The sequence below is a fragment of the Heliconius melpomene genome, chromosome 13, assembly GCF_056956725.1.
Source record: "Heliconius melpomene rosina isolate 202511_hmr_F chromosome 13, ASM5695672v1, whole genome shotgun sequence".
NCBI lineage: Eukaryota > Metazoa > Arthropoda > Insecta > Lepidoptera > Nymphalidae > Heliconius > Heliconius melpomene.
The window spans coordinates 3,952,662-4,055,071 of NC_140401.1; the positions used below are offsets into that span (position 1 = coordinate 3,952,662).

The following is a 102,410-nucleotide window of genomic DNA, read 5'->3' on the forward strand; positions in this document are numbered from 1 at the left end:
AATTCCATTGATTATTTAAGTTTTTTTTTTTAAACTATGAGTACGTAATTGTTGACATATCGTTAATTTAATATGTTATTTTTAATTATTATTGTGTCAAGATATAGAAATGTTGAATTTTCCGCAGTTGTCGTCACAGTTTGTCTAACGAGGACACTGTATTTTTTTATTTTTTTCCTCAAATAGTGATTAGTACCGCAACTTTGTACTCGTTGTACTAAATTACATAAACATTTTATTTTTTTTATATATTTTTTTCTGAAATATTTTTTTTTATCTTCATAAAAATTGTAAAAAAAAGTCTAAATAAATTAAAAAATTATGTTAGTAAGGAAATTTATATTGTATATATTCAAAGGATGGAACTATCGAAGTACCGCGGACATTTAAAAAAATATATATACAAAGGCGATGTGAATCTACGTTTAACATAGCTCCGGGCAACAGCCAGCATTATATAAAACGCTTGGACGTAATTAAATCTGATCTATTAAGCTAAATACTAAAACAAGTTACTCAAAATATTTAACCAAAAATAAATCTATTAGAAATAATAAAATATGTTCGCGTGTTAAATATTTCGTAATTTTAAATAACTACATACATACATATATACCTATACCCAATTTAAATTTATTACTATTACATACTAACATTGCGCAAATTTATATGCTTTTGATTCTGTTCAATAGATATTTATATATTACATAATATGTGGAAAATATAGATCAGTTCTATTTATAATCGTGAAAGTATGCGCGTGCGCCGTTTCTACCAACGGAGGCGAGATTGTCTTATCAGTGACGTAAGAGCGTCCTCCTGACTTTGATCGATGTCATAAAGTAATTGTTCGTGTGTCTCTTAAAAGTGTTTGGGTTGAATAATTGATTTCACATTGCACATTCCTACCTTAAAGATTACGATCGGTGTAGGATATCTATTCGTATAGTGTATCATTAATTAAACATATTTGACTGCCCATACTTAAGGTTAAAAAATACGCTGGCATTTTTAAAGTTAAAATCTTGGCATAGCAATAATAGTTCATTTCACAACTGTAGACAAAGATTTTAGTTAATTTTACTATAACGACATATTGGTAATACTCTACCATGTGACTGATAACAATTATATATATATATATTTTAATTTTCTTTTAATTTAGACAATTGTAATTTAAGCACACAAAACACTGTAAAATAAAATGTAATGTAAAATGTAATAAGTAACCAATTATTATTGATAATAAAGTTTTAAGTATTTTGCATAGATTAGACGGGAGAACAATGATCTATGAATATTATAATTCAATTTATTAACTACGAGTATATTACGAGGCCAGTTGTGGCGCCGGTACAAAAGAGTATGGCTAAAAATCTATATCTAATTTTTGTCTTATTCTTGTACAAAAATACTTTTGCGCTACATTATAAATTTTGTCTGTGGTTTTGAATGAAATGATTAAAAAAATCTGCTTCACGCTTTTTCCCGCAAATGGCCCCTGTCATATGCGGGAAATCTATTGTTACGACATTCTGTACTCCATTTTTCGCCCAATTTTCGCTACATTGCATGTTGAGAGGCGGTAGAAAATCCGCGCTTATTCTACAAAGACGGGTAAATGAAAATGATTCACCTTCTTGAGTGGGAAAGTGTTTTGTTTTTAGTTTAAAGTATTTTCTAGTCTAGTTTTAATTGAGACTGAAAAATAATGAAAAAACCTCTAAAAAACAATAATAATTTTACATTTATGGTCTATTTCGCTGTTCAAAGGTGAAGGAGCATTTGGAAATAGACAAATAAAGGGCATGAGACCAATACGACCCTGCTGTCTGCTATCTATTATCTACAATCGTATTTATAATATAATAAAATCAAATGTGTAGTATATATTACGTTCTTTGTACACACGTGGGCAGTTACCTGTTGTCAATTAGTAAGCCTCAATAAATATTCTCGTTATATAATCCGCTATATTTCTTATACATTTTACTTTTTTGTTCATAAATAATAATAATAAGTGATAATAAAGACACTATCAAATTTTCTTTGTGACATATTCTTATAGCTTTTAAGCTTTATAATATAGGAACACTGATTCCTACTTCGTTAAAATTTTGACGCATATTTTTAACATTATTGTAATTTTCACAATAATTTGGAAATTTAAGACAAGTTGGGAAAAAAAAAGTCTTAAAAATTAATGTTTTTTTAAATTAAAGAGTTCCACCATTCAACATGCAATGTTTCCAGAAGTCGGCGGAGAGTGGACAACGAAGGTGTCTTAATGGGAACAGAGTGGCTTCGCGCTAGGTCTTTAATTTTCCTTTACCTACCCTACTTTGTGCGAAATACAGTATAAAGCTAAACAAATAAACATAATATGTTGTTATTTTTAAAACTTGATTTTCCACTATGTTGACCTTAAAATATAGCAAAACATTCAGTGATAGGATTTTGAATTAGAAATTGCGTATATAAAGATAAAAATGTTAACTTTTTAATAAAATCTTAATCTATATTAAGATAACATTTCGTTGTAATTACACTTTTTTCCAAAAAATATATTTTTAATTATTTTGTATTGAAATTGAAATTGCAAAAACCGTGAGGCCAGTCGAGGCGCAGAATCATAAAGTGTTACTGTAAACGCGAAAGGTTGTGGGTTCGGTTTCCACTCGAGACACTGAAATATTTAATATTTCCATTCTTTTTCACTCTGGTGTAGTGGCAAAGCAGCGTTGAGTTCCGCAATTCAACACGCAATGCCTCTAAATTTCGGCGGATAATGGGGAACTCTACTGTGTGCGGAGTAATGTGTGAAGGATAGAGCGTAAAAAAAATTGAAAAAAAATAATATTTTATATAAGCCCGTCGAAGCGAACGTAATTCTATTTAATAAATTAAAGACATGTTCAATGATATAATACGTACATGTACTATACAAGTATTATTTACAAACACGTTCTCAGAGTCAAGCTGAAGATATCACCTACTTTTAAATAAACTAATAAACTATCGACTGTCAAACCAATTACGTCAGTTTCGTTAATAAATAGACATGTTATCGTTAAGTTTCCATTACCTCAAACCTGCATAATTTACGTGGCAATTAATATATGAACCTATTTCAGATGTAGGATTAGTTTCGCAACATGTCTTACTGCAGCTTAGGGGCTAGCGCCTTATGTAAGGTGCCACCTATATCCAATTTAACTTAAATTACTGCATATGTGCTGTACTAGTAGAGTTGTTACACACTTATTTTCAAGTTAAACTATAAATTTAATGATTACTTAGAGAAAATTTAAAATTAAGAAAGGCAAAATTTATATTAGTTGTTATTAATCACTAAAAAACTTCAAATTTTATAGTATTTTTATGAAACCTTTCATTTTACATGTCGATATAAGAATGGAATAAAAATAAAATATGAATATGATCGATCTGTTGATTTCAGTAAGAGCTTGACACGAGTGTCAATCAAATAAATAAAAGCTCGTGTATTTTTTATACAAAATGAAAGAAATGTAAAAAATTAATATACTTCTTTTAAATTAGTGAATCAATTTTACATTTTTAAATATAAATTATTATTAAAAAATACATTTAAAAATATAAAAAAAAGAAAGAAATGTCATTATTAAAATATTGTTCTTGTGGGTTCTTATATTATCCATACCTATATTATAAATTCGAAAGTAACTCTGTCTGTCTGTCTGTCTGTCTGTCTGTCTGTCTGTCTGTCTTTACGCAATCAGGGTCAAACCGCTAATTTAATTGTGATAAAATACACATATAGAGATACTTGAGGGTCTCGGAATGAACATAGGATACTTTTTTTTTCTCATATTTGTAATATTTTCGATATATACCAAAATATTAAAATAATTAATTTGACAAGCAATTTATTCCGCCATGTTAATAACAATAGTCGCTACGCGTTGCTAAGCAACGGCTTGCAAAGTTTGTTGTTTTAAGAAAACGTCACCCAAAGTGAGTTTGCTTAACGCGTACATGGCGCGCGCCGTTATAGATTTGTATACATTAACAAAAATTAGATGATTTCTATAATTTGATATTCATCCTTATGAAAATAAATATAATAGTCACTTTTAGCATTTCATCTAGATGGAAATTATAGTTTACTGTGTAACATTCTAATAAATAATTAAGATGTCACTGATTCCAAATGACCTAGCCTACGAGTGGTATAGTATGACCCACGAGAACGGGCAGACTTTGATGATTTTGTAAATTTTTATATATTTTCGAATTACTATTATTTTTTATGTAATTATTTACTGCTTATAATTAATTTATCTCAGTTCGGTTATCCATACCGATGTTATACACTTAAAATATCATAATTTTAATCATTTGGGTTTTATTTAATATTGTTCGCAAAAATTAATAATTATTTAATATAGAAAAATGTTTAGTACGCGCGCACGGCAAACTTTAGGTACTTTTTCTAATATTAAGAATTTCCTTTAGTTACTTTTACTTCTTTTGTTTGTTCATTTCGGTTACTCAGATCTCCACTTATTATTATTTTTTAACTTATTTTAATTATTTAGGCTCATATTTTCGCGGGCGTAGCCGCGTCCGGGCCCACTAGTTATTATTATATAAACCATTACTTATAAATTATAATCATATATCATAATAAGCAATCATGTCCACAGCTTTGAATTATTATCTTTTCTGCGTGAACAAAATCAGAAGCAATATAAATAAAACAATACATAGTTAACTGAAACGAATTAACAAAATTGGATATTACATTAAGCAATTACTTTATATCATTTATATTATTAAAGTAATAGTGACGGTTCTACTGACATGCTTAAGATAAACAAATTTATTTTAATTTTAATTCAAAAAATAAAAATAAAAAAATATTTGTAAATATAAAATAATGAAATTATTAAAGTGTTCTAAATAACCGAGTGACACACTTAAGTAAGATTCAGTTTAAGATAGTATCGGGATATCACGCGTGTGCGATGTATGGTGACGCAATACAGGGTTAGTAAGCGACGCGAGCTTACAGACACGTAATGATTTTCATTATATATTTAACTATTCAAATCTGGACTAACTGATAACAAATTTATAGCTCTAATTATTGGTTGAGAGCCACTTTAGATAAAAAATACAAATATTACTTCTATTTCATTTCATAAATAGTTAAATTACCTGAATTAAATACCTTTTATGCCTATTTCATATATTATCTTAATTATATATACTCAAAACAGACTAATTATTAAAATGACTAATATATGTACTAAATTTAAATTAATTTAGGAATTAGCACTCGGCTCTTTTGATAGTTGCTTTAATTAATTATAATCAGTTCATTTAACTTTTAAGTCCGTAAGGCCAGTCCTGGCGCAGGAGCAAAAGTCTATGCCTGTAAACGCAAAGATTGTGGGTTCGATCCCCTCTCGTGGCAATGAAATATTTATTTAAAATTATATTTTCATTTCTTCGCTCTGGTGTAAAGGCAAAGCGCGGCGTTCAGTTCTGTCACTCAACACGCAATGCCTCCAGAATTGGAAAAATGGAGAACGGAGTGTTTTAACACTAGGTTCCCTCTGCCCACCCATAATTTTTTTAAGTCTTAAGTCTAATATTGCAAGTAAAATAAAACAGTACTGATTGTAGCAAGACATGTAATGAATAGTAAATTATTGCATAAAATACATTTCTGTCTTTATTATTGATGATTTATATTTGTAAAACTAATTGGATGAAAATAGCACCTAAGTGTTAAGCTATATGTGGATGTCATACAAATATTATTATTTTATATTCCACATTTACTTTTCTCTATATTATGAGAAAAGCTTACACATTACTTCACTCAGTCGACCGAGTAAATTATGTGTATAATTAAAATACAAACATTTAGTAATAATTAGGCGGCGCGTTACCTTTCACACTATGAAGTTTTTAACCTAATATTGCAAGTATTTTATAAGATTGTCAAACAATCCCATTGTGAAAAATTGTAGATACAATTTTTCACAATGGGACAATGCTAGCTACTGATACTCATTCCTTTTGCTATTCGTCCATCAAATATAGTTACCTCCAAAGGTAAAAAATAGCACTCTTTTATATGTAAAGCTTAGCATGGAAACTCACTACATTCGATTTTTTTAAGGTTGCAGGGGCTAAGTGTTAAGACACTCTATTCCCCATTTTCTGCTGAATTTTGGAGCAATTGTGTGTTTTTTTTGCCTCAACACCAGAGACATGAAATGAAAATATTAAATATTTAATTCCCTCGAGTGCGAATCGAACCCACAACCTCGCATTTACAGTCACGACTGACCGCGCCCATCCCACAATATAAAAAGAAAATCGTAATTAATATTAGATATCATCAGTTACCTTATCAGCTCGCCCTGTAAGACTTATTCAACAAACTATGAAATAAGCATTTTAATTATAAATAACAGTGATTAATTCACATGGATTAGAGACTGTTAAATAGGGTTTAACCTTCTTAATATCATGTAAGCGATACCCGTATTATTTCAACACTAACTATATTAATATTGTTTTTTTTTAAGTGTCGCTTTACGCTTTGATCTTAATATTCGCTTCACTGAGTGTCATTGAGTTTATTTTATTGTTCCCGTTGTAATTATTTCATAAGCGAATGTGAAGTTGGCGGCCTTTATTTTAAAAATTTGAACTAAATACATAGCCGAGAAAAGTTAATTTTGAGATAATTACTTTCACAAATATTTAAAATGGTGCCTTACTTGTAACGTGTGAAGACATTGTTTTTTTTTTATATTACTTTAATCATATTATATTCCTATCCATAAATTCGCATGGCAAGCACAGAGAACCTGACAGAAGAATGTTATGGTACTCTGTTCTGCACTTTCTATACATTTTGCATAAATTATCTGTTGGGTGGCAGAATCCTTTGATTTTTTTTTAATTATATATTATTATTAATGTACTTACATTTTATGTTAGGTGGCGCAAAACATCAATTGAAAATATCATGTTTAATTTGAGTGCAAATTATAATTTCAAATATTAAAATGATGACGAAGATATCTCTACAAAGGTTTGTAAAAGTGTCTTACAATAAATTATTTTATATTAAAAAAATAAAATTACATAATGCATATCTCTTTTAAAATTATTAATATTTAAGAACAGTGGTGGTGCAGGGCCTTAATCGTGTGACTGTAAAGGCCAAGATAGTGTGTTCGATTCCTACTCGGGGAATGAAATATTAAATTTTATTATATTATAATATCCTCGTCCTGGTAAGGAGGCAAGCGCCGTGTTGAGTTCTGCCACTTAATACGCAACGTCTCAGAAATTCAGCGTAAAATTTATTAATACTAGGGTCCCAGATGCCATCTGCCTACCCTGGCAAGCTAAAAATAAGAGACAAATAAATTAAAAATATGTAACCTTATCTTTTTAAATATATGACAATTCGACAGTAAGCTCTATATGAACGGAGTAATAGGTCACTATAACATCAAATTAGAATTTAATAGCAACACTTATTACTTACTGCCTAAGGTTTTATGTCAAAACCATGGCTGCGTGATCTGTCGCAATAAAGTTGCAATTTTTCAGTGCAATTCATAGTATAATTTATTTAGAATCTACAAAGATACCATGATGATATCTTTTTACTTTTTATTATATCATTACAATTATATAAAACTCTTTATCGCTTTTGAAGAGCTTTTCAAGAGCTTGAATATATAAATAATTATTATTAACAGAAAATAGGAATTTTAAGCTCAATAAATATTGTTATAAAAACGTAACAAATCTTTTGAAATAATCATGAAAGTACGCTTATATAATATTAAACTTTGGTATTTATATAAATATGATCACAAACATTAATTATTAATAGTCTAAATTACCTCTAAATTATCTAACATCCTATTTGTTAGTATATGAAAACATATTTTTATTAAAATATTTTTTAAGTAATTTTGTGTAAAGAAATATAAAAAAAATAATATAAAAAATAATTAAGTATTAAGCATTTCGAAAAAAATTAAAAAGTACATCATAATAATTGACGATTTACTATTTTTTTTACATTATATATATGTTTTAAATTATAATATCAAATAAATATATATCCTTGCATACTAAATAAGATGCAATTTAGAACTAATACTTTGAAGTCATACCCTAAGCCGCGCCCACAGCACTGCCAGCGAATGTGAAAAAGTGTGACCCGTTCTTACACATATGTGTATACTATATAAGACTTTGCGGGTCCGCTTTGCTCTCATTTCAAATTACGCTTTGCGGAACACAATTAGTTCTCAAATTGTATTTACACGTGAAATGCTTAGTGCTTGATAGCGAAAGTGACGAATAATATTAAAATAAAACGCATCATGAAATCGGTAAGTGTTCATATGAATATTAAGATAATTATTACATTTAAAAGTGTACAAAAAAATTATATTTAAATACTTTTTATGACAGTTAATGTATTTAGCGCGTTGAAGTCTTTTGTATGTACGAAATATTTGAATCTTACTTATTGAGTTTTTTGAGTTTTTTTTGAAAATTATTACAATGCTTAATCATTTATAAAGATAATTACAGTCAAATATCGTAGTGTCTTAAGAATAAACGCATAAACTAGTATAAAATCTCAACAATAGAAAAAAAATATCTAAGAACGTTTTTAAAGTCAACTTCACATTTTTTAATACTATTAAAATTGGTATAATTTGATAAGATGAGTGCAAAATTAAAAAATATAAAGTGCAAATATAAAGTTTATAAATAAAGGTATGACATATACCTACATAAGCTTACAAATACAAATATACATACATAATACAGGGTTTTTTCAATAATAATTTAATCTATTCACAAATATCTTATTTTTTTTATTTGTTTATGTTTCAGATATTAGTCATAGCTACTGCATTCCTTTCTAATGCACTAGCTTATCACGATCCTGACCTCAACTACCACCTGAGTAAATTAAATAATGCACAAGATTGTGGCCATTCAGGATATTCTTACCCTGCCCCGAAACTTCAACTGTCTTTAGCGAGTGTTAAAGCAACAGCAGCGCCGGGATTATTAGAATCTCTTTCTTTAAGTTCATCAAGTGGGCAAAAGAGTTCAAGTGGATACTCGCAGTCTGTATATTTCAAATCAGCGGCACCCCAATTTGCCTATCAAGCACAGCCAGCAATTTCTTATCAGGCTCCTATCGCTATTCAGGCTGCTGCAGCTTTAAATGCAGAATATTCAGCGCAAAAGGAAGAACATGGTTATGCTACATCTGCAGGATTATCAGCGGCCACTAGGACAGTTATTCCACAAGCAACTTATGCTCAAGCACCAATAATAGCAAAAATAACTGCTGCCCCATTGCAGGCTAAGTTTTCTTTAGCTCCAGCAAAAACATATGTTTCCCAAAATTTAATATCACAACAATCTGCTTATTCCAGTGGTTCTGCAGCTAAAGCTTCTCTTCACTCTTTCACACAATCAGTAGGACCAGTTGTCTCCCAAGTGTATGCTGCTCCTTCTGCTGGATATTCAACTTCACCAGCATTGAAGGCGCAATCAGCTCAATACGCTGCCCCTTCTTATTCATTTGTTAACCAATATAATCAAGCTTCATTAGCTAATGTTGCATCATCATACAAACTTCCATCAGTCTCCCAATACGCAAGCTCTTCCGTTTCTCATATATCTGGTCCAGCAGTTCAATATAGAGCGCCAGTTATAGCAAAATACGCCGCTCCCATATCTCACTACTCTGCTCCTGCTATTCAATATGCAGCTCCAGCAGTGGTCCAACATAGTGTGCCTGTTGCAGCTCATTACTCTGCCCCAGCTGTTCAGTACTCAGGATCAGTGTCACAACAATCTCAACAATCATCAAACTTAAGGCACTATTCAGCGCCAGTAATAAGCCAACAAGTGTCACATGAACCAGTGGCTGTAGCTTCAGCATCTTCCAGTTACTCCTCATCAGCTCATGGTGCCAAGAACATTCACGCTGAATTTGTGGAAAACTACGTGAGTACACTTCTAAACTAATTTATAATATATATAAAATATTATTTATTTATATATTATCTTATTTATTACATTTCGAACTTAAATTTTTCCTGATCGTCAAACACAGCATGGTAAACAACTATGATGGTGGCTTCTTAAGTTATTACATTATATAAATATATTTTATTTTACCTATAAATACATTTTATTATATAAAAAATATTAAGAAATGCTTAGATAGTTTACAACATCATGTCTACTTTAAAGTAGTTTTAAATATGAAACACCTTGTGTGATCTTGATTTAATAAATCTCGATACCATGTCATATTACACCCTACGGGGTATTTCTGTACGTGTTGCGTAATCTCTCGCAATTGAAAACGAAATTTCAAATGACCAGTGACCAGAAAGTTCAAACAGGTTCTAACACATCAAAATCTTGAATGGTTCCAATTAAAAATGTATCGTAAATATAAATTTAGTAATCAATACAGTCTTTAGAAGTGGTATATATATTCCTATTCTAAGTACAAATAAGCTACTGCAATATTATGCCACGAATTGTGAAGAAAATGTTTTATAGATTCCACGAAACAAGAACACCCACAATAATATATAGTCTCAGCTCTCAGCTCAGCTTTGTTCCCAACAAAAGTTGTATAAATTATGCAAGAAATTCAATACGACTATTCAACAGTTATTAATTACAGATTCTGTTCCTATATTTAAAATAATTAAATGTTTTATTTTAAAATATTTGCAAATAATGTAAATAATGAGACTGTAGCCCAAGCGGGTGGTAAACGCGATGGTTGTGGTTTCGATTCCCACTGGAAAAATGTAATATTTTCAATTCCTCGCTCTGGTAACGAGACAATGCCTTTAGAATACGGAAAAGTAAGGAACGGAAGTGTTTTAGTGGGATCGGAATATCTTAAAATTAGGTTCATAAATTCCCTCTGCCTACCCTGCTATGTGCGAAAAAAATATAACTAATAATCAATCTCAATCAACTCACAGATATAACAATTCCTTTTAAAATACATTAGTTTATAACCTTCAAAAGTAAGATAATACTGTATCGCACTAATTTATTTCGATTGTTACCTATTGAACTATATCACACTTACGTAATTATATGACATTTAACATAATGCTAATGCATTTAAATGTCACAATTGCTTCGATGAAAATAATAATCGATAAATTTGTCGAATAAAAATTGTATATTATTTGATATTTTTTAACAATAAGTATATACTCCTTATCAGAAATGAGTCAGCTCATTTTTTTAACAAAAGGTTTTGAGACTGCATTCTTCATTCAATCAATATTTTCTATGATATTCATTGGGTAGGGGTCTTCAAAAACAGAGAATATGTATTTCTTAGGCATATATCACCTACACGTTCCGAATGCGGGTAGGTCCACACCTTTTTTATGAAATCAACTGCAAAAATAAGTTTGTTATGATTTTTTATATGACTTTTGTCTTTATTTGTATAGTAGTTTCTCACTTCGTGTCAAATTTCATAACTGTAGGTCAGTACCCTATATACTCGTATCTTTTAATTGTGTTGACTTTGAAGCTTCATTTATTCTGTGCTCTAATTGACCATTGACCATATTAAATGATATTAATTTCAGCTTGATCTTCACGCGATCTCGAGATAAATGATCTTAACAGACCAACAGATAGATAACAAAATGATCCAATAAGAATTTCGTTTTTACCTAAGGTATGGAACCCTAATGACGGCGATAAAATAATCTGACATATTTATCCTAGGATTTACCTAATTATTATGCTTACTTTAATAATACTTAATCTCTAATATTTTATTCGAACCTGAACCTTAATATAATTAGTAATATCTTCTACACAATTCACAAAAATTTTTCCGAGTAGGTAAAGAGGTCGAATGGGACTGTCAAATCAGTTGATATTAGTATGCGTTAATCTTTATTGTTAATAATGTGTGTGTTAATATTTATTATATTATCATTTAATTAATTTACTGTTAAGTACCACTAACAGATCTATACTATTTCTAAAGGCGGGGAATGTAGTACACGGAATAACTCCGAATCTTTAAGTTCTTGCTGTCTACACCGTACATACCGTACCATAAATCCGAATAATGCGTCAAGGCTATAATATCAGCGCTATTTTTACGACATTGCATTGCTTTTTCATTGGCGGAACTCAACACCGCGCTTTGTCTTTTACCAAAGCGACGAAATGAAAATATTATTATAGTTTATTCCGCCCGAATCGGAATTGAACCCACAACCCTTATTTACTGTTAAACAATATAAATTTAATATTATAATTTAAATAGCAAAGAGTATTAAAAATAAAAAAAATATAATTATAATTTCTTTCACTGTCTTATAGAGTGTAGCGTTATGCAATATTTTCGACGTTCAAATTCTTATTTCAAAGAGACGTTGTAACGAAATGTCATAAACTGGTAGCACGATTTTAATTTATGCGTATCAAATGATATAATGGTAGCGACTTCTTATATATATTAAGACCTCAAATAAAGCTGATGAGAGTTGTAGATGTAGTTTATATTATGTCAATCATTTGATTACCTAAGCTTAAATATACAGGGTGGAAGAGGCAGCGCTTCTTTTACTGAAACTGCATATAGGGTAAAATATTTCAAACCCAGAATTAAAAAAATAATCAAGGTACCTCAATGGTGTGGACGTAGGATTTTTTTTACATTTCACGATTTTTATCCATACCTGTATTTCGTGTGACGCACACATACGTGTGCGACGTTTCCGATTTGACAGGTAAGTGTGTGCGTGCCTATGTTATACTTTACAAATGGCGTTTTATTTTAAAACGATAATTTTATTATTTATTTTGTTTGAAAAAATAACTTTTTCATTTTTGGGAATTATTTTTTTTCCGAATTATATTAGGCTTCTATAGAGTAGTTAAAACTGTGGTTTCATTTAAAGTGGTGCTGACAATTCCACCCTGTATATCTAACAATTAAAAATAATTTGATATGAAACATTCAATAGTTCTCGCTCTGGTAACGAGGCAAGCCGGCGTTAAACTCAACGGCGGAACGGCGGAACTCCGCCACTCAACATGCAACGCCTCCAGCCAACGAAAGTGGCTTAATGGAAACGAAATGTCTTAACATTAAGTTCCAAGGTTCCCTATGCCTACCCTACTAAGTGCGTAATACAGCATGAAGCTAAAAAAATGTACCTACTTATATATGAACAGCTTTATAAATAAACTAGTGGACCCGAACGCGGCTACGCCCGCTTGAACTATACGAATATTTATTAAATATATTTATGAAATTATTTTTAGTTTTCAAAAGAGCAAGCTCATTTTGGGTGACGTTTTCTAACAACAAATTTTGCAAATCGTTGCTTAGCAATAAATTGCTTGTCAAATTAATAAGTATTTTAATATATTTCTATATATCGATAATATGACAAATATGAGAAAAAAAAGTATCCTATGTTCATTCGGGATGAAACCCTCGAGTATCTCTATATAAATAATTCGAATTTATAATATAGGTATGGATAAAATAAATCAATGACGAAATTTCTGAAAGGCTGTGTTTTACAAATAGAACAAATTTTAAGTTAAACATTCTCATAGAATGTGGAAATTCGCGCATTCTAAATGATTTCAATATAATTATAAGTAGATACAGTTTACAGGAACTAATTCACAGCATTCACTTTCACTAGCACTAAACTGATGGGTAGCATGATACAAACCACAAATTGTTATACTAATTTCTTAGCAGGAAGAGGAAAAATATGAGCCTATTTACACTTTAACACGTTAATTACAGTTATATATTTGCTTTTTATCATGATTAATTAATAATTATTTAATTAATATATAATGCTATCAGCATATAATATATATGAATAAATTATGCTATCAGCTTCACGTTGTTTCCCGCACAGGCAGAGGGAACGTAATGTTAAGACACTCTCTTACCCATTTGCCGGCGAATTCTAGAGGCATTGCGCGCAATAGTGGCGGAACTCAACGGCGCGCTTTGCCTCGACACCAGAGCGAAGAAAATATAAATTTAAAAACTTAAATAAATATTTCATTTCTTGAGGATCGAACCCACAACCCATAACTGAGGGTGTTAGGGTACTCTCTATTGCTTACAAGTAAAAAAAATACTGAAGCAGAAGAGTTTTTTATTTATTAAAGTCAAACACTGTATTTTTATGACTTTTCTTAATATTTTTTCATATTTTAGGACGCCCATCCTCGTTACGCTTACGAATACCACGTGAACGATCCCCATACCGGAGACATCAAGCAACAAAAAGAAGAACGCGACGGCGATGTCGTAAGAGGTAAATAACTATATCACAATTGAAATAATTATGGAAATCGAGGCGAAGTATAACAACGACTAAATGTAAACTCAGCAATAATGATTCAATTCCCATTGGGAGGAAAGGTTATATTTACATAATTTACATTTCCTCAATTTGGTAAGAAAGACTCTTGAAGACTCTTGTTTTCACTGTGTTACACAGTAGGTACAGCCAAGCGGAATGAAAGCGTAGAGCTGAATCGATGTCGTTTTATTGAAATACGGGTCACCTAACTAAATATCGTTTCCCAGTTAATCGATGTTCCCTACTAGGTATCAAAAGAGAAAAATCGCAAATGTTTTTATCACTCTTTTAAACTACTACGAAGTGTAGTTTTAATATTTATTTTACAAAATTTCAAAAAAAATATTTATGCGTTTTTTGAACGTGTCTGTAATGTCAAACTACCCTTGTTAGTAGTTCAAAACAGCAAAAAATTGCTTGCAATTTTTCTCTTTGAATACTTTACCTACGAAAATAATTTCAATAAATCATTGCTAACTTATTAAAGGAATGTTAAGTGCCATGGCATCTGTCTAAATACCGATTACTTGCAATATCACACTAATTAAACAGCACTCAGCCTTTCGCTATCGATAGCATTAGACGTAATGGCTGTACAATATATAAATGTATTACAATTTATTAATTAATCCAGGTCAGTACTCCTTGGTGGAACCGGACGGCTCGGTGCGGACTGTGGACTACGTAGCGGATTGGGAGACCGGTTTCCACGCAAATGTTCACAATAGCAAAGATAACCAACATTAACACTTTACATTTGCAACGTTCCAATTACCATTATATATGAAATATTAATTTATCCTGCAGAGGCATATTGTAATTTTTTGTGAACTAATTATTTAACCGTCACTTAATTGAATTTATAATTAACATATAATGTTGTGTATATTTGTATATTTAAACAAAATATTTATTATTGCTCCACATGAAGTACAAATTAAATGGACGCGATAGCCGTGTAATTATTTGTTTTAGAAGATGTATTTTAATTCCAATGGTTTTTTTAATAAGTGGAAAGGCGATTGAAATTAATTTTCTTTGGCTACCTACAAAAATACGAAAAATGGTAAAAACTTTCTATTTGTAAACTACCCACATTCATGCACTACATCATAAATTACATATATGTATAATCTATCATAGTCGAAATTCAAAATTATACCATGTTTTCCCTTTGTGCCATAGGAAGTAGTAAATGTTAATAAAATAAATATAACATTTCTGTAGATACATAGTATTTAGTAGTAAATATTTACTGTAAATTGTTTAGTATTAGGTATCATATATTTTTTTTAGAGTACAATGTCACAAACCAATCATTATAAATTTAAAAAAATCATTATGTAAATATAATTAGATTAGAATAAAACAGCATATTTTAATAAATGTTTTATTTAATATCACAATGTACCCTGATAATATTACACCTAATTCCTATGTAATAAATATTTTAACTCTTTTAACTTATAATTAGAAACATTTTAAAGTAAACATAATGGAATTGGAACCAGCTTCTCTTGAAAACTGCCCAGAGGTCTTCAAATCCTTCTATGTTATTTTTTTATAAATTTCTAAATATTTTCTTTTATTAATAAGTGAATAACACTTAAAAATTAAGTGCTTAAAAGGTTTTCTATGCCATAACAAATTTTGTTATATCTTTTCCATTAAAATAGCACTTGGGGCAGACAAAATCTGGATCTGCTGCTTTATTAGCCTGCAAAAAAATCCTAGACTTAAGTTTTTTATAAATAAAATAAATAATATATTAACTATTGAGATATAAAATTTATAGAAATTTATTCTTTTGAGACTTTATTAATAATAATTGTGACCTTAACTACTGCAAACTGAAATTTGTCAATTTTTTTTGGTTGTACTTCCTGTTGATCGACATTCATGAAATACTATAATACATACATGTTTAGAAACCTTTAGTGTATGAGTCTAAATGAAGAATATAATATCATATACTCACAGTTAAACAATAATAGCAAAATATATGAGAGCATCCCATGACATGTGGTAACACAGGCTTTTCTGAACAACAAGCACACACTGTATGCAATGTCATTAATGCTGGTGTAGTCATAACAGATGGTCCTATATGATTCCTCCACCACATATATTTTAAAACTTTTGACATTCTTTGCCTCAATCCAAACATATTTACTAAAGACAGCACTGTTCCAATTAATTCCTGAAATTGTGTTTTTAATTACATATTAAGAAAATATTATATTCAGTATAATTAACTTACAGTAAATACAAACTATATGAAAATAATCAGAAACTGACATTTTTTGACTGACTTTTTTTTTTTGCTTCAAATCTTATATTGCATATAGCATGGAAGACAAGAACCTATTGTCAAGATAATCTGTTCTGTCAGTTCTGAACACTATTAAAGTGTTCAGCCTGATTCAAAGTTGGGTGATACTTAACCCCACATCGTTTCAGAGAAATAAAAATTATCCACATTTATAATCAGATATTGTCTCACTGTCACACCATGGATAGGTCGGTTTTTAAATTTTATTATAAGAAAACAATAATTCCTATAGTTACTTACTATTAGATTATGCCATAAAAGTTCTCGAGTCCAAGAAAAATCTGTTAAATCTTCTCTAGTCAATTTATCTGCTGTCAATTCTAGACCTAATATAAAGTCAATAAGTGCTGGATGTTTTCCGCTTTGAATAAATCTCAAAAAGTTTAACATATCACCAACCAATTGAAATGTCTCCATTTTTGTGAGCAAATTTTGTACTTTAACATTTGATGTAAAACTGAATAAAGCTCTGTCCTTTATATATTTTAAGAATATCACGTAAATAAAGTACCAATATTTCTTAGCACATGTAAAGTTTTCTGTCTTATATTTTAAAGAAAGCATATGTTGCCCAAAAGTACCATTTTTATCATAAATAGAATTTTTGAATAGCCATGTTCTAATAAGTAAATCAATTTCGGGCAGGATCTTTTGTAAAATTCCTGGCTGAAACAATATATAGTTATTAATTCAACCACTAATACATTATACTTAAAACATAAAAACTAAAATTTCGTAAAGAATTTTACCTCAAAATATTTAGTTGATTGAAATATATATTGTTTCAATAATTCCTCCAATTCTCTATCCAACTGCTGAGAATCAAGCTTAAAAAAATAAGAGAAAATTACTAAAATGGTAATGGTCCGGTATGAAACTTTTTAACTGTATCTGTAAGTCACCTGAGTTACACGAGGGATATAGGTAATTGACATATTTAAAAAATATATTTTTGTGTTAAATAATTGTATTAATTAAATATTTGATAATTTCTGTAAGAAATCTTAATTGATAACAAAACAAATGCACGATTTATTATTTTATTCCTTACAAGTTACGTCAATGTCAAACCATTCAAATGTCATCAGTTTAATAACAAAACCAAAATACCGTACCGTAGGGTAATCAGTCTATAAGGTTTTAAATTTCAATTTGTGTGTTTACTCAGTATGCTTGGGAAGTCCAGTATATTATTTGGTATTAAAAAATAATCTAGCGTGTGTTAGCATTTAGCCTAGCAAAAATTACCAAATTAAAACTCGTGACATAAAATATTAATCAAATTAATTTAGTTACAATATTTGATAGTCTGTATAAAATGAAATTTAAAGGTATCCATATATTTTTATGGTAGTCAATAATAAGAAATATTGGATTTATTTACTAATATTTTAGGTAATATAATTTGGTGATCATTTATCAGTAAACTTTTCAAATTTTATTAATAGTAAAATAAGTACATTTTTGAGCGGCGTTTAAATATAAGCCATATATAAAAGAAGAAGTTTCCACTAATTGATGTATAGACGCACGAACAGCCGTAACCGCTATGGGTAGAAACGTGAAATTTGGACTAATGTTTCATTTCACGGCTTCAGTGAGGGAAGGATTTTGAAAATTTTTTACCCTGGGGAAATAGGGGTTTAAAGTTTCTAAAGGAAAATCAAATTCAGACTTAAAATATTTCATTGAACACGTGTTTCATGATGTATTAGAATTCACCCGCTTTTCCGCTAATGTGTAATATTTAAATATACAGTTTTGTATGCTGACAATTTTAACTTATCCATGACCCATGGACCATGAGTCGTGACGTCATACTAGTGACAATTGTAATCGACATAAACGTCATTCTGAATCTGACATTATTATAGTACAAATGAAATGTGAGAATTGTAACTTATTTTAGTTTTTAATACAAATTAATGAGTGTTCTTTTGTGCAAAGTTACTTAATATTTTATTATAATAGCTTGTTAATTATAGTAATTTAAGTAAAGAGCATAAGAAAAGCAGCGAAATGGTTGTTTCACCGCAAAGCCCTGCTAGTGAAACCCAAAGCGTGCAAGTAAAAAAAATCAATATGGCGTCCAAACAAACTTCGGTCGCTGATACAAGAGCCGAACTTGCCGAATTAGTTAAAAGAAAAGCGGAGGTTGCTGTGAGTGCCGATTTTTTTTTTTATTAAATTCCAATATTTTTTCATATAATATACATTTTTTACCTAAAAATTTAATTTTAGGAAACCTTGGCTAACTTAGAACGCCAAATATATGCATTTGAAGGGTCATATTTAGAAGACACACAACTTTATGGTAATATTATTAGAGGCTGGGATAGATACCTTACAACTAACAAAAGTACTAATTCAAAAGCAGACAAACGCAACAGAAAATTTAAAGAAGCTGAAAGATTGTTCTCCAAGTCTTCTATAACTTCTATGGCAGTAAGTACCATCTTTTTACAGTTAAAATTAACAAGTTATTAAATTTACCATATATTAATTACAAAATTTTATAAGATAAATAATTATTTATTTGTTTCAGGCTGTCAGTGGATTAGTAGACCCTGCTGATGCTAAAAGTAAGTATCAGGGACAAGTATGCTACGTTAGAAATGGACTATTTGGCTATACACTCTTGCTAATTTTCTTCATTTTTAGATGAACGAAATAGTGAAACTGAATCACAGACAAATGAAGATTCATCTGATACTCAAATAAGTAGTGGTATGATTGGAACTTTGAACCATACAACTATACATGGTTCTACAGAAAGTATTGCATCAAAGCCTTCTGGCAAACAACATACTAATGGTAGTATTGAAAAAACTATAACTAGTGCATTAACAAAGCAAAGTGCAACACAGAAGATTGCCTCATCATCCAATGCACTTCAGAAAGCATTTGGAAGTGATAGTAAAATGCTAACAGCTGTTGGCTTAGACAGTAGACCTGGTACACCTAAAGAGAAGGATAGTGGAATTGGGTTACTAAACAAAGGTGATTCTACACCAAATTCATTAAAACATAAACTTTCAAACAGTAGCAATAATAGTAACATTAAAAAAAATACCAATAAAAAGGCAAGACACAGATAACTGTAAAAAATATACAAGTTACTTACTATCCAAAAAGCCTTTATTGTGCCTGAGGATACTTTAATGTTATCAATGAATGGGTCAATAAATAACTTTATTAGTTTATTCTTATACTTTTTTATTTTTAAGCATGACTAGCCACATTTTTTTTGTGATCATTAAACAATTGGCACAGAAATGTTAGTATTTTTTATACCACAAAATATAATTTGTTTTGAAAACACTAATATATATTATTCACTCCTGTGATCATATGATCGAAGTAATGATTGTTTAAATCTTGACTCTGAAAAATAAATTTTTGGATTAGTGATTGAAATCAGACACCATATTTTTTAATTCAATGTTTTAATATTTTTTCATCTTCACACTAGCCTGCACATAGCAGAGTAGGCAGAGGGATCTTAACCTGGGAACCTAGTGTTAAGACACTCCATTCCCATTAAGTAATACTGTATATCCACTTGCTTTTTAATATAATACATATAACAGTAATACTTACGTTTCAAAACATTTGGTAAATCTCTTATGGGACCACAGTATCGTACACTTATATAGTACAACAATGGTAAAAAGGATATAATCCCAGCACAACATAAAAATACTACCTCAGGAGTTCTCCTAAGATTACAGCAGTTTAGTGTTTTACTCCATATTGAACGAGTAGCATTCATCTATAGACAATAAGAAAAATTATTTATTACCTTTATTTTAAAAAATAACTGCAAATTTATATATCCCTCATGGTAAATACAGAGCATGGAGTGCTTGTGAACTTTTTCTTTCAACCTGTTCTGTTTATATGCAGCGATCAGATCTCAATCAAACCAAATTGATATCACTGATGACTGACTACATACATTCTACAATATAGTATCCCTTCCAGTTACTAGTGTAAGTAATTAATAAAATAATATACTCACAGAGTCTACTATATCTATACATACACTATCAACACCAATTGAATCTGAACTCAATGACTTATAAAACTCATCTAACTGAAGATATGATTGCATACATCTATTACAGACATCATTATTCTGTGGCAACATGTTATCAATTATACACTTCATTGTGTCATTATATATTTTATGAAAATTAACTGTATCATTCTTAAGTGTGGGAATGCCATGGTTCCATTCAAAACATCCTGAAAATTTTAAAGTCACTTAAAGTATATAACATTTTATAACAATACAACAAATTTCTACTGTGTTTAGTATATGCATTACCATTACATTGCCCTTTATCCCACACAGCCTGTATATTATCATGAAAATCTTGAACAGCATTTAATCTGTCATGTGAAATAAATATGGATTTACATGATGTACCATTAACTGTTGTATTTAATAATTCCTGATATTTGTCACGAAACATAACATATTTATCCACACATCTTTCACACACTGTTATTGGTCTAGCATTCAATATTGAACAAAGTGTGAAATTAGATGCATTTTGCGCAAATGCGTCTAATATTTCAAGACATTGCTCTGGGTAAGGAAACAAATATCCGCCTCCATTGTATTGTCTGCAACAATATATATCAATAACTGACAAATAGGTAAGTTGAGTCATTTTGAAATTCTTTAATACTTACAAAAGTACGGTAGATCGAAGTTGATTTTGCAAATCTGCATTCAAAACAATAATAGGACACAGAACAATAAAAATACACTTTTTATACATGATAGCAACTTTCAGAATTACATTTGTTTCTCACAGCAATACTTTTACCTTCTACCACGGTAAATACAGCTTAGTTATCTTTTTTTTTAAATAATCGCAATATTTTTAGAATTAAATAGCGAGATATGAATAAATGTAACAACTTAAGAAATAGGTCAAACAAATGTGTATAATAAATATTTTATATCAATAGCTAAATACATAAATGAAGTTAAATGACATAAATGTTTTGACTTTTGTTATTACCAAGTGTCAATGTCAGGTTATCTAAAAACGCAGTGTTACCGTACTATTAATATTAAGCATTTATTACAAAAAGTATTACCGTATTGATACACTGGACAATGAATAAAGTTATTGCTGAAAAAGTAAAACATGTAAAGCTGAACTAAATTAGAGTAGTAAACAACAAATATAAATATTTATTCAATATAATAAAATCAATTAACATTTAAATATAATCTGTCGAACAAAAAAGCATACCTTACGATACCGTAAGGTACCGTTTTATTTATTGAAGTATATTATATTCTTCAATAAATAATTCGTTATATTAATTATTGAAGTATAGATATTCGTTTTTTAATGGATAGAATCTGTCCTGATAGACTCACTACATGTCAAAATGACAGTTGTCAATTTACTATTGATATTTACCATCAGTTGATATAATGTTCCTTGTTATTTACTTATATATAGTGCAAAAATTGTTTCTGTTTATCTAGCATCGTTTATTTGTTTTATTATTACCAGTTTATTATAGAGCGATAAATCATATTTTTAGATAACATGTACGGTAGAGTCATTTAGCAATGGATGTAGTTGAACAAACGCCTGAAGCTTTACAAAGAAAACTTTATTTTTTATTAGAACAGTTACAGGATATGGCACGAGAACTACCACCGTATGTATATGCGGTATTTAACATTTTTTTTATTTGATAAGTAAAAAATGTTATTTTATTAACATTATAAATAAATTTTTCAGAAAATATCAAATGAGAGTGCCCATTGAATTACTGTCAGGATTAGCGAATTGTCTTCTAAATGATACTGTGTTTGAAATAGTTAAAGGACTAATGGAAATTCAACATTTTACCGAAAAACACTTATTTCAGCAAAGATTACAGATTATTAACAAACATACTTGTGAGTCAGCCTTTTGTATAATTTATTATGATTCATATTTGGAATAACTTTTAACTAAAATTAATAAATAAATAATTAATTCCATTACAGTAGAAATACAAGAAATGATAAACACTACACCAATTCAAGAACAACAAGAAGCAAAAAGAAATGTGCTGCTCCGTAGACACAAGGAAGAACTTAAACAAACTGATATGAAACTGGTTATACAATTAGATCAAAAGGTATAATGTTTATTTTAGTTATAAAAATCATAAATGACTAGGACAGTTGAGCACAAACTTTAATGTGTAATTTGTATGAATTGTAGGTAAACAGAAGGATTTTTAAATATACCTGTACATAATTATTTTTTAATACATAAATAAATGCATGTTATTTAAATGACTTTGATTTTAAACTAATTAAATATATTTCATCAAAACTATTACATCTACAAAATCTATTTTTATGCATACCATACCATGTACCTAACACCTCTTGGACTTTATTTATTTTATAAAAACTTTATTGCACAAAGAAAATACAATTAAATTTGTAATTTAGATACAGTGCATAGGCGGCCTTATCACTATAAGTGATTTCTTACAGGCAACCTTTGACTTTGACTTTGTATTCTAAAAATGTCTTATAATATTTAATATTTTATCAATATTAAAATTTTTATTTACTTGTATTGCAGGTGAGTGATCAGCAAGACACACTTGAAAAAGCAGGAGTACCTGGATTTTTTGTTACTAATAAACCTATTGAAATCAAAGTACAAATGTATCTTCTTGATTTTATATTAAGGTTGAGTAAAATGGACATACCATAAATGTCGTAAATTTATGTCATATATTATAAAAATACTATGAGGATTCTACAATTAGATCTTAAATTATTTTATGAAACAGTAAAATAATAAAAAAATAGTCAAATATATTTTTAATTTTAATAATTATTAACATGACTTTTATTATTACCATTTTATGGCGATAAGGTTTAAAATTAAACTACTAACTGATTGAAAAGGGTTTAATAAAAATGTTTATACATAACAATTATAAACAAGGTACTTGTACATAGTATCTATCAACAAACATACAAATTACGCTACATTCTTTAATACAAACTTGTATCAGGCTAAGGAAACATTCAGTGTGATTCAAGAAAGGCCAATTAATAAGACAAATATAATGTAAATATTTTACATGTATTAAATAAATGGAAGTTTAAATCTATTGGTGATGTTATTGAGGCTGATTGAATATACTACTAAATGGTACAGTGTAAACTCTATAAATATGATGACACCAAAGGGTCTGCAAATTTAATAGTGATATAGATAGTTAAATGGGGTAAAGAAAATAATATATATTATTATCATTATTAACAATAAACCAGTGGCATAGTATGTTTGTTGAATCAAGTAACCTTATTTAGAGTTTACACTGTACTATGAAATAAACAAACAATTTTCAAATAAAACACAAAAGTAACGATCATGTTTAATAATCACGCACAGAAAAAAAATGCACACAAATTTATTATTCCTTAGTGTGTTTCCAGACAAGTCATTGTTAGTTGTAATTGTATCAATACTTTATACAAAAATGGTGAAAATAACATGAAAGTATAAAATATAGTGTATACAAACGTCATACATTATATCCATATCAATGTACATATTCAATACCGTCACCTCTATTTGATACCTAATCTATATTAATTATAAAAATAAGTCTGTATTGTTTTTAAAAAAAATACTTTAAAAAAATACTGGACTCATCATAGAAGACAAAAATGATCAGACCAGTTTTTTTTTTCAGTTGTACGAATTATATTATTTAAAGATATACATTTTGCGCGAATCACTGCATTAAATGCAGATAGCAATATTGTACATAAATCAATATATAAATGAGAGTTAATATATTTATGGTACACACTGTACTCATCACATGCTCAATAATAAATCCATATAAAAAAAATGTTTTAGAAATATTAGAAAAAATTCAATGGACGTGATTTCATAAAATAGTGTTAAATTATTTTAAGTGATGTAAATAGTGAAAAACATGGACCAAAAATAATAAAGATCTTCTAAGTTATTAATTTTCTAATTATTTAGTAAAATAAAACATAAGTTTATCAATTAAGACTAATTGCTCACTTATTATTAAGCTTGTGATGTATAGTAACAGACATTTTTTGGTGTTATTGAGTAACACATAATAACAAAATAAATACAAGTAAGAAAGTTAAGTAGAGTAAAATATATGAAACAATGTTTGCAAATTAAGGTATCGATTTACAAACAATAATAATACGATGAACACAATAAATACATTATAACAACAAAATCAACATTAAACATTTCTTTTACAAGCAAACCACACATTATTTAACCTAATAATGGTTTTTAATACCGTATCATTTTTTAATAAAAAAAGTTTTGCTAACGAAAGAACATTTATATTTTTTATCTATAATTCCGTCTTTGTGCATTTATATATTTTTTTAAACGAGAATGGTTTTTTATTTCAAATTGTACAAATCTATACATAATCTTCTTTGTGCATTTATATATTTTTTTAAAAAGTTTTTTTCTAAATGAAAAAAAAATAATAAAATAAAAAATTGACCTCTAAAGTAAGTTATATTTGGGCAAAGAATTTAAATTGTGTTATAGATATTCAGTTTTAATTTATTTTAAAACATATATCAACAAGGGAGACAAAAACCTTTGTAATAATATACTGCGTCGAATTTATTTTAGTTTAAAGTGTAATTTATATATTTTTTTTATAAATATGGAATAAAGAAAGTTTCATATTACTTCTTTTCTGTTCCATATGAAGAACCTTGACTGATCTTTGACATTCCTATGGATTTTTGAAGGAGAATGTAGACTGAAAAACAAAAATGATCATTTATAATTAACTATCATTTATAATTAAAATAAATAGAAAAATCTTTAAAACACTGTGAACGATAACTGCCTTAGACATTACTCAAATAGTAAAAATGACATATTCCTCTCAGTAAGAATCGTGATTTTTAAATTACATATTTTGTTAATTACATATGCTACTGACAATAAATATTATTTAATATTATTATTCATTTTATAGTTTACCTAGAGAATAAATATGACTACAATTCCCAGGGATTGTATGGATAACCTGCTGTATCTTGGTCTATGTTCAATTTTTAAATGTAGATGGATTATTTAAGTCATATTAAGTTTATAAGTTTCCATTTTAACCTAACTTGTAATTAAAAACCACTAAATCTATAGCTGCGATGGCATTAGCACATAAGTACCAATAAAAAACTGTATGAAATGCAAGCAAGAATACAATACGCAACACGTTTTTGTCTGCCCGCTCATCCCCCATTTCTCTCTTTTGTCTTTTACATATAACGCATGCGCCTTTGATATTATACAAAATACCGGATTGTACAGATTGCCGATCACATATTATATAATATATAAACTTCATAAATATTAAAATACTTACACGCAGCCAATATAGCTCCCCCGATAGAAAAATAAAGCAATTTTCCACTGAACAAGAGCCCCAAAAGGTAATACAACATGGGTGTCAGAGTGACCACCGCCCAGCCCAGTGTATTGAGTAGGCTGTAAATACGATTAGGCCTTTGGAACGGTGAAACTCTCTCTACACCTGACTCTTGGAAGAAATCGCCTGTATTCATGAATGACTCTTGCATATTGTCCTGTAATTTTTTTTGTGGTTTTAAATAGGTGTTTTATGTTTAGTTCTTATTATGAAAAATGATTACGTATAATAATATAAGGTCGTACGTACGTAGACCGTACTATATATAATGCCATAATTACTATTATTATGACTAGCAGACCGTACTATATATATGCCATAATTGCTATTATTTATATAATAATTACGTAACTGAAGCCGACGAGGCGAAGCGGCACTGAGTTTGACCTCTTATATAACTATACAGCAGGCAAAGGTAACCTACTCATGCACCACACAATTTTTGAGATAATGCGTGTTGAGTGGCGGAACTCAACGCCGCGCTTTGTCTGGTTACCAGAGCGAAGAAATGATAACATTAAATATTTCATTTGCTCGAGTGGGGATCGAAACCACAACTATCGCGCGTTTACAGTACGTACATAACGAAAAAACTACTCTATAATTATAAGTATATTTATAAAAACAAAAAAACATATATCTGTATACCTTTACAACAAATAAATCGTGCAGCCATTTAGCTGCTTTCGCCTCGTCTTCTGGAACATTTTCTACGGGAATTCTTTCAATGTACAAATGTGCGTGTACCGGTTTACCATACAACATGCTTGTTAACGTGGGTGGAACCTGAAAAAAATCACATATGTGAACGTCGATTATATGAACGATCGCATATCTAAGCTACTAGTTATACCCTATATATACATAAATATTTTTTACATTGTTAGTGTTATTTCTGCATTGTTGTACCTGAGGAAAACTCGCCCTTGAAACAATCATGACAGTCACGTAACAATTAAATAAAGATTATTTTAATAACTTACAATACTTATAGATATAATTTATTAATGGCATTTATCGAATCCATCACCTTCGATTTACAATTTACCTTGATATATTACATCATAATAAGATACAATACAAAAACTGTACTGTAGACTTGGCTATATCAGTTACTTCTTACATATTATGTAAGTACCTATAACACAGTTATCTGATAACGTTGATTGAATCATTTAATAATAAAAGACGTACGAACCCTTGGGCACTCAATTTTAAGAGTTTTTGAAGCATAAGTAAATAATTTATTTTTATAAAATGCACGATGTAAATAAATTTAAATGTGGCACAATAAAATAGATAAAGAAACTAGAGCCCGTCGTGGTGCAGTGGCACGAGAGGGTGACTGAAAACGCGATGGTTGTGGGTTCGATTCCTAGTCGGGGAATGGGTTATTATATATTAATATTTTAATTTCTTCACTGGTGACAAGGCCTTGAAAATTTTAACACTACGTGCGCTCTGCCTACCCTGCTAAAATATACAAAAATATAAAGAACAGAAGAGAACACAAATGTACAAAAAGATGATAAAGCTTAACAAAAAATATAAAACAAATAAATATAAAAGACAGCTAAGTTACCTTACTATCGCTCTCAAAGGCCAATTGTATGTTATAAATGGCTGGTATTTTCCCCCTGAAATACTGAAGGCTGGTTGTAAATCCTCTAGTGCGAGGCGTCAAGTGATGTTTGAGTAAAGGAAGATTCTTCTCTTTGGCGAAATTAAGTGATGCTTCATGTTTTTTCTTTGTGAAACGAGTCCCTTCGGGTGTCATTAGTAGCTGTAAGTTATAAGAAAACACTTATATATTTTATTAACGAATAAAAAATATAAATAAGTAACATCTCTATGAACCTCCCTTTAATTCCCAGGTATTATATTTTTTATAGCAGACATTAAAAAAGACCTAAACCTAAAGTAAATAAAAAAATGTTATAAACTAAAATAAATTACGATATAGGCAATTAATATCATTGCTTTTTGTAGACATTTTGATGTTTTGTATTAGGTTATATTTGATACTCATTAACTGTATTGAGAAAGTAAGCAGCTTAAATATATTTTTTTTAAAACATAATCATGTGATAAAGATTATACCTACCTACATATAATAATTCAATGACAAATATAAACGTTAATCATAAACGTAAATCTGTTATGATCGTTTTAATACGCATACAGTTTTTTCACATATTAGCTATTGAAAACCTGCAATAAAATTAATTGAAATCTAAAAAGTAATTATAAAACACATTACAGTTTATGATCGTTAAGTAGCAGAGTGGCAATTACATAAAAACAAATATAAAAAGTTTCTGGACACATTTTTTTAGTAAAATTTCTGGGCGGGCACAAGCCCATTCTGGTGTGGGCATAGTCCATCTCAGACCCCCTCCCCCCTTCTATTCCTACGCCCACGATCCGTATTTTACTGCACTTCTCAAGTAAACGATAAATGTAATGTACAAAGTACAAAATGGCAGGCAAAGTTATCTACTTTCTCTTTCGACTTAGTTCAAGTTGCATTTTGATAACAAATATTAATTACTGCATATCATACGAAACAATATATTGTTTCAGATTATATGTTAGACTGATTGCTATTCAAGGCTAAGTGCATATAAATAGATACTGCACATAGAAATAAATTCCATAGATTATAAAATGAAGTGAACATAGTATCTAAATAGACATATAAATAAAATTGAAGGGTTTGTCTGTAATTTCTAAATAAACGTGTTTTTTTTTATTTACACGATACTAAAACATTAATATTTTTTTATCTATCTGTCTTTCTGTTTGTCCAGGCTCTCGAGAGAATCACAGAACATCTGAAAGGTGTTTTTTTCTTTCATTGTAAGATAAAAGTTGTTGTGGAGTAACATATAGTCTACATTTTATATTGGAATTCCTGCCAGATTGGGATTTACGCGTTTACCGAGTACCTACCGCCCAGAAAAATATATTATAAACCCAGAAGGATAATTAAATCAAAACAAAAACCTCGGACATGCCGCTAGTCTTAAGTCTTAACATAAAAAAGAAACTTAAAAAAATTTCAAAATATGCTACTTTCTAAACAGACGATATTAATTTTCATATACGTACTAACTACTTCATACGGAAAGTAAGTAACCGTAAAAATTGAGAGAGTATGTAACGCGTATATGCATTGCGGTGAAACGGTTGTTATATTGACGCTCTTGATCCAATTTTTTCTTTTCAAAATATCTACATACATTTACAGAAATATTTAAAATAATATTTTGTTGTAAAATTAAATTCAAATCAGCTTCACGCTGTATCCCGCACACAGCAGGTTAGACAGAGGGAACCTAGTGTTAAGACATTCCGTTACCCACTTTCCATCGAATTCTGGAGGCATTGCGTGTTGCGTGGCGGAACTCAACGCTGCGTTTGCCTCGACACCGTAGCGAAGAAATGAAAATATTAATTTAAATAAAATATTTCATTTCCTCGAGTGAAGATGGGGCCCACAACCAGTAGCGTTTGCAGTCACACTTTGTACTCCTGCGTCACGGCTGACCTCTAACATGTTAATTAAGTATATAAATATAATAATCACATGCGTGATTTTTATGATAAACTTATTTTTTTATCAATTAGCATGTTAAAAATCACATATGTACACAGAATTAGATATCTGACAATTGAATTATATACAAGGTATCTAAAGTTTATTTAACTTTAGACATGTTGTACATACAGGTTGTATCTGTCTTGCCCTAGAATATTAAGAATATTTTAAAAACACTTGACTTATTTTTTCATATATTAATTCATTAAATACTACTACTACTTTTTTCGTTGCCTAAATAGGTATTGTTCTTATTTTTTCTTATCGATAAAATAATTGATTACGTAGTGACTTCGAATCTTAAATGTGTATTTATTTACAATTCAAAAGTATTTTTTTTGTTAATGTAATGGATTGAATCTCTTTTAATTAGTAGTCAACAATATTTTTTTCTGGTATTGCTATTACAAAATCAGTTATTCGAACATTGCACATGTCTTTTATAATTTAAATTTGACAGTATTGTTTATAGATACAAACACACCCATTACGTACAGGGAAGTTAAGCAATCGAGTAGTTTACACGCTATAAATAATTTATTAGAAGAATAATATGCGAGTCAAGGTCGTCAACGTGCTAGGTGTGATAACATATTACTATCAGGAAGTAAACACGTATACTTTTTAAATCTTTAACGCATATAAGTTGTTTGGTTTTCGTGATTTTTACTTAGATGTATTACTTATATATGTTTACAATAAATGTGTTGAATTAAAAAAATATATGCAACATACAACTCCTTTGTTGGTGCTAAGGCCCGTATTTATAAATCATTCTCAAGAGCGATATGGGCCTAAGTGCCTGACAATGACACAACCAAATCTAATCATCGTAGAAAAGTAAAAGGAAGTCCCTTGGGAACTGTAGGACAACACTCAGAAAGGATTCTCTGAATGCGATGAAAATGAAATTGCCTTCAAATCTATATAATATATCTACTGTACATAATAATTAGAAACATTTGACTTTAATATTTTTAATCTATTTTGGTCACCGTTGATTTTTTAATATAAAAAAAGAAAACAAAATATCTTACCCACACAGGATCCGGATAATCACAAATTTCTGATATCTGCCTTTTGATTATTTCCTTATCTTTATCAAATGATCTTTCTAAAAATACAAATTCTGAAAATTTCCACATCCAACCTATAGGTGGTAAATATTGTATAGATTTCTTCGCGTAGGCTTTGCAATTCTAAAAAAAAGGCACAACATGAAACCATGAATGAATTTAGATACATTTTAAAGTGGCACAAGTGTGACTGTAAACGCGACGGTTGTAGGTTCGATTCCCACTGTGTTTATTCATAGAGTAGGGAATGATGGACTTAATATTTTCATTTCCCCGCTCTAGTAACAAGGGATAGTGCGGGTTTAAATTCCGCCACTCAACACGCACAGCCTCAAGAAGCCTTGAGCGGAAAGTGGAGAATGGGGTGTCTTAACACTAGGTTCCCTCTGCCTACCCTGCGGGATACAACTTGAAGCTAAAAAAAAATTTGTATGTGTCTATTTAGCAAAGACAGATACTATGACTAAACCACTTACATACTTATTATAATAAATACGGTGACTTCTTTGTTGTCTACGTATTATAAACGGTGTATATTTACATAAAATAAAAAACGTAAATTTACGAAACACTGCAAAAAAAAGTTAGCTTCACGCACATAGCAGAGTAGGCAGAGGGAATCTGAGTATCTAGAGTTAGGACACTCCGTCGCCATTGAAATACTTCCGTTCCATTTTCCGCATTATTCTGGATCCATTGCGTGTAAATATTCATGAGATAACTAGTCATATAGCATTGTGAATCACATAACGCGTCAGAGCGTAAGGACAAATGGATCATATAATTTTTCAATTGCATCTATAGCACGAACATATCTGTTCAAAGCTAAAATCCAAGACCCTCGCCGCAGAAAATATCTCTACGACGAGAATATTTTTATATTACTTTAATAGAAATAAATATGCAAACGACTCCACAAAATAACAGAAACGTCCGTTTTAACGATTACAAAGTAGGTTAACATGAAACGAATATGCACTGGAGAATATTTATAATTTTTCATATAAATTATGCAAATGTTCTGTAACAGTATATTTAGTATTTACGATTGCCCAGTAAAGTGAAAAAAATAATACTTATTCGCACTAATCTAGTACGTAGGAAATTTTGAAATGCACTCGAATTTCTCTATAAGTTTATGTGATATATTTTTCTATATTTTGTTTTTTTTTAGTTTCACGCTGTATCCCGCTTATATCAGATGGTAAGCAGAGGGAGCCTAGTGTTTTTGCGTGTACAGTGGCGGAACTCCACGCCGCAATTTGACACCAAGGCGAAGAAATGAAAATATTAAATAAATAATTTCCAATACTATGGATAGTGTGAAAACAGAGTGGGAATCGAACCTACAACCATGGTTATGGTTATTTTATGGTTTTACTAATGAAACATTTATTTAAGTTCGTTAATAATTTGTTATCTACCTTTTATAAAATGTTTATTTATAGTTAAATATAATTAAACTCCTAATTAAGAGACTCGTTATATTGCACATAACATATGTATAGTGTAGATAAGGTGTAATTACAATAACAATTACAATATTACAGATCATTAATTCTCAGAGAAATTAAATCTATTTAAAAGTATGTTAAATGAAAATATTATGATAACAAAATTATATTTTATTCAGATATCTCTATAATAAATAAGATGAGATCACATTCAGGAATTCCAAAAGAAAAGTGAATGTTACTTTCAATAAAGGGCAAAACACTTTTGAAAGGAATAAAATATAAATAATTCCTTATACTTCTTTTCTTATGTGTTTGGTACTAAGAACCATTTTAATAATCAACTTTTATTAAAAATTGTTAAATTAGTTAAATATACAAATTGTATTATTTGTTTAGATAATAACATTTTGTTTAGATAATTATCATGTCTATAATCTCTTTTGTGGTAATCATAAGACAGTTATTGTTATCTATGATTCTATAAAATATCTCTAAAAAAAACTATAATTTTATCTTATCAAAATGTATGCCAATAATAATCACAATTAAAATATATCATTTATTTATCAAAGATTTCCGCACAGGCCAGTAACAAAGCTATCTGATGGACAGTAATGAAAATTATATACTTATGAAAAGATAATAGAAGTAGTAAGGAGTATGTTTTAACTTCAAATCTTACTTTCCTCTTATTCTACTAACCTAATTACTTAATATAAAAAAAATGTGAATGTGAAAGTGGAAAGTATATTTAAAATATCTTTATAAAAAATTAAAGTCTTAAGTAATACAAAATGATAAAAGTTTTATATTACTTTGTAAATAAATCAATTTAATTTTAATATATAAATTATAGTTGCGACTTTTTGTGTTATGAGAAGTTAATTTTGTAATAGTACAAATGTTTACTTCATGTGGACAATGATAGGCTAAGAAAAAATATGGTTTGGTACTGTTTTATTGTAGAAACAAATATTTTACTATATATTTGAACATGAAAATAATTCATTCCTTTAGGTGGGGATTAAACCCACTACTGTCTACAATCAGACATTGTATTTAATGTAAATAGAAATATCATATAAAATACTTACCCCTAAAACTTGTATGCCATCACAGAAATGCCAACCCATTAACCAGTCTATTTCATAACTATGATTCATAATTAGATAGCCATGTTCCTTTCCATAATACTTATCATATTCATCTTTTTTTATATATATTGACAACTTTGTCCCTGACCACCATTCAGACATAAAAACTAATTCTGAAAAAAAAAGGTAAGTTTAAGTATTTTTTCTAATATTTTATAAATTATAGACATTAAAAAAATCAAGAATTAAAAAGCAACTTCACATAAGTGTGAAGTGTGTGTGTTGGGTATAAGACCCAAATCACATTGAAACCAAAGCTATTCTGTTTTACAATCAGAGAGGTGCAATGTGCACCACAACAACCTCACAAGCAAAGTTAATTTAAGCATATTTAAAGAATATACTTACGACAATAAAATGAGTATGATAGGTAATAGTTTATTTTTCTATATAACACTTTATTGAAAGGCTTAAGGCTAAAAAATAAAATTGCCTGGATAAGACTTAATATCAAGCCAGAAGTAAAATATGATATAGCAAAACATAAGTGAACTATAGTTGACTGCTTCAAAATGTTTAAGTAGAGCATCTTGCATGGGTATTTTCATAAAATCTGAAACAAATTAATTTAATAATTATTATATCCATAAAAGAAGCGAAAGTTAAATACGAAATAATTTTATTGATATTGTAAATTTAAGATTAAAATCATAATTGACTGGATAAGGAATTATCAATAATATTATTGTTAGCTAATTTAAATGTCAATAAGAATAAATTGTTAAATTATTAAAATTGTTTTATAATGAGAGAAGCAATTATATTCATTTTATTCATGTCGCCGAAGTACGCGTGGTGGTAAGAACGAGGAATCCAGCTAAATTGATTGTTTATTTACACTGTTTTATTTTTAAATTCAATAAACTGTAATATTAAATGAATACGATAGAGCATCTTTATCACTTTACGCGTATTTACAGACAAATTTTCTATTAAAAGGTTATCAATACACTTTGTACTTACAATAAGTAATTTAAAAAAATATTATTATTTCAAATCTTAAGCATATTTCACTGTTATATTTGCTTCCTAGTACTAAACAGATACTTCATCAACAATCAGGAATTTATTTTATAAAGGACAGGAATCGCCGAATAGAAGGTACTTAAAATATTAAATACGGTCCCTGACACCCGCACAGAGTAATAAGTAGATTCTAGGTACATCATAGAATCACAAAGAGTTACTACTGTGGCAAAGAAAATCGATTCCAAATTAAAAATCGATTATCAATTTCTTTCTATAATAGTAGTCTATCAATTTCTGTAAATAATTGTAAAAATGTCAATAATATGATCACTCTCTTATGACGTTTTGAAGTAGCTATTCATGTTTTAATGAACTTCTTTGCTTACTAAAGTTTATAAACATTCTGAATGAATAAGAAATAGACGGGTGTATGTTATAATGTTTTATTTATTGCAACATCGATGTTCATCTAAAATCGATGATCATCAGGCATCCCTACTTTGAGGATATGTGATGACATAGAGTGTATATGATATATTATGTGCAAGTAAATGTGTTCTGTGATTATGTGTTATGAGTTCTGACCACAGCACAGAACACATTTACTCTCTGGTTCTGGCTTCTGGGCTTCTGTGGTTCTGTAATCTGTGCAGGTGCACTATGATCAGCGGTCAACTTCCTAGTTCGTATTTCGTAGTCGTAAGCTGTTTGTGAAATCTGAAAACCGATTACGTTTTCCTATGCCTTTCTTATATATAATTCTTAACTTTTTAGTCTGTGATATTGGATTGGAAAGGAAAAGGATGAAATGAAAATGATTAAATGAACCTCTGACCGCTGACGTTCCCCTTTAACTTTAATAATCATAAGAGTATTGTATATTAAAATTTAGATACACCTAAGTATATCTAAAACTATTTGAAATTATGCACTTTATCAATAGAAATTATAAAATTGTCAAAAATCTTACAAATATATATACATTTCAATTAAAACATAACCAAAGATTTTATAGTTTTAATGAAAGGACTGTGATTTTAGGTATTGAAACATCATGTGATGATACAGGGGTTGCTATTGTTACTGGGAGTGGCAATATTCTAGGAGATTCATTATATTCTCAAAATGCCATACATACAAGATTAGGTGGAGTTAATCCATTATTCGCGCGAGACTTGCATCGCAAAAATATTGATTTAGCTGTAAACGAAGCATTAAAAAAAGCCGACTTAAAAATCCAAAATGTTGATTATGTAGCTGTAACAGTTAAACCAGGCTTACTAGTAAGTTTACAAATAGGTGTAAAATACGCAAAATATTTATCAAAAATATATAATAAGCCATTAATACCAATTCATCACATGGAAGCACATGCCTTAGTGGCTCGGATGTATCATAATATAGATTTTCCATTTCTAGCACTCTTGATATCAGGTGGACATTGCTTGCTAACAGTAGTACAGAATGTAAATGATTTCTTATTACTTGGCAACTCTCTAGACAATGCACCAGGAGAAGTGATGGACAAAGCTGCTAGGAGAATGAAATTAAAAAATATTCCCATTTTTTCGGAAATAGCAGGGGGAAGAGCTATAGAAATAGCAGCTCAATATTCAAAGAACTCTGTTTTATTTGAATTTGCGACACCATTACTTAAGAACAGAGATTGTAACTTTAGTTTTAGCGGTGTAAAAGATGCTTTAATTCGTCAATTAGAGAAAAAAGAACAAGAACACAATATTAGGGGTGATGAATTAATTCCTGAAATTTATGACCTGTGCGCTGCTTATCAGAGAGTTATTGCAGAACATATAGCCCATAGAACAGAAAGGGCTCTCCAATATTGTTTAAAAAATAAATTATTAAATGAAACAAGTAAAAGTATTATTGTATCAGGAGGTGTAGCATGTAATGACTTTATCTTCAAAGGTATAGAATACATTGGTAGTAAATTAGGCTGCAATGTATATAGACCACCACCTAAAGTATGTACTGACAATGGAATTATGATAGCTTGGAATGGTGTAGAAAAGTTAAGATGCCAATGTCCTATAGAAACTGTCACTCTTGATTGTATTGATCCCAAAGCTCCATTAGGCACAAATATTACCAATGATGTAAAAAATGCCAACATTTATATTAAAGTAACTCGATTAAAAAGATTCCTTTTGAGCTAGAAATGTTGTTTTATTTAAATAAAACAAAAACACATTACACTTGTAATCATAATTATATTAGTAAAATGTTTAATACTTATTTGCCAATTTCCAATTCAAATATTGTTAAAAAATATCTTTAATTTAGTCTAATTCTAATACAATATGCATATATTCTACACATTTTTGTGAAGAAGATGAAGAGAATCAACAAATGTCTTACAAGTTTGATAGATGATACAATAAGGTCAAGTCAGTGGAAAACCAATGCTGTTAGCTCACTGGTTGTGGGTCCCCACTTTGGGGAATAGTTAATTTATTTTTATATCTTGCTCTGATAGACAAAGTTCCATTTCTTAATATGTAAAGTTTTAAAAACAAGAAAAAGAGGAACAGTGCATTAACAATAGGTTTCCTCTGCCTACACTATTAGTAGCATTCCCACTTAACAGGAACCACAACCATCGAGTTTAAAGTGTAAAGCTGTTTTTTGCACAGCCGCATTGTCGCGCTGACTTCAAGTTCAGCTCACATGGGTTTGATTTCTACTAGAGGGAAAGAATTATTTTCTTTTATAACAAGACAATGTTCTACCACTTGATGTGTGATGCAATGTGAAAATAGGTTCCCTATGCCTTCCCTGCTGTATTCGAGGTAGTGTGAAACAAAAAAAAAGTACATTTAAATTTATCTTGAGAAGGAAATGGAAGTTTTCAGTTCGTAAAATAAAAGAAACTGAAAATTAAATATTAAGAAACAACTCCTGATAATCTAAGAGAATTAAAGATATAGTGACAAAATTTGGTTGTTTATTATACTATCTGATTATAGCTCAATAAATTTATAAAACCGAAATAAAAATATAATTTTTGTTATTTTTAGAACATATTTATTATAATATCGCTATACAATTAAATAATTTATCCTTGATATTCAGGATTGTGGCACAAGCTATGTTCATCTACTTGGCTGCTTTTGCTTGTAAATCTGAAAATGATAATATTGCATATTAAAATTAAATAATTATTTTAATCTAATTTAAATGTTGTAACAAAAAACACATGTAAAAAAATTAGTCATATAAACTCATACATATTATCTTAAATTAAATAGTTAATTAACTATATCTATGAAACATAGGCATTGCACATAATGACAAACACTGGCAGTAAAAATTTAACATTGCATGTTTAAATAAACAGAATAATTTGTTAGTTTAAACAACATGCTAAATAATTTTAAACTCTAACTACATCTTAACTTACACATATACTTAATCCTTTTCATCTGAAACAGTAGTGCACATTATAAATATAAAAAAATAATTATAATTGTGGGTATAATTATTTATAGTAAAAGAGATAAATTCTTATACACCTGCAAGTAACTAGTCTTAGTTAAATATATGAAATAATAACTTACGTGCTGGTCTGCCATTAGCCCAAGGTGTTATGCGAACGTGGGATTCGTCTCGTTTAAGTGCTTCTGTCCGGAGTTCTGGTTTTAAAGATTTTCGCAAGATTTTTGCCGCAATGTTCGAATAGTTTATGTAACTAAAAATATTAGAAAATAAGTACTTTATATAGTTTTCATACTAAGCCGATACTGACTTAAAATTATAGAAATGTAGCTTACTTAAGACCGGCTTGCCTCCACGCGCTCATTTTTTATTTTTTCCTTAAATGAAAACACAAGGTAGAAATTTAAAATGTGTTCGGAAAATAAGTTCCGAATTCCAAATTCGATAAAAATTGAAGTGATGTAACATTTACAGACTATAAATTATTTTAATTGTGGTTTTGTATTATGTACTGACTTAAACTAATATCGATGGTAAAATCGATTCAGCACGAAAATCTATATGAAAAAAAAACGACAATTTTTTTTATTAATAATTAAAGACACAAAAAATTTAAGAATAAGTAAAATTTTGTACAATCAAAATAAATAATCTTATAAATAGTTTAGCATTTTTCAGATTTTGACTTACGCAGTACCAATTACCATATTGTATCTCCCCAACTGAGTTAAATGTGTGTAAATTTTAATACTAATAGCAAAAGATAATCGATACCTCGAAAGTGTTATTTTATCTGTAACTTTAATGAGAATATTGTCAATTGTCTAGTTTTCATAGAGTAAAAATAAAATATTTCTAAAGTCATTTGTCCTATAGCTTTGTCGATTTGAATGTGATATTTATTTCTTTTAGTACTTATAATAAATAAGGGGAAAATCAAATTTACTGCCGAGACATATCAGATTACTAATCCCAATTATATTCCTTGGTATGCTTGCTTATATATATATTATACCCCCGAACACAACGATAATAATATTATTTATTGTATTAAGTTTCTTATTATTTTAAGATGAAATTACATTAAATTTCTGCTTTAATTTTACTGTAATGTTAAGAGAAATCTAAGTTAACATAATTTCAGACCATGTATGTCTAAATCTCTTGAGAAATACGTTAATATATTAGCGATAAGTAATTTGAATAACTGATTTTATCCACGTAGGCACACAATGTTTTTAGATGAAAGGCTAATTAACCTTACTGGAAGGTCCCAATAGTAAATAGATGACATATCGTAAATATACAAAACAAATAGTTAAAATGTACTTTATCTACAGTCAACAGAAATATGGATTCTGATGCAGAAAGAGAACAGCTGCTTGTCAACAAACCTCCAAAACCTTCATTGGTTAATTGTGAAATATTAAATGAATGCCAAATGTTTTTAAAGGCTGAAGATGGAGGTGGTGATGCACATAAAAATATGAGTCAAACTACTACAAATGATAGTGGTAAAGTATATCTGTATGTAGCATATAGTAACCTCTTAAAAAACGTTCCGCATTTCTGCCTAATTTTCGAGATATTACTGTGTGGTATGTTGATTGGTGGAACTAAATGCTGAATTTTGCCTTTGAAAATATTATCAAACAAATAATATTATTCCTTTTATTTAAATGTCTATGACTACTTGTAAGAATAAAACTTTGAATCAGATATTGATCTTAAAGTAAAGATTGAAGCAAAATGTACATTTTATTAATCTAATTAGCTATGCCAACTTGTTATTACTAAGCAATACCTATCAATAAGGCTTCACTCAATTGTGTTAGACATATTGGTAGTGTAAAGAAAATTTTACATATATTTCAATATAAGATAATTATATACAAATGGTGAAAAGAAGAAATGTCAAAAAAAGTGAATAATTGATTTTTGTTTGTTATATGTATAATAATAATGATTATATACATTTTTATTTGATTTCAGGCAAACCTAATTTTATTACCTCAACTCCATATCCCACAAAGGCTACTGTATCAGAGGATGTTATAATAGATACTATTCCAGAAAGTAATGTTGAAGGTAAGCAACTTGCATATAGTAACAGGCATAACTACAAAGTTATTATTGGCTTATATGTATTTTGCAATTAGAATTTATTTTTCATATAATTATATTTATGTAACTGACATTGTGCTTGTGGATTCGCCTGCATGTTTTTTTAACTTTCCCAAAATTTTATTGTGCTAAAAAGTAACCTACAGTCTTCAAAAAACAATATACATTTTTTATTGATTAATTATAGTTAAAAATTTCTCTGAGTATGTCAGTCACCTTACAGTTTATCAGTATATAAGAATAGCTTTTATCTTTTGCTTCATTACTGTGGTATGACTTATATTACAATGATAACATTAAAATGATTTCCATAAATAATTAATACCTTTGTATGACTAGTCTTTAAATAAAAATTAGAGGAAGGATATATCCTTCCCCCAATTTTTCCATTTGAACTTGCACTTGTGACAACCTTCTGAAAAACAATTTCTTCATATAATTTTAGTATATGTAAGTATATATTAATGTTTGTACTGTGTATTGTATTTTTGTATTGACCATAAATAATGCAGTGCCGTTATATCATGTTTAAAGTAAAATAACTATACAATGTTAATTAGTATAGATTTTATTAATATTTTCCAAACACTGCATAACTGTTTTTACATTTTCTAAATACATATACATATTATCTATTTTTCTTTATCAGGTGAAAAGCAAAATGAGAATATTGCTAAAGATCAAGAGTTAGATGACACATTGCCAAGTACAGTAACTATTTTGGATGCCCCCGATGGAGGAAAAGTTTATTTGATAGGCACTGCTCATTTTAGCTTGGAATCCCAGGAAGATGTATCTAAGGTAATAAAAAATAATTACATTTACATTTAATAAATTATTTAATTTAATGAAAATATATTTCAGGTGATACAAAAAGTGTCTCCGCACTTGGTAATGGTTGAATTGTGCGAACAACGAACTAACATATTGTTACTTGATGAAGAAATTATATTAAGAGAGGCTAAGAACATAAATATAGCAAAGATAAGGTATGTTATATGTTTAAAACATTTACTTTATTTTGCATGTCTATTGAAATTATTGTATGTCCCAAAAGATGGTTTGGTATTTAAAATGTTAAAAAGTAAGAACATTGTGACTCAGGGAGATACTGCCCGACTGTACAAAATATAGCAGCGATGGCTTATGGCTTATATACATTTTCTAAAGTAATTTTCTATCTATAGTCTGGAATAACACTTTAGAATACTATGATTTAAAAAAAGATTTACTTAATACTATTAGATTACTATTTTATCTTTTTTAGGGCAACTATGGCACAGAATGGTGTTTTCAATGGTCTCATGTACATTCTATTATTAAATATGACAGCTCATATAACAAGAGAACTTGGTATGGCCCCTGGTGGGGAGTTCAGGCGAGCTATGGCTGAGGTAGTTATATTTTATGTTTTATTATATTTATCTCATTAGCTTTTTTGCTGAAAATTAAGTATTGGACAGATATGTGACAAAATAATTGATAGTCCTAGTGTTTTTTACCACATTGATAATTTTGTGTACATATTAAATTTTTATATTGTACATATTAAATTTTTTTTGTCATGCTTAGGTAAATAAAAAAAATATATTTTTCCTTATTAATACTGCTGTGTGTACATATAGATTGATTCTGTCTAATCTGCGATATGCGGGATAAAGGTGAAGCTACAAAAAATATATGTTTTTATTGCAGGCCAAGAAGATTCCAAATTGCATAGTACAATTAGGAGATCGGTCAATTAACATAACTTTACAAAGAGCTATATCATCTCTCACGTGGGGTCAAACTATACGCTTCATATGGCATTTACTTACGTCAAATCAGAATATCAGGTGAGTTTCAAAATATGTGTACTAAATATTTTTTTTATTTCATATTGTATACTGCATGTAGCAGGGTAGGCAGAGGGAACCGAGTGTCGAGCCACTCCATTCTCCACTTTTGGATACATTGCGTGATGAATGGCGAAGATCAACGCCGAGTTTTGTTTTGGTACCAGTGTGATAAAATTAAAATAATTGAATTCTCCAAGCGTTACCCATTACCTACGCGCTTGCAGTCAAACGTTGTGCCGTTGCATCATAACGGTCTTATGTGGCCTCGAGACCTACCTCGTAACGAGGCATAGCGCGGCGTTGAGGATAGGCGGAAAGTGGGGAATTTCTTGACGTAAGTGTCTTAATGGTAATGGAGTGTTCTAGGTTTCCAAATTCCCACTGTCTAACTTGCTATGTTTACGATATAGCGTGAAGCTAAAAATTATAACAATTACAGTCTAGAAGAAGTAGAGCGGTGTAAGCAGAAGAAGATGCTTGAGGACATGCTAGAAGAAATGGCGGAGGAGTTTCCGCCATTGAAACAAGTTTTTGTAGTCGAGCGAGATATGTTCCTATGCCACTCGTTGCAAATTGCCGCCATGCAGTCACGTAAGTATATATTTCATATGTTTTCTAAAAAGAATTTTTCTTTTCCAAGTGTGGAATAATATAATCAAAATATGAAAATATTTTTTGTGGTTACCCTGTTTCCCAGCATCCCAGGTGCTATGCGCGGTGCGTTCCGCACGAACCTGAGGGATAATAGTGTAAAGACACTCTGTTCCTATTAAGACACTTCCGTACTTCACTTCAATGTCTGGAGGCATTGCATGTTGAGTGGCATAACTCAACGTCTCGATTTGCCTCATGACTGGAGTGAGGAAATGAAAATTATTGATTATTATTATATTTATTAAATATTTCATATCCTCGAGCGGGAACCGCACCCACAACCTGTCGCGTTTACAATCGCACGTTTTTACCCCTGCGCCACGACTAGCCTCAATAATATACACTTAACCAATTTTAATAATATATTTGTGGGATTTTGTAGGTCGCGAGCCATGTCGGATAGTCGGTGTGGTGGGCATAGGTCATGTGTCCGGCATCGTGGAGCACTGGGGCAAGATGGAACCACATGATATATCGCCATTGCTTCAGTATGTGCTTCTCAATATATTTTGTTCTGCTTATGCAAAATATAAATATTATATTATTGAGCGTACTGTATAGTCCATCAAACGTGTTACGATGTTTCGCAGGTATGCGCAGAATTATATGCGCATATCTTAAATACCATCACAGGAACGATCATAAACCCTAAAGTACAGTCGGACGCGGCGTCGAGTGTCATTTACTATATGATACATGATACAAAGTAAAGCCGAACTCTTCATATTGCATATTATACACGTTCTTTTTTGCCAGGATCCCAGCGCCGTCGCTGTCGACGCGCGTGTTGCGGGTGTCGGCGCGCGCGGCCGCAGTCAGTGCGTTTTTGTACGCGTTGTACCGTTTTACTCCGAAACGCTGGTTGCCTTGAATATGATGAATTCATGTTTTTACAGGTATTTATACATTTTATAAATTAAGCACTAATTAAGATATGTATAATTATAAATTTAGGTATTATCACGCTGTATCTTGCATATAGCTGAGTGTACGTAGGAATATCATAGTGTCAAGCTTCGCCCCTTTGTTCGTAAAAGTCTTGTTACCAGAGCGAGCGAAATGAAAATAATTCATCTTCCGAGTGGGGTGATGTGAAGGTGATAATGTTTACAGACGCGAACACTTTCCGCCGAATTTTTTGAGGCATTGCGTGTTGAGTGGGAAGCTCAACTGGGCTTTAGCCTTGATTGCCTTTTGAATTAATTTAAAAGACATTTTTATTTCCAGAAATCGGAAGGACTGATTTATCATATAATGGCACTAATAAAGACTTCGCTGATCTACAACAAAATTAGCAAATTAGATTGAGGCATATATTTTTATAGCAAAAATGTATCCTAGAAAATTATTAAACCTAGGTCACCATACGGCTCGATATAAAGTGAAAAATAATGTTGTAATAGGTAATTTAAAATTTTTAACGAATTTAATTTATTTCCAAAATTCCACTTTGTCACAATCATTTTCTTTTTGAATCATCTTTTGCATTCATAATTAAGGTTATTTTCAATTTTAAAAGTAAAAGTATATTATAGTGTAATTAATTGCAGAAAAAATTACTTAATAAAATAAATGTTGGTATCAATAAATTCGATTTAATAAGTAGGTCATGGTGTATGTACAGAGAGACATACTGTACAAATATACAAAATATGATTCGAATTAAGCTATTTGATATTATGATATTAATTAAAAATTAATAAGTCATTTTTACCATTTTTTAAAGTCCTCTTCCACACTAAGGATCAAAAAAATATTTTATAAAATGTATATAAAAATAATTTTGCGGGACTCGAATCCGCAGCTATTGGAAAACGAATAGCTTATTTTAGTTTACTCTATCAATGATCCTATATACAAATTTAATTTGTTAATTCCTACATAAGTATATGCTTCCAGTGCCTTTTAAGCGAACTTGTTTATTTATGAATATTTATGCTGCTATTATACATAATGTTTAAAAATTGTGTGAAACTCTTTTATTAAATCTGTTATTAAAGGCTCCAATTTTATTGTTTCCATTTCAAGAAGTTATGATATTATGTTATTATGTAAGAAAAAAATTGTGGATTTCATATTATGAATAAAAAAAATATAATTTCATTTTATTATATGTATACTGACGTAAAGTTTATGATTGTTGTAAATATAAACATATAATGTGAGTATACAGTTAATTGAGTTTTATTTAAATATATAAAAAATAAGGAAGCAAAACTATTTCCTACTGGCGAACCATTCGCGGCTTCGCTCGCATACTACCTATAATTACTTTATTATGCTGCATATGCCACAGTGTGGATGAAGATTGTGAAATGAAAAAAATCCTACGTCTAAACAGTACGTATCGTACGTAACGTATCTTAATTATTTTTTTTAGGTATGGGTTTGAAATATTTTTCCCCTTTATTATGCTACTCTCGTAAAAGAAGTGCAGGCGCTTCCATGTCTCTATATATGTATATATCGTATCTATACATTTTTTAGATTATATGTTTTATATTATCCTTAAAAAAATAACAAAGGAGGTTTGTATCTGCTCATTTTTGCATTAAGCACCGGCATCTTACAATAAAATACCATAAATTAAGACAGATTAGACTATTATTACAAAATGACATTTGGATATGAAATAAATTATTAAATTAAATTTAAATTAAAATTTTATAACAATGTACAGATTTAAAGCTAAATTATTGTGTTGTAAATTAACTAGTAAAATATGATATACTTAAGATGTCTTAAGAAAGTTCTAAGTCCAAGAAGAAACATAAGGCTTAAAGACAAACCTGGCACGTATATTCTGTTTTACTACTAATAGTAAATTATTAAATTACGTTGTAAAAATCTATATGAAGTGTAATTTGTAGTGCTATGGCCAATTTTTTCTCGAGCCGCCGGAGATGTTGCTAATCTACCATCGTCCTCAGTTTTATTACAAAATGATAATAAGGCAAAAGTTGTGTTACTGGGAACCGTACATTTTAGTAAGCAATCTGTAGAGGATGTTTCTCAGGTACAAACATAATATTAGTATTAAATGTACATTTTTAATATACTTAATCTATTTTTGTTAATTATAGAACATTTTATACTTATTTAAAATGACAAAACATAGTCATATAAGTACATACAGTTCGCGAGGCTTACGCTGAGCTTTGTGTTTGTGTGAGTGATCAGAAAAGTCAGAAAAAAAACTTTTAAAAATCAAGTTTATCTAATAGATATCAATTGACTGCTGACTCTACACCTACATTATATATAAATACATAAATGCAAATTTCAGCTTATTTCTCGCGAACGGCACTTGCTTATTTATATTTGATTTATAATTTTTCGTCAGATAGTAAAATCACTCAATCCAAACGCAATATTAATCGAATTGTGTCGTCAAAGAGTATCTCTATTAGAATTAGATGATAAAAAATTCTTAGAGGATGCAAAAACTTTTGACGCAAAGAAAATAAGGTATGTTAAACATTTTAATATAATGTTTATTTGTAAGCCTTATTTATACCTATATTTATATAAATCTATTTTATTTTCAAAATATTAATAGGTATTTAGGATATTTAAGTCTATTTTGGAAGTAAAACCTTTTCACCAACGTTAGGTGTAAGAATAAAAATTAAGTGATTTAGTAAAAATTAAAAACCATTACCAACAAATAGTCTTGCTAGAAGATATAGGGGAATTAGGTACCTATCGAGATTCGTCATCATTTTCATTACTTATATGTTAAAGGTGAAAGATACGTTTCTCAATGTGTTTTTGTTCAAAGGAAAAAGCATAAAAATTGTAAAAATTGTTTGTAAATAGCATAAAAATTGTACCTAAAATGTGAAATGTGAGTTAAATAAAAAAAAAACTTTTAGACAGGCCGTTAAAGGACAAGGACTTGTGTCTGGAATGCTCCACGCTATGTTATTAAAAACGTATGCTGATATCGCTAGGGAATTAGGGGTAGCCCCCGGCGGGGAATTTAGAAGAGCCTATCAAGAGGTGCGATAATTTGGTATTTTCATATTATTATAGATAAGTAAAACTTACTTGAAATATCTTACGTGTGGCGCTTTTACACATTTTTTCTTTAATAAACTTTTCCAGATATTTTAAATGATTTATACCTTTATAAATAAATTGAATTTTATTGTATTTTTCTTTAGATGAAAAAGATTCCCGGCTGCAAATTATTTTTAGGAGATCGTCCAATACAAATAACAATAGCGAGAGCTTTTCAATCATTAAGTGTTCTGGAGCTGGGTCAAGTTCTGTATCATCTCTCTACAGCCAATCCTAAGCCATTAAAGTATGTACATACTACTATTTTTTTAGCTTAACGCTAACGGGATACCCGTTTACAGCAGGGTAGGGTGAGGGAACCTTGTCTGAAGATACTACATTCTCCACTTTCCGCCGAATTTTCGAAACACTGCGTGATGAGTGGCGGATCTCAATGCCGTTCTTTGTGTTGTTACCAGAGTAAGGAAAAGAAAATATGAAATAATTCATTTCCCTCAGTGGGAATTGAACCAACAACCATCGCGTCTTCAGTCACATGCTGCGTTATGTCGGCCTTTACATACTAGGTTAAATCCTACAGTTGAGCATATATACCCTACTAGCGGACGCGCGCAGCTTCGCTTACGTATTTAGGGGTGAATTCTAATAAACCATGAAACATGTGTTCAATGAAATATTTTTAAGATTCTAAATTTCAAATTTTATAAAAATCGGTGGCGTTTTAAAGATTTTTCCAAAAAAACTTTCAACCCCTTATTAGCCCTTAGAGGGTGAATTCTAGAAAACCATGAAACACATGTTCAATTAAATATTTTTAAGATTCTAAATTTCAAATTTTATAAAAATCGGTGGCGATTTAATTTTTCCATACAAACTTTCAACCCCTTATTTGCACCCTTAGGGGGTAAATTCTGGAAAACGATGAAACACGTGTTCAATTAAATACTTTTAAAAATCTAAATTTCAAATTTTATAAGAATCGGTGCCGATTTAAAAAAAAATCCATACTAACTTTCAACCCCTATTTCACCCATTTAGGGTTAAAATTTTTCAAAATCCCTTCTTAGTGGATGTCCAGATTACGAAAGTAAACATCTGTCCAAATGTCACGTTTCTACGCACAGCGGTTACGGCTGTGCGTGCGTCTTACCTCAGTCAGTGAGGACAAGTCCTTTTATATATATAGATTATTGAGATTTAGACATTCTGTTCTTCTTACTGCATTGCAAACATCAACTGTATAGAAGTATCTATCTATATTGATATAGATACCTACTTCTATACAATTGATGTTTGCAATGCAATGTATTTAGTTATAAAAGTTTATAAAAAGTATTTTTTGTTTTTTAACAAATCTAAAGGTAAATTTATATTTCACCCTTTAAGAAATATGTTAAATATACCTACTTATATTAATTGTAGCAAAGATCAATTGGAAAAGTATAAAAGCAAAGACTACGTACAAGCACAATTTGAAGAAATCACTAAAGAAGTTCCTGCTTTTAAAAAAATATTTCATGTGTTTGTCGATGAGCGTGATAGGTGTCTAGCGTTTTCGTTGCAAGAGTGTGTCCGTACTGGTAAGTGGCCTTTAGATTTTTTAATAGATTTTGTTTGGAATTTTACATACAAATTTATAAAAATATATTAATTAAGTAGGATACTGATATTAGGATTTTTGTAGCTTCACGCTTTATTCATCACTTAGCAGGTTAGACAGAGGGAGCATGGGAAGCTAGAGTTAAAACACTTCCGTTCCCCACTTTACGCTGCATTCTCAAGGCATTGCATTTTGAGAAGCAGAATTTCACTTTGCCTCGTTATCAGAGCGAGGAAATGAACATATTAAATATTTCATTCTCATAGAATTAATTAATAAATATATTTTTTATGTCTTATACCAACAAGTATAAAAGCAATCTTTAGTAACTGCAATACTATTTCTTTATCTGTTCTTATTGAGGGCGTATGAAGAATTAAATTTAATTAAGTTTTTCTACTCAACACCTTTTGGACTCTTTTTGTTTAATACACATACCTTTTCCTACCTTTTTACCTATAATCAAAAAAAAATTAAATATTTTAATAATGAAATTTATTTATAAATTATTGCAGTTCAATCGCCCCGAGTACTAGCAGTAGTCGGTATGGGTCATGTGGAAGGTATAACAAAATATTATGGCACAATGAAACAAGAGGATATTGTACCGCTCTTATTGTAAGTGTATTATATGATTTTGATATTATTTTAAACGAATTTATTTTATTTATATTTCTAAAATTCAGTCTTTGAAAATGAATGAAAGTCCTTGCGCAAAAGTAATATTATTTAGGCATGCGTTTTTAAAATGATTCTATTTTATTTTCAGCAACTAATTATTATTTCTACATCATGATCTGGTTTTCATATATCGAGGTGAGAAAGTAGATTACTAAATGTAGTGCCTACATAATATTATTATAAAATGTATGACTTATCTACACAGTAAATTTCAATCATTATTTTCAATGTGGTGCTAGTACTTTTCTAGTATTTTTTTGTTTTGAAACAAATCATTATTCATTTACAGGATCCCGCCGCGCCCTTGGTACTCAGTATTATTAAGGACAGGAATAAAATACACAATATATTTTTTAATATTTTCTTTTTTCTATAGACTCATATTTGGGTAACTGTTTTAAATGGAATATTACATGAATAAAAAGTTATTATTACGAGCTGTTATTATTTAATCTTTCGATTAAAAATTATATATAAAATTATTATTATATATTCAAAAACAGCAAATTTGACTACATACGAGTTAGAGATACATTTGTGTTGTTAGCATTATAAATATTTATTTAGAAGCGTATTAGATGAGTGAAAGGTATATATTATTTTAAAATCATCGTCATTATCAGTTATATATTTAGTAGGTCTAGGTTTTAAAACGTTTACATAGTAGTGTTATTAAACGTTTAAATTGATGTTGTAATTTAATTTTTAATCTATAACTTACGTTTGGCATATGTGATATGTCATATTTGTATACTTTGTTTTTTGCGGTTTTGTACTTTTATAAATATTAATTATTTATATACAATTATAGAAATGTTAACAATTATTTTACTATTATTTTTACATTTTAATATTATACATAACGTGGAACAAGAATGCGGTTGTAATGCTAACCGCGAGACGATTAAAGATAGAGTTAATATTGATAATTCGTTCAGTCTTTCAAGTAAAGAACAATGTCCTGTAGAAATAAAGTCTGAAAACATTTTAAATGATAAAATACAATTTACACCAGAAATGATGCTTATTCCAGAAAATACTTATGAAATTGGCACTGACGACGTAGTTATAGAAAAGGATAACGAAGGTCCAAAGCGACTAATTAAATTGAAAGGTTTTAATTTAGATAAGTTTGAGGTATCAAACAGGGAATTTAATATGTTTACTGAATCAACTAATTACAAGACTGAAGCAGAAATATTTGGTGATAGTTTTGTGTTCACTCTTTTCTTAAACAATACATTTAAAGAGCAATTAAAAGATTATCGAGTTATGCAGGCACCCTGGTGGTATAAAGTATCTGGCTCAAACTGGCGACATCCTTATGGTCCTGATTCTGATATTACAGGTACAATACATGTTTATATGCATTGTGCATTGGTCAAGATATTTTTAACTACACCAATTCTAATTCTAATATGCATGATATTGCAGAGAAGGCAGAGCCTCCAGAATTCAGCAGAAAGTGGGGAACTGAATGTCTTAACACCAGGTTCCCTCTACTTACCCTGCTGTGTGTGGGATACAATGTGTTTCCCACATTTCACTGAAATCTGGAGGCACTGTGTGTTGAGTGGCGGAACTCAACATCGCACTTTGCCTCAACACCAGAGACACTTTGTTTAAAGATGTATGATCTTGAATAAGTTTTGGCAGTATGTGGGAAAATGTAATATTGGCATTAAGCTAATATTTGATAAATTTAAGCAAATATGGAAGCATGAGAAATACACAAAATGTTTCATCTATTTGTTGAGTTTTAACACAAATGAAAATACTTAAAATACATAATTCTGTCAATATTTGTATTGTGATATAATGTCAATATTTCAATATGTTATAATACTTAAAGTTCTTTCTAAAACATTAATTATTATTTATCGTCAAGTTTTACTTAGCATTCCAATAATGGAATGATGAATCACCACATGGTATGCGGGTGTCGCTGCAGAGAGCGAGGAACTCAGTGTGTGGGGCTTTTCACTCAAGTGTATGTTTAAAGAGTCCTTTTAAAGCCACATTAGAGTTCTCTTCCACTGTCTGAGCTGCTCTATCCATCAACACCAAATAACCAACCTACATTTATGTACAATATTTTTTTTATGTATAAATAAGTATATGACCTTGCTATGTATGTGATAGTGTGAGGTAATTTTTTATTATATATCTCTTTTTTATGAGGCTGTCGTGGTGAATGAGCACAAACTAGCGACTGTAAACGCGATGGTTGAGGGTTCGATTCCCACTCGGCGAAAATATTTAACAAATAATTTTCATTTCTAAGCAGAGCGCGGAATTGAGTTCCGCCCCTCAAGACGGAAATGGGAAACGTAAGCGTCTTAACACAAGGTTCCCTACAGCTTGAACTTAAAAAAAAAACTTATCTTAGGTATAATGGATCATCCTGTTATTCACGTATCTTGGAATGATGCTAAGGAATATTGTAAATGGAGGGGAGCTAGGCTACCGACTGAGGCAGAATGGGAAGCTGCTTGTCGAGGAGGACAACGAAATGTGACATATCCATGGGGTAACAAGTTGTTCCCTAATAGAAAACATATGTAAGTATTTAAATTATTTTTTACTAAAAAAATGATATTGCTCAAACATTCAATCTGTATACATTTCCTCCATAATATTATACTTAATTACAATTTAATTTAAAATAATGTTTTAGTCTCTCTTTATACAAAATTGTCAAATAGACATTGGTTTCGGAGTGTTTTATCACTAGGACGTGATCTTCTCTTTCCTGCTGTATGCGAAATACACGACTTGAAATTGAAAAAGAAAACTCTTCTTTTTCTTTGAAAATTTTCACCTCCCACGCCATTTTTGATTAATGATAATAATTAAACTATTCAGGGCCAATATATGGCAAGGCACATTTCCAAATCATAATTCCGCAAAGGACGGATACATTGGCACAAATCCAGTGCAGCTGTTTCCCCAGAATGAGTTTGGCCTTTTCAATATGGCCGGCAATGTATGGGAGTGGACAGAAGATTCTTGGTCGAGTGACAATGTGAGTAATGTAATTTTACCTATTACTTATGCGCCAGTAATAATAATAAGGTCGTTGCGGCACAAGGCACAAGCGTGTGACTGTAAACTCTGCGGTTGTGGGTTCGATCCGATTCGTAGGAATTATTTTAATATTTTCATTTAGCTGCTCTGGTAGGCGGGTAAAGCGGGGTGCTCTGACTTCAGAATTTGGCGGGAAGTGCGGAACGGTTTGTCTTAACACTAGGTTTCCTCTGCTTAACCTCCTATGTGCTGGTTAGGTACAGCGCAAAGCTAAATAATAAAAAAAGAAAATATTATAATAACTATACATATATTGTTGTGCACTGGTCATCGGATTGTAAACGCGATGGTTGTGGATAAAGCGTAAAGCCAAAATATTATGACAGTTTATGATTTTTTTAAAACTTACTATCTAATATATTTTTTGTACGCTCTATTCAGAATATAACATGGTAGATAAAGAGAACTTAGTGTGTGTCGAACCACACTCCACGTCCTCGATTCGAACTCGATTTGCTTTATCTTATTTCCAGTGAGAGAAAATGAAAATTATTCATTCTCCTAAGCCGGAATCGAACCCAGAACCGCCGCGTTTACAGTCTGGACCCTGCGCCGCCGCAGCCACAAAATCTAACAACAAAATTTATATTTTTAGCCGAAAGAAAAAGTTAAAAAGGGTGGGTCATATTTATGTCACCGGTCATACTGCTACAGGTATCGATGCTCAGCGCGCTCCCATAATACTGACGATAGTTCGGCGGGAAATTTAGGCTTTCGTTGTGCTAAATCTTTATAATAAAATACTGTCCATTTTTAATTATGAAGCCTAAAAAAACATTTTATTAAATAGAAACTGCCAACTGTACATATATGCTGATTCATTAATAATTATATACTATTTGTTTATATCAGGGATGTCATGGAGCACTGTAACCGATGGATGTTCGATATGAAAGATATTAAAGTAGCTTAGATATGTAGGAAGTATCAAAGATACAAAAACAGCAGAAATTTTGAAAAAGTATCTCCGAAACAGATCCAAAAGTAACGCACAATCTGAAACAATTTTATATCCGTATAACATCCCTGATATATTATAATGCAATGTGTACTTATTTAAAACCATGTCTTTTTGTGAAAACTAAGTATTTTCGTTTAATTTACTTTTATTATACATACATATTGTATAAGATAACAAAAGTACTTAAATTAAGTGTTAAACTTCATAAACCTCGCAATTCAATATAAATGTCAGGAATTTTTAATATTGTATATTTTCTATGTTTTGTGTGCCTTAGCTATAAAAGGTTATAATTAAATGTCTTGAATATATGATTCTTTTTTAGCTTTACACTGTTTCTTGCATATAGCAGAGGCAGAGAAAACCTATTGTTAACAGTTTTCGAGACATTGCGTGTTAATGGCGGAATTTAACGCTACGCTTGTCTTGTTACTAGAGCGAGAAAATCAAAGTTCATTCCTCCTAGTGGAAATCGAACCCCCAACCGTTCCGTTCAGTCAGACGTCATTACGCTATCACAAATACAGTCAGAAGTAATAATGATATCGGTATATAAAAAAACAAAGTAACAAATTACTCTTACAATTTATTTGCATTTTTTGTATAAAAATTGCAATGGTACATAAACTGATTTCAATATTGCTAATGAAACTAAGTTTATTTACAAAATGGCGAACTTTTAACTTGTAGCTAGCTAGCCGCAAACAGCAGAACTGACTGGATTATCGTCGGCTTAGAGTGTAAACCGGCTAACATCCTATTAATCAAATTCTCAGTAGAGAAATGTTTAAATAAAACAATTACGATAATTGATTTGTGTACTCTCCTTTCAAGTGTTTGTATACTTACTACATGTAATAAAATAAGAAACGATATTTTTTTCCTTTTCAAATGGTATAAAAATATACTAGTACATAACGACAAAAAATCGATTTAGCAAGTTTACAATCTAAGCTGACGAATTGCAAAGCACCTGAAACTTGTAAGTACAAAATAAAAACGGAAGACCAAACACGAGTGTTAATGGTTATTGCTACAGAACCCGTTGTTTAAATTTTACTCAACTGTCACATGTTGTGAAAGAATGTCATATAGGTACATTATTTCAACAAAAATATTTATTTCACAACATATAACAGTAAATACTAAATAAAATATAATAAGCCCTTATCTGCCGCTAAATCACTGCACCCTTAATCTTTTAATATATAATATTTCAAATAAAATTGCAATTTTGTACCCATCTATTGTGTTCAGAACTAGAATATTATTTTTATATAGAGTATGAATGGGAATGAGTGTTAACAATAGGTTGCCTCTGCTTACCACGCTATATGCGGATTACAGCGTGAAGCTAAAAAAACAAGTATGCAGTGAATTTGGGACAGTCCATATTTATATATTTGGTATAAATATAAATTATAATTAAACAAAATAAATAGCCAACACAACCTTCTAAGTGAAAATAATAAAGTAACTGCATTGCATTTTGTACAAATTACTTATAATATTAGTTATAAATTACAAATCTCATAGAAACAAGAAATTTGATAATAACAACATTACAATATAATATATTTTTAAAATTTGTTAAAATATTTTTTTTATTGAATGGCAGTTATAAAAAGTAGGCAAAGACTGCAAATATAGGAAATAATTGGAAGAAATTGCAAATTATATAAGTAACACTTCATTCTTTATTCAAATGTACCATATTAGGAAACTTCATTTTCATATATACATACAATTTACAATTATACACTTAATTTTTCTTTGCAACTCATATCATTATAAATATTAACTAAAAAACAAATTTGCGAATTGTATTAAAACATTGAAAAATAATTGACAAGTTATTTTAGCATATTTCAAAAATATTATATGAACATACATACATATTCAGAGCACCTTTGTTAAAAATTCTAATTTCAATTTTATTTCATAATATAGAGTATAAATAAAAAGCAACGTCTAAATTGAATACGAGTACAAAACGCTATGCGATCACAAAATCTAGCTATACTTTGTATCAATAAAAAAAAATGTACACCATTGATACCGTAACAATTTATTGATATCTTAATTCACAAACCAACTAACTCAATCTGCGTGAACTTTCATATTTTTTATTTTATACAGATCACTTATTTAAAAAAAAGATGATTGTCTTAAATATACATTTAAATATATAATCTACTAAACATTTTTTTAAATAAGTGTTCTCAGAAAAATAACGTTTTTGGCGTTTCTTGGAAAGTACACGAAGATGCGAGTTAGCTGGTTTGCGAATAAGGTATCGATTTGTATATACACTAGATAAATCACATTTAACACTAACAGTCCAACACCACTGCCCGGAAGGTCCACATTACATCAATAGTCTAATTTGTTTGTCTATACTAATCCTGATACGGTCATTTTATAAACAACTCCATGTTGTATTTAATGTTTACGAAATAAATTGTATATTATAATATATATATATTATTCTATAATTCTATTATTAGAAAACATTCAAAGTTTTTAACGTAGCGGAATTCGAACCCGCGCTTTTTGGCGACCATCCGGTGCGGTTTCGCCTACCGTTACTTTACATATTTTCCTATAAAATATTCAAAATTCTACTGTTCTTAAAATACCCCACACTTTTCACCCCACATTATAACAAAGTTGCAAAAATTAGCAGAATTTAAGAAAAAAAAAATTAAACTTAAAAAAAAAATAAAATGAAATGCAAAGTATTTGTTCAAAATCATCAAGCTGATGGAGTATTTACTTGTATTACTTAAGGTTTGTATTTTATTCTAAGTCAGAGTCAGTTTATAAAATGACAATATTGAACTATGATCACAGTTAATGGAACATTTCATATGTCCCTGTCTTTTGCTAATAACGTGGTCCATAATGGTTAACGAAACGTTCCGTGGTCCATGACGTCGCTTAATTTCTAACAAACACGAAGTCAAAAATTTATTATTTCATATTTTAATGTATCATTCATCTAACATTATTTCTCATTTTATACAAAACTTTCTTTAACAAAATTAACTCACAACATATTGAGGTTTGCATTTCAAATTCCGAACGCGCGAGTAAATTCGTCATAAAAGGTTTCATTTACGGCCCTTTGACATTAAATACAACATTGTGCGTAGGCTGTATAATTTTTGACTTGTGCCCATTAGGTAAAAAAGTGTAGCGACGGGCGGCGCGCGCGCGTCCGCGGTCAGTTGCCGGCGGGCAGCACGGTGCGCGCACGCACCAGCCCGTTCGCGTGCCCGTTCGTGTAGCCATTCTTGACGGCGCCGTTCTTGTAGAGTTTTACGTCGTCTTCGATCTCCGTTGTTACAGGTTCTGGAGATTTCGCGCGGACCTGAAAATATTATACAAATTTAGATATACGATTTTATTTTTGATCAAGAGATACATTATCACACTTATACTTTTAATGGGTAGAGGAATAAATATATTTTTTTATTAGATTAATTGATATTGGTATACAGGTGCCATGTTAGTTGCAGCTTTGGTTTTTTTATAAACACATATATTAAAAAAAGACTTATTAGTAACACTTAGAATTCGTTTTTTTATATTCACACTGTATCCTGCATGTAACAGGGTAGGCAGAGGGAACCTGGAAACCTAGTTTATACAGACACTCTGATCTCACCAAGACACTTCCACTCCCAACATTCCGCTGAATTTAGGAGGCATTGCTTGTTGAGTGGCGGAACTCGTCACCAGAGCGAAAAAATAAAAATATTAAATATTCCATTTCCTTCAGTGGGAATCGAACCCATAACCTTTGGGATTTACAATAGTACGTTTATGCCCCTGAGCCACGACCGGCCTCGCTTAGATTTAGTGAAAGTAAACAACATTGAAGGTCAATGTATTAGCAATACTACCTTGGGTTTAGAGTATGATTGATTGTAGAAGTCTTTGAATAGGAAGAAGAACATGACGGCGTGCATTCCAATCCACCACACGAAGGCGCGCGGGTAGTCGCACTCGATGAACAACAGCTGGAAGGCATGCACCATTATACCGACGAATTGGGCCTGAAAAAATATGTTTATTTTTTTATGATACTTTTTTTAGCTACAAACTATATCCCGCACATAGCAGGTTAAGCAAAGGGGACCTAGGAACCTAGTGTTAAGACACTTAGTCACCATTAAGACACTTCCGTTGTTAATTATTATTGATGTTGTAATATATTAGTCGTTGCCAGAGCGAGGATATGAAAATATGTATTAATTAATTCATTACCCCCGAGTGGGGATCGAACCCATAACCGTCGCGTTTACAGTCGCAGGCGTAGAATATTCCCATACGTATAAGTATAACATATTTATTAAAACAGGGAAACACAATTAAAAAGTAATTAAAGCACAAATTGTGTGTTATATATTGAAAAGTGACACAAACATGAATTAATAATCACATACGAATTATCATACAAAGTGATTTGTTTTGTTATTATTAAGTGACAATTACTTTTGTAATTAATGTTTTTTTATTTTTCATTGTACGCAAATACATTTTCATGTATATGCAATTTAATGAATATTTTAATTTTAAAAACAATCAACTTTATGACTTGTATTTTTACAAGCGCATTTCATCACTAAAATAAATTTTATTAGGATTTATTTAATTATTTAATAATATCTATGTATGTGTGTCTTTATAATTGACAATCCATTCCCCAACCGTAACCTTTACAGCCAGACAGCTACATTTGATCAATTAGTTTCTATATAACATGAATAGTATTAAACAAGACATTGGTATCGCTAACTTACCATTTGTAGTGCAGTAAGATATTTCTTCCACCACAGATACCTCCTAACTTGGGGCCCCATCGCCGCCAACATGTAGTACGAGTACATAATGATGTGTACAAAAGTGTTCAACAGGCCGAAAAACGTGGAATGGCCGCCAGGAGTGAATTTAACACCGAACCAAACAGACATTGGCATCACTCCGTGGTGGATTACGTGCAAAGTTGATACATGATCGAATTTCTTTCTTAGGACAAAGAAGATCTGGGAACAAGACATCAAATTGTTTGTTAATGGTATCCAGTTATTATGGATTTCTTTTTTGTTTCAAGCATAGAAATAAAGCTTTATTTTTTCTTTATAATGCAGCGTAGGCAGAGGAAACTCAGTGTTATAACTACACTCTATTTTCCAAAGGCGAGTGGCAAAGTTCAACGTCGCACTGTGTCTCGCCCAATTCTTGTCAGAACAAACGCTATTCCATTCCACCACAAAGTAGTTAAAAAATATAATTGTAATAAGTAACTAGAAAAAACTAACTAAATTTTTTTAAATTAAAAAAGGACAAGATGAAAGATCATCACAAAAAGTGAATGAAGTTTTATATCTGGGAAAATATCTCTACCAGACAGGTAGAGACGGTGATACGAAAAAAAATAAATAAAATATAAGTAAAACTCACCGTATCAAAGAATTCTGTGAATTTCGAGAAGTAGTACCACCAACAAACATGAACCATCTGAAAAACGCACATACGTTTAAATAACGCCTCATAAAATATATAATTATATTTTATTATAAATAATAAGGCAATTTCGTACTAAGCATTAAAAAAACCTTTTCACCTGTAAGCCAAGTTCATAGGTCACTATAAATAAAAAAAAACATTGATTTTACATTACCAGCTAAATGAAAGTAATTCGTTAAAAATGTTGCAGTATAAATAGATGAAAGTAGAAAATACAAAGTTAAATGAAATGTAATGTTTAACGAAATGGTAAGCAAACTAGCCGCAACTCATATATTATGTATAAAATATTAAATTCTTGATTAAAATTTATTTACGACAAATTGTAGTTAGTACCAAATAAAAATTTATAGATATAATTATAGCATTCATTATTAAAATATAAAACTGAGGAATGTTTCGATAGCATTCAGCCTCTAAAGCAGCAATCGATGAATGCGATATCTGTTAAAGCGAACAATCACTCGCGGCCAGTGTTGTATAAAATTGAAATAAACATAAAATCTCGCAACAATTATGAAATTCATACAGCAATATATTATATAGCATGAGTTTAATGCTATGAGAATGTATATTTACATTGTAATGACGATACCTAATGACAATGGGAAATGGTTGTGAGACTTACAAAATCTATTATTATTTTTCCTAATCCTTGAATTAATGGAAAAAGAAAGAGTCTTTTAACTGATTTACTTTATATGTAATGGACAGATAGACATTACGAGCGATAGGCATCTATGTATATAGATTATGTCCACTTTATTACAAAAAAATTATCACAAAAGATTCTTTTCTCGACATTAATCTGTAATTAGTTATGATAATGATAATTATAGAACACGAAATTATGATAAAATTACACAACTAGGATATTAATTAAATCAGTATGTGAGTATGTCTTCTACAATAAAAACGCATATACGTTTAGCATTATTCAAATGCACATAGGTAGAATATAAGTGAAGTGCTATTAGTGAATTAACTAAAGGTAAACAGTGTCAAAGGGTGGCAAACTGCGAACAGCGGCGACAGAGATGGGTAGCTCCGAAGTGGTCAAGGATTTAGATCCTGTTCCACTTTATTTAATAGGACTGATTGGAGCGGTAAGTGGATCATTAAATAATAATTGTGTGTATATTTTAAATAGAAACTGCAATAATTCAAATCAACATAAAGAATTTTATAGTAGTCCATCCATTCAGCGAATCAATTAGGAAGTTGATATTTCAGTCCCCCTACTGATTGTAGACTATTTTAAGATGTACACAATATACATATATTTTCGGACCTACGCATCTCTAACATAGTTCAGACTTATGTTTAAATATGTGTAAAATAAGTAAGTTCGCCACCCTCGTACTAACTACTCGAAGACAAGACAACGAAAAGGCAAAGGGGGTAAAAAAGTGTATAATTCACCCTCATTGTTTGTGGACTTTTCGAGTGATCGACCGGCTGGCACTGAAAGCTATACCTCCCTGTGAACCAGCCAGCGGCCCCTATCTGAAACAATATGCCGACACCTGGCCCTGTGTTATTTGTATATTTGCATAGCGACCTGTTATCACCTCACACCCAACTCGTGTACTCCGACCTATTGGAACGAATCGATCCATAACGGCTAAGGCATACGTCGATCATTATTAATTATTATTGATACTCTCATATTAATTGTACCATATGCATTAGCTTTTATATGTTAGCATAAATATATCTCTTTTTAGAGTACCTCAGTTGCCCTGTAAAAATATCTATTTACACATCCTGAAATGATCAATGTCTATATACAGTGTGGTTAGTTTGTTCTCTTCCAAGGCATTGGTTGCATTCCATACACTTACTCTGGTTGCTATAGGATTGTCAGAGTAGTCCACAGGTTGGCAACGTAGGCTGTAATGTTTCAGCCAACCTCCCATCAAGCTCTGGGCACATTGTATTAAATCAATAAACGGAAACAACTATATCACCTCTTTACCAATATCTATTATTATTATGTAACTATATAAACTAATTTAACTTTAACAATATTTTTGTTAAAACACACTTGTGTTACATAATGAAAATTTCATTCGAATAAATTACTAAATTGTTAAGTAAATAGTTAATTTGAAAAATATTTTACCAATTAACCTGAAAGATTTTTTTAAAATTACAATGGTTAGATAATAAAAAGTCCCCTGGCCCACCTTTATCATTGTCTGAATTTTTTAAGCTTTATATATTATATTGTTTTATCATAAAAAGTCATAAAGCATAAAAGACATACATTGGATAAAAAATATGGAATAGAAATTTGAAATAAAGACTATAAAATATGTAATATAATTCAAATTTCAAATCACTGTTAAATATTTGAATAAATTACAACACATTATACAGAATGTTTTCAAAATGCAGACAACAATATTTAGATACTCTTTCTTGACCTTGGCTGAAAAAGAACCTTTAACAAATTATACAAAAATAATAAAAAAAAAGAAATCTCTTAAAATTGAAACATTGTAAGAAATAAAAAAAAGTCATATTAGAAGTATATATAGGCCAATAAAAAAGTCATATTAGAGGTCAGAATGTAATAATTATAGTGTTATGATTTTTATATCTCTAATAGTAAACAATTTTTAATATTGTAATGTGATACAAACTAACAGTTTTAATTCCAATTAGAATCCTATAGCAATATATTTTTTTATTTTTGTCAAAAAATTTTGTCATTTACAGTAGGAACTCTATTATTCGGACTATCAACTGCGTTAATTATTTTATACAACTTATGTAAATGTGCGTAAATGAGTACGTAATTTGTATAAGTCCTATATTGGAAAATGTTAATAATTTCTTAATAAACATTAATTTTCATTAATATGTCCTTGTTGCTTTTAATAGACATAACAATTTTGTGCTACATATGCATAAAAGCAGCTTCCTATATCTTATAAAACAAAGTCGCTTTTCGTGTCTGTCTGTTGTTTCTAACTCTTCTTCTTCTAAACCACCCAACGGATTTTAATACGGTTTTCACCATTAGGTCGAGTATTTTTCGTAGAAGGTTTATATATAGTTTATTATTTGTACATTCTTATGTAAATTAACATAAATACGATAAATATGTATAAAGTCCTACCCGCTGAGACACTTTCGCGCATGCGCTGCTCTAATGGTAAGTACTACATGAAAATAATGTACTGGAGTATTGTTCCTCTTAATAAGATCTACAAAAAAGTCCGCGACGGCATATTCGTATCTTTTAAGAATAACGTGTAGTGATCATTTTTTTGTTTAAAAATAATAATTTCAATATATTTTTTATTGTGAGAAATATTTTTCCATAATGGTATTAATCCTTATCCTTTAAAATACTTTATTAATTTTCTACGTTAAACGAAGATAAAATTTGCTTTTTACACAATTTCGAAATTGCGAATAGTTTTAGAGAAAAACGCATTTAATTGTTGACACATCCCGCCGTTGACACATCAGCTGTATGTTACTCAAGTTCCACTTATCCCTTACTCTCAGCATATAAATAAGTATATTAGTTACGTTGGCCATTTAATGTAAATCAAAACTGTTTTTTCTGTTTTTCATTTTAATAAGTACTTTAGAAGTTGTTACAATATCAAAAAATCCTTGCTGCGAAACGCGCCTCGCGACGTTATGCTTATACAAGCGAGTGCGCCGCGCCCGCCTGCCTTACACGCATCGGTGGTTCAGTGGTAGAATGCTCGCCTGCCACGCGGGCGGCCCGGGTTCGATTCCCGGCCGATGCATTCTATTTAATTTTCCTCACAGGCAACTACGTAGTGCTTGCTTTTCATCAGGGACAGAATACCCTCTTCAGCATTAACCACAAGTTCGAAAAAAAAACCCGCCTGCCTTTATAGCAACGAAGATTTAGATGCGTTTGCACGTATTGGATAATTGGAGTTGAATGTATTTTTTCAGCGCGATATATTGGGTTTCATATTTTTTATAGTAGTTATTAGTAGGTAGGCTTTTGTTTATAATTTCTTCCGTTTAAAAATAGTCATTTAAATATATTTTAATAAGTACTTAAAGAAGAGTAAAGATTAGTAGCACAGATTTAAAATTACGGTACCTACTTAAAAATCCTTGCTGTGTAAAACAATTGGAAAATCCTTATTGAAACTACGAAAATGCGGGTTGCATTAGGGTTTAATTAATTTTCACATTATCTTAAGTGCTTTGCAAAAGATACATTATATGAATAATCCAGTAGTAAAAGCGGGCGAAGCCGCAAGTGGGTCGCTAGTTTCTTTATAAATTCGATTATCTGGATTTTCGATTATCCAAATGACTAACAACAACAATTGGTCTGGTTAATCGAGTTTCTACTGTATTATTTATTTTTTTACTATATTCTTATAGAAACTTTTTCTCTAAAAGAATTGTATTAAGCATAAACTAGATAAATATTATTTTGCAAATGTTTATATTCCTATAATTTTTTAAAATTAAATATAAATTTGGAAGCTTACCTCATAAAACAGCCATGTACTAAATATTACTTGGGCAAAATTATAGAAAATTAATACATTGTTTAATTCAAATGGTTTTCTGTTTTCCATAAAACGAGGGCCTACAACCTGAAATAAATATATATTTTTTTACATCATTAATATTTTAATGTTATACCTAAAATTAACAATTACAATTCTTTCATTTTGAGTCTATAGTAGAACAGCATCTGACTTAGGCTAAGAAATTTAGATTTTTCTTGCTCCGGTGAGACGGGAATGTGGGGCATTAAGTGTTAAGACAATGTTCCCCAATAGTACTAGTGTTAATTAAGTAACATTTTTGAAATTATTATAAGAAATTTTAAAAGTTGTGAGATATAAAATAATAATAATAATATGCTTATGTGTTATAAGTAATATAGTATGATTTTTATTAAAAGAAATATAAAATAAATAAATCAGCTTCAGCTGTATCCCACAGAGCCGGGCTTTGCATCGACACCAGAGAAAGAAAGAAGAAATGAAAATATAAATTTAAATAAATAATTCATTTCCTCAAGTAGGGGGGTCTACCAGTCGATTTTGCAGCATACTTTGTGCCTCTGCACCACAAGTGGCCTCAATTATAAAATATTAGTTAAAAAATATTATTATCTTATCATGTAGTAAGAATGATGTGATTACCTTGACTAGATAAATATAACCTAAGCATATTAATAAAGTAGGAAATGGGGAACTCATCAGGAACCATGGATTTGTCCGAGGGTCTGAAAATAAAGAAATCTTAATATAATTTTTAAAATCTTTTATTATTTTTTTATGCATAGCAAAGATACAGATTAAAACTGTCTGTAACACTTAAATTGAATTGATTGGTACCATACAATATAGAAGATTGACTTTGTTTTGAAAACAATTAAGTAGGAAGGAGCTTCCAATAAATTTATAAAATATATTATCAAATGATTAGTGTATAGTAATTTTTTTTTTATTAATGTAACAAATTTAAAAATTTGCAGGTAAAATATTTTTTTTTATTTAAAAAGCTGCTTCAAATGCAAAAATATACTTCTTTACAAATCTATTTTTTCTATTTTAAGAAAAATAATATAATTCTTAAACTAAGAGCAGAGTGGATTAGGAATATAATTTTAATACCTATATAGGTTGGGAAAACGTAAATTAAAGTACTCACCTCCATATTTATCCATAAAAACGTGCATATCATTTATATATTGCAGTATTAGTGCCATTTTCTTGTTTTCTGAAATATAAATTGCAATATAAAGTATTCCGTAAAATAAAAAACTTATTTTCCAAGGCGGGATGAGATAACATCGAGGTACCTATGTACTGAGGCACTATGACACAAGATGTACATGAGAAACTCACACCTATCTTTATCAGTTCATATTGATAAACACATTATATCTGTATAAGTATTTTTTAAGTAATATATGCTAGTTTATTTCATAAAATGTCATAGTAGATTGTTATAAAGGAGACTAGAACATAATTTTATATTTCTATCTACATTTACATGTCCCTACTCATTATTAGTCACTGACTGCTCTGCTGACTGGTTTCTCCGATAGATCATTAGATGGCGTAATGTAGTGTGAGTTGTGACGTTTGTACAGATTATAAAACCTTGACCTCATTCACAAAATTAAAAAAAATATATAATATTCTACTTATTGAATGGGCAATTGATATTAAAAATCGATGCACATTTTCAGCAAGTTCTTTTACTATAGAACTGTTATATTTATGTGTCAAAAATTATATTATTATATTCCTATCCTTTCTTTGTTAATGAACTTGACATGAATAAAATGTTAAATTTACTAACTTAATCAATTATTTGAAAGCATTGCTTATTTTCAGGCATAAATTTAAAGATTATCAATTGATAACGTACAGACATGTAGTATCATCCTAATATAGTAAGTGTGAATGTATGTTTGCTTGTTACGCTTTCACGCCAAAACTATTACTATAAATATACATAATATATTCTTAGAAATATTAAAAAGGACATAGGATACTTTTTATTAAAAATATATATATTTAAAAAATATGTATTATCCTTTAGCTATAATATATAAATATTTAAGTAAGGCCGCGCTTGAGTCTCTAGTAATATATAAATTTAACTGACTACTATATTATACACAACTAACCTTATGAAGCCGTTGTTGTGTAAGGCGACACACCTTAGCGATCGCCGTATGCGCAACAAAATCTGTAAAGAAAAATTTAGATATAAAACAATAGTCATTTCTTAGTTCAGACATATGAAAATACGTTGTCTATTATTGTAAAACATCATATATTATATCATATTGACACATTGTAGTCTTATATTGATGAGTGAGTCACTTTAAGTAGAGGTCAGCTACCGTCCTTCTCAACTATTTTGCAAGGAAGTGGATGAACGACACATTACATTGGAAAGGTCGTAAGCCGTACTTGACATATATGAATACAATTTTTTTAAAAATATTATTTTGGACATAGATAAATGCTGTAAATTAAACAATTGTAATAGCAAAAGCTATAGTGATTAATTACTACAATTATTTTTAATCAGCGTAAAATTTGAACGTTTTAGCTCATTGTAACTTAATGTATAATTGAGTGTTTTATTTCTTTACGGATATTATGATTAATTTGAAGTTTATTGGTAGTAGGTTACAGATAAAGTAAGTGAAACTATTTTGAAGTTTATATATCTTAAAAGAAATAAAAAAAAAATAGTCAAATTGATAACCTCCTTTCCTTACAGAAGTCGGTTAAAAATACATGATAATGTTCTAGCATGAAATAAATTTATTTTTGCAAAATAATAGTTAATATATAAACATTAAAGTAGGTACCTACTGTTATCTAAAAAAGTATTCTAAAATTGGTCCTCTAGGTTAAAACTGTTCAAAATTGATAACTATAGTAAATTAAACCTAATATTTATATACTGAAAGTTCACTTAACATAAATGAAATATATATGTATGTTTTGTGAGATAAGATTGAATGTAACACGTGTTTGTTGGCAGAATATTTGTAACTACGTGCAAGCGTCTAAATGAATGAATAACTCTACCTAAATCTAAACACAACAATACAGCGTATAAGCGTAAGCGTATATTATACATATAATTTTAGAGTGAATTAAATAAAAATTATACTTATACAAAAACGAGGCTTGGCTTTTAGCACTTTCAAAGAGCCTTGTCCGAATTTGTTTCTACATATAATAAGTCGAGGACGAGCGACGTTTTAATGAATATTTATCATACCAATTAATTTATCAAATCATTTTGAATCCATTTTACATTTTCAGACTTACAATGTGTGTGCTAGTGCTAGCCGATTACTTTATCATAACATAAAGTAATTTTTACCAAATAACTACAATGCGCGTTGTTGGAAACTCAAATTCGAAAGATAATTGGATTAAGAAATTTCGTGATAACAAACGTAGCAAATATATAAAATATAATTATAAATAATTATATGGCACGAACTTACGTTATAAAATCAATATAAAACTGTAACATGTGACAAATGTATAAATAACATTGTTAAATTATTGACAGGAGAAAGGAAAAAATACATTTTATCCTGCCAGGTACGGATGTATAGATCTACATGATTACTGTACATGCTTACCTTATATAAATAAATAGATATACTGTTTTTTTAGCGTCAAGCTGTATTTCAAGTAGAAGGGTAGGTAGAGGCTTACGCCAAATTCTGAAGGTATTGCGAGTACTCTACGCTGCACTTTGCCACGACACTAGAGCGAAGAAATGAAAATATTTAATATTACATAGCCTCGAGTGGGAATCGAACCCACAACATGTCACATTTACAGTCACACGCTTGTGCTCCTGAAATAACTGTCCACGACAGGCCTCAATCAAATATATTCGTAAATTTGAAAAAGGTTCCTAAAGAAAATAATTTTTACCTGTATAGGTATAATAAAAATAACAGAAATGTGTGATTCACTTATTTTATCATTTTATCAAATATTACGTGCTGGAGTACAATATAGCATGTGAGCGGTAATTATATGATGCAGAGAAACATTTCTTCACGTTTTGCTCGTCAGCATATTAAGTTGAATAATGGAATTGATTCGTTCATATGATTTCGATAAGACATACACAGGAAACTTCTTACTGATTGGTGAAGAATAAACAACTGATAGGTGTCTGTGATAATAAATAAAATGTTTACCTAATTTAATGTTAAGTCGATAGGAGATTTTATGTCTACAGATACGACATACGAACTTGTGAAACATGTTATACTTATACAGAATGGTAACAAAATTAATTGTTTTAAGCTTTTATAGAGTAGTTAAAATTGTGGTTTCATTCAAAGTGGTTCTGACAAAAACACTCTGTATAACAGAGGGATAAGAGAGGGAGGGAACAGCTCCACGCTGTAAAGTTGTGCATAAAGCATGGTAGGCCGAGGGAACCTAGTACACTCTTCACCGTTTTTCCAGGCATTGTGTTTTGACATTTGATTAGTGGAACTCAACTGTCTTGTTATTAGAGCGAAGAAATTAAAATATTAATAAATAATAATTAATTTACCCCAGTGGTAATCGAACCCATGACCGTCGCGCTTACACAGTCACACGCTTGTGCTCCTGCACCACGAGGGCCTCTTATATTACACCTATTAATCTTTTCATTTACTCAAAAATTGAAGTGTTCATATGTTGGCCTAAAAATGTCTTCGGTTATCATACGCCTATATCACCAATGATAAAGTAAAATTATTTACTGAAGTCGTTCTGTAAGTGGGCTGTGACGTAACAAGAATGTTTGTATTACACCATTTTGTTGTAAACAGTGATGACAATCACTTTAAAAATATAAAATAACTATGTTGAATGCAATGTTCCTGCAAAAATTATATATATTTTTTATATTTTTATTGTTAGGTTGGTACTAAGTTAAGTAGGTCATTGGCTGCACGTCGTTTTACGTAATATGGAACCGCATTCGCGCGTCTCGCGGTCGCTGCACTGAGAAGACTTCTCACTTGCAAGAAGACATTTCCCAGACTATAAAATTGTAAATTAAACAAGTTTTATAAATTAGAACACTATGTACTGACCCGCAATGCATTCTTATACAAATGGTCGAGCTTTAACAAAAAATATAAGTGGGACAATTGCCACATTGGATATTTACTTCTATAAAATTAATTTTAATTATTATATGACCAAATACTTGCACTGCAATACATATGTAAATAGGTTATTTATCTTGCCTCGGCTGTTAAATGTGCACGGATAAATAAGAAAAACTGGTCAGGTGCGGGTTGGACGCGGCCACCGAGGGTTCCGTATTTCAGAATTGTAAGGTCAACGGAAAGTACAACTTATAAAAGTTGACAAACTTATGATTTGTGAGTGTATGCATTCATTTTGTATGAAATGAGCTACAATTATATATTTATGTATGTATCCCACATATAACATGGTAGGAAGAGGAAACTTAATGTTAAGACACTTCATCCCTCACTTTAAGCCGAAATCTTGAGGCATTGCGTGTTGAGTGACTAACTCCACGCCGCGCTTGCCTTGTCACCAGAACGAGGAAATGCAAATATAAAATAATTGATTTCTCCGAGCGGAAATCGAACTCACCACCGTCACGTTTACAGTTACACGCTTGTGCCACTGCGCGACGACGGCTCCATTCGGGCGGCCTCAATCATAAGTTTGTCAGAGTTTTTATCTGTAATATAAATATAATTTTTTCAATATTTTTCCTTTATTTTTCCTGTAAATTCTCACTTCGTGCCAATATTCACTATTCACGGGGCGCATCCTACGGGTTTTAAAATTTTGATGACGCAGCGAATGTCGTACAAAATGCAGAAGTCATACAAAATGTTCGAAGAACAAAATGATACTCCGATTTCATTTTTTTTTGAGGAACGGAACCCTAAAAAGGAATTATCAGATTCTAATATCGGCATTTCTGTGTAGATATTGGTTGTTCATTATTTATTTACATGATGAAATATTTTATGTCTTCAATAATTATAATTTATTATGCTGTAAAAGATACTTTATCAACTTCGTATATAGATATAACCATGCTTAATCGTTTTAATTTCAAATTATGTAACGTATCATATATTTGTTGACATTGCACGTATAATAACTAAACAATAATATAGGGACAAGTAGGGCGTCGTCAGAATATAAGGTGCCTATTATCTTACCGCGGTAACAGCATGACAACATTATAATCGTTAGTTGCTAAGTTTACAAGACGTTATTCTAGACAGTTGTGAAATTTTAATAGTATTACCGCAATATATATAACATGAAAATATTAAAAAATATACAAAAAAATAAACTAAGTAGTAACAGAATGTTGCAAAAGTGTATGTATGTGGAATTGTGGACTCGCAATTAGCATTGATAACGGCAGCAGGAAATTATATTATTCTTATTAAAGTTTCAAGAGTTAATCGTCCTAATTCGTTTCATATCACTATATTCACTGTGTTGGTTTATATAATAATATAATTTATATACACATATATTGTTGTAATATATATTATTAAATGTATGTTATATCTCTGCACAATTTACATACGACATTAATTTAATACTTATTAAGAAAACATATAAAAATATACGTTCGTTTGGCTTAGTTGTTCAGAGCACTTGGAAGGTTTACAAGAGGCTCGGGTTCAAATTCCGCGTCGTTCGAATTTGTATACGTTTTTCAAATAAATTGCTTTCTTTCCTAAGTGTAATAACACTTTAAAAAAAACGATATTAGTTTGTTATAATTGTCACATGTGTCCATAAAAATGAATTACGATGTGAAAAATAATTTTAATCGACTATAATGTTTACATTTTATACTTTCATCACATAAACAGTGCTGGAACGAGCACGTAATGTTTATAATAAAGTATAGCAATGTATAGTTCCACATTTGTAAATGATGGAGTTAAGGTAAGTTAGTCTTATGCGAAAGATGTAATCAAGCTATTGGCAAATAATAACTATGAGCTTAACATAAATATAAAAAAGTAAATAAAATTAATATTTAAGGGTTATGTATATATGGTTAAGCCAGAAAATATAGTATATTTAATAAAACAATGATTTACTTGTTTGGATGAATTTTTATTATACTACGTATAGATATTTATCATTTATTCGAATGTTTATTTTGGATATAATTGTTTTATACAAGTGCGTGTTGGATTTGTAAATATAATTGCAAATATATTTGTTTTAAAAATAAAAAACATCGTGAAACTTATATCTTTTCCTGTATATTTATAATATTATTTTGACATAAATAGTAAAATAAAGTTTATATTATGTATATCAAATTTAATATATGTGAATAGTAAAATATATAAAAATACCAATATTTTCGAGTTATATGTAACGATTGTCCTTTAAAGTTATGATTATTTTTTATACATAAAATGTATTTATAGGTAATAACAAAAAAAAACTACTATTAGATTTAAATTATATATATATATCAACTAGTGACTGCAAGCAATTTCATTTGCGTGGACTTTATGGACCTTGCAATTCTACTTTCATGTAGGTACCACCTGTTGTGGTTGAAACTTGGAAGTGCTATAACAAAGACAAAGATAGCATAATGATAGTACCAAAACACTCAGTTCTCCGTTTTCCATTAAAAATTGTTGCGTTGAGTTGCAATTCAAGGCCACGTTTTGTGTTACGGGAGCGGGAAATAAAACAGTTTAAATATTATTATTTCCCCGAGATAATTTATTCGTAACTGTTGCAATTAAGTAGCTTAAGCGCTGTAGCTACTATTGTTATACGACGCGGCGACGGTCTAAATTTTTAATGATTTTTAATTGTCATTAATTATCTAGGGTAATGAACAAATTTTGCTAAGGCAAGATTTTATTATTTCTTATCATTTTTAGGCTATTATATATTTTCATCGCATATTATATATCAATGGAGCATGCTTAACACGTTCAACTTCACTACGACGGTATTTCATTCTTCGTTATAGTTTAGCAAGGATATTTCAGATCTTCAATTTTTATATATCAATGGAAAGTGCTGATCACTATCAACAACTTTCGTTAAGAACGTCTTTAATTACTTATTATAGTTTAGCTGGACCCTGGATTGTTAAGATTCTACATCAGATGTGCCAATCTTCAACATCAAATAAAGCTTAGAAGCTGTTTACCCTAGCTAACACACATACACATACACACAACTAAAAAAAATATACATTTACATTGTTTTAGTGTTTTTACATCCCCCTATATTGTTAAATATTTTTTTGCAAATATATTTATTATTTAACATACAGACATTGTTTTTAATTTTTTTATTACAGTAGATTATAGATTACTATATAACTACGGAATCTGAGTAAAACTATTATAAATTGCTTACAATGTAATGTATTCAACGATTGTTTCCCTATAATACAAGTACAGACATCAAACTAATTAAGTAGTTTACTGTCACAAATTCTCATATTATATGATTTTATAATGACTATTGACTATATATAACTTTTATGGAATAAGTGCTACTATATACAAATATAAGAATAATAATAAGGCCGTAGTGGCGCAGCGGCCCAAGGTTTGACTGTAACGCGACGGTTGTGGGTTCGATCCCCACTTGTGGAAGTGAAATATTTATTTACGTTTATATTTCCATTTCTTCGCTCTGGTGCATCGAAGAAAAGCGCGGTGTTGAGTTCTGCCACTCAACAGGCAATGCCTTCAGAATTCGGCAAAAAGTGGGGAGCAGAGTGTCTTAACTCTAGGTTCCCTCTGCCTACCCTACTGTGTGCGGGATGCATCGTGAAGCTTAAAAAAAAATATAAAGACATACATATTTTTTAGTAACTGGCTGCTCGTGTTTAAAGCGGTATAGCGTAGTGTGGGGAAGCCCCAATGGTAATAAATTAACATTCAAGTGATGGAGTCGGTGCGTATTTCAGATTATGCAGAATATAATAATTATATAATAACGATATATGTATGTTTAGAGTAATTTAAAATATTTACGAACTTAATAATTCGTGCGTTTCCTTGCCTAAAGGGTCATATTCAAATATCATCATTGTCCCGTAATTTTCCTGTTCACTAATAGATGCATATTATTTTATATTATATCTCAGGAAATTGGTACATTTATTTAACCAATTTTTATCATTTTGAAAGGAAGCATTCGAGTGCATTCACTTAATAGGTATTTCTTTCGTCCGACCTCGCTTTACTAAATGTAAACTCGTAACTTTTATTTTAAATAACTTTACACTGACATTTTCATAAATATAAAAATAAAATACAATTTATTAACTTTATTTATATAATTTCACTTCAAACACAAATAGTCCAGCATTGAATCCAAAATATATAACAGTTAATAGATATATATAAGCATTTTTACGCGTATCGTAAGTATCGTATGTAGAATTATCGTTCGCGCCTTCGACATTGACAATGGAATAGCGCATGCCTGCACGCTATTTCACGACGAAAATGCCGCTTTGTAATTGAAAATAACTTTCGATGTATTATAGCGGGTAGCGACGGAGCACGGACAACAGATGAGCAGACAGTACGCTCGCTGTCGCGTGGCATCGTCGATGTATTCAGTTTCAGCTCAAATTTGATTCAAATTGACCTTTCGGTTATCTTAACTCGAACATAATTTTATAATTTTGTCCTGGTTTTTAACGTTTTTAAAATGTTATTCCATAATTACGAAAGAAAAATATTTATTTGGAAAACGTATAAAAATTTGCAAATAATCCCGTGCGCGTTCGAGTTACGTTACGTTCAATTTTTTATACGTTTTCTAAATAAGTATTTGACTTGGTCTCTTAAAATATTAAACAAAAAAAAAAAAATAGTGAACATATGTTTTCTAATTTTATACAATAAACCATTGTTTTTTGTTTGCGAAATATATGCTACAGATAATAAATGCAATTCATTAATATTAATGTAAATTATTTATTTAATATTATTTTTTTTGTTGTATTGGAATATTAAAAAATATTGAATATTATCTGTTTCTTTCAATAGAAGAACAAATCAATCGTTTTAAAAAATATCCCAATAAAGATATTCTTTTGTTCAATTTCACTTAATGAATTATTTATCTGTCTATCAAATACGTATTAAGAATTAAATATTATAATGTACGATTCCAAGTAAGATCTACACCGAGTGTAATTGTGACGTTGTTTGTTCATATAGAATGTAGCTTATAATTATTTTTAATGAGAATTGAAAATTCTCGATTTTATATAGGTACCTACATATGTAATTGCAAAATAAACATTAGGAGTAATATACGTTGATACCTATTATTATTTCCATGACCTTATAACATATAAAAACTGAATGATAAAAAACCATAACAATCTTATATAACCTATTTGGTTATAACCATGTTATTAAATGGGAAGCCGTCGTAGCGCAGTGGTGACTGTAAATGCGACGGTTGTGAGTTCCATTACCACTCGGAGAAATTAATTATTACTAGGTTCCCTCTGCCTACCCGGCTATATTATTTAATCGTACCTTATACAGCATGTATTATAATATACCTAATATTTGATGTGATCTTATGATTCTATAAATTTGCCTTAACAGTGCAAGGCATTGAATGTTTAAGGTCACATTTCGTAATCCATATTGAGTCCACGATGGCAATGTTAATGAATTAGATTTTATTAATATTAATATTTATTATCATTTATTATTATTATTAATAACTTCTATCTAACAAATGGGAATCTAATACTTACATCTTACGCGATGAAGCGGAATATAGTAGTAGAGTTAAGCTGTCATGTAGCGCCTTGCGAAACGTCATTTTAAGTCTCTAGTCTTTGATTGCGAGTGTTTGTGTTGACAATTGTGTTAATAAACATACATATAAGTATAATAAATATACACAGTGGCGCAAGCGTGCGACTGTAAAAGCGACAGGTTGTGGGTTCGATACTCACTCAAGAAAATGAAATATTTAATATTTTTATTTTTCGCTCTGGTAACATGGTAAAACGCGGCGTTGAGTTCCGCCACTTAACACACAATGTTTCCGGAATTTGACGAAAAAACAATTATATTTTATATTAATTAATTTCTACAATCATTAATGTCTTTAGTTAAATTAACACTGAACTAATAACAAAACCAAAGACTAACCGTGACCTTCACCGTCTACTTCAAAAGTTTAATTTAAAAATGAAAAAATCACGAATATCTAAGATTTTCAAAATAAAGCAGCTAATTTACACATTGTATAGCTGACTGACTTGTGAATGATGTGAACAGTGATTTGTTTAAAAAAAAATACAATCGTTATATGGGGTATATATAGTATACCGTATACCGGTATTGTTAAATGCTCTTGACACGCTTGCCTTATGATGCGTTATTTAATTTTAATTACTTACAGCTTATATAATGCAATAGAAACAGTCTATGGAAATAATAAAAATTATTCATAGCATTCTATATGAAATGTGGAAAAGTCTAGTCTAGTCTAAGGTAGACAATTTCTTACGCAATATATACAGAAAGTGGAGCGTGACCAAATAATTCTCAGGGGATACTAACAAACAATATGTTTATGTTGTTACATATATTTAAGTAATAACTAACTATTTGATGAAACAGAAATGATTATGGGATTTTTTCATAATTGAAATATTTCGTGTTAATTATTTTTATTTTTTCGGTCAGGACTCGGTCCTAGATGGAAAGTTATTAAATTGTTTTAAAGCATATTTCTTTATACTCTACTTTTGTGAAGCTGTATACAGCTTCATGTTATATTCCTCATGTAGCAGGGTAGGCAGAGGGAATCCATTGTTAAGATACTCCGCCCCCCATTTTTCACCGAATTCTGGAGACCTTGCGTGTTAAGTCGCGGAACTCAATGGCGAAGAAATGAAAATATTAAACATTTAATTTCCACCAATGGGAATCAAACCCGCAACCTGTCTCGTTTGACAAGACTGGTGTAGTTATTATTTGTTTTTTTTTTTCAATATAACACAAATAAAAAAAAAATTGCAATCCAACGTGCTCTACAGTCTAAACGGCTACTAATGACAGGAAGGTGTAAGAGCAAGTTATAATGTCTTATTCACACGATACGAAACCTGCTAAGTTCTTTGGTAAATATTTTACGACATGACAGTTGATCTTTGATCGTATCGATAAGGCGTGGACCACACCGACGACGCTGACGACGCGCTATACAAACGTCGCCTAACATATCCCGTGGCTATTATCAATATAGTGGCTGTTTACATGCTTGCCTGTTTGCGCAAGACCCGGAGGCAGCACGCTCGACCCTGAACTCAATTCGGCTGAGACCATTTCGCAATTAATCACTGGTCGTTGCGCCGCAGGTGGACGGCGCGGGCCCTCGCCGGCACAAATGTAAACATTTACAAGCGTCGGTAGTAGGACGTACGAGGCCGAGACGGACGTGATCCCTGACACCCACCTACGTCGAATAGCAATCCTTTTATATACTGTCTTTACCAAAAATGTCGTATTTCAAGTCAAATCTCCAATATCCGTTCGGATAAGCATTAAAAATGATAGTCGTCACTAACACAAAAAATATCTGGAGTTGCTGGTCAAGACAAACAACACTTCCTATTGGATAATGGTCGTTCAAGGATTAACAACTTCAAGGCAGCTCATCTTTATAATTTATATCTGAGAATTGTATATTTGCAATAACATGTAGGTATCACGGTCGCGGGAAAAGTCACGCTAATAGTTTCTTATTATTAATGCTATAATAAATATTATGTTAGCCTAATTGGGCTAGCTATCAAATTGAAGGATTTCCTAAATAGTAGGTAAATTTAATATATTAACAATAATTTAAAATTGAATAGTTATTTTTTTGTACCTCCAACGTCAGGTTTGCCTTTTTTGTTTTAACTTTAAAATTGTAATCTCGAAATTAAGTTAATTATAATATTAAAATGTAAATAAAAAATAGGTAATTAAATTTATATTATTTTTAAGTATAACAATATATTTTAATTCTAATTTATTTCAATAGGTAAGTACTCATGTTTGTTTCAAAACCAATTCCGCAAAAAAAAAAAAACACAACGTGTAGAGTTCAATTTGTATCGAGACAACGATACTGATATTGAAAATCTTTGATATTGACATTGTAATATAAAAAAATTAAAAAAAGCAAACAGCCCACTAACCACTGATGTACAAACTAAACAGGTATTAAAGATAACCTTAAAAGAGAAACCGGAAACGTAGATATTGCTAAACTTGTTTAGTACTAGTATAAGTTATTAATTTTATTATGTATCTTCAAGGATTTCCGAGGCTAGGTTTTATTATTTAGTTTTCCTACGTCCATTCCATTACCGCCACAGTCACCGTATTTATCAATCTCGGCGTCATCTCAATTGTTCACTGAAATATTTTCCGCCGTTGTGTGGAAATGCCGATGAGCTCAAATTGACCTTGCCATGTTACGGCAAAATGATGTTAATTACATTCTTCTACAAACGAACATTTTTTTTATCGTTATACAAGTTTGTTTTTAATTCATCTGATTGGAATGTAAATATTTTTTTCTGGGCATATCCATATTTAATGTTTTTTTGAGATATTATAATAACTATTTGGATATACGAGTAAATTATAATAATTACTAAACGCTGTTATATTTCATTTACATTTCGCACGGTCAACATATAAAAGTATGTCCACACATAAACCTTGAATTTGTTTATTTTCTACATAAAACAGGTTATTGGTAGGTATTCGTTATATTAAGGATTTGCTTAAAAAAAATAATTGATTTAACATGAAGTTTTAGATACGATGATGAGAGCTTTTTTATTTATTGCTAATTAATTATTAATAATAGTATTTTCGAGTATATAAATTAACATTAAAAGTTACGTAGCGATAGCGTCGGAGGCGATAATAGGGAGTTAATCTCATGTCATGTCAGTGGCCAGGCGTAGTGACCTCACGTCACACGACCACTGCTGTGCGCCGACATACGCGCTGGGAATACTAACGCCTGCAAAACGCCTTGGTGGATCCTTGGCTTCAAAACCAAGCTCCTTTCTTAGACTATTGCGTTTAATGAACGTTTTTCATTATAACCTTAAACAATACTCTGATTGACCTAGAAGTAGAGTTACTTCTAGTAGTTACGCTTTCCTTGTGTTCGTTTTATTTACTTGTGATCTACAGCCTGATTATATGCATCCATTGATTGTTTGTTTTTTTTATTACACTAATGAAAATTGTAGAAGATCTGTAGTTTTATAGTTTTGATACTATTTGTGTTATATATTTATTGTTAAAAGTAATTATTTTTTAATATATTTTTTATGCCAATACTAAACAACTATAAGAGCTCATTAAGAGCATGAATCAATTACCAAGAAAATTTACCTTGTGAACAGGTACATCCACCATTGTTAGCATTTCTCAAGCATTGATAAACCTGTTATGAGAATATTAAATATACATAGAGTCAGAGTCTACGAAATGTAACAATTATTGTTCATTCAAACGTCTACTGGAATACATATGTGACAATTAATTTTTACGTAGTATATATAAAAGAATAATATAATCAGATGGCAACAGATGAATGTTTACATACGGTTAACTATGGTCCATCCGTCATAGTCTATCACATGATTCAGACGCAAGCCGATTCCATAATTACTCTTATAGCCTTACGTTCTCACCTGGTGCGGTTCGTCTCAATGGAACGTCGCGATTCTTTCCTTGGTTAGTTAGAACACAGACACTACCGGAGTGGAGGCGAATGTCCAAATGTATAACGATTGGAAGGGGGCGCTGTAGTTCGATTGCGTGTATCGCGCGCAAGTACCGCGTTACGGGTGCGCGTGCGCAGCGGACGGCGGTCGGCGTGCAGGTGTGCTCGGTACTGGCGGCTGGCGTCAGACCTACGCTCTTTTATCACATCGCATTCACGCGCCTTCAACTTGACTCCTCGTGCTTTACGTTTATTCCGTGTTACAGGATACGGTGTTTTTCGCCTTTTTGGGGTGATATTTTTTTTATTTTAAACTACAAGTTACTTTCAATTTGCTATAGGAAGTTTGTCTCTACTATAAAGGAAATAAATAGAGATCAATAGAGACAGAGATCGTTTGTTAAATTTGTAAAGTAATAATTATAAAAATATTTTAATTATGCTTTAACAATTGAGTGCTTTTAAGATGTTACAATTTTTTTGTACATATATAATATCTAAAATTTTAATTAATTTTCAAGAATACTAACTCTGAAATGAACAAGAAATTTATTATTAAATTTATTTTATGATAAGGACGTTATAATTTAGTTAAATTAAAATATATGTATATGTATGTATGTAAAAATTGTTAAGCAAATTAAAATATAACATTGTAGTACAATAAGTGCACTGTAAAATGATTGGTTTGCAGCATATGGAACGATTTCCATCTGATCTCTGACATCCACCTGGTGGAATTACTCCTTACCATATTATTTTCTATAATGTTAATTACTTGAAATATATATATAAAAGAAGAAAGAATATATAAGGAATAACGCATATTTTTAAGGATATAGGTATATATATTTTTTCAAATGTAATAAAAATTACGTACACAATATATTCACAACACATAAAAAATTTCGATATTCTATTAATATATTATAGTAAAAAATAATTAATTACCTATGTTAATTTATTAATTAACTGATGTGGCTTACATGAAAAATAATAACTTAACCTAAAATTACATAAATCATTTATTATAAAAAGTAGAGCAAGCATAGAACCACAGATAATAATATGGTATTATACAAAAAAATGTTGTAGTGTTTCTTTATTTTTCCACCCACGTATACACTGTATTTTTTTAAATGGATTGAAAGTGGAGATTGAAGGGTCATTGTTCTAGGTTCTACATCTTTCTCATGAGAGAAGTGAGAGAAATATGTGCTACAAATAAAGAATAATACCTGTTACACTCGAGCTGTGTGAATTATGACTTTATTTTGGCAAACTATAATTGTATTATTTATTTATACATCTATCTCTTTATCGAAAATAAAACTTAAGTAAAAGAAAATTTTCTTGCTATATTATAAGGGGATTTTCCATTATTTTATATTGTTACATCTAACATCAAAGATGATTCATCAATCGTCAAAGGGTTATCCGGATAAGCATGGGAAAGTTACACTGGCTTCTAATGAATTGTTTCTACAATAATTAGATTATACCTATATTGAGATCGATAGATTATAGATATATTGCTTTTTCACGGGGGTCACAACAAAGTAAAAGTAACAACCCTTAAATTATTGGAGTAATAACCCTTAACGCTAAAGTTTATTTTTCGGTGTCTATTGAAAATATATCTTTATTAAATTTAACCTTAACTTTGCTATTGATAAGCTTATTATGTGTTTTTTTTTCAATTTTGAATTGTAAAAATTTGATTTGAATTTGAAAATTTTTATTTACCATCCCGTGAATTTACACCTACCAAAATTATATATAATATTATGTAAATATTAGTTAGCTACCGACGCTATAAGTTACAAAAAATCGATGTACTAGAAAATATTTCAAAATAATAAAAACAATCATAAGTATGTGCATATTAATTTTACCGAGTGTAGATTAAGAACTTTTTAAACCTTCATTTACAAGTTTTGTTTATATTAATAAAAAATATTTTTCTAATTACTTTGTTTTACCCTTTTGTCTTAATACTTTAATATTAGCACAAATATATACAAATATAAATATATATTTATTGTCTTGTAAGACATTTATACATATTGAATGCTTTTATACATAAAATTATATATTTATATTTATTAAAGGCAATGAACTGTGCGAATGTACAGGTAAATAACCTACCTAGGTTAGGTACCTACAGTACTAATTATTTTTTCTACTTTTTGCTTCAATATGATGGAAACATTTTATTCAAACTTGTATATACAATAAATATTATGTAGGTATTTATGTAAATGCAAAACATATATTAATTGTATATATGTAAATACCAAACAATATTTATAACCTGATTCTGTTGATTAAGACATCTTTTTTATATAGATACCAGATATAAAAAATTATATATTTTTTGAGAAATTACAGATGAATCCCCACCAGAAAAATAAAAATAACTAAAGTCAACAATTGTTGAATGTGATGTGTGATGAAAATCACGCCTATCGCGAGGACAGGTAATTAGTATTTCAACTGTCACAGGTATAACATGATATCTCTCTTTCTTTCACGCATAATTGGTAGTGTTGTTATAGTGTAGTTTGTTAGCCTTGTAAGAATTGGAATGGTTATGTATTCAGTTTGTTTTGGGGCTAACATATTAGAATTTTCTGGATAAGTCAATTGACGCGAGCCTATGCAGTAATAATACAAATTTGATATTTTTACAGAAGACTGTGGAAGTGTCGATGCTGTCAAACCCTTTAAAATAATCCAGTTAGTTAGACGGTTATTTTTAAGATTAATATTAAGATCAGGAAGACAATATTAATTATTTTACAACATTTACGTACGAATATGTATTTAAATACATGTTGGCCTTACGGATATCCTGCTTAATTAATGTGAAGCTTCATTTGATTTTTAGTATTTAAATATAATATTATCGTTTTACGCCGATCTATATTTTCCGCCCGCTTTGAGAGTCAAAAGTCAATTCGTAATTAGTAGCTAATTACAACGCAGCGCTTTTGTCTTAACAGACCAGAAAAAATAATATACAACACATACATGTATTTTCTATGTGTATACAGTTCGCGAGGTCTAAGTTGAGCTTTGTATTTGTGTGGGTGTTCGTAGGTATATACACATACAAGTGACGTCGGACATCAAGTGAGGCACATCTTTGGCTCTGTCTAAACCGGTTTATATTGCTCTTTGACAACCGGCTCCTGTTCACCACCTCTCTTCTCACACACCTCTTGTTTTGATAGCATCGTCACTTATTTAGTTCTTATAATTTTATATTTGTGTTCGATTTATTAACATTGAAAGATTAATTTTGCTTTATCGTTGTACAATAATGGAAAAATGTTTGTGAATAAGCAGTAAAAAAATGAAACAAAATGACGACTGACTTTGAATTAACTCAAATGACACATCAGAGAGAGAAAATTAAGAGGATGCAATATCTGGTGTAGAAGAATTGATATATTTAATTTAATGTTATTCCTCTAACTCTTTTTTCACAAGTTTTTTCTGTTTTAGTTTTAGTGACGAACAAATGCAAAGCTTAGCTTAAGCCTCGCGTACTGTATGTTACGTAAGAGCTCGCAAAATCGATATACGATATAATGTGAGATATACTATAAAATATTTTACTACTTCTTTAATACTTACTCTAATTAGCAATAAAAATGTTATAATATACATTGGAATACAAATTAAAAGTAACCACGTGTTGTACCTCGCTGAACTCGACCTTGCGGGTATTTAGCAAGCTGTGTCTAATGGTCCAATATTTGACCCAGAAACATAATTTATTTTTATAACATATTAAAATGTACCTATAGAATTATTTTATAAAATTTTTTTTCACATAAAATAAACTTGTTATGTTACTTATTTGATTATAATTTGATATAAAGTTTATGTGACTGTGTTTGGCAAAAGGTACAACTTTCGAAGTTCTAGTTTGCGAGATATTCGCAATTTTGTGAATTGGTTGAAAAATACCGTATTATTTTTTATTATTTTGATCAATTATTAGCACCATAGAAAACATGTTGATAAAATAATTACCAGTCAAAAACGTTTATTTACTACTTTTTTACTAAGTTGCCTCTGTCTACCCTGCTGTGTGCGGGATACAGCGTGAAGCTAATTTAATTATTTTTAAAACTAATTTATTTATTTTTAAATTATGGAAGCTTCACAAAATATATTCTACAAAGCTTGGTGTCCACCCCAGAATTTTTACAAAAAAGGAATCCTCCAAAGGAAGGAAGAAGAATAATGAAAAAATAAAACGACCTATACACAAAAAGATTAGCTCAAAGCTAAAGTTACGTAACGCCTCTGTCTGAGTCTAACAAGATTGGGGAATGATTTAATAAACATTATATTCACATACTGGAGAGTTCGTCCCTGTGAATGTGACATTCGACGTCGATGTAGTAAAAAAATTTTATATCCAAATGCAAATGATCGTCAAATAATAAGAAAATATACTTAATTATGGGAATTTCATAACAATAATAAAATAATAAAGATAAATATTTTTTTACATTTTACTGGTTTTTGTTCGGTGTATATGTTAAAGATTATTACGGATAATTACTGTGCTGTAGCGAACCAACTGATTAATTATCTAAGCTGCGTTATTTATCACCTTGTATTGACGTTATGAGTATTGCTAAGTTATTATTTGGTAATTTGATAATAAAGCTACATTTGACTAGGCGCGGGGAGAGAAACAAGTGCTTAACATACATTCATTAATAATAGATTGAAATGGCAGGGTTCCAATACTGATTATTTTTGCATGGAAGGTTACATTACGATATTTTGTCTAACTTCAGTGAAACAGTTGCTAATGTGTGGTTAAGTAATTAGTCATAGATGTGACGTGTCCATATTGAAGAGCTGACTTTTATGATATCATTAAGTATTTCATGAACGCAAATATTTTATCAATGCGTTTGATAATATATATAACAAAATGTATAATGTTACGATATTCTATATAAAAATAATGTTAATATTCAAAATTACTTATATCTCTATCAGAATCAATTAAATAAAAAAAATCTAACCAAACCTACCTTTAAAAAATCCATCAGGTATGTGATTTTGATATATTCCAATTGAAGTAGTAATGTTAAGTATCTTTTGCGTGCTTCTTCAGTTAACTTGTCGTGTATGATGAGAAAGGGGGGGCTAGGAAGGTATGCAGTAAATTAATTCATATTTCTAGGCTCAATTTAATAATGAATATTGTAGTTAGCTTCTTTATCTAAATATTTATAATTCTTAACCAATATATTATTTATCCCTTAAAAATTGTAATTGTAATTGTATTATATAACGAGTAAGCATTTTTTTCTGGTTTACCTTTTCCGCTTACTTTTTTAATAGTTACGACTATACAATAAAATTGTATCTATTCTAATGTTTATCTGTAATTAGCTATGCAACTAAAACCTAATTATTAAGATTAATCTAGGATGTGTGGGTATATGTAATTGTTTTATTACATTAATATTAAAATTTTTACGTGTATAAAAAATAGTTAATGTTTTGTTCATAATAAAAATGTTATAATATATATTATATTTTTGCCAGCAAATAGATTCATAAAAACAATTAATATAGTTATCTTTCATTACCTACAATAAATTGTATATATATATAGCGCTTACTTAGATTAATATTAGAGAGCATAATTGTGGAAAGAAAATCTTTTGATGATTGTAGGAAGACCTTTTAATAATACCTACAGTACAGCAGACTAGTTGTAACTGCCCTGAAGTTAGGTTTTCTGAACTTTTGTGGATTGTTCACCCGGGAAAACATAATCAAGAGTAAGAAAAATCTTAAAATCAAATTTGCGCAGCCATCTATAGCTAAATTCATACACAATACTATACAGTCACTGCGACGCGACGTGGCCGCCCTGCAGTTACTCCTTCGGAATTATTCCAATTGTTTGGATTATATTATTTATTTCTTTTAATGTAATAACCACTAGTAAACCGTAATAAATTAGAATAAAATATTAACAGCGTATAATTTAAATGTAACACCATTTATCACTTCGGCAACCGCACTCGCCGGTCATTATTTACTCGTATGTTTACAAATGCTTAAATAACATCTAAGGATCCTCTGCCATTGACCTTAACGTGTCTGAAAACCAACTTTCTACGTCACTGCGCTGGCCACTGACCGACAATTCTAGCACATTCTTTGGGCATAATTGAAGTTGTTTTTTTTTAAATACACAATAAGCTTTTTTTTTTCAATTTTTAATCACAAATATCTGTTTTGACAGATAAACAGTCTAGTCTAGACTTACTATAGTAGTATTATGCATAGGTTTCAAATAACTAAAAATTATGTAATCGTGGGCAATTATTTCTAAATATCTAATAGTCCTTGACATAAAAAACAAACATATATAAATATATGAATAAACTTAAAATAAGAAATTTAAACATCGCGAAATTACATAGTATATCTTATATTAAATATATATATATAAAAAAAATAATCCACTGCAAAGGGAGAACCACGCATTGAATACTAAAGTTAGTAGTTTAAGCAACAGTTGTGTAGATATACGTTTTTTTATGTTTTCATCTTAAGCTTAACCAGTTTTATCGTCACGAGTGGAATATTTTGAACATAATAAATTAATAAGTAACAACAAAATATTTCATCTTGAACGGATTATTAAAAACATTCGAGTTAAATTGTACGTGGAAGTTTTAGATCAATAATATATAACTTATGACTATATACTTAATGCAGAATACTAAACTATAGACAAGTATGTAAAAGTAAAACAATTAAAAGCTAAGACATACTCGAGTACTTAATTTTTGGTCCAATAAAATATTTGTCTATTCCCCAAATAAATTACTATCTTTTTCTTATAAATTGGAGGATCTGTAAAGTTTGACTGTAAAATAAATAAGAATACTAAATGCTGTCTGTTCCAAAAATCATATTATATTTGCATATTATTCTTCAATAAATTATAGAAAAATCTCTATTTTGCCAAGTGACAAAGCAATTGATTCTAGTGAGAATAAGCATTTTAGCTTTGTAAATAGTGTATGGTAAAGATTGAGCACTTTGCTTACTCACTTCGCACGTGAAGACGTCAATGGCTTTTATAAGATGACGATAAATCATTCAGTTGTCATAAAATATTTGTAATGTCACAAAAAACAGTAAATTAAACATGAATAATAAGTATCGAAGTTATGTTACACTCGTAACTTTATTTAAATTTATGGCAAATAACAAAAAAATATATATCGTGCTCAATACAAGGTAAACAAATATATCCTCATCTCTATCTATATAGAAATTACTCATGTGTAGCATCATTGAATTGACAAGAGTAGAACTTATAAAAGTGACAAACTTAAGATTGCGGGCGTATGGACTCGTTTTGTATGAAATGAACTAAAAATATAATTTTGCAATGATTATTTACTATGAAATACCTATTTTCTTCGTATCAAATATCATAACTGTAGGTCCACGGGAAGTACCATAGGTTTTGATTATGCGACAATTTTCAAACAAAATGCAGCAAAGTCGATGAATAAATGCTTGTATGTTTTAATTGCGCTGACTTAGAATCTTGATTGTTTTTTATTTTAGCTTACACGCGATCTTGAGATAAATAGCCAGACGGACAACAAAGTCATCCTATAAGGGTTCCGTTTTTACCTATTGAAGTATGGAACCCTGAAAAAGATATAGTGAAAATATTATTTACACCATTATTTTGTGAGAAATCGTCTTTGTATTTAAATCTTGTAATAAATTATATATATAACTAATTTAAAAATAATACATATTACAGTTGGACTTTGTATATGATTATGTTTTAGTATATTTGAAGGTCGTGGTCGTTAATACATACCTAGGAAATCGACATATAGTTATATATAGATATATGTAGTTAGATATACATACGACTACATCTAACTACTTACCGAGTTTCTAGTTTTCTATAGAAACAATTAAAAAGATGTAATTTATAAAGGTTCTATAGGTTACTGAATAAATAGTTCTCATCTTTAATTTATATTGAAATTCAATTTAATTAATTTACTCAATTTTAATTTAAAGTTTAGGAATATAACATATTTGAAGTCACCAATTTTAAAATTGACTATAGAGAGTTCAAGGTCGCTTTTCTATTGGAATACAACATGACAGTATCTGTTTCCGGACATCTCTATTAAATTAAACGTCAAACTAGTTTAATAAATGAGATGGTATACTATACATATTATATTCATTTAATATACGTATGATCGATACGAAAGAAAAAAGCTTGTAAACATATATGTAGAGTATATTTAATTAATTATAATTATTAATCGCTTTTTGCTTGCTTTGAATTTTTTTTAAAGAAATACCCACACGTCTATTAATGTGAAATTAAATGCTTTTTGTGTGTAATTTATATCAGGTAATTAGTTATCTTAATTCTTGTATTGTATACTATAGTAATAACAGAAACATAGTTCATGGCTTTTTTTACAAGCGTGGAACGTGTATGTAGGTATATTTTGTTATGAAAGGGGATTTTTTCCACTATATTTAATAGCTCCTTGGCGTACAAACCCGCATTTTGACCGTGAAACACGTAGAATGCCTTCAATAGACTTTCACTACATTCTCGGTGTAAATTGATATTATTAACTTAATGATTAATATTTATTTTCTCAAATATAAATAGGCTGTTGCAGGAGGCCCAAGGAGGTTCTAGAAGGAAGAGGATAAATAGATCCAAGGCGTTTGACAGGGTTACGAGAAAGAAATTAGGGGAGATATGGCGCTGGTACAATGTGATCGAGTTCTTGCTGCAGGTTGTAACGCTCAAGGCTCTACATATATCACTTAGCCCGTGCGTGAATGGGAGCTGACATGTCGCCTGTTCCGATGCTAAACAAGAAGAGAAATAAAGAGACAAGAGGGTGAAAATGGGTGACATGAAGACAAATTGCCAGATAGCTGTAGAAATATACGGTCTACGCTTAAATGTGAGGAAGATAAAGGTTCTGGTAGTTGAAAGAAACGAAGTAAGCAAAGAATGCACGATCAGCGTACATGGATAGAAAAAGATATATCAACATAGATAGAAACGTGCCGAGCGTTTAGCTCTCGTTTAAACTGCCGGGCAGTCAGAGAAAACAGAAATCAAATAAAACTAAACATTTATAAATGAACAGAGAGTTTACAAAAACGATGCTTTTAATAAAATCAAAAACATTTTGTTAATAACTCATCTTAATAATATTAACTCAAGAAGTTTATCAACTTTGTTTAAATTTTACTTGTTGCTTTTAACATAAAAATTTTACTTGTTGCTTTTAACATAAAATAAGGAAACCCTACAATATCTTGTGTTTTCGTAATTCTTTTTTTAATCTATATATATATAATCGAAAGGTCACTCACTCATCACGAAATCCCAGAAACTACAAGTGCTAGGAACCTCAAATTTTGCATAGGAGTTACTTATAGGACGTAGGTGCTCGCTAAGACGGGAATTTGCAATATTCGATTTCTAAGGGGTTGGTTTTGGGGTCGAAAGTTTGTATGAAACTTCGTTACTACAAATGCTAGGAGTCTCAAATTTTGGATAGTCGTCACTAGGACGTAGTCATGGAGACAGAAATTGATAATAATATAGTTCACGCAGGTGAAACCGCGAACGGGCCGCTAGTATTCAATATACATATATTAATTAACTCAGTAAATTTGCAATTGAATCATATAAAATTATAAAGCAAAAACAAGTAATGCTATGATAATAATTTGCACAAAGTCAACATTTTTTGTTCGTAATAAAGCTTCGTGAGGTTGGTGGGGAATTCCGGCTGCTATCGGCTTTTACGTATATTTCATTCCTTTTATAATATCTCGTATAATATATTTGTATTAAATATTAACATTTTGTTTGTAATTGATGTTTCAGATGTGTCAAATATAATATACATTTTTTTTTTTGGCATATTTGGAATGCCGTAATCGAAGAACCATACTATTCTTCTTCTTCTTTGACGTTTCGCTCTTGACAGAGCGGTCGTGGTTGTCTTTTTTAAAGGTTGGTGGTGCGCCACAAAGTCCGACGCCGTTCTACGCGGTTGACTGTCTGCCTGGTGCATTCGTAGAGAGGGTCATTGAGGGCAGCTTGGTCTGTCCATCGCATGGCGGATCTACCGAACCATACTATACCATATATAATTTTGTGTAAGCAATTCAATTATAATATGGTCCACTTAAGTTAATGTTATAAATATAAAAAATATAATTATTAATTAATACAGCACCTAAATTTTGTGTGATAATTTTATTAAAAAGTTCTATATAAAATAAATGTATACAATAATGTTTTAGGTAATAATTTTTTTGTCCAAATTTGAATTACTTTACGACCTTCATATTAAAGTTTTTGTTTGATCTTACTAACATGATTTTTTATTGAAAACTTTAACTGGAAAAACAAACAGCGTACATGTCGTATTACCGTGTATGGTTTGTAGTTCAATTAACGGCTGTGATCTAATTTTGTAAGATAATTCCTAAGATATAATAGAGAAATTTTCCTATTTTGTAAAGTATGCTTACATGCTGTAAAGTTGCAACAAGGTAGTGTTTTGACAACTACTAAGATTGGATATCAAAAATCTAAGGTCCCAAGTTCATACAAAGAAAATCTAAAAGAGTTTTTAATTGTCATAAGGTTTAAATTGGAAATAAGAATTATTACCAGCAAAATGGTAATTGGACTTTGTTAATTGATTCAATATAAATTATTATTTGTTAAAAAATCCATGATAATTATACCATATATTGATATGTTAATATGGTTTTGATATAAACGGTTCAATGCTAGAAAATTAACATTAATACGATTAAACTGCGGTTACGATTGCCACAGATGTAATTTTCTTGGAAAAAAAATCTTAACCATTAACTCTTGTGACGCACGAATGGTAAAACCTAGCCTAGTATTTAAAATGTTTATAAATACTATGTAATTTTCCAAATAATCTATCTATACATATAATACAATCGATCGATCGATTTCTGTACGAGTACATGATAAACATAATGAGAAAAATATTATTGGGGGCATGCATCAATGTAATAGAATCCGTAAGAACAATTTTTTTTTCTGTTTGTGTGTGCATTTTTGCATGCTAATCTCAGAAACAGCTTAACCGATTTAACTACGGCTTTCACTATTGTATTTTGTTAAATTTCCAAAAAAAAAAAATTAAGTCCAAAACTCAAGGTACTGTAAACAGTTGAGCAGTTTCCTTAAGTGTCCCCCGCCTTCATTGTGAGACCACTAAATATAAAAAAAGAATTATTAAAATCTGTTCTGAGGTAACAAACATAAAAATTAAAATCGGTAAAAAAAACGATATAAGTGACGTATGTACAATGTACATATATTTAAATAAATTACGTAAAATTTAATAATTAAATGACGTTTAACAGGAATATTTGATTAAGATTAAGTTAAAAATATCTTTACTGGAAAGACGGAAATATTATGGTAACTTGAAAGTATTAAATGAAACGAACATTGGAGGCATACAATCAGTGCGGTAATTATCTCTCCAAGCTACGAAAATACAGTTTTTACGCCACTAAAAATATTTGATTAAATTTAACAAACACTCTACGGTAAAAGGTTTACCAGAAAAGTTCACTAACCATAATTGATTAGACCATAACTTTTAAGAATAAACTTTTTTAAAATAATATATATTACATATGTAATAGACATTATATATGTATATACATAAGATTTCTATTCAATTAAGATCCTCCTTAGAGGAATACTTTTGGTTTTTCCGAAGCTTTATCGATATTTCAATTATCGATTTGCAATTTTCAATTTCCATAGAAAGGAACAAAATTGTATTTTTTAACATACAGGAACAAAATTGTATTTTTTTAGATTACAACGTTATTTGATTTAGTTTTAAACTCACTATCATTTCATGAATTAAGACATATTCAAACAACGTTAAATATGACGTATATATCTACGAATATATAAAAATACTTATATCGATTACTAATGCTTGTTAAATATGTTAATGTAATAGTTATAAGATTCCATTACGATCATTGACAGAAATCCACGTGCCTCGTCTCACTTACCCGCTTTGTTTGTATGTATACTTAAAACGTTAATAAATATTCCTGTTAGTTTCTACGAATAAAAAATTGTAATGTAATGTAATTAATATTCAAAATTGTGTAAGAATAGTAAATTGTTTTTAAGAATAGTTTAAAAATAAATTATTCAATAATTTACAGCAAAATAATATACATGAAATCTTGTATAAGCAAGTACATTTTGAATTTAATTTGGCAGCAGTCATGTTTTTCTGTCGATACTAAGTTACCAGATATTCATTAACCCTAAGGTATATTTTTCATGTTTTTTAAATATCACGTACATCTGAAATTTGATTAGTTCAAATTAATGGTTATTATAAAGTATTCTTAATGCTGCTAATTGCATTTTGTCGTAGAAAGAATATTTTACAATTCTCACGTGTGACCAAGTGTATGCCAGTAATGTATGACTTTGTTCATAACTGTATAAGAACATATTGTAATTGTATATATTTTACTACTGATGATACCTTTACCATTTTTACGTAATAAAAGTTTCTACATATGTTTAAAAATTTATAAAAGGATAATACTTCAGTTTATATGCCAATGCAGCAAAGATAGAAACATAAGTCTTTGAATCCAGTTCATTAGATATGTATTTAAATTCGTTTTACTAGATATATTTTTTATGTACATGTAATACAATTTAATGGCAAATAAAAATTAAGCGACAAAAGTATGCAAGGATTTCGTAGCGTGTCTACGACGTAGTAGTCACTTACAACCCTTATACATGTTGAGTCGTTACACAACATTTTAGTTTTTGGTATATTTAAATTTAAAAGTTTCACATTAGTGTTTCGACAAAATATAGAGTTATAGTTATATACAAATATAATATGCAAAGTGCATCTTGCAAATTTTTTTTGTTCGTATGAAGATAAAATGAAGTTTCAATTTCAACCAAAAAAGTTACTAATTCATTACGTGATTTATCAAAGTAAGATCCGTGACCGCGACTAGTTTTTCCTTATAAACTTTACATCTTCTATATCTATAATAAAATCGTATAGGATCGGTGTCTGTACATAGAAGATATATAAGAAACAATGTTATTTAATAACGTGATAGAACCAATAAATATGCAATTTTCACTTTTACTTTTTTTGCAAGCTTCTCATTTAGTGTTTGGTTTATAAAAACACCAATTTAAAGGATGTTATCCGACAATTTTTTTATAAAAAAATATTTTAAAATTGTTTGATATAGTTATAGATAATGTTTTTAAAATCATATTATTGTTAGCATATGATAATAATGCAGATTAATAAATTCATAATTATGTAGTTCGAGCGGGCGAAACCGAAAGCGGGTCGCTAGTTAGGCATAAAGCTTAAGTCTGTTACTCATAGAACTCGTTTATTTTAACTAATGATGCTATTATTATTTTATGCTATATTTATTAAGAACCACACATCACGTTTCATTATTTACAATTTTCTACATAACAAAAAAATGTATAGTATTAAAAGTAATAACTTGAAAAAAAAAAATCTTGTTCGAAATATTATAAGACAACGCACAAAAAAGATGAAGTGTAAATCTTAGTTAATTTATTTAAATTAATTCTTTTTAATTAGGGCCACATGTTATGTTTAAATTCCAGCTTAAAATAAATATCCATAATATATTTTACGACCTTGATTCCATATAATTCGTTAGCAAAATAGATATTATAGCTTTTATCGATTAAATGTATGACAAAATAATAATTATTATTAAATGACAACAGAGTTTGTTGTGAGGAAAGTTCACTCATACTGTATGTAGGGACGTGTCTCTACAATAAATAATACATTCGTTTTTTTATGTGTAAATTTTAGAAATTTTACCAATCCTTTGCGTGTTCTTTACCATACTGTTGCGAGGTGGTTAAGGGCCAGTATGTCCCATGTCCCTAATGATTAATAGATATTTTTTAAAAACATTAACTTTTACATTTTTTTAAGGAAGTATGTAAAATGTAATGTTAGTTAAAAAACGTTTTCTTATAAATGTTCTCTCATGTTCGCTTTCTTCTTACATTCCGTTCGACACATTTTGCTTAATTCCAGACCTTGTGCATTCAATGGCGGAACCCAACGCAGCGTTTTGTTTTACAAGGTGGGAAATTAAAAATAACTTAATTATATAATTATTTATCCAAGTGCCACAATCATCATATACATGTGATATTTGTTTATGGTGCTTAGATCATCAATTTTTAATTTTTTGTATTATTAGTAATACTATATGAACTAGAGCTAAACATATATATAAATAGCAAGAACAGCCACAGTTATGTGGACCTTCAAGTGACGCTCATTGCTTTCCTTTCAAACCTGTTTTGTTAAACGGCTATATTTTTGCATTATTTATAACGTCTATCAGCATATTTTTTTTATTTCGACATGTAGATACGAATACTCCTTTATTAGCTACGCTCGCACGTCTTTTGTATCGTATTGTTATTTTTTGTTGCCATTTCAATTTTCCTAAATTAATTAAATTTTAAGCATACTAATTTTAGTGTGGTTTTTAGTTATCTGGCGGCCTCAACACAGGGAATTCCAGTTTATACGTCAGTCTCTATTCCATTAAGCAACTTATCGACGTTTTAGAATATAAGTCAGAGTTCTGCTATCTGTACTGAAGATATTTGCCAAATAAATTATTATTATCATTATAAATTACTATTATATGTGGTATTGTTGTTATATGGTGTAAAAAAGTTTATTTAAGTATAATTTGAGTAATTTTTGTTACGAAACTAACACAAAGAAGACATATTATTGTAATGCTTGTCTCCTGACCTAATCATTCGGGAAATACCCTATTTTTATAAATTATTTTATGAAAATTGCAACATTTGCCTCTTTTTATATGACATTTTACGAATCTATGTATATTAAGTAAATTAAAAGAAAAAAATCAGCTTCTATGCGTATTGAGCATAATGTAGGAACACATACATAATATGTGATGCAGAAATTCATTAATGCAATTATATTTAATATTTTTTTTAATTTTGAAAGTTCCGTAACCGGGTAAACTGTACAATGGCATTGAGATATTAATTACGGTAGCATACTGAATTACTATTAACAAGAATTTAAAAAAAAAACATAATAAAACAAAGACATAAATTATCATAAAACTAACATCGACACTATAAGAATCAAGGCTTATAATTAATCATCTATTTATCGTTTATAGCTGGACGAGGCCTTTACTCTTGTCGTTGGTCTTTACGATTTCGCACATATTACGAAAGATATGATGAAATTTTTCCAACGCTGTTGAACTGAACGGATACGCTTCCGTATGACAGCCTGCGTTATACATTCACGTGGAAGATCACCTTGGTCTTCTCAAGGTGAGTCGCGGCTGACCTTCGCTGCTCTACGGATAAATTACTGGCTGAGAGCAATCATGTCAACGTCCGAAGTAAGTCTGATAGTTGACCCTTGGACCAACGCAGACCTTCAGCTCGTTGCTGAATGGTATTAATGAGCATCATAAGATAAGAATTTGTAGTGATTAATTATATGAGTTATGCATTCGCCTTCTACGTCGTTGTGAACTCGATAGGTAGGTAGGTCTAGGCTAAATAAAACTATCTATTTCTAGTAAGGGTCTCTCACAGCGGCCAATTTTGATATTTCCTAATTACTATATAATCAGTAAAAGGCAAATTAGTCATACACCACACTTAAACTTCATTACTGCCTTGTGCAGTCGGCAGGTTAACGTCCTGACATTTTTTACAAAAAAATATATTTAATTATATATTTTTACATTTATTAATAATAAAAACAACAACGTCAATACAACTAGGAAGAAAATGGACGGCCTTGGTATACACTGGATATGCCTAAAATTGTCAGATTTATTAATAAACCCGAACAATTTACCAACGGTAAATTCAACAGAAAGTATAAACAAGGAACTATCAAATTAAAGCATTAAACTTCATCAAATAATATTATCATTTTCTTGCATTTGCTATTAACTACCTAGAGTCTGCATCAGTTTAGTGCATTTATAAACAATTTTATAAGCGTTATCCAAAGCTCAATTCATAATTTTCAAGCTGTATCCCACATATAGCAAAGGTAGGCAGAGAGAATCTAGTGTTAAGTTAAGTTAAAATATTAATAAATATCAATTCATTCCCCAGAGTGAGAATCGAACCTAGAACCGTTACCGTTGCGTTTACAGTCACACACTTGTGCCCCTGCGCCATGACGGAATCATGTATAGCGGTATGTATATTGTTAAAGGTATTTATCAATTAAATCCTTTTTAAAAGCAAAGGTTATTGACTCGTGTATTAATATCCGCATTATGCATTTTTTTATTAAAATGCATGCAAATATTAACGACTTACAATTAATTACATTAAAATTTAAATGAACCTTTACAATTATAATTTATTAATGTTAAAAAAATAATCTGTAATCAAAATGACTGATTTTAATAAATTAAATAACGCTGTTATATTGCGGAACAATACCATATTAAAATGAATATTAATGCCATATTACTTACAATTAAGTTAATCTGAAAGTAAAGAATTCGTAGGGGGGTGGTTAGTCATATGTTCTAGATATTTCTGCATTAAATTATCTATATGTAGCATTTGAAAATTAGTTGAAAAATACTTTTTTCCTTTTCTTACTTATAAAAAAAACTTATGTTTTCAGCTTCACTAAATGACGAAACTCAATTTAAAATTTAACTTTAATTTATTATTTCGTAAAGTGACCAATGTTGGCTCTACAGTTATCTAAATTTGTAACTATGGCTTTGAAACCAAGATAGGAAGCATTTTTTAAACTAAATATGTATTGCTTTTATTAAATATTTTCAAATTTTACTGCATTACACAGCATATTGTGATTCTTGTGAACAATTCGATAGAAAGTGGAAAAAAAGGTAACTACATTCTTCCATAGAAGAACAAGACTCAAGAGGTAGAATGGGCGGAGGAAAGAAAATACCTTATTTAAATTTATAAAAAAAGGTAACAAATCACAATTTAAATAGTTTTTACTGCGATTGCGTAATCAGGATATGTTTACAGGAAAAAATATGTACAAAAGAGTTAATAAATATTCGTGTCCACTTTGAAACATAATATTTGTCGATCATTATTTGTATGCGCAAAGGTCGCCTCCGCTAGTGCCGGCCAGTGCGAGCATTACGAGTGTTTGCTTGTGCGACGTATGACGGAATGTTGTTACGAGTTACAAACCAAAGTCATGGTTAAGATTTTCCAACAAGATATCATTTGTAGATGTAGAATACAAAACTTATACCTATATACATTTTTTTCTATTTTTTTAGGCAATGGAACCTGGGAACCTAGTATTAACACACTCCGTCTCCATTAAGACACTTCCGTTCTCCACTTTCCGCGGAATTCTGGAGGCATTTTGTGTTGAGTGGGGGAACTCAACGACGGGCTTTGCTTCAAGCGAGCCAAAGTGATGAAAATATTAACTATTTCATTTCTTCGAGTGGGAATCGAACCCACAACCTGTCGCTTTTGCAGTTAAAAGCGTGTGTCCCTGTGACACGAGTCGCCACAAATGGCCTCAAAAGTAGTTAAGAAAAGTACTTATTCATAATGTACATACATTAATATTATTATATTACATTGCATATAAAGTAAATATTTCAAGACTCGTAGACTTTAATTGTATTGTAATTTTATAACCAACAAAAACTTAAGATAAAAGAAACGAGTTCAAGACCAAGTAGTTACTGACAAGATAATATGTACTCATATATCAGTTTTTTGGAAATATGAAGATTTTTTAATTGTAAGGACTTTTAAAGCAAATTGTACGAACAAAGTAAAATATTATACAATAAATGGAAGAAATCGTTAAGTAGTTTACAATATCATGAGTTAGTTATTAAACATTTTTTTTTATATCTCACCGAACTGTGGAATGGCCTACCCGCGGCATTGTTTCCAGGTCGGTACGATATACCTTTAAAAAGCCCGTCTATCACCACCTCAAAGGCCGGCAACGCACCTGTAGCTCCTCTGGTGTTGCACGGGGTTGTGGACGGCGGTGACCACCATCAGGTGACCCGAACGCTCGTTTGCCTTGTCCTTTTTCCATAAAAAACAAATATATATCTCGTACACAGTATATATATTATCATCATCATCAGCCTGTCGTCGTCGTGCTGGACCAACTCGTAGGCCTCTCCAATATATTATTATACAATTTTAAAAATTTAAGTTTTTGGTTGTGCTACGTATTAAATGTTTTCCATGTACAAACACCTATCCTTTACGATTTTTTTATTAGTATAGAGTATAGATATCTAATAAGCCCTATAATTGTAAGATGCTATTTGCTGGCAATGCGCGGTGTTTCCTGTGCCTAGTTGCAGTAGGCACCTGCATAAGTACCCACGGTATGGGAACTTACGCCCATCTTGTAAAGTTATGAGACAGTACTAATTATACAATAGTAAGTACAAGTCATTGTCTTGTCTATGTCGTAAATTACACTATTTTATCTTTTCATCTGTTACGTAATTAACTTAACTTCACGCTTTATCCCCAGCGGGGTAGTCAGAGAGAACGGAGCGCCAAACGCCCGTAGCGTCTACTTCCCTCTACATACCTCTTTCGTCTCGTCCACTGTCATCAAGCTCTTCATACATGCCCTCCGGGGAGTCCTCATGCTTTTTACGTGACCTTTCTTTGAAACTGTGTTTTCGAAGGTCAACCGAGGTTTCCCTTTACCTCTCTTACCACTCACTTACGTTGCTTAATTATTCCTTTATTTTTTTATAACTGTTTTATTTGTCTCAAAAAATATAATAACCACTTATTTATTTCTTATAATAATAAAAGCCTTTATTAACAGTCTAAATAATTATAATACAGAGTTTATACTGACACTGGTAAAGATTGTTTTGCCTTAGCATAGGCCTCCCCCAAAGCCTTCCACATGATCCTGTCGTAGGTTTTCCTCATCCACAATGAACCCGTACTACTTATTTCTTAAAGGGTTTTAATTTATTTTATCATTAGCATTTACCTATGGCTTCGCCCAGGTGGTCTAATGGAAATAGCTCATAGTTGTGTTTCATGTATATATATACATTCTAAGTACTCTACACCCGAGGTAACTCTGATCGCAAGTACAGTGGATTATATCAAGAAGATTAACTTAATTAATTTTTCTCTTACGTTAAACTATAGACAATTTCATAATTTTCGCTAGTGACTTATGATATAATTTTTAAATCCACACATATTATAAAGTTGATGAATTGATTGATTGAAGATATATGAGAAAATCAGTTATTGGGGCTTAAAATAAGTTACATTATCAACATAATGAAACCTAAAACAATGATTTTTTTGTTTTTTTGTCTCTTTGTCTGTGCGTTTGCGCACACTAGTTTTTAGTGTGTATTTCATTTAAATCGGTAGATAGAAAAGTTATATCAATATCAAGTACTGTGTTCGACAAAAATGCTATAATTGGTTTTATTGACTTAGGTGAAACTTTAGTTTCCAATGTATGTATATTGTCTTCAAAATGTAGTTGTTATTAGACCACGATAGAAATTCAGATTCGTAAATAAATCATTGTGTACAGCAAACAGGCGAAGCCGCGAGCGGATAACTAGTTTATTAATATAACAACTTAACTTACATTAATTATCAGTAAAATATAGATATCTATGTTAATGACTAAATATAGGTGATAGAGTAAATGGTTTTTTTAGTCACAACTTTATTTGTATTTTGATGTATATATGTATATATACATATATGTATAAGGACTATTTATATAAGGTAAATTATTCGTTTCTTTGTTGAATGAAACTATTTAATTCTTCCACCGCTGATTCGTTATAAGATAGTAAGCTTGACGCATTTACAAGTGAACATACGCACGTTGGTATTTCCTCAAGTATTTTATTTAACAATTGAGATAACTTGTACACTTTGTACGTAAGGTAAGTGTGGGCAATAAGATGTATCGGGCAACAAACATTAAGATAAAAGATTAAGATTAATTAATTTACAATTTTATTAAATTCTAATATTGTTACTTAATCTTTGTTCATAATATTTAATATTTTTTTGTGCCAGGTAAAAAAATCAGCTTCAAGCTGTATCCCGCACACAGCAGGGTAGGAGCCTAGTGTTAAGACACTTCGTTCCCCACTTTCCGCCGAATTATGGAGGTATTGCGTGTTGAGTAGCGATCTATATATTTAATTATTAACATTAAAACATTGGTTCAGTCTATCTTTATTACACGCAACTACCTTATAATACAATACTCACATATCAGAACATAGATCCACAAGGAATATTGCCAATTTATACGACGAGAAACTTGTTTTGTTGTCATTATTTTTATCATTAACATAAACAAGTTTTATTTTATGATTATCAACTTACGATGATAGTTTTGCTGATTTAAATATACTATATCTTAAGAAATAATAATTATTAATTGATATTTAGGTAAAGCCATAATTTCAAGGTTTCGTATCGCATGGAGGTATTATGCTGAAAATAATATTAAATATTCATTGTCTCTTGGAGTACAGAGTTTCTCAGTCAACACAACCAAAAGATACTTGAGGATTTATGCAATATTTTTGCTGCCACCGCGTTATCATACCAGGGTACTTCCCATAGACCTACAGTTATGAAAGTTGACAAGAAGCAAGAATTTATAATATACATAAAGGAAAAAAATCAGAAAAGTGATCATTTATAGATATTTCACAGTAAATTATTACAAAATTATATATTTATAGTTCATTATATTAAAAATGAGTGTATATGCCCGCTAACTTAAATTTGTGAACTTTTAATAAGTTGTACTTCCCGTTGTACGGAACCCTCGGTGGACGAGTCCAACTCTCACTTGACAGATTTTTTATTATCCTTACATTTTTTTATTTAGCATTTTCCGAGGTAGGTTGGGAGAAAAATAAGTGATTCTTCTTCTTTGCGCGTTGTGTCAGATGTGAGTAATATAAACATTTGAGTGTCTTGTCTCATCGGTTAAGTGGTTATTCGATGACGACAGTATTGCAATTCCTTTACAAATATTTTTAACGTTTCACTTATTTTATCGTATATTTTTTTATCCATTTGATTTTTTATATGAAAAAAAATATGATATAAAAGCAAGGGTACATTCTTAACAAAGTTATACATTATACAGTCACACCATGCCATATGTCATACTCAAGAAGTGTACTCGTATGGCGTCGTAGAAATAATTTGTAAATAAACTGAGCATTATTTGCTTCGGTTAAGTGGTTATTCGATGACGACAGTATTCTAATGAATTCTTTATATAATAAAATATATATATTTCATTTGAACATACACTTCACATTTCTAGATCTTAGGTATGCTTAATTACGGAAAAAAAAATTAGGTTGTAATTAGTGATCAAAAGATAACTATCATCAAAATCGGTTCACCCAGTCAAAAGTTCTGAGGTAACAAGGATAAAAACATACAATCGAATTGATAACCTCCTTCTTATGGAAGTCGGTTAAAAAGTTGATGTTGTTGTCAGTTAATTTTTTTTATCTATGATTGAGCGAATATCTATGATTCCACATCTATGATTGAACGTGGTGAGTAATTTAAGATTTAGAAATGGTTAATAAATATATTTATTTAATTTAAATTGAGTATTTATTTGTTATATACAACTATTGTTGCATAGTCGGTATCTTATAATGTATAATCTATAGAAGGTTAAAAGTTAATAAGTAACTATTATTTTCCTATTTAACTAGAAATTGAAGAACCACAAATGGCTTTTATTTTATTACTATAAATCATAAGAAAAATACATAAAATATAATGATCTAAACAAAAGTACCTAAAGAATGTACTCGCTCAAGTCTCAACACAGCCAATTCCTACTATATGTACATAGTTCGTTTTCTCGTATTTATTTTGAGGGGATAGCAGTTCCATTCCGACCGCGGTACCGCCCGGACGTCTCAATGTCCGCTTGGCATCGTTTTCGCAAAAACCAACACCAAAACCAAAAAAACCCAAAAACCAATCCACGCACGCGCGCACTATCGACCTACTATACGGCCACCCTGCATCACCAAGAAGACGAAGAGGACCGATCGGCGTCGTTTTGTTCGGCGAGCGGCGATCTCCGTTGTTTTGTGTAGTGCAGTGTAGTGTGTTAGTGTCCATAGGATTTCACCTGGATTCCATACCCACGTGAGTACTTTTACACAGTGTTAGCTTAAGCTAGGTACTCACCGCGGCCCCACCAGGCCGAGACATTAGGTCAAAGTAGGCACACACCCCTCGCCACGGCGGGGGGTCAATTGTCCCCAAAATGATCCGAGTAGATGCGGTTAACCTGCTAAACTACGTCGCGCAACATTTCCCCGACGCCTTAGAAGGCCTAAAAACGTACGTAGACAATGAGGCGATCGCTCAGTCACCCGAGCTAATTGAGCAAATGGAGGACGAACCTGAGGAGGCCGACGCCGGCTCGGATGAGGACGAGGCTTCCGCAAATGACGCGGAGTCCGAGTCTGAGTCTGAGGCCGCGGAGGCTTCCTCGTCGTCTTCATCATCCTCTGAGGCCTCAGCCGACGAGGAAGAAACTCCCGGTGTGGAGGATAATGACGGTTTCGAGACCGTCAAATCAAAATCGGCCAAACGAAAGGCCCGTAGATCGCTAGGTTCTCCGCCAACAACCCCAGCCAAACGCGCCGCGCGCGCAGAAAAAACCCCCTCCCCGCGGTCCTCACCCCCGCGTAGGTCTAGGGACAACGCGCAGGTAGTCAAAAAGGGTGCGCAGGTAGACTCTACCGACAAGACTGACAATACAACCAAGACAAGCAATAATAATTGTTCGATCCCCGCGTCCAACTCTGGCGACGGTTCGGTACCGCTACCGGCCGGCGTTCGTAGGGACAGGTTACCTCCCCCGATAATAGTTCAGGAAAAGAAAGCGTGGGACAATTTACAACTATGGATGTTGTCCGCTAAAGTGCAGTTCAATTCTGCCAGATCCACAGCGCAGGGAGTTAGAATTCAGGTGTTAACACCTAAAGATCACAGGGTCCTTACGACCCACCTTAGGAATTCAAAGATAGGGTTCCATTCTTACGCTCTGGAGGACGAGCGTCAATTACGTGTAGTCCTCAAGGGTATCCCATCCGAGTTAGAGACCGAATCAGTTTTCCGGGACTTAAAATCCCAAAATCTTCCAGTTAGAGCAGTCCACCGTATGTACAATCAGTACACTAAGAAAAGCTACGACATGGTCCTAGCTGTCCTAGACCGTAGCCCTGAGGGCAAACAAATTTTCAATATAAAATCCATCTGCTCACTCACGGGCATTACTATAGATAAGCCATGGTCTCGTGGCATCCCCGGGCAGTGTCACCGCTGCCAGCTCTATGGGCATTCCGCCAAAAACTGTCACGCAAAACCCAGGTGCGTGAAGTGCTTAGAAAGTCACGCTACTGCTGACTGTCCGCGCAAGGTCCCAGACCCGGCCGTACCTCCCAGCTGTGTCTTGTGTGAGACCCAAGGGCACCCCGCAAATTACCGCGGATGCCCTAAGGCCCCACGCAGGTCCGGCGGAAAGGGCGGCAGGACGCATAAGGCTTCGATGCCTTCCCGTCCAGCGCAAAACCCGTCCGGCCCTCAGCCAAAACTCCAACCAGCCCCTCTTCCTTCCACTAACGCGTGGAAAAAACCTCTACCAGAGACCCAAGCCGCTAAGGCCTCCAATCCCAAACCCAAGCCCTCCAGGGCCACTTCCTCCGCCCGCCAGCCCCGTGGGGAGGTAAACCTAGAACAGGATAGTATCGAAGACGCGATCGACATTATGACTAGCTTCTTAGATATACTAGATAAAGACGAAATATTGGCCTTCGCGAAAGGCTTAGTAGACTCAAACGGCGATCCTAAAAGTCGACTTCAAGTAATTAAGCTCAACAGAAAGCTTATAGCCAAATTACTACTTGTCAATGCTCAAACTTCCAATGGCGGTCAATAATAATTTTAGAATCAACCCGCCCGATTTAAGACTCGCGCGAGTCAAGCCGCGTTCTCTCAACATAGGTTATTTTAACGCTAACGGTCTCAGTACGCAAATGGGGCTAGTCCGCGATTTTGTTACAAACCGACAACTCGACTTATTTCTAGTTCAGGAAACGTTCCTTAGAAATTGCAATAGGGATCCCAAGATAGCCAATTACCGTACTATTCGTAACGACAGAGACGGCGCCAAAGGCGGCACCGTCATCTTTTACAGAAAGACGCTTCACGTCATACCGCTCGATCCGCCGCCGACGCTCACTAACATCGAAGTTTCGG

General features: G+C 30.5%; 12 protein-coding genes across 22 annotated transcripts; 7 read left to right on the top strand and 5 right to left on the bottom strand.

Moving 5' to 3' along the window:
• The first annotated feature begins 8,291 nt into the window (after positions 1-8,291).
• LOC146532555 (uncharacterized) lies at positions 8,292-15,857 on the top strand. 2 transcript variants are annotated; one of them, XM_085195501.1, is made up of 4 exons: positions 8,292-8,423; positions 8,938-10,068; positions 14,324-14,423; positions 15,106-15,857. In XM_085195501.1, the coding sequence occupies exons 1-4, from the start codon at positions 8,415-8,417 to the stop codon at positions 15,216-15,218; spliced, it is 1,353 nt and encodes a 450-aa protein (XP_085051627.1). In that variant the 5' UTR covers positions 8,292-8,414; the 3' UTR covers positions 15,219-15,857. The 2 variants fall into 2 exon arrangements, with proteins under 2 accessions (XP_085051627.1, XP_085051628.1); XM_085195502.1 differs by lacking the exon at positions 8,292-8,423 and having other exon boundaries at positions 8,929-10,068.
• On the bottom strand, positions 15,848-17,882 carry Pex2 (peroxisomal biogenesis factor 2). Its single transcript, XM_085195530.1, has 5 exons — positions 17,706-17,882; positions 17,553-17,630; positions 17,044-17,469; positions 16,450-16,671; positions 15,848-16,188 (listed from the first exon to the last, which is right to left on the bottom strand). Exons 1-5 carry the CDS (start codon positions 17,736-17,738, stop codon positions 16,105-16,107), a joined length of 843 nt encoding a protein of 280 aa, XP_085051656.1. The 5' UTR covers positions 17,739-17,882; the 3' UTR covers positions 15,848-16,104.
• A 755-nt stretch (positions 17,883-18,637) lies between these two features.
• Positions 18,638-20,006, top strand: Eaf6 (chromatin modification-related protein EAF6/MEAF6). The gene is made up of 4 exons (XM_085195533.1): positions 18,638-18,963; positions 19,045-19,248; positions 19,349-19,385; positions 19,465-20,006. The coding sequence occupies exons 1-4, from the start codon at positions 18,823-18,825 to the stop codon at positions 19,899-19,901; spliced, it is 819 nt and encodes a 272-aa protein (XP_085051659.1). The 5' UTR covers positions 18,638-18,822; the 3' UTR covers positions 19,902-20,006.
• LOC146532558 (osteopetrosis-associated transmembrane protein 1) lies at positions 20,003-21,830 on the bottom strand. Its single transcript, XM_085195529.1, has 5 exons — positions 21,505-21,830; positions 21,134-21,435; positions 20,825-21,051; positions 20,404-20,575; positions 20,003-20,187 (listed from the first exon to the last, which is right to left on the bottom strand). The coding sequence occupies exons 1-5, from the start codon at positions 21,591-21,593 to the stop codon at positions 20,135-20,137; spliced, it is 843 nt and encodes a 280-aa protein (XP_085051655.1). The 5' UTR covers positions 21,594-21,830; the 3' UTR covers positions 20,003-20,134.
• Positions 21,831-22,221: 391 nt separating this feature from the next.
• On the top strand, positions 22,222-23,964 carry gdl (gonadal protein gdl). The gene is made up of 4 exons (XM_085195550.1): positions 22,222-22,497; positions 22,581-22,741; positions 22,832-22,965; positions 23,424-23,964. Exons 1-4 carry the CDS (start codon positions 22,406-22,408, stop codon positions 23,556-23,558), a joined length of 522 nt encoding a protein of 173 aa, XP_085051676.1. The 5' UTR covers positions 22,222-22,405; the 3' UTR covers positions 23,559-23,964.
• Positions 23,745-34,761, bottom strand: LOC146532560 (1-acyl-sn-glycerol-3-phosphate acyltransferase gamma-like). Its single transcript, XM_085195511.1, has 8 exons — positions 34,562-34,761; positions 33,947-34,151; positions 33,539-33,711; positions 30,949-31,110; positions 27,893-28,093; positions 26,959-27,096; positions 26,248-26,467; positions 23,745-25,635 (listed from the first exon to the last, which is right to left on the bottom strand). Exons 2-8 carry the CDS (start codon positions 34,125-34,127, stop codon positions 25,559-25,561), a joined length of 1,152 nt encoding a protein of 383 aa, XP_085051637.1. The 5' UTR covers positions 34,128-34,151; positions 34,562-34,761; the 3' UTR covers positions 23,745-25,558.
• A 260-nt stretch (positions 34,762-35,021) lies between these two features.
• LOC146532561 (tRNA N6-adenosine threonylcarbamoyltransferase, mitochondrial-like) lies at positions 35,022-36,747 on the top strand. 2 transcript variants are annotated; one of them, XM_085195504.1, is made up of 2 exons: positions 35,022-35,249; positions 35,342-36,747. In XM_085195504.1, exon 2 carries the CDS (start codon positions 35,494-35,496, stop codon positions 36,742-36,744), a length of 1,251 nt encoding a protein of 416 aa, XP_085051630.1. In that variant the 5' UTR covers positions 35,022-35,249; positions 35,342-35,493; the 3' UTR covers positions 36,745-36,747. The 2 variants fall into 2 exon arrangements, with proteins under 2 accessions (XP_085051630.1, XP_085051631.1); XM_085195505.1 differs by having other exon boundaries at positions 35,609-36,747.
• An 842-nt stretch (positions 36,748-37,589) lies between these two features.
• Positions 37,590-38,516, bottom strand: sun (ATP synthase subunit epsilon stunted). Of its 2 annotated transcripts, XM_085195574.1 has the most exons (4): positions 38,359-38,516; positions 38,146-38,276; positions 37,989-38,010; positions 37,590-37,710 (listed from the first exon to the last, which is right to left on the bottom strand). In XM_085195574.1, the coding sequence occupies exons 1-3, from the start codon at positions 38,385-38,387 to the stop codon at positions 37,997-37,999; spliced, it is 174 nt and encodes a 57-aa protein (XP_085051700.1). In that variant the 5' UTR covers positions 38,388-38,516; the 3' UTR covers positions 37,590-37,710; positions 37,989-37,996. The 2 variants fall into 2 exon arrangements, with proteins under 2 accessions (XP_085051700.1, XP_085051699.1); XM_085195573.1 differs by lacking the exon at positions 37,989-38,010.
• Positions 38,517-38,851: 335 nt separating this feature from the next.
• On the top strand, positions 38,852-44,816 carry LOC146532563 (traB domain-containing protein-like). 4 transcript variants are annotated; one of them, XM_085195507.1, is made up of 11 exons: positions 38,852-39,011; positions 39,364-39,537; positions 40,016-40,111; positions 40,797-40,948; positions 41,012-41,136; positions 41,415-41,541; positions 41,843-41,982; positions 42,425-42,576; positions 43,022-43,127; positions 43,396-43,535; positions 43,867-44,816. In XM_085195507.1, exons 2-10 carry the CDS (start codon positions 39,375-39,377, stop codon positions 43,508-43,510), a joined length of 1,176 nt encoding a protein of 391 aa, XP_085051633.1. In that variant the 5' UTR covers positions 38,852-39,011; positions 39,364-39,374; the 3' UTR covers positions 43,511-43,535; positions 43,867-44,816. The 4 variants fall into 4 exon arrangements, with proteins under 4 accessions (XP_085051633.1, XP_085051634.1, XP_085051636.1 ...); XM_085195508.1 differs by having other exon boundaries at positions 40,016-40,110; positions 40,811-40,948; XM_085195510.1 differs by lacking the exons at positions 38,852-39,011; positions 39,364-39,537 and adding an exon at positions 39,802-39,946 and having other exon boundaries at positions 40,016-40,110; positions 40,811-40,948.
• Positions 44,817-45,505: 689 nt separating this feature from the next.
• LOC146532564 (traB domain-containing protein-like) lies at positions 45,506-49,377 on the top strand (the record flags this gene model as incomplete). The annotated part of the gene is made up of 7 exons (XM_085196243.1): positions 45,506-45,655; positions 45,983-46,107; positions 46,515-46,641; positions 46,806-46,948; positions 48,085-48,242; positions 48,778-48,880; positions 49,233-49,377. Coding segments are annotated over 7 exons (909 nt in total), but the record flags the coding sequence as incomplete, so codon positions are not given.
• A 283-nt stretch (positions 49,378-49,660) lies between these two features.
• On the top strand, positions 49,661-56,566 carry LOC146532565 (formylglycine-generating enzyme). The gene is made up of 4 exons (XM_085195513.1): positions 49,661-50,291; positions 51,333-51,504; positions 51,809-51,968; positions 52,626-56,566. Exons 1-4 carry the CDS (start codon positions 49,757-49,759, stop codon positions 52,764-52,766), a joined length of 1,008 nt encoding a protein of 335 aa, XP_085051639.1. The 5' UTR covers positions 49,661-49,756; the 3' UTR covers positions 52,767-56,566.
• Positions 53,558-78,034, bottom strand: LOC146532566 (very long chain fatty acid elongase AAEL008004). 5 transcript variants are annotated; one of them, XM_085195517.1, is made up of 10 exons: positions 77,817-78,034; positions 65,194-65,255; positions 64,206-64,274; positions 63,695-63,777; positions 63,029-63,136; positions 60,371-60,451; positions 58,461-58,517; positions 57,800-58,042; positions 56,900-57,052; positions 53,558-56,364 (listed from the first exon to the last, which is right to left on the bottom strand). In XM_085195517.1, the coding sequence occupies exons 3-10, from the start codon at positions 64,261-64,263 to the stop codon at positions 56,218-56,220; spliced, it is 930 nt and encodes a 309-aa protein (XP_085051643.1). In that variant the 5' UTR covers positions 64,264-64,274; positions 65,194-65,255; positions 77,817-78,034; the 3' UTR covers positions 53,558-56,217. The 5 variants fall into 5 exon arrangements, with proteins under 5 accessions (XP_085051643.1, XP_085051640.1, XP_085051644.1 ...); XM_085195514.1 differs by lacking the exon at positions 60,371-60,451 and adding an exon at positions 59,949-60,032 and having other exon boundaries at positions 77,817-78,033; XM_085195518.1 differs by lacking the exon at positions 60,371-60,451 and having other exon boundaries at positions 77,817-78,033.
• Between the last annotated feature and the right edge of the window lie 24,376 nt (positions 78,035-102,410).

Bases quoted from the DNA above. Each gene is read 5' to 3' on its own strand.
- sun (XM_085195573.1), bottom strand. From the start codon at position 38,387: ATGAGCGCGTGGAGGCAAGCCGGTCTTAA. The intron at 38,277-38,358 runs GTAAGCTACATT...TAATATTTTTAG, and splicing joins TGGAGGCAAGCCGGTCTTAA to TTACATAAACTATTCGAACA. The intron at 37,711-38,145 runs GTAAGTTATTAT...TATCATTTTCAG, and splicing joins GGCTAATGGCAGACCAGCAC to ATTTACAAGCAAAAGCAGCC.
- LOC146532560 (XM_085195511.1), bottom strand. From the start codon at position 34,127: ATGCTCTACTTAAACATTTTGAAGCAGTCAACTATAGTTCACTTATGT. The intron at 31,111-33,538 runs GTAAGTATTTTA...CCTTTTTTTTAG, and splicing joins ATGGCATACAAGTTTTAGGG to AATTGCAAAGCCTACGCGAA. The intron at 27,097-27,892 runs GTAACTTAGCTG...GATTTTTTTCAG, and splicing joins CCTTTGAGAGCGATAGTAAG to GTTCCACCCACGTTAACAAG.
- LOC146532566 (XM_085195514.1), bottom strand. From the start codon at position 64,263: ATGGCACTAATACTGCAATATATAAATGATATGCACGTTTTTATGGAT. The intron at 63,778-64,205 runs GTGAGTACTTTA...CTTTATTTTCAG, and splicing joins TTTTATGGATAAATATGGAG to ACCCTCGGACAAATCCATGG. The intron at 58,043-58,460 runs GTGAGTTTTACT...TCTTGTTCCCAG, and splicing joins TCACAGAATTCTTTGATACG to ATCTTCTTTGTCCTAAGAAA.
- Eaf6 (XM_085195533.1), top strand. From the start codon at position 18,823: ATGGTTGTTTCACCGCAAAGCCCTGCTAGTGAAACCCAAAGCGTGCAA. The intron at 19,249-19,348 runs GTAAGTACCATC...TATTTGTTTCAG, and splicing joins CTTCTATAACTTCTATGGCA to GCTGTCAGTGGATTAGTAGA. The intron at 19,386-19,464 runs GTAAGTATCAGG...CTTCATTTTTAG, and splicing joins AGACCCTGCTGATGCTAAAA to ATGAACGAAATAGTGAAACT.
- LOC146532565 (XM_085195513.1), top strand. From the start codon at position 49,757: ATGTTAACAATTATTTTACTATTATTTTTACATTTTAATATTATACAT. The intron at 50,292-51,332 runs GTACAATACATG...AACTTATCTTAG, and splicing joins TCCTGATTCTGATATTACAG to GTATAATGGATCATCCTGTT. The intron at 51,969-52,625 runs GTGAGTAATGTA...TTATATTTTTAG, and splicing joins ATTCTTGGTCGAGTGACAAT to CCGAAAGAAAAAGTTAAAAA.
- LOC146532555 (XM_085195501.1), top strand. The intron at 10,069-14,323 runs GTGAGTACACTT...TTCATATTTTAG, and splicing joins CTGAATTTGTGGAAAACTAC to GACGCCCATCCTCGTTACGC. The intron at 14,424-15,105 runs GTAAATAACTAT...TAATTAATCCAG, and splicing joins CGACGGCGATGTCGTAAGAG to GTCAGTACTCCTTGGTGGAA.
- Pex2 (XM_085195530.1), bottom strand. From the start codon at position 17,738: ATGTCAATTACCTATATCCCTCGTGTAACTCAG. The intron at 17,631-17,705 runs GTGACTTACAGA...TATTTTTTTAAG, and splicing joins ATATCCCTCGTGTAACTCAG to CTTGATTCTCAGCAGTTGGA. The intron at 17,470-17,552 runs GTAAAATTCTTT...ATATTGTTTCAG, and splicing joins AATCAACTAAATATTTTGAG to CCAGGAATTTTACAAAAGAT.
- LOC146532558 (XM_085195529.1), bottom strand. From the start codon at position 21,593: ATGTATAAAAAGTGTATTTTTATTGTTCTGTGTCCTATTATTGTTTTG. The intron at 21,436-21,504 runs GTAAGTATTAAA...ATATTGTTGCAG, and splicing joins CTTCGATCTACCGTACTTTT to ACAATACAATGGAGGCGGAT. The intron at 20,188-20,403 runs GTAAGTATTACT...TTTATTTTTCAG, and splicing joins TTTACCAAATGTTTTGAAAC to AGTCAAGATTTAAACAATCA.
- LOC146532563 (XM_085195507.1), top strand. From the start codon at position 39,375: ATGGATTCTGATGCAGAAAGAGAACAGCTGCTTGTCAACAAACCTCCA. The intron at 41,137-41,414 runs GTATGTTATATG...TATCTTTTTTAG, and splicing joins ATAAATATAGCAAAGATAAG to GGCAACTATGGCACAGAATG. The intron at 42,577-43,021 runs GTAAGTATATAT...GGGATTTTGTAG, and splicing joins AATTGCCGCCATGCAGTCAC to GTCGCGAGCCATGTCGGATA.
- gdl (XM_085195550.1), top strand. From the start codon at position 22,406: ATGGATGTAGTTGAACAAACGCCTGAAGCTTTACAAAGAAAACTTTAT. The intron at 22,498-22,580 runs GTATGTATATGC...TAAATTTTTCAG, and splicing joins ATGGCACGAGAACTACCACC to AAAATATCAAATGAGAGTGC. The intron at 22,966-23,423 runs GTATAATGTTTA...CTTGTATTGCAG, and splicing joins TTATACAATTAGATCAAAAG to GTGAGTGATCAGCAAGACAC.
- LOC146532561 (XM_085195504.1), top strand. From the start codon at position 35,494: ATGCACTTTATCAATAGAAATTATAAAATTGTCAAAAATCTTACAAAT.